At 35.9% G+C, this 121896-nt stretch overlaps 10 protein-coding genes and 5 non-coding genes across 19 annotated transcripts; 6 read left to right on the top strand and 9 right to left on the bottom strand.

The window, feature by feature from the left end:
* Positions 1 to 510: 510 nt before the first annotated feature.
* LOC124399132 lies at positions 511 to 7662 on the bottom strand. Its single transcript, XM_046869863.1, has 8 exons — positions 7509 to 7662; positions 6922 to 7030; positions 5791 to 6072; positions 5385 to 5669; positions 4117 to 4392; positions 3719 to 4003; positions 2445 to 2960; positions 511 to 1224 (listed from the first exon to the last, which is right to left on the bottom strand). Exons 2-8 carry the CDS (start codon positions 6998 to 7000, stop codon positions 1196 to 1198), a joined length of 1752 nt encoding a protein of 583 aa, XP_046725819.1. The 5' UTR covers positions 7001 to 7030; positions 7509 to 7662; the 3' UTR covers positions 511 to 1195.
* A 1951-nt stretch (positions 7663 to 9613) lies between these two features.
* tmem109 (transmembrane protein 109) lies at positions 9614 to 12969 on the bottom strand. The gene is made up of 3 exons (XM_046870109.1): positions 12442 to 12969; positions 10433 to 10535; positions 9614 to 10107 (listed from the first exon to the last, which is right to left on the bottom strand). Exons 1-3 carry the CDS (start codon positions 12628 to 12630, stop codon positions 9743 to 9745), a joined length of 657 nt encoding a protein of 218 aa, XP_046726065.1. The 5' UTR covers positions 12631 to 12969; the 3' UTR covers positions 9614 to 9742.
* An 11376-nt stretch (positions 12970 to 24345) lies between these two features.
* tmem176 (transmembrane protein 176) lies at positions 24346 to 29125 on the bottom strand. 2 transcript variants are annotated; one of them, XM_046870167.1, is made up of 8 exons: positions 28979 to 29084; positions 27583 to 27646; positions 27277 to 27415; positions 26986 to 27096; positions 26789 to 26845; positions 25925 to 26071; positions 25709 to 25825; positions 24346 to 25001 (listed from the first exon to the last, which is right to left on the bottom strand). In XM_046870167.1, exons 3-8 carry the CDS (start codon positions 27400 to 27402, stop codon positions 24990 to 24992), a joined length of 570 nt encoding a protein of 189 aa, XP_046726123.1. In that variant the 5' UTR covers positions 27403 to 27415; positions 27583 to 27646; positions 28979 to 29084; the 3' UTR covers positions 24346 to 24989. The 2 variants fall into 2 exon arrangements, with proteins under 2 accessions (XP_046726123.1, XP_046726115.1); XM_046870159.1 differs by lacking the exon at positions 27583 to 27646 and having other exon boundaries at positions 28979 to 29125.
* Positions 29126 to 29168: 43 nt separating this feature from the next.
* Positions 29169 to 36196, top strand: si:dkey-9i23.16 (uncharacterized protein LOC571915 homolog). Its single transcript, XM_046870178.1, has 6 exons — positions 29169 to 29317; positions 32350 to 32424; positions 34929 to 35039; positions 35247 to 35303; positions 35554 to 35706; positions 35834 to 36196. The coding sequence occupies exons 2-6, from the start codon at positions 32350 to 32352 to the stop codon at positions 35939 to 35941; spliced, it is 504 nt and encodes a 167-aa protein (XP_046726134.1). The 5' UTR covers positions 29169 to 29317; the 3' UTR covers positions 35942 to 36196.
* Positions 36197 to 38410: 2214 nt separating this feature from the next.
* On the top strand, positions 38411 to 46534 carry vps37c (VPS37C subunit of ESCRT-I). Its single transcript, XM_046869997.1, has 5 exons — positions 38411 to 39164; positions 39865 to 39973; positions 40829 to 41000; positions 43069 to 43151; positions 44100 to 46534. Exons 2-5 carry the CDS (start codon positions 39881 to 39883, stop codon positions 44736 to 44738), a joined length of 987 nt encoding a protein of 328 aa, XP_046725953.1. The 5' UTR covers positions 38411 to 39164; positions 39865 to 39880; the 3' UTR covers positions 44739 to 46534.
* Positions 46535 to 47468: 934 nt separating this feature from the next.
* LOC124399320 (T-cell surface glycoprotein CD5) lies at positions 47469 to 55726 on the top strand. Its single transcript, XM_046870190.1, has 7 exons — positions 47469 to 47696; positions 48344 to 48398; positions 52402 to 52781; positions 52879 to 52998; positions 53336 to 53386; positions 53587 to 53652; positions 54714 to 55726. The coding sequence occupies exons 3-7, from the start codon at positions 52715 to 52717 to the stop codon at positions 54791 to 54793; spliced, it is 384 nt and encodes a 127-aa protein (XP_046726146.1). The 5' UTR covers positions 47469 to 47696; positions 48344 to 48398; positions 52402 to 52714; the 3' UTR covers positions 54794 to 55726.
* A 7309-nt stretch (positions 55727 to 63035) lies between these two features.
* Positions 63036 to 69719, top strand: tmem132a (transmembrane protein 132A). Of its 3 annotated transcripts, none has more exons than XM_046869611.1 (12): positions 63036 to 63353; positions 63464 to 63555; positions 64144 to 64358; positions 64471 to 64600; positions 65341 to 65830; positions 65920 to 66072; positions 66283 to 66478; positions 66738 to 66881; positions 67026 to 67228; positions 67792 to 68008; positions 68139 to 68330; positions 68614 to 69719. In XM_046869611.1, the coding sequence occupies exons 1-12, from the start codon at positions 63349 to 63351 to the stop codon at positions 69376 to 69378; spliced, it is 2802 nt and encodes a 933-aa protein (XP_046725567.1). In that variant the 5' UTR covers positions 63036 to 63348; the 3' UTR covers positions 69379 to 69719. The 3 variants fall into 3 exon arrangements, with proteins under 3 accessions (XP_046725567.1, XP_046725559.1, XP_046725574.1); XM_046869603.1 differs by having other exon boundaries at positions 64471 to 64680; positions 65331 to 65830; XM_046869618.1 differs by lacking the exons at positions 63036 to 63353; positions 63464 to 63555; positions 64144 to 64358 and having other exon boundaries at positions 64480 to 64600; positions 65331 to 65830.
* Positions 69720 to 70054: 335 nt separating this feature from the next.
* On the top strand, positions 70055 to 70126 carry trnae-cuc. Its single transcript has one exon. It is a non-coding gene; the product is annotated as a tRNA-Glu (tRNA).
* Positions 70127 to 70307: 181 nt separating this feature from the next.
* Positions 70308 to 70379, top strand: trnam-cau. The gene has a single exon. It is a non-coding gene; the product is annotated as a tRNA-Met (tRNA).
* Positions 70380 to 70867: 488 nt separating this feature from the next.
* On the bottom strand, positions 70868 to 70940 carry trnak-cuu. The gene has a single exon. It is a non-coding gene; the product is annotated as a tRNA-Lys (tRNA).
* Positions 70941 to 72425: 1485 nt separating this feature from the next.
* Positions 72426 to 80564, bottom strand: si:ch211-89o9.6 (zinc finger protein 614). The gene is made up of 8 exons (XM_046869852.1): positions 79785 to 80564; positions 78866 to 78990; positions 78548 to 78647; positions 78229 to 78332; positions 75973 to 76081; positions 74532 to 74617; positions 74282 to 74378; positions 72426 to 74100 (listed from the first exon to the last, which is right to left on the bottom strand). Exons 1-8 carry the CDS (start codon positions 80074 to 80076, stop codon positions 73244 to 73246), a joined length of 1770 nt encoding a protein of 589 aa, XP_046725808.1. The 5' UTR covers positions 80077 to 80564; the 3' UTR covers positions 72426 to 73243.
* trnak-cuu lies at positions 75144 to 75216 on the bottom strand. The gene has a single exon. It is a non-coding gene; the product is annotated as a tRNA-Lys (tRNA).
* trnak-cuu lies at positions 75387 to 75459 on the bottom strand. The gene has a single exon. It is a non-coding gene; the product is annotated as a tRNA-Lys (tRNA).
* A 3785-nt stretch (positions 80565 to 84349) lies between the features above and the next one.
* dok1a (docking protein 1a) lies at positions 84350 to 87730 on the bottom strand. 2 transcript variants are annotated; one of them, XM_046863997.1, is made up of 5 exons: positions 87533 to 87730; positions 86249 to 86548; positions 86074 to 86149; positions 85610 to 85782; positions 84350 to 85344 (listed from the first exon to the last, which is right to left on the bottom strand). In XM_046863997.1, exons 1-5 carry the CDS (start codon positions 87587 to 87589, stop codon positions 84484 to 84486), a joined length of 1467 nt encoding a protein of 488 aa, XP_046719953.1. In that variant the 5' UTR covers positions 87590 to 87730; the 3' UTR covers positions 84350 to 84483. The 2 variants fall into 2 exon arrangements, with proteins under 2 accessions (XP_046719953.1, XP_046719964.1); XM_046864008.1 differs by lacking the exon at positions 87533 to 87730 and adding an exon at positions 87169 to 87510.
* A 1523-nt stretch (positions 87731 to 89253) lies between these two features.
* paip2b (poly(A) binding protein interacting protein 2B) lies at positions 89254 to 92874 on the bottom strand. The gene is made up of 4 exons (XM_046863735.1): positions 92717 to 92874; positions 90875 to 91032; positions 90491 to 90661; positions 89254 to 89941 (listed from the first exon to the last, which is right to left on the bottom strand). The coding sequence occupies exons 1-4, from the start codon at positions 92721 to 92723 to the stop codon at positions 89885 to 89887; spliced, it is 393 nt and encodes a 130-aa protein (XP_046719691.1). The 5' UTR covers positions 92724 to 92874; the 3' UTR covers positions 89254 to 89884.
* Positions 92875 to 121896: the final 29022 nt, after the last annotated feature.

The raw sequence follows: 121896 nt of genomic DNA, 5'->3' as shown, positions 1-121896 counted from the left end.
CAGTGCAATTTACCAAAGCAAAAAATGCATATACAGTACACTGTATGAAAAGGACAAAATAAATAACAACTGCCTCTCACTGAATGTAAGTTATGACTGTAAATGAATGTTTTAATAAATTATAATACAATACTAATTGAATTGTAGAATACAAATGTAATTAATTGCTTTGTAAAATGGCACAACAGATACAATAGCCTCCACAAATTCTGGGATCCCCAGCTTGATCTGAATTACTGGTTATTATATGTTTGAGTTTCCTGCATTACGCCCTGACCACGATAAAGCAGGTACTAACAAATGACTGTAAATGCTTTCATTGTGTAATACATTTTTTTGCATGGAATGATTTCAGAAATAGTTTGCCATATTGTTCTTAAAAATACGTTTGTGCTAAAATCAGAAACAGGTGTGTAGGTTTTTAGTCAACAAAAGGTAGTGTTTTATAGTGTATTTGACAGCAGTCTAGACATGCTAGTTAACAACTACAAATAGAATGACAAGGTAAGGCTCAGTGCACGAGTAGAGTTTATTAATCTTTAGTCTGCATTTAAAGACAGCAAGCATTCATTCCAACATCTTAATACAATTACAGATCAGAATCCTGTTGTTGCTTGTCTACTCTGTACCTTGCAAAACCTGACCTGTACTTGTTGCTCTAAAGGTGGCTGACCGTCTGGTTTATTTTTTGCTTTATAGGCAGACATCAGGATTTTGCAGGAAAAGGAAAGAAACTTCAGTTTTATTTGTGTTGTATTCTGCAGATCACAAATGAAAATGCTATTTATGAACTGTATCACACTAAAAATAAAGGTATAAATGGTATAGTTTATGGAAGTATATATACATTTCCCCTGAGGATCAGTAAAGTCACACATTCATACATCCATTACATTAATTGTTTATCTTAAGGTTAATTCTGTGCCCTTTGCCAATTTAAAAATATTAAAAGATGTAATTTATTTACACTGATAGAATGCAGCTTGTTGACTAAACACACACAAATTAAACTACCCTTTAGATCATCACTGCAGAGTGACTGTGTCAAACTATCCCTGTTCTTCACCTGAAGGTGAAGTAAAATAGAACTAATGGATGAAGACAGAAAAAAAAGCAAGCAAGAAAGAAGAGGTCAGCTCCTAACCAATGTTAATGCTGAACTGTTCAGCAAATTTCATAGAGTTAAGGACTTCGGTCAGCTTTTGGGGCTGGAGACTGCTCTACCTGTAAGACAGATGAATGATAGAAAGGTGTTTAGGGAAAGAGAATCCAAAAGATAGAGAAACATGATCAGAAAATCACAAAGCACAGGGTTATCAATTCATATTTGCAGTTTTCATGCTCTAAAGAAGGAACATTAAACAAATATCTCATCAAATACATTTCAGGGATACACGGTAGAGACCTACACTGGATGGATTTTTCGCTCCCGCCCATATAGCCAGCAGGTAAAATTAGTTTTATTTTCAATGCACTGACTGCTTCTTCTCACTACTCTGCTTTTTTTATTTATTATATTTTTTCCAATTGCTTCCCTTTTGAATATAAATAAAAAAGATATGGGAAAAAAAATGTTTTTTATTTGAGTTTGACTTTTTGTTTAAATGATGAACATGGACATGAACAAGGAACTTTTTAGAACATAGAACATCAACTGAAACGAAAATAAAACAGGCCAAGGTTTTGTTGTGTTGTATGTTCTTTTCTTTATATAAGTGATATCAGTGATATCTGTAGCACTCAGAGATTCTCCTCTGTCTCACACTTCAGACATTGTGCCTTGGTGTGCTCTAGTAGTTACCGCACATGATCCATGATTCATGCTTCCGACCTTGTGCTTGTAAATCGTTTTATTTGATTTTAGTTGCCATTGTTGCTTTTGTGCAGTAGACACATAACAGGATTATAAAAAAGAAAAACTATGACACATGCTGCTTATCATTCCAACACTATTTTAGTGTACCTGAAAATTATTGTTAACTTCTGCAAATATATCCTAAATCTAAAGTATAATTGAGATATTCATATGCTTTTAGTAAGATGTTCTTTAGAATTACAGACACTTTTTAGCTGTACAGTGGTAGATTACATTTACAAACACTTTTACAGAAATCTAAATGTTAACTTATTGCTTATAAGTTTATCCCTAAAGAGCAAGGCAGACAAGTGTTTCAAGGAAAAAATCCCTGAGATGATATTGGGAAGAAAACTTGAGTGGAACAGACATAAAAAAAAGAATCTATGTTCATCTTGTTGACACTACGTGTTATGCCAATGTACCCATTGTATAATGCTGTTAAAATGAAAAAGGCTTTACTTAAACATAACTACGAGAATTATTGTGTGAATGGGTTTTGGTAGCTAATTCATGTCAGTTACAGTTTACACATTTTATACAGGTATTATTACAATTCATCAAACAGTGCTGTGTGATAGAATGTTACCACTTTTGCTGCCTGCAGGAGTTGCAGGTTTCTTGTTGCCTGTTGGCGATGCAAGAAGTGGAATTTGATTTTCAGGCTTCACTGTTTTCCCAGTGGTTTTGGTGGCAGTGGTGGTTTTAGTGGTAGGGGTGGTTTTGGTAATGGTGGTGGTTTTAGGGGCAGTGGTGGTTTTGGAGGCAGTGGTGGTTTTGGGGGCAGTGTTGTTTTTGGAGGCAGTGGTGGTTTTGGAGGCAGTGGTGGTTTTGGGGGCAGTGGTGGTGGTTTTGGGGGCAGTGGTGGTGGTTTTGGGGGCAATGGTGGTGGTTTTGGGGGCAGTGTTGGTGGTTTTGGGGGCAGTGGTGGTAGTAGTGGTGACAATCAAGGTGGCAGTGCTGGTGGCTGTGCTGGTGGCTGTGCTGGTGGTAGTGGCGGTGGACTTTTGAATGCATTGTTTATAAATCCTATCCCCACAACAGCAGCAAACACAGGGTGGTATAAAAAGCAACAGCAGCAGAGCTAGTAGAGGGTTTGGTTGATCTAGAAAAAAAGAGAAAAAGAAGGGTAACAATTTTATCTAAAATGTGAAACAGCAGCAAATTGAAGGGATGAAAAGAAATAAAATATGAATAAGTATTCATTTAATAGGAAAGTAGTCAACAGTAGTGTGGTGTAAAATGGAGTTACTCTCAGCTCCCTGAAGTTGGTTATATAAAAATGGCAAAAGAAAAAATTTTTACAGCATTTGAACAGAACTATATTTACTCAAGTGCTTTGAAGTTTCTATCAATAAATACATCTGATTCTGGTTAACTAGATGAGAGACTAAGAAAACAGGTCTTTAAAAAAAACATCTATTTCATTATCTCTGTTTATAAATATATTAAGAAAGACACACAGACAACCTTTGCTACATGACTGGCTCAGATAGGGATTTTTTAAAGATATGATTCATGATATTTAATTTCCTTTCTCTGGTTGCATTAATAAATATATTAAATGTCTTATCTAAAAAAGAAAGAAAAGATAACAATAAAAATTTATTATTTAAATTTAAATGGACAGAAACACGTGCTTTTTAATTACAATTAACAATGTGACTGACTAATTGTGATTTTTTTCAAGATTCTAGCATGGCCAAATAATTATTGTTATTAAAAAATTATTCTTTAGGAACTCAAATAAGTTAAGTGCTGTTTCTACAGTCAAAACAACAAAACACTACTCCAATTAGTGCTGTCTATTACAACACTGCAATACCTACATTAGTGGAAAGATTTTCAGATGTGGGAACTCACAGACAAAGTTCGGCGTAATGACCTTGACCTTGCGATCTTCATGATCAGTGAGTGTGTAGGTGCCCATATCAGATCCATCAATCTTGAGCACCTGGATGTCGCTGTTGGTCACCTGAATCCGTTCTGAGAAGTGTTGATGTGAGTTGCCCACAGGAATACCGTGCTCCACTAGAGTGATGTTTAAATCTTGGTTGGTGAAACGTAGCGTGACATTGTCTTTTGCAAGGCCATCCAGTGAAATGCTGAGTGTCTTACCGACTACACACTTCTGAATATGGCTTGCATCTTTGAATGTAATTAAATTATAGGTTGGATTAGTTTATACAAAAAGAAATTGCACCAATAATGTAAAAAAAAAAAAAATTTCAAGCTCTAAGAGGGCATAGTAAGTCACTTACATTCAACCTCCAGTTTATAAACAGCGTAAACTTGGTTCCTGTAGTTCCACCGCATGTATGTTCCTTGATCGTTAAATGTGACAGGACTAATTATAAATTGCCTTTGATAACCTGATCCTTTAACATCTCTCCTTGTGTGCTGGGCACAACTTGGCCAGATAACAGAATGCACACCATTCACTGAACGAAACTCCAGCTTATTGAACCAAATTGGCATCTCGATGCTAAAAACCTCACCATGCATTAGTTTCACCTGAGTGGTCTTAGGTTCACAGCCTAAAAAGTAAAAAAATGCATTAATAAACGTTTTAAAGTGAAAGACATTTTAGAACATTTAGGTAGCTGATAGCTAAATTATTGGCTGTTTACTTTCAGAAATAAATATACAGAATGATGCCTGTGTTTGTGTTGGCAAGCATTTTGTTGACTAGTTTGACTAGTTTGTTAACTATCTCTTGTGTTTTTTAATCTATGTTTAGGAACAGCTTAGTGTCTATTATAGCCAGTCTATGAATCTCTGCATTGTAAGTTTGATCCTCTTCCCAATACCTGCCAATGCAAAAAAGGTTTTCTTATTTAAGGTCAGCAGACATTTTCCTGCTTTTCCTGCAATATTACTACAATCTGTAGCAAAATCACAGCATATATTTTTAACATTTTACCCTGTTAAATCAACCAATTATTTATATTTTTATTAATTCGTTCTTTTTAAACCCGAAAGCTCAATATCCCTCTCTGTGATTTTAGATGTGACTATTTACTGCAGATTCCACTGAGTAATTTAGGATTCTAGTGAGTTTTAACCTTGTTGTCACAACTAATGTAAATAAGCTAAATGCCACTTTTGAAGATCTTGTAATAAACTTGTATTTTTTATTCTTAAAGAATTTTATTCTCTTTAGTCCATTCAGGGGTTTTGTATTCCATCCTTACAAGTCAGCTAAGGATTTTTTCACATTATTATTCTCATCCTTATCTCATTCTTTTATTCCCATTTTCCACAATGTGATTGCTGGCCAACATATGCAAGATAAATTCCTAGTGGATCACTTTCTCTTTATTCTAATTTGATTATGTGTCTTCTGCTTGTCCTCAAACCAATGCTAAATATTTGGTACCTTAATAAAAAAAATGTAAACAGTTTACTGATGTTGAATAGTTTACATGTACTACAATTCTGCCACAGATTTTATGATAATTTTAAGAAGCCTAACAAATACTTAGCTGTTGTCATAACAGTTAATGCTGTAAGAACTTCAGTAGCTCACCAAGCATATTCAAAGTGATGACTGTCACTGTATTATTTTTGCGATCAATGAGTGTGTACTTTCCCACATCTGAACCGTCAATAATAAGAACTTGGATAGTTTTTGTAGTTACATGAATCCGTCCCCAATAACCAGGATGTTTGTTGCCCACAGGCAAGCCATGCTCCACAAGAGTGAGGGTAAAATTGTTGCTAGAGTATTGAAGTTTAGAGTCATTCTTTGAAAGGCCATCCAGGGAAATGCTGAGGTTTTTACCAGGCATACAACCCAGGACACGCCTTTTACCTTTGAAAGCAATAAACAGATTAACAGATGTATCATAAGAAATAAAAATCAAGTTGGAAAAATTAAAACAAAAAGCCTGAGACGGGCACCAAAAAATAAAGGAAAAAGAGGAAAAACTTACCGAGAACCTTCAGTGAATGGACTGAATGAACTTTCTCCCAGAAGTTCCACTCTGTGAAGTTTCCCTGATCTTCAAATGTGACAGAATTAATTATAAAGAATCTTTCTTCCCCTGATGGTATTACTTGTCCCTTTTTTGACTGGGTACCTCTGGACCAGATAACATATGGCTGCAGTTTATTCACAGGTGTAAATTCTAATTTGTCAGTCACAGTCATCAACTTGATACTTAGCTGCTGGCCAAATGTCAGCTCTAGATGATTGAAATTAAGGGTCCAGGACTCTGAGAGGACAGAAAATAATGAGTAATAGAACTTTTAAATGTATTAAGACATAATGACAATATCACACCTTCTGATGTGCATAGTACTTAATTCATTATGCAATTAATTTTCACTGCCATTATTGATTCATTGTAAAATATAATTTTATGTCTTTTAAATGCATTTCTTTAACATGTTGATCTATTTTGATTAACAGTTTTCTACATTACCCACAATGTCATTTCAACTTTAATTCTAATACTGCCATCAATCCAAACCTTGCTCTAATTCAGTGCAACTGTGCCATATAGATGCAGTGCATTCTGGTCTCCACTACTATTGCTTGCATTTCTTTAGTTTTTTCTAACAATGGGCTAAGCAGTAAATTTGATTAACCTTAGGTTTCAGATCTTGATATTTAATCTGATATTTAATATGAAATATTATTGATATTATATTTCAAATTAATTACAATTTGATTATAAAATGTCAACTGTGCTTACAATGTCAGAGACATTGTGTCATTGTTAACTACTAGTTAAGTCAAGTACTACTATGGCATCAATACAGTAAATACAGCACTAATTGACAAATTAGCACCACTATCATTAAACATGACAAATATTTACTTATAAACACTTATAAATCTATTATCTTAATATTCAATGTTTTCTGCTTTGCATTCATTCATTCATTCATTCATTCATTGTATTTAATTAGTCATGACAAAACCAAATAGTACATTTTAGTTGAAAACTCAAGTAAAATTGTATTATTGTTTACAAAACCTGTACTTCTACTACACTATTACTGATGCAATCTTTAAGTGGTATTTATGTGAATGTGTGGGGTTGACAAAAAGACCTTACCAGTTATGAAATTACCAGCCAAGAGCAGAAACCAAAACTCCCACATGTTCAAATAACGAGCCATGAGAAAGAATGCCATAATACAAAGTTTAGCTTTTCATGCCTGAACCTGAAACACCAAACAGAGCCAAAATAATTTTCCATCATTTGCTAGCTCGTATGGAATAATTATATTAACATATAATATGTCCTTATTGTGGTACAATTATTATTTTTTTTTTTTAACATTTTTTACATCAAAGTATTAAAACCAGCAAAATTAGTCAAACTGAATGAAGTAACTCTGTAAAAGGGAAAAAGATTTTCCATTTCTGGGACACCACATACAGACAAAGAAAACAATGACAAGATCTCGAGACTAGCAACAGTCTTAACCACATGCAATAAATTTATTAAAAGAATAATGAAATGTTTTGCGTGTGCATAAACCTTATAGCTGCTGCAGTCTGGAGTTTAGTGATTTTTAAAGCAGCTGAAAACTATCCACCCCCCCAGCAAAACCTACAAAATTGCAGCTTTTGCACTACCACCTTAACAAAACAAACATCATAATTTGTACATGAGTGCTGTTAAAAATCTATACTTACTTGGGATTTAGTTTTAGCAGTTGTAGAAGCAGGAAATATGTTACTGTACTCACTAAAAAGGACCAATTGCTAGCTCTCAACATACAACATTCCAAATATTGCAGGAACAGAAGGCACATTATCATGCACAGACCTGTCTACTTTTACAGGAAATCTCATCAAACCGGCTAATTACGTCAGTTCAGGAAGCAACATGGTACTTGCCAAGATATATGCAACCCTGCAAGGGATTTATCTTTATTAAATAGCATACACTTTGACATAGTGTGTGGTTAAATTATGTCAACAAAATGTGAAAGGGTGCATAAAAAAAAAGATTAAAGTCTTTTTAACCAAGGTGTTGCAAATAATATATTGATGTTCCCTTAATACACACTAGAGCTTTCAGCGTGTCAGCATTCACCACTTTTATAGTGCACATCTGGAAATGTCATCAATCCATCACAGGCACCACATAGATGAATGTATACTGGAGCCAACAGTGATGGCATTAATAATATGATCTTTCTAAAAGCAACAAGGTGCTCCTACTCACCTGCAGAACAATGTCGGAGCTCCCCCTTGTGCGCTGTATGAAGCCATCTAATAAACCCATGTGTGAAGATTCTTTGAAATAGGGCTTTCAAATTTGCCTTTTGTGCTAGCAAACATTTACAGATGTTGCAGTCTTCAGTGATGCTGAGGCTGCATGGACATGCCACAGGAACATTCCCATAATACACAATACCTGGCACTTTAAGTTTACCACTGCCCCCACCAAGAAATTATCTCCAATCCTTCCTATTATCCATGATGAATTCTCCTGAGATCAAATTGTGTCAAGATTACTTTATATAATGACACTTAGAACCTGTGCAGGGTCACATCGTTTTTCTGAACATCCCATTTCAAAGCTTTGATATGGAGCCTTCATTTTCACAAAATAATTCAATACGATTTGCAATGTGGTTGTAGGTATTTGTTCTCATTCATCCACAAATGCATTGGTGAGGTCTGGCACTAATATCTGGTGAGAAGGCCTGGCATTTGATTTGGATTACAATTAATTTCAAAAGTATTTAGTGGGTTTCAGGCATGGGCTATGTGCAGGCTTGAGTTCACTTGAGTTTTTCCACTCCAACATTGGCAAAACATGTCTTTTTGGACCTCGCTTTGTATACCAGGGCACTTTCATGTTGGAGCAGGACCCTCACATCTAATGAAGCAAAATACACTTTGCTTTGCATGTTGTATTTAGTTTCATGTCTCTAAAACTCCAAACTAGTTGTAATCACAACCTTCCAAGCAGAAAGTCCGCATCTTAAACATAGAGCTAACACTTAACAGTTCACCAGTTGTTGTATTATAGTGATGTTCAAAAGTACAAATGACTTAATAAGGTTCCCACAAAGGGCCAGCATAGTTGCAAATTTTCATTTTATACTCAATTCCTCTTGCTGAGCTTTGTCTTTAAATGACCATTAAGTGTCCTGCAGCAACACCAGCACTTTGAAAAAGTTTGAATTGAATGTAAGTTTAAAGAGGAATTTCTCTTCACTGCTTCCCTAACTTTAGTTGACAGATCTAATAATATTTCTAGATGCATATTCTTAATTCACTTTAGAAACGGATCTTTGTTTGTAATTGATGTTTAGCTTTTTTAAGTGTGCTTGAAGGTGAATCAGCATTTATGAGATTGCTTAAATTAAACCAATGCAACTCTAAAAAAAGTTATTGTTCTCATTTTTATTAGTAAACCAGATAATTATATTTATTACCAGAGAAATGACTTATAAAAGAAATATCATGAATTTTCACACACACACCAATCTGATTATTCATTGTTTTAAAAAAGCAACTCTCCATTTAAAAGAAAGAACATATAGACAATTTAAATAAATACGATATAAAAAGCTTTTTAAACCAAAACAAATTGTAGTTTTGCCATTTGTCTAAATGTAACAGGAAACAGGATATATATTTGTCCAATAATTAAAAAAAAAACGTTCCACACACGACCCCAAATCCATATTTTTTTCAATAAACATTCTTAGATTAACTCTACAAGATTTGTGTTTTCGCTGCTTCAGCATGTCAGTAACTTAAAATTTAAAGAAACACTTCACTCAAAGAAAAACACTTTACTAAGTCAATGAAATGTTCACATCCATTCAGCCCAAACAGAATCCCTGTATATTACAGCTAGCAGGTCCAGGTTTACTCTTGCCCCACTCTTTGCTGAATTTTAACAGTAATCACTCATCTTTTCTTTTCTTCTCCATCTCTTTCAGTCGTCTCTCCAGCACCTTGACTTTTTGCACCAGATGGGCATTGGGGTCTCCTCTGAAAGATGAAGGTCCGATGCCCAGCAGGACACATGCGAACACCAGACCAGCTAGTCTCATCGCTGTGGTTTCAGCACTGGCTCCACCATCACTCATGATCAGGCCGAATGTGGCAATGGCAAATGTCACTTTTAGCAGAAATAAAGTTCGTCTAACAAAACCAACAAGTAAACAAACTACCATGGACAGGAGCCAGTATCCAAGCACAGCCAGTAAGGCCCACTGAACCACGAACAGCACCCCTTCAGGAGTAAAGCGCTTTACAGGCAGTTTGGCTGTACAAAATAAACATACAATCAGTTAGTCCAAAGCATGCAATGTTTATCTCAAATAATCTTTTGGCAAAATGAGGTTGTGTCTGTAAAGACTATAAAGAAAATTGTGGCTTGTTTTTTTAAATATTCCTAACAGCAAATGCTCCTTCACATACACATTAATGTCATTAGTAATACACAATTTATATATACAATACATTTCATATTAATTGCTTCTTTACAATTTATCTGAAGACATACCATGATAGACGTTCCTATGCTAATAGCCACTTTAATTGTTTATTGATAAATAAGGTAATCCCAATAATTATAGAAAAAAACTCACCCTCAATTCCAGCAGCACTGAGAAAATCTGTGATGTAGGCAGCCACTACATTAAGAGCATGAGCAACAGCCTGTGATGCCACTTTAACAGCATCCCATATAGTCTGTTTAGAGCAATGAAAACAATTTCACTTACAGAGCAGTCTGGAACTCAATAACTCCATGATATTTATAGGCTTAACACTAGGTATAACAGGAAGCCAATTTTGACAACACCTTGCATGCATATCACGTGACCTGCAAATTGTTTTAGGAAAAGATGTTCTGAAAATTCAATTATTATTTAAAGAAACATAAAAACTACAGAGCCAAACTTTATCAATATCATGTCATACTAATATCATAGCAGCTGAAGATTGAAAAATGACGTGAGGTTCGTTCAGTCTTCAACTGTCCAGTTTCATAGAACCCATGCCCACTATTTTATAGCATATAATTAAACATATACAGTACAGACCAAATGTTTGGACACAAACCTTCTCATTCAAAGAGTTTTCTTTATTTTCATGACTATGAAAATTGTAGAGTCACTGAAGGCATCAAGGGCTATTTGACCAGGAAGGAGAGTGATGGGGTGCTGCGCCAGATGACCTGGCCTCCACAGTCACCGGACCTGAACCCAATCGAGATGGTTTAGGGGTGAGCTGGACCGCAGAGTGAAGGCAAAAGGGCCAACAAGTGCCAAGCATCTCTCGGGGAACTCCTTCAAGACTGTTGGAAGACCATTTCAGGTGACTACCTCTTGAAGCTCATCAAGAGAATGCCAAGAGTGTGCAAAGCAGTAATCAAAGCAAAAGGTGGCTACTTTGAAGAACCTAGAATATGACATTTTTCAGTTGTTTCACACTTTTTTGTTATGTATATAATTCCATATATAATTCCACGTGTTAATTCATAGTTTTGATGCCTTCAGTGTGAATCTACAATTTTCATAGTCATGAAAATAAAGAAAACTCTTTGAATGAGAAGGTGTGCCAAACTTTTGGTCTGTACTGTATCTATAGGTTTCTGTATAATTCTCGACATAGTCATGACATTGTAATGTCTAGTAAATGTATCAGTATTACTGGGATTTTTAAAACAACTTAATGAGTGATCCAAAATTGTGTTTTGGAAATAATGAACTGCATACTTATACTGTATAAGTAGACCAACAAGTTAGGCTTGTCTTATACATAAGAATTTATGAAAACAGTGTTGAAAATGGCAAATGAGCCTGTTGCACCAAACACTCACTACTACGTCAGTACTACTCCATCACAATGTGCTAACTGGGGCATTTTCAATCACACTAAAAATATCTGAATTTCTGAGAGCAGACGTGTCAATCTCAAAGGCCACTTCAGGCCCATGTATCTATTATATCTGCAAGGCCTGAGATCATATATCATATTTCTATTATAACTTGGAAATTTTGACTCTGTGGGTGCTGCAGTTTCTACGCCTCATCCCTGAAACGTTGCCACAGCTCAGCATGCTGCTTGAACGTTCTGCATGTTTGTGAGCAACTTATTTTAATTTCTGAAAATGAACAAAAGCACAATAAGGAGGTGTCTCACACCAGATACACACTACTCTATTCTGGGAGTTGCCACAGCACAGAACCTAAGCACAGACATGAATGAACTGACAGCCAAGAAACATGCAAAGCATCTCTCGCTCAGGCAAATGTGCATTAAAGCAGAATATACTGCTTTTACTGTGGCACTTTATTTCTGTATCCTGTCTGTGTTGTGGCACATTAAATGTTGATAGTGTTTGGCTCTCAATTTAGACCCAGTATTTGATTTTTCTCCCCTCTATGATAGAGTTTGAGACCACTGACTAAGAGCAAAAGGTGGCTTATATTATACTTTGTACCTGAAAACAGTACCTGCAAAGTGTCGTTCAGTCTATAATGAGTACACATAATAATTATTTTTATAAATATAACCTGGCCACTAGGGGGCGCTCAATTTTAGAAGCTCTTAGCCTAGGTTAATAAACGAATATTTAGAGTGATCTTCTTACCTTCTGCATTGTGTCGACTGTTTGTTTACCTAAAAGGGAAACCAGATAGGAATAAGCATCATCCCCCAGGCTCTTCACAGCCGAGTGCGCACTTTGCCACATGGTCGAGGCTGTTTCTGACACAGCACCCACACTATGGAGTGTCAGGGAGGACCAAATAAAGACCATCAAAATAAAAATCTTTGCCATTTTAAAACCTGGACTATTTGTACAAACGACAACGCAGACAGCGCGCTTTGTCTTCCGTGATTAGAAACCTCCGTTTATTCCCTACCACGTGTAACAACTTTCCAGGACATAGGCGGAAGTAATGCCGATGACACTCGAGGATTCCGGAACTTCTCAATACTGGGAAATGTACTAGTTTATGTGCTTACTGTGGAAATTAAGTCACACCTCCATTTCCTCTAATAACAACAAATAAATCATATGACTCAAAACAAATAAGTGCAAGTACAATAAGAACAAAAACACAACTTATATTAACGCCTTTGCTCCATATAAAGAAAGTAGTCCTGGGCTGAATTCCAAACTGCTCCTTAGTGCCCTAGATAAGAGCCCTACAATGGAACTAATGGCTTGTACATCGACTTGTCCACTTTATCTACAGTAAGTGGGGCAATTTGGGATCTAGCCCATAGTTTCAGGGATTCAAAAAACACGCAACAGCGCCTTCTACTGATTAAAACATGAAATAAATTTGAGTTAGGTATAAAGTCAACTCCAAATGGTTTGAACTTCAGCTCCAAGTAGACTGCACAAACCTCCTGGGGTTTTTAATTGATTTATTTAATGTCTTGTACATGATTCGGAGATAATTGTCAATTGAGTCTGCTATCAATTTAAGACCAGAAGTACTTCTCTTTAGAAATGTTACATGTTAAATTTTCACGAGTGTAAATGTTTTGCTATTTTTACTGGACATTAATTCAGGTACTCACCCTCAGATTTCCTAATTGTATTAAATTGTGTAACATATCACATTTCATTTTTTTTTACTTTAGAAAATGTGCAACTGGATGCTTCTGTCACCAAAACAAATTCCTTGTAAGTGCAAACATACTTGGCAATAAAGCTTTTTCTGATTCTGATATTAGGAAGAATGTCATTCTGTTACCATTTACTTTAATAAAATAAAAAAATACAGGAGAGAAAATATGCAATGAAGGTGTATGGGGACAAATATTTTTTATATTAAGCAATAAATTGACTGTTTAAAATAGCGTTTGACATACACAATGAAAAAGATGTAAGAAGTAATATGTAAAGGGAAAAAAAGAAAGAAAAAGAAACCATTTTGCAAGGTTATTTTGAAAAGATATATAATTATATATTAATAAAAATGGAAAATGGGATAGAAATATGTATATTTCATGTGCTGTTTTATACAGAACATGAAAACTTGAATTGTGAACAACAATATATTATACATCTGTTTGTTTTATTAGGAAAATTCCATGTTCATAAGAAAAATGTAGGCTAAACCTTTCCCATTTTATTAATGACTTTAAATTGTATGTAAATCTCTTGGAAGAAACAAAATTTAATTTAATTTTAAAATAAAATAATGAAAAATTTAATTTTTTTTGTTTGTTTATTATAATTTTTTCTCTGTAAGTTATTGTAAATTTGACATGAGTATGTAATATCTCTTGTTCTTTTGGCATTTACCGGTAATAAAAAAACAACAAAAAATCTTCCAAGTCCCTTCCAAGTCTCCCAACCTACATGCATAAGTATTGCATGTATATTGCAGCCCGGAGACATGCTTGGGCCATCTTTCAGCAGCCAATAATACTATTACAATTTACAAAAAAGGAAGGTTAGTGGGGGTTTTTTTTGTTGACATTTTCAACAATTTTTAAAAACATTGTGAACCACAAACTGTATAGGCAACTCACAAATGTATATTTAATGCTTAATTATAATAAATTGACATTCGGTGCCACCCAGATAAAGATGGATCCTGCTTAAGTCTGGTTCCTCTCAAGGTTTCTTCCTTATGCCATCTCAGGAAGTCTGTCCTTGCCACAGTCGCAACCGTCTTGCACTGATATAAATGTTATAAATGCACAATGTTATAATTTTTTTATTACCCCATTACCTGTGTAAAGCTGCCTTGAGACAATGCCCACTGTTAAAAGCGCTATACAAATTAAATTACATTGAAAATTAATATTTGTAATAAATTGTAACACTTTCTCCAGGCTATTCCCCCTAAATTTCTACAGTATTTAAATGTTTTTTTTGTTTAGGTTTAAATGTGTACTCCATTATACCTATTACTTTCTAAAATATTAGATGAATTGCCCTGCCTGATTACTGTTTTACGCAGGCACCACAAACATACAACAGGGCGCTTTATAGTTATTATGAAGAAATGTACATGGGCGCAACCTTTTAAAGTAGTGTTTTTTGGTTTATTTTGTAATAAAAAGGACAAATAATCAAAATAAGAATGGGTGTGTTGGGGTGGGAGTGCTGCTTACCTTTGTAAGGGGATGAGGAAAGTTGAAAAAAGAGGCAAACAGTGCCCCAGACCCTATTTATTGTAAACATTCCTCTTCATTTCTACTCCAGCCAAACAACAAACATGAAGCAACTGTTTTCTTTGTATTAGCACTATTAGCTAGTCAGGAAAGGCAGATGAGGCCAGTGCCTGTGACTGTTTGTGTAAATATCACCAACTTACCATTTGTAGACCTCTTGTATTCATGTTATTGCCTTTCATAGTTTAGGTAAATTATTTAATATATTTGTGTAAAAGATATTTAGGCTTGTTGCTACTGGTGAAGGAATAAAAAGTACCATGTAAGGCAACCAATACCCCTGCCACATTAATCCCAAATAACATTCTCTAATCAAATCAAGTTATTTAATAATTTAATATTTTTGGGGTTTGTATGTGTGTCTGTTCAGTACCTCACCTTCCATTGACCTTACTGCATGTCACTGTATTTTAGAGTTTAGTAGAAGAATAATGAGATTGCTGCATAATACTTGATGAAACACACATTTACAGTATACAGTATATATTTATATATAAGGACAGTAACAGAACAGAAAAGTGAGTAAAACAGCTGGATTATCTCCATGTCAACCCTCACAGTTGGTATTTTGAAAGTCAAGTTTATTTATATAGCACTTTTCACAACAGACATTGTCTAAAAGTGGCTTTACAGAATTTAAGAGTTAAGGTGAGCGATGTGTATTGATCCCTGATGAGCAAGATGGGACTGTGGCAAGGAAAAATTCCCCTTAAATGTTATGAGGAAGAAACCTTGAGAGGAACCAGACTCAAAAGGGAAACACATCCTCATTTGGGTGATATCAAGAGTGTGATTATAAATCTTTAAAACAATACAAAACACTGGAGAGTGAAAACTAACATGAGCACTGGTTATTAAGATTATGAGTTTTATTTTTTCAGTCTTATACAGTCATTTGAGGTTCTCATAAAGTAGTTCAACACTGGATAGATACATGGGAGCCATACCATTTAGGGTTTTGTAGGTAAGTAGCAATAGTTTGTAGTTGATTTGAAACTTAACTGGTAGCCAGTGTAGGGATGATAGAATTGGGTTATATGGTCATATTTTCTCGACCTTGTGAGAACTCTGCATTGAAAACCCTAATAAGGTCAATGAACTCAACCTATTGAGTAAACTCGTTTACTCAATTGAATTGAGTAATGGATTTTCCAAAACTTGTTTATTTAAGTTCACTTAACTTGGTGCTCATGTAGACTGTACTTAAATTGTTAAGTTCATCTAACTTGGTGTTTCATAATTTGCATTTGAACTATTAAGTTCACTTACTTACATATTTAAGTCAACTTAAAAATTAAACGGAAATTCCAAATGATTATAAATTGAATTGACTAATATCATTGTTCTTTTGACTGTTAAAGCTTTATTCAGTCCAAAAAACACATTAAACATCATACTGAATGTATTTATTGTGCAAAATTGTTTAAACATTAAAACATTTAAATTTCAATTAATGAAACAGACCTGCTCACATCCACACTGTACGAACATGTACAGATAAATGATATAAATTACATTTCAGTTTAAATTTTAAAAACATACTGTATCAGAAAACACCCAGGTCACAGCCACAGTCTACAACACTGTACAGGTGGTAACAATATCCCACATTAACTGCTGCACAACAACACTGCTAGAACTCTGTGCACTTAAACAACTAAACATTTTTTATTAACAAAAAAGCTGGTTTGCCAAAGACTGTACTTTGGGCTTGAGGGCATTCTGTCCCATTGACATCAGTACACGCTGTATGAAATCAAATGTGTTCACATGTGATTTGGGGTAATTCAGGTCCAATTTCCAAATGTTCTTGTTTCACCTGCAATATAAAAACAATTGAAAATATAAAAAAAAATTGACAGTCATTGACAAAACATAAAGAAAACTATATTTTATTATAATTAATAATATTCAAAATTAATGTTATTAATAAAACCAGCCTAAACCAGCAAATACGGATAGGTAAACAGCTAGACAATTAATTATTGATGATGAAGATGGACTGCTGAAGAACACTTTTTCTTCCTAAAACACACGATTAACTAATGTATAAAGAATTTACATCTTACAAGTCAAATTCAGTTTCTCAATATGATTTCTAAAATAATGTTCACAAAATTGATATCGATGTTAGCAAAGTCTGAACAGGAAACACAACGTGTCTGAAAGATTTGTAATGATGACTGGGCGGTTCTTTGTTATATAAATGTAAAATTAGGTTTTAAACAAACATATTTGACAAATAAAATAATATTTTCAAGTTCATTTCTGCATAAAAACTTTACTTACCGAGTTTAAAATGGCGATTCCAGAACTTTCCGGCATCAGCAACAGGCATTAAGGACCGCCTATAGGATTATTCTACCAATCACTGCATTAGTTCTCTTTTTGCCAGGCAGAACTCCTTAAATAACCAATCACCATCAAGGGAGACCAGAGTGACTATTTTTATAAATCAGAATTTTGAGTTTATAACAGTCACAATTTTAAGTTGAAGTATTTTGCGGCCAAGTAAGTTAATCTAAATTATATTTTTGAGTTATGGTTAGAAAATACAAAATTTCAAGTAGTGTTAACTCAAGATTACTTAATTATTTAAGTAATGACAGAATTAGGGTTTACAGTGTAGCTGCTGCATTCTGGACAAACTGTAGCTTGTTTATTAATGATGCAGGACATCCACCTAGTAATGCATTACAATAGTCTAGTCTGGAGGTCATGAATGCATGGACGAGCTTCTCTGCATCAGATATAGACAACATGTTTTTTAGCTTAGAAAAATTTCTAAGGTGGAAGAAGGCTGTCTTTTTTGTAATATAGTTGATATGATTTTCAAAAGACAAGATGCTGTCTAAAATAACTCCCAGGTCTTTAACTGTTGAACTAGTAGTTACAGTACATGTACATTCTAAATGCAGGTTAAAATGCTGGAGCTTCTGTCTACTGTTTTTTGGGCCGATGAGCAAAATCTCTGTCTTATGAGAATTTATTAATTAAAAGTTTTGCATCATACAATTTTTTCATTATCTAACACACTCAGTTAACAGAGCTAATTGAGCTGTACAGTCTAGTTTTGATGAGATATCTATAGCTGGGTATCATCAGCATAACAGTGGAAGCTAATTCCATGCCTTCTAATAATATTTCCCAAGGAAAGCATGTATATTGCGAAAAGCAGGGGTCCTAGAACTGAACCTTGTGGCACCCCATAATTTACTTAAATTAACCTGGTAGTTCCCCATTTTAATCTACAAAATGGTAATGGATAGGTGGGATATAAACCAGTTTAATGCCTGTTCCTGAATGCCGATGTAATTCTGTAAGCGATCCATGAGAAAGTCATGATCTATAGTGTCGAATGCAGCACTAAGATCTAGTAAAACTAACAGAGAGATATAGCTTTGGTCTGAAGCAAAAAAGTCATATGTGATTTTCAATGGGGCCTGAAACCTGACTGAAACTCTTCAAAGATATTGGTTTTCTTTTAAGAAGAAACATATCTGGGCAGACACAATCTTTTCTAAAATCTTTGACATAAGGTTTAAAATGGTCTGTAATTTGATAGTGTGTTTGGATCCAAATTAGGTTTTGTAATGAGGGGCTTAATAACTGCCAACCTGAGGGATTTAGGGACGTGACTTAACCCTCTGGAGTCTGAGGGTGTTTTTGACCCCTCGAGAGATTTTGACGTGCTCTTACATTTGGTTCTTTTTAGTTGCTTTTAAAATATATTATTGACAAAAGACTTATTACACTGTATTCAGCACAAACTGGGCTACCATAATATGTAAACAACTTATATGTGTTTGTTTGTATTTTTGACAAAATAAGGTTTATGCGTGGTTTTTGAAAAAGCAAAAAAAAAAAAAAAAAACTCACTGAAATAAGGCCACAAAACCGATAGTAAACATGTTTCCCCAAGACTTTTTGAGAACAGAGCTTCTAATGTAGGTTTTTTTATTTTTAATCATGTGAAAATCATCCTGCCTGCTCATTCACCTTAAACAATACTTTGATTTAAAATTTAAAAGACACTTTCTACTTTGAAAGGCCATATGCGAAGAGGCGTCGACATGCTGTGACTGACAGCTTCGTAGACAATGGGTCGCATAATGAGCTGTCGATTACATAATGAGCTGTGGATCACTGAGCCAGGATCACAGTGAGAAGTACAGTACTACAACAAGGAATGTGTTTCCTTTGTGTTTATTAAAAATACACATTAGCAAGGACAGCATTAAAAAGGGAATTGTGTAACAATAAAACAATACAGTACAGTATGTATAAAAAAATAAAGAGTGCAACAAAAACTAACACAATACACTACAGTAGGGTTCTGCAAATCCCAGCCTGTAGGGCTACAATACTATGCATTAAATAATAATAGTGTATCCATTTGAGGAATCGGCAAGAACAAACAACGAACACCCACTTAGTCGGCTTGGCTTTCATGTACTGTGTCCTCCAAGTGTTAGCTTTGCATGCTACCATCCTCTCACCCACGGCTAAATGTCTTCTAGGATGATAAATTGCTTTGCATGTCTTACGGATTGTGTCCATAATCAGTTTCACTCTGAACAAACGGTCATGTTCAGATGTGCCACTCTTTCTGTTGTTTTCTTTGTCTGCATCTGGGTGACTCATGTGTACATTCCACGAAATGTTCCTGTATCTGTCCCTTGACATAATTGTTGCTGGAAAGGGAACTGTGAAAATACTGCTCTGTCTCCAGTAGTCTATGATGGAGGGCAACTTTACCATTACCATGTAAAATAAGAGCCCAATGTAGCGATACATCTCACTCACGGTTACATCTCTCCATTTGTATTTGCGTCACTTGGCTATTGACTTGGCAGCTTGAGCATTTGGGTTGTGGCACAGAGTTGACACAACACTGTCAGGGGAAAAACATTTTAAATAGACTACATGGAGAATGAGAGTCAGAAGACCTCAGTTGAGGTTCAGGTTCACGTACAGGCAGGAATCGCAGAGTCTGTGGAACTGTGTCGTTATCTGTCTGATCCTTCCATGACATGGTGGACTGTCTGTTTGCTGCCTTTGCCCTTTTTGGAGCAGGTGCTTGATCACATCTGTTGTTTGCATATGTCATACAATGCAATAATGATTCAAACTAAATATAATTTAAGAAAATATAAAATATGTACTTACTCAGGATGATTCTCGGTCGAACTCAAAATGGAGCGACACCTGCGTGGCCTGGTGCGAGTTTCCAGTGAAGGCAAGAGTGATGCAGCCACACTCCTAAAAATAATCAAACAATATATTTTAGGATGATGAATAAACTTGAACAAAATATATTTGTTAGCATGCATTGTACAGCCTATAGGCCTATTTGTTGATGGGCAATAGGACAGATAAATGTTTGTTGATGGGCCATAGACCATAATGCATCTCAGACATTTACACCATCACCATTTACAGCTAAGCAAATAATATTGTCATTGATAAAGTTGTTTGCATATGTCATACAATGCAATAATGATTCAAACTAAATATATTTTAGGAAAATATAAAATATGTACTTTCTCGGTCGAACTCAAAATGGAGCGACACCTGCGTGGCCTGGTGTGAGTTTCCAGTGAAGGCAGGGGTGATGCAGCCACACTCCTAAAAATAATCAAACAATATATTTTTCAGTATTTTGATGAATATATATTTGATAAATATAGTATTCTTGAACAATATATATTTGTTAGCATGCATTGTACATATAGCATTTACACCTCAGCATTCTGGAACATCTCTGCTAGCTAACACTACATAACAGCCTTTCAGGATGATCAGTGACACTAACTAAAACTGAACTGAGGCTAAAATATAACTATATAACGTCAACAATATTTAGGGCATACAATCACAAACAGTTAATGTTACAAATGAGCAGATATTGGTGGATATTTGTTGTAACATTAAAAGGCAATGCTGACAAAAGCTAGGCAGAGATGTCTACAAACAATATGAGTTTATATGATCAGAATGTAAGACTAAATAACTTACTCATCATAGCAACTTGCTGGAAAGTCCTCGCTCTTCAAAATGCAAACGCTCCTCGTCGGAATCGCAATCTTCTTCAGATGAAAAGGTAAATTCTCTGGCATTGTTTTATGCCACTGTCCGGGGGGCATGTGTGTGCGTGCGTGCGTGCGTGTGTGTGTGTGTGACTCAACGTGTGAACTGTTTTACCTGTGAATAGCGGGGGGGCGTGTCCGCTCGCAGCTCATTATTCATTTAAAACATATGTTTTTTTATTTCACCGACTTATTCTAAAACTACACACTTTAAGCTGTCTAAAGATATATTTTTTATTTCCGTGTGTCGGCTATTGGCCGAGTTTCAGCGCTTTTTGATGACGCGTTTCTAAACAAAGTTTACGCAGACAAAGGCGACAGATGGCGCACCCTGACTATTTTATTCATTTAAAAAAAATACAACGTTTTGTTAATGTAGTGAGCATACACAAATGAAAGTAGACCCTTTACAGATTTAAATGATGTATTAATTTGACATTTCTGATCAAATATGACCGAGCAGTTTCAGCTCTTTTTGCTGGCATCTGAAAAAAAAAGCACGTTTGGGCGCCGGCGGCAATTCAGACTCCAGAGATAGTGAGGAGTTGATAATATTCAGAAGAGGCTAACCAGCTGTAGGTAACACTTCTTTCAGTAGTTTAGTTGCAATGGGATCTAACAGACATGTTGATTTGGCTTTGGTAATAACATTATATAACTCTTCCTGTATTACTGGAACGGAGTTATGCCCATCATGGAGATCTGGAATGGGGCGACGCCCTTTGCAGGGAACTGGAACTGATCGACGTCCTTGACTAAGACCGGAGGCTGGACGACCCCCTGGGCTGATATCAGAGGCGGAGAGATGCCCTCGGCTGAGATCAGGGGCTGAGCGACGTCCTCGGCGGAGCTTGCAGTAATCTCCAACACCAACAAGTAATCCTCGGCGAAAGAAGACAGGAGACAGGACCAGCTGGATGTCGTGGATCCACTGGATCACCAGCATGACATTCAAGAACCGACAGCCTGTGACTTGAGAACGTGAGTTTATATAGCTGTGTCCTTAAGGAGTCATAGCTGTCGGGAATCAAAGCCTTCAGCAGCAGAGCGAGGGCAGCATGACAGCTACCGAGGGAGGCGTGGCAGGTGGAGCCCTGAAAGCACCTCAGGTGGACACGAGCAAATTAGCAGACACATTAGCTGCATTATTGTCGCTATCCAGACATCTTATATCACTAGAGAGGTAATTTTGAACACACTTTTAAATAGTTGAAAAATAACTAAATATAAATTAATATTTTTTATAATACTGTGTGTGTGTGTGTGTGTGTGTATATATATATATATATATATATATATATATATATATATATATATATAAATAAAAAAGAGAAGAGAAGCTGTTCATTTGATTAATAAAGTGATTCATGTTTTGGACACCAGCTGTTGGAATGTTGGACTTGGAAGTTGAATCTCATTTTGAAAGAAAATAAAAAAATGTTTATCATAACAAATATACCTCTTGGTGCTTTTGATTAAATTTACTGTTTTTCTATATTAATAATTATTCAATATTATTAATCACAGACTGTGCATCCTTGAAAGAAAATCCAGTAAAATTTTCAAAATCTGAGTTTTTCCCAGAACATAATGTAGAGCCAGTTCTGGCAAAGATGTTTAATATGCTTTAGTGTTTGTTTGACTAATGTAGCAGATTGCTGCTGGATATTATGATGTATTTAGTGTAATGAACATTGCCATGACATCTCAGTAATTATTTTCACTCCAGCTTGAATAAAAGTTATATTATTATTAATATTAATATTATTATATTCGTTTTAATTTCAGTGTTGACAGCTGTGTAAATGTAACTCAAATGTGTATATAACAGTGCAAAAAAGAATGTTTTGGTAATTACAATATATGTAACAAATAAAAGTTACCTAAGAAATGTTTATATTTTTTCTGATGGCCCTTTTAAGCAAACCACCCCCAGGATTTGACATGGGATTAACTGTACATAGGTTCTATGCATGGTGAAAACAAGTCAGAGCTACTAGACAGATAGGAGATTTGGCTGTGTTTTGGTTAGACCTCTCATATAAGAATGAGTCAATACATTACAAGTCAGGATTCAGGTCATATCATGTTATGTTTTGGTCACTAGAGGCCCCACTTGTTCTCTGTTGACATCCTTGTGTATTATCTTCCCTATGTCTGTTAACTTTGTCATTACACCACCTCTGTCTCCTTTCCCCATGTGTATTTAAGTAGCCCTGTTCCTTTTTTTTATGATTTTTGCATTTCTGGATTTTTTGACTGAACTGAAACCTTTGTTTCTTGGTATTTTTTTCCCCCAATTCCATGTTTGCTCTTGCTTTGAAAATGCTGTTCAATTCAGCTAAGATTAAGTGTAGCAACCTTACAGTCTCATCATCAATCCAGAGCGGAAGATGAATCTTCCAGGGTTTCACAAGGCTCATCGCTTGGGTAAGCTGTAAGCAAACTTAATACACGTCAATGTGCTTATGAAGGGCAAAGTTCTGCTTTTTCTTTTTCCTTTTTTGGTTTGCATATAGACAGTATTCTTGCTAATTAAAATTTAATTTGTCATGTACATAACCATACATAGACATGCGGTGAAATGCTTATGATAAATGATCCATAACAATGGATCATTCTGTTTTGTTATGATACATAACAAAACAGAGGAATACAGTAATCCTCTGTTTATCGCAGTGGTTACGTTCCAAAACCGCCAGCGATTAATAAAAAACCGCGATAAACGGACACAACCCCCAAAACGCTATTTTACATATACAGTACTGTACTGTATTAACATTTTACTTCATTTTATAATTAATAATTATAATTATATAATAATAAAAATATATTATAATCTATGAGAGACCGGGAAAATCAGAGAAACAAATTATACAAATGCAATTCCACGCGAGATTTGAACCGCGATAAAGCGGGGGATTATCGTTTTTTTTTAAATAGAACATAATTGCAGTATAATTAAAAATAAAGTGCTGTTAATTATCATTATGTAACTAAAACAAAATTCACCAATTTTTACAGAACACAGTGTTGACAACCTGTTTTACTAAATGAACTAAAAACCAGGAAACCCACCCACTGCCCTGAATCTGATCAGATAAATTAATCAATTTCTATCATGTTTGACCACCAAATTACAAAATCCACATAATCTCAAACAAAAGTTTAATCAATCCCAAAACTACTGAATCTGATTAATAGAACTGATTTGCCCAGATTTTGTGGATGAACAGACAGGATGAATTATGAAAAACACATGCCTATATAATTATAGACTTTTTTATTTGTAATATATAGACAACATATTACATTGTAAATGCATTATATGAAACTCCCTATGACATTTTCCTTTCTGAAATTCCCATACAAAGACAAATCAATACATTTTAGGAAAGACAAACAACTCAAAACAGGTGTGCTAACAAGTGTTAGCCAATATCTGAATGTACGCATTTTTTTTTTCTTGATTTGGCGAACTGTACAGACATTGTGCTCGGTTTCCTGTTACAGTGAGTATTTCTGTTGCTATGAGAGAGAAATTCATCGGGGACTTAAAGAAGAATTTTGGAAGGTTAAAGGCCACCAGCTGCAAGAGTGGACACAACAAAGCTTGAACTGTACATTCAAGAAAAAAAGCTAAACAGACCAGAACTCTGCATGCAGCTGAAATGTACTCTTCTAGAACACAGTTTGAATGCAACTCTTAATACAAAATATTTACTGACTGTAGCTTACTGTATAAGATGTTACATTTCCAATGCATCAAAATAATACTGTCCATTATACAATACAATAGATCTAAAATAAATGAGCCTGTGTATTATAGGAATATGTAAAAAATAAAGGTGTGTGGTGACTGGTTGTTTGGAATCCAGAGCCATCTTTTTTTTTCGTTCACAGGACATCCTTATTTCATAAACTTGAGAAAAAAGGAGAAAGAAAGACAGCTTTAGACAGTGCATCAATAAAGGGCTATATATATCAGTTTGCACAAATCTGGTTTTATCTGGTTAAACCATGGGTGTGATAAATGAATTACACATGGAGCTGTAATAAACTTTCTAGTGACTGTAGTACTCTGCAGGGAACAGCTGGAAACCACTAAAACAGCCATGCAGTCAAATAACAATGCAATCAAAGGAAACTGATGATGAAGAAACCTTTGTTTATGCCTCAGATTTAGACCACATTTGCCAACGTGACTTTCATTTTTCCAGATGTTTGTTAAAGGTGGTTAAAGCAACTGTGATGTGAGCTAGAGTTGTAACCAGTGCATAATAGCTTCTTCTTAAAACTTGTTTAATGTGGTTACGAGGAATTTTTTTTTATATATAAAAATTGCCTAAAAGCAGCCAAATCTAGCAAAAAAAAATCACAAAGTTTGCACACTTTTTGCTTTGGTTCTGCTAAAGTTTTTAGTCTTATAACTCAAAAAGTGAATTATTTAGATGTTTTTGAGCAGAGGACATACTTTGGAACAATCAGTAGGTTGTAGGTTATAGATTGACCAGTGAATGCACCTTGGAACAACTTGTACCAACTGTGCAGCAATACTGGTTTAACCCTTTATGATGAAAATTAAACAGGGCAGGAGTTAAACTAAACATTTTCATGTATTTCTCTTACCAGGTAGTTGTAAGAACTGTTCTTTTCTTTGTACAGAATACATGCGAAAGCAGAGGAGATGACAGCCTGCACCATGCTGAGGAATAGGAGAATTGACTTCACTTCTAAGCTGACTCTCTAAGAAAAAAAAAAGGGGGAAAAGTCAGTTTAACATGCATTACGATATAGAAAACTGAGATGTATGGAATCAGAGTAGCACAAAAGTCTTTGTCATACCGTGGAGTAATATAAATCATCACAGGTAGTTGATGGGTTAAACTTGCAAGTACTTTGTGGGTTCCTTATTATATCAACACTGTAAAGAATTATGGCAATGACTGAGATGACTGCAGCCAACGCTGTGAATGCCATGCATGCAAAAACCTAGAGGTGGTAAACAAACAAATATCATAAGAAATTCAATGCAATAAAATTTCCTTCTTGAACATCACTATTTATTTTCTCCTTTTTAATGAAAAATTTATGAAGTCTCTTGCAACTTTCACTTTTTGTTTGTTGTTGGACATTTTACATTTAGCAGTCTTTGCTCCTTCAACAGCACACTGTTGCCTCGTTTTAACATTGCTTTGGATAAATAATTATAAAACACAATGGAGCATGGTATGTGAAAATTAACGAACAAATATTTGGTGTGATATGTTCCAATGCAAAGCATGTCCCAGTGTGATTTACACCTCTTATACCACAATTTCATACACCTTTATTTCTTTACAGTTAATCTTTTGGAACAGCCATGAAATGGGCAATTTCCTGTTATAACTTGCTCGAAACAGTTTTTCCCTCACCAATCTCATCCTGTTTTTTTCTCCTTTTTTAAACTTAAAACAGTGAAAATAGTTTCTTGCAAAAGCATGAAGGTCCCTATCCTTTCGTCTCTAATTAAACAAGATAAATGCAGATCATATGCCATACAAGCCCCTGCATAATAACTGTTACTATTAAAAACTAATTTTGTTTTTATAAAAGTAGAATGTCAAATTTATAAATATAATATATAATAAAATGTTATTAAATATATTTGTATTTATACAATTTACAATTATGAATAGCAAAATACATCTTACACCAACTGAAACTTACCGAATAAATGCTGTCATGTTTATCCATTACAAGAGCAATAGCACCAGCAATGAGAAACTGAAAAGAAACAATTAATGACATTGATTTTAATGTACACCAATCTTTACCTACTGACAACAAAACTTCTGTGATGCAGATCTGTTTCCATTCTGACAGCATGTGATAATGTTGAGGTAGGAATAAAAACAATATCTCACAGATATGCCGCTCCACCACGGCACGCCAAACGTAACAACCTCTGTTATTTTGGCAGAGAGCAGTGGCACTGAATAAGAGATGATCAGAAATCCAAGCATGACCTGGGAAATCTAGAAGTGGGGTTGTTTGATCAAGTAAAGTGGGATATTAAGTAGAACTTATAATGAGAACACTTAGAGAGATCATGAGTCATTTATATTTCTTTTCATGGACTGTATTTCATGAGTTAAACCTGTCAGCATCTTATGTATAACAGAAAAAAACTGAACATCATTGGACAGTAGTCTTACCCCTATTGATTTGAGGTCTCCTTTCTTTATGCTCTTCTTCAGTGCCTCCTGTTTGTCTGTTAATTTATTAACATTCTGATCTGAGGCTACACTGACAGTCAAGTCACTCGCCACTGTTAATGCCATTCTTGGTCAGTGCCTAGACAGTCAAGAAAAAGAGAAGTATTTAACTTAATAAACTATAATTTATTATAATTATTATTTCTAAAAGCTTTAATCATACAGATTAAAGATGCAATCAATTCCACTTTAGTTGAAACTACAGTATATTAAATGCTAGGAAATGGGGTAATGTCGCTGGCTTACATATTCTCCCTGTGTCTGTGTGTGTTTAAAAACAAAAGAGTCACAGGTCTCCTCTTTCCAGTGACTGCCAAAAAAAAAAAAAATGCCGGTAGGTGAATTGGTTTCTCTAAGTATAAAAGAGTGCCCTGTAATGGACTGGCAATTTATCCATGTTGATTCAGATCCTTAGTCCAATGTTTATTGAATGGTCTCCTTTGAGACCCTGACCAAGATAAAGCACACTACCTAAAGATGCATGCATGAATGGATGAATTGTTTTAAGTTTATTAACGCTTTATCGTCACACACATTACATCTGGATACTAAAGTGTAATTTCCTTGTAAAAGTATTCTTCATCTAAATAGCCTCAGGAATACATTTATAAACAATGTAGTTTTATAGATAATAATATATCCGCAACCTTACAGGGGCAGAAGCTTGGTTATCACAGAATTTATATCATGTTTAACGTGGGGTGATGGTAAAAAAATTATAATAACATGTTAAACTATCACAACAGTAAACATTTTGGCTACAAAAGATTTTAAATTTGGGTTGTTTTTTTTTAATAACTCAAACTAAAATGGAACCTACTCTAGACGTGAATGTCTACAGGGTGGCGGTCATGCATGCAACATTAAGCATTAAGCAACATTAAGCAACATTAACATTAACATTGGGGAAATTTTAAGAAATTTCCCCACTGGGGGACGAATAAAAGTAAATCTTATCTTAACATTGATTGCAGTTTTGATGAATGGAGAATTATTGGCATTTTTATGTGTTAAGCTGGTGTAAGGTATACAGTGAGGTGTGTCAACAAGCTACTAATTCATGGCTCTTGGCATTTTAAATAAATGTAAGAACAATAGCAATAATAATAATAATAATAATAATAATAATAATAATAATAATAATAATGATAATAATAATAATAATAAACAGATGATGAAGAAGAAGAAGATATACATCACAAAATATACATATCCCTATTTAGACTTTTTATGGTTTAAATGTTTTGATTTATCATTATTATTATTATTATTATTATTATTATTATTATTATTAATAATAATAATAATAATAATAATAATAATCATTGAGGCTTTTATAACAGAATTAGCAAACTCACTATTACTTATTTTAGATCACATCCAATTTTAGTTAAGAATCTGTTAGCCAACTTTCAAACGAAGACCATGTCCACACTAACCTTAGTGTACTACTGATACCTACAATGAGAGAGTTAGTATGTTGTTTGAAATGCAGCCAACTTAAACAATGTCAGTGCTCCAGCATCGCTCAGACACCGAAACGACACCACAAACTATCTGTTTCTAACAATGTAACAATTGTGAACTCAAAAACATTAGGAATTTATATTGTATTAATATCAATGCTCTATTAGTCACCTACCTAAAGGGTTGAGATCTTAAGACTTCTCCAAACTCTCACCAATACACTGTCGAGAGAGCAAAAAAATAAACCCGAGAGAAACTTGATGAAACACACACACAGTCACACACACACACACACACACACACACACACACACACTACGTCCCGCCCGTTTCTGCCTGTTTCTTAGAAAGAAATGTGGTCTCTCTCTCCAGAAGCCCCCTCCATCTCTCCCTCCCAAGTGGACTAATACTTGCGCACTTTATTTTCTGTGCTCCTCGAAATCACCACCACTCCAGCACTCCGTTTTCTCCTGCTGAATAAAGTGATTACTGAGTCACCAAATCCTGCTGTCAAAGTAAGTCCATGATTTTGAATAGACCTTATCAGACAATCTGATGTGCTTCTCATTTAAAGTCATTTGTTGTAAGTCTATAGTGTATATACTGAGTAGAAGAGCACTTTAAACATTCATAGCATTTTCAATCATTTCTTTGTAAAATACTAATGGATTGTTTTGGAGACATCGTTTTGTGTGTGTGTGTGTGTGTGTGTGTGTGTGTGTGCGTGTGTGTGTGTCTGGGGGGTGGGGATGGGGTGTTTAGGGGCTCAGGGGTGTTACTGGCCCTTGAACAGCTGGGGAGAGCGTTGCCAGATTGTTCAAAAAATATATCCAACTGCATGGGATGCAGTAATGTAGTGCTGTAGGGAGTTTAGCAAACAGCATCATTTAATAGTTATTATTCTATATTATTGCTTAATTATAAATGCCATTTACAAAAATATAAGTTAGTACTAGTTACTGATATTCAGTCAGGGGGTTTGGATCCAAAGTCCAAAAAATTGTGCCTGTAACAAATAAACCCTTTCATGTATAAATGACATTAAGGTATTGAAGGTATACAAATTAATAATATGGCAATTTTTAATTATAGCTGACACTTCAACTGTATTTAGAAGTTGTATTAGAGGTATGATGTTGCCAAACAAATCCCAATCAATGTTCAAGAAATGTGGTCCAAATAAAACAGCAAAGGGTCAGGGACATAGGCAAACAGCGATATCATAGCAAAATCCAAAATCACAAAAAAGAAGTAGAGCAAAGTCAAAACCAGAATAGTAAAACAAAAGAATCAGTTCTTGATGACATGTGTACAACATGGATTCCTTACTATAATTTGAGGTTTTGCTTGTATTCAGGTGTGTGATTAGAAATGTTTGTATGTTTGTATGGGAAGTATGGTCCATGGCAGCCATATTTGTATACTGGGGTGTGTAATGGAAAACAGAGCTTCTGTTTGATTCCAGCATTGACCTGAAAGACTTTGTATGATTCTTGCTGTACCCTGAAGAGGAGTGCTGGTGACAAGTTAAAAAGAGTGGAACAAATCATATACATCACTTTTTTTGATTAATCATTTGTAAAATGTCCACTTGTCAACTTTTCAATACCTATGAACAAAAGCATAAAAAAAAAGCTCTAAAAAAATCAACTGTAAACTGTGATGACATCCTGTCAAATAGTCAATATAATGTATATATGATTATACATGTAAGTTATATGGCACATGAGAGAAGCACTATTTACTTACAAAATGGCTGAAAGTGGTAAAAACAAAAAATTTCAACATTCTTAAAAATACTGGCAACACTAACTTGTGAGCCCACCCCATATTTTGGTGTTGTACTCGAGTTCATTGTACACCTTTTTTTTTTTTTTTTTTTTGCTGTTCATTTGTTGTGTTTGTTGTCCATGAGCCAAATACCCGACAATTCTTGTGAACATGATTATGCATTTTCTGAAAATGACAGTATGAAGCTATGTATTATGAAAAGTGTATTATAGAGTAATAATAGTGTAAATCCTACATCTCTCCAAACACACTTTTGGATTGCATTCCACAATGTTAAAACCTGAACATGTGGTTTTCATTAAAGCTCCCTGTCCTTCTTTCTCACAGTGTATCTTTTCTTCTTAGGATTGATTCCAGTATCCTTTCACTTCCTGTGCAGGAATCTCCAGTGAAAGAATAAATAGACTTCAGTTGCTTGATAAAACAGTAGTTAATATTCTTGCCATTCTTTCTGGAGTTCACTGCAGAATAGTACTTGTAGTCCAAAAGTTTGAAAGCTTAAGTTGTAGAATTTTTAAGACACTGCATCATTATAAATGTCAGATGTGGCCCCTGCAGTATTCATTTCCCCCTGTAAAAAGAATTTGTTCCAGTATTTTTTCCCTTTACAAACCACTCATGCACAAACCACTTTTAATACGTTCATTCTGGTCAACAAGGATGCCAATCTATTATGCAAGGACTAACACATGACAGACCACAATGCATTCCAACAATACAATAAAGCAGAGTGTGGTTATCACCCTGAAGTGCATTATTTCTTTATAGCTGCACAGTGTGATGTTCTGCTTATTATGCACTGGTTTGCCAATGATTTCAATGTTTAATTTGTTAATGAAGAACATTGCACACATTTTAATGTTTTATAGTTAGACGTAATGTTGTAGAACATTTGAGAGACAGTTTACTGTCATTACTTTTTTATAGCCATGATAAACAGTCAGTCGTTCTCCAGCCTAAAGAGTAGACCCTAAACTAACTTTATCTGGGTTACATGTACAAGTGTAAATGTTTTTGTCCTGAAGATTTTATCCTGTTTGGAATCTTTCCCAAAAAAAAAAGGCCACACACCAATGTGTGTAATGTGTGTATTTACTGAAAACCTTATGTATATAACTATAAAAAAATGTGAAATATTAGAAATGTCATGCCCTGGCCTACATTAATGTACACAAAAATAATTTCATAATGTTTTTAAATATACAGTCTGTGACAGTCTGTGAGTATATATATATATATATATATATATATATATATATATATATATATATATATATATACACACACATATAATTCAACCCTGCAGGCTCATTTTGTACTTGTACAGATGTTTGTTTTCATTATATCAGTCAGTTTCCTGCCTCCATTCTCCATTCTGATGTTTTCTTGTAAACATTTGCTTGAACTGTATCAGCATATTTTTATTTATTAGTTGCTAAATGTCTACCTGTACACTAATTTCCTCATTTTCTAAAAATGTTTTTCACTTTACAGCTTTTTGAATAAACATTTAAGCAGACCTTGGCCCCAATGTTGTTTGGCAACAGGAAAGGATCCAAGGTCTATTTGTTAATAACACTACAGAACTGACATTTTTACAAGCACGTAAAGCAGAATTTTCTAAATCACATCTGAGTACAGTCTGTATCATTTAGATGATCTGCCAATATTGTAATTATTTTAAGAATTGTATGTATTTTAGATATTGCTGTTTTGGTAAAATAATTATTGACATTTATATTTAATTTCTCTTAAGATGACAGAGACACAGATTGAACCCCCATGCAAACTGCATCGTCTGTTCAGGATCTATGATTCAGAGGTTGTAGCGGTGAGTGATTGAGTTAACCAACCAAAGAAACAAACAACCAACCAACCAAACAAACAATCAAACAAACAAACACTACTATGGGTGTAACGTTACACAAAATTCACGGTTCAGTATGTACCTCGGTTTTTAAGCCACAATTTGGTACAATTAGTGGGAAGAAATGCAAAACATAAAATTGCGTGTTGTCTTTTATTAACTAAGTTTATCATTAATAACATTTGTGAACATCAACAGTTTACATTTTCAAAACAATTTTAAATAAAAACTCTGCTTGGTTAAATAACATATGAAATCTGAAATAAATCGATTTAAATAAAATGTAATAAATGGAAAAATTTTATTAAATACTTTACATTTGTTAGACCCCATTTGGGTAAAACAGATGTGTATGTAAGTGTGTGTGTGTGTTTTACATTTAATATGATTAAGATATGATCTACTTAACTTCTTCTTTCGGCTGCTCCCGTTGGGGGTCACCACAGTGGATCATACGTCTCCATGATACTCTGTCCTCTTCTACCTGCATGTCTTCCCTCACCACATCTATAAACCTTCTTCTTGGTCTTCCTCTTTTCCTCATTCCTGGTGGCTCCATCCTCAGCATTTTCCTACTGATATACCCCATGTCCCTCCTCTGCACATGTCCAAACCTTCTCAGTCCGGGTCTCTCTCACTTTGTCTCCAAAACAACCTACATGCGCTGTCCCTCTAATAAACTCATTTCTAATTGTCTTCATCGTCGTCACTCCCAATAAAAAACCTCAACATCTTCGGCTCCACCTCCTGTCTTTTACTCCCTCCATCTCATCAACACACTCTCCTCACTAGTCAACACATTTCCATCTGCAGCCTTTATTGCTCTAACTTGCAGCACATAATTCCCAGCTCGGTCCCTCTGCCTGGCCAATCAGTACAAATCCTTTTCTTCTTACTTTGTGTCCAACTTCTCATACAGCTCCTCATATGCCTTTTCATTAGCTTTTGCCACATCCCTCTTCACCTGCTGCAGCATCTCCATGTACTCCTGCATACTTTTCTCATCACTCTGTCGATCCCAATTCTGTTTTGCCAACCTCTTTCTCCTTATGCTCTCCTGTGCTTCCTCATTCCTCATTCCTCTTTGTCTTCCTTTCTATTTCCAGATGTCACACCAAGTACCTTTCTACCTGTCTCCCTTATCACTTCTGCAGTAGTTGTCCAATCATCCACCGCAGTCTCCATCCTTCAGTTTCCACCATCTTATTCTTTTGTCAGTCTTTACTCTCCTCTTCTTCTTCACCTCTAAACCATCCTAAAGACCACCATCCGATGCTGTCTGGCTACACTCTCCCCAGCCAACTCCTTACAGTCTCCAATCTCCTTCAGGTTGCATCTCCTATATAAAACATAGTCCACCTGCGTGCACCTTCCTCCATTCTTATACGTCACCCTATAATCCTCCTTCTTCTTAAAATAAGTCTTCACCACTGCCATTTCCATCCTTTTAGCAAAATCACCCACCATTTGCCCTTACATTATCTCCTTAAAGCCATACCTTCCCATCACCTCCTCATAACCTCTGTTCCCTTCACCCACATGCCCATTAAAGTCTGCCCTAATCACCAATCGTTCATTCCTAGGTACACTCTCCACCAATGCATCTAACTCACTCCAATATTTTTCCTTCTCCTCATTTATGGAGCATAAGCACTGATGACATTTATCACCTGTTGGCTATTGATGCCTGTGGCGGTCGTTGGTAACCTGGGCCTCGACCGATCCGATATTAAATTTAGGTTTGTGATACGCATGTTTGATTTGGCACATATTTTTTAAGATGGATGCCCTTCCTACTGAGACCCTCCCAATTTATCCGAGATTGGGACCCGCACTAAGAGGTGCACTGGCTACTACTTTACTGTTCTACTTATTTCATCATACTAGAACAAATGTCTTTATTCCTTCCACCTTTTATTCATTCACTCCCTCGATGTGTGGAATTGTCAGGAATTTCTCCTTTTAAGAGAAATTCTTGAAGCTGGACATAAAAATGCTAAGTTCCTAGTTAGCGGCAAATGCTATACATTGTTGTGTATGGGTAAAAATTTTATAATGATATATTAATATATAATAATATATATAATAATAAAAATGCACTCTAAATGCTTAATACGCTCCTGAGGGAACTCAGATTTTATCTCAGATGATCCGCACGTAAAAATGATTGCATTCAGTAAAAAAAACGTGTACCGTTACACCCCTACTATCTACACAAACAAACAACCACTATATATCTATCTATCTATCTAAATGTATGTATATTAGGTACATATGTATTTTTACTTTGCCTTTGGTTGTATATACTAGTGAAGTTACATCCAGTCCAAACTAAAATCAACGTTCCATGGATGTTGCTCTTTCTTTCAAGAACATGTAAATTTGTTATTACTCGTGAATCAGTAGGTTAGTCTTAAATGGTCAATGTTCCATTTTTTCATTGACATATGGTACTTTGTCTCTTACAGGTAATGACAATATTACTTGGAGTGTTCCAAGCACTACTGGGACTTCCAACTTACTACTTGAGCATCAACATACATACATTATACATGTGTCCGGTTTTTGTCGGGGCAGTAGTAAGATTTTTTTTCTTTTAAGTCTCCTTTTTCACTATTTGTAAAATATTCATATTTATTGCCTGCATGTTAATCACTCAAAAGAATTCACCACTTGTTTGCGTACTATAAACTTCTATCAACCTTAAACATGAAACCAATCTAACAGGGCACAAGTGATTTAAATGTGCAAACTTTCTCTAATGATTCTATTATGTCTCTGTGCAGTATGTAGCTGGAGGATCTATGGCAATGGCATGTGAAAGAAATCCTAGCAGGAAGATGGCAAGTTTTTTTTGTTTGCTTGCTTGTTTGTTATTCATCTAAGGTTTAAAATCAGATATTGATGAAATATGTAGCTAGGGTAGAAATAGTACCTACTCTACTGTAGCTATTCTACTATACTCTAGGTGTAGCTAACTGCAAACTAAAAGGAGAAACTAATGAAAGAGTACAAGTGACAAAGGACACTTTTGTAGCATCTTTTTAAAGCTACAATCCTTGCAACTGTTTTTATTTTTCATTTTCTTGCTAGGTGAAGAACTGTTTGTATGCCAGTGCTTTTGGGCTGTTGATGGGGTTGTGTGCCATTGCTGTTTATGGCTATGCAGTCAATGACTTTAAGTCTATTGAAATCTGCGAAGTGAAAAGGTCTCTCTTTGATGATTGTCCACAACATGGAGTCGTTGTGAGTTTTTGTGAATTTTTGCCTCCAGTGACTGTTCTTATTTCAATTTGCCACTACATTACACAAAGCTTATAATGCCTGTATGTTTCTAAAATCTACAAATGCTTTAAAATTTCTTCCCCTACAGGAATATTTCAAATCAATCTCAGCACTGCTTTTGATCTATGATATGGGAGCGATTACTCTTCAAGGTCTGCTTTTATTTTCAGCAATGAAAGCTTTGAAAGCAAAATGAAAAGAAAAACATGGTTATAATGCACCACAATAATAACAGATATACTGGAATAACTGATAAATTCAAAAGAAATGTGATGTATAACTCACTGTTTGTTTATATACTCTTTTATGTTATACTTCTTTTGTAATGAAAAAATGGTGTGTGACGAAAAATGTTATGTGGAGACTGCACAAACTTTACACATAGGTTGCATTTGATTATATCAATTCTAATTATAGAAATTATATATATTAAAGTTTGTTTTTAAATCAAGTTTTTGCTTTTTAATACTAATGTTTCTAAGCTAGATAGTTAAGACATTTTGTATTGGCTTATCAATATTTACAGTATTGTACATTGTGTTCAGGTTTTATGAGTGATTGAAATGACAGATCCTGCTTTAGCCATTTGGAAGTCAAGTCAAATAAAATATTTATTATAAAACAAAATAATATAATACAATATAATATAATAACACAGAAGCTCTGCACAATATCTACATAAAGTGCATTGACTTTATCGCTGTGTCAGATAAGTGACAGTACAAGCAGAACAAAAAAAAGATAACATGAATAAGATACTAAATGCACATAGGATCTTGAATTAAGGATTAGTTGTAACAGAAAGTTGTGAAATGGTCAACATTGAATTAAAATTAAAATAATAAATACAGCATGCCTTCTTTAAGTCTGCAGTAGTAACATGGCAAAACTGAAAAGAAAAATTATTTGAATTATATATATATATATATATATATATATATATATATATATATATATATATATATATATATATATATATATATATATATATATATATAAAATTGTCCAGTCACGATCACTGCATTATCTGGTCACTTTAATGGGAACACCTATACTCCTGTATGCAATATATCCATCCAGACAATCATATGGCAACAGCACAATGCAATACATTTTACATGTACGGGTCAAAAGCTTCAGTTCACATCAAACACTGAAATGTAGAATAATGTAATTTTTTATGATTTTGTCTATTTCCAACATCATGGTGTGGAAACAAAAGAAATTCCATTGAACTGCAGTTTAGCAGGCAGAAAGGTCTCGCTAATTTTGAGTAAAATGTCTAGAATCTATTTCTTATTCAGCAACAAAACTTTTTGGCATTATTCAGCATGGTGCACATTCTGAGATACAAGTTACTAAGAGTAAACTCTAGAAACTGTTGTGTATAACAATAAAAAACATGAGCAGTATCTGAAACACCAGCTAATTTTCATTTTGGATGTAGACATTATCTGGAGCTCTTGACCTGTTTCTGCAGGATTTTATAGCATTGCACTGCAGTCACATGATTAGATGATTGGATAATTGCATACAGATTATATTATATTATATTATATTATATTATATTATATTATATTATATTATATTATAAGTGGCCTGTTGGTTTACATCACTTTATAAGGCAATATATGTCAATGTATTTTTATAAACCTTTTAAATCACATTTTTTAAGAACAATTTTTAAGAATTACTGTTTATTCTGTATTCAAAACCAAAAATTTATATTTTACATGTGCATTCAAATCTTGGTTTAGTAGGATGTTCTTGATAAGTGAAATTTTGTTTACATATTTACCAAGTTTTTAAAATATTCTAAATATATAATTTGTTGGGTTTTTTTTGTGTTTGTTTTTTTCACAAATAAACCATGCTCCATTTGTTGGTTTTGTTTCGTGCCTTACATCCATGAAATTTTACATGTAGATAATTTTGGTGTAGTAGGATATATTTTCGATAAGTATTGATTAGTGATCATTTTTACATATTTAACCAATTTATAAACATTTACCACACACACACACACACACAAACTTATATATATATATATGCCAAGCATCTCTCGGGGAACTCCTTTAAGACTGTTGGAAGACCATTTCAGGTGACTACCTCTTGAAGCTCATCAAGAGAATGCCAAGAGTGTGCAAAGCAGTAATCAAAGCAAAAGGTGGCTACTTTGAAGAACCTAGAATATGACATTTTTTAGTTGTTTCACACTTTTTTGTTATGTATATAATTCCATATATAATTCCACATGTGTTAATTCATAGTTTTGATGCCTTCAGTGTGAATCTACAATTTTCATAGTCATGAAAATAAAGAAAACTCTTTGAATGAGAAGGTGTGTCCAAACTTTTGGTCTGTACTGTATATATATATATATATATATATATATATATATATATATATATATATATATATATATATATATATATATAAATAAAACATGGTCTATCCTTTTTTTATGTAGTGTACAAAACTTTTTTTTTACCGGTTAGTTTTGCTGTGTTCTCACCGTAAACAACAGTATAAATGTTTTTGGTTTTTTTTTTTTTAAAGAGTTGAAAAAACAATAATGCAGAACGACATTTCCGAATGAAATAAGCCACTGTGTTGCGCCTCCCCGCTGCCACGAGGCGAATGGAACATTCCTGTCACTTTGGGGTTTCCCATGAGTCAGCTGAACAACAGACGATACCACTAGCGACCAATAGTTAGTTACAAATTTAATGTCAACATTAGCGTTTTGTGAAATGTACCATATTATATGCTTAACTAGTGAAAATTGCAACTAAAATACGACTTTTATTTAAATATATATATTTTTTCTTTAAATTAGTTATGAAATTCAACCCGTGTTGCGTACTATTTGCACCCCCTTTGACAGAATTGAGAGTGGATTAATCCAAAATATGGCGGCGGTATCTGTCAGCAAGAAGTGAAACTTTCGCTGAAGCGAGTGAATTATTTCCTATAAAATTCAGCGTTTCCTGGATGTTGTCGTCGATCCGACGTTTGTGTCGTTTTACTAGAAACGGGACTTTCGTGTACTTTTCGCGTGGTCGTCTTTCCTACGAGTTGATATCCTTCTACATTTGCTCCATTGGCTGCTAGCTGACTAGCTGACTGAAAGGCTCTGCTCGATACAAAAAAAACAAAAAAACAGGAAAGTGCCGTTCAGGCAGACATAAACATCAGGGGATAACAACCGGCTTTGGTACATATGGTACATATTCCTGCCTGATTTGATCCGACGGCCAAATGCGCCTGAAACATTTACACACAACGTATGTTTATTAGTTTTATTTACATCTCAAGGGCAGCGCTTCCGTTTTTATTTTACGTCACAAGATTCCGATTCAAGACGGATGTTTGTCGATGTGCTCACTAAACCAACGAATTTGATTTGCTAGCACCTTGTAAGTATTTGTCTCCTCCCCACATACACACAAACACATACACACACACAAACAAAATAATCTGTAACATTAACTCGGTCAACATTCGATACAGGTATTGTTGTCCTTATAGTTAATTCATCCATGTGCCTGATAGCCAGGGGGTAAAACAGGATTGAGGAGATTAATTAGACAACATTAACATAAAACAACATGATGCAGCTTCAACTTTATTAATCTCTTTTGGGGAACTGAAAGTGCTCCACCAATAGAATCATAATAAAAAGTGATAAACAAGACAAATAAATACAAATGTGGTTGTAGTTGTGTCATTATGGCAAGAATAGAGAAAGAATTGGAATAGGTAAAGTAAATAGACAGATCTTTACAATTAAACCAAAGATAAACTGTGCTAAATACTTTAATAGTAGTGCAGAAGATTATCCATGACATGTAGAAAGACAATCTGACAGCCACTATTATGTTTGAGTAACTATCCAAACAACCATGGCAATATATGGGGTTATTGTCCAAGTGTGTCTGATAATATATGATAATAATCAGTAATGTCTGAATGCAGGGGCCTGGTAAAAGATGGGAAAAATCTAGTACAGGACTATGTTTAGTCTGTTATTAAGAGTAGTAATTTCTGTGACTCTGATAACACGAAAATGTGAAATAATTATTAGAATCTCCTTTTTTCTGCAATTCTGATTTACAGCTGTACTGGCAAATCAATGGAGAAGCTTCAGGATCTCGGACAATCCGAGTTACAGGATCTGCTGGATAACTCGGAGCGGGTTGAGTCGATGGCACTGGAGTCTGATGAGGTGAGAGTCTATAGGTTTCAGGTTTCGTAATCTTCCCTGATGTGTACACAATTTGATTGCATTATAGTGGTATAGCTGCCTGTTTCAGCTTCTAGATTTTAAGCTTCTGGTTGTTGGTTCCAATACCAGTCGTGATAGAAATGTAGAAAAATGTTAATTGTAAAGACTGCTTTTAGTGTACATTTCCATCAAAAATCTTTTGACAATGCCAGTGAAGGTGATTACTCACGCATAACCATGGTTTCATTTTCTTTCATTTAATTCCCATAAATGTACAAAAATAGAATATTGTTTTGGTAAATCAAGTGGAAAAAGCAGATCAAAAGGAATTTGCTCATCCGTGTACATCCTACATTTGCATGCTGGGTATCAGTACAGTAACTAGTATTCATTAGTTTGACAGTGTGTGTGATTGCTTACTCTCCCACAGAATTTCAGATTTCTGTGGCTGAACAAATATGAAAAAACTAACCATGTTTTTTAAGGATTCATAATTGTGCAAATGTTCTCTTCACTAATTAACAATTACACTTTGCTTAGTTTTAAGCTCCACCATGTGATTGTAACTGCTGTCTCTCAGTTAGATCGATAACACTTTGCAGGTTTGGGCATATCCAGCTAATCCAGTATCTGCTATCATTTTCACAGAATGCACAAACTGTAACACAGTGATCACAAAACAAACATCGTATGCCACAACATATCGGTAGACTAAGGTGTCCTGAAATAATGCACTAAGATCAAGAATTTGTAATTGCTAAATTGACAGACTAGCTCAATTCTTTCTCTCAATTCTGAAATGTACAGTCTCTGCCCAAGAAAATGACCATTCACACTTTCTCTCTTTATACATAGATCCAGAACATTCAACTGGAAAGGGAAATGGCTCTGGCTTCCAACCGCAGCCTGGCTGAACAGAACCTTGACATGAAACCGCAACTGGACAGAGATAGAGAACGGCTGGTAGCAAAATATAATGCATTGGATGAAGTGAGAAAGAGATACAAACAGCACTGCGCACTCAGAGGTAAACACCAGACATGCTGGAAAATACTAAATGTAAAGTGTAAATAAGAGAATACATAAAGAGGTGTTGTAAAGTCTGGGCACATGTCAAAGAAATCGGTTAGTCGTTCATTTTTGACTGTTAGTCATGTTAGATTATGGGATGCAGTATCAGTGATAAAGCTTCCTATACGTAACAGATTGCCAGCAGTGTACAGACTGATTTATAAACATATTTCAGGATCTCCAGTTTAATCTTAAACTGAGGTTATTCTCATATTGTGTGGAGATTCACATGCTCTCTCTTTGCTCATGCTTTTTTCTCTCCAGAATCTGCTCACTTCCAAAAAAACAAAAAAAACCCATGAATTGACTTCTCTAAATTACCCCCAGTGGGTATATGGTGTGGGTGTATGCATCATTTGCATATGGACATGGTATAAACCAGAGAAGCTATAAACCAAAGAAAGTCTTAACTGATCTCCTTTTGATGTGCTGCTTATATATTTGATTGTCTGTGGCCCAAACCTCCAGTTTGTATACTTATTAAAATTGCTCATTCTTTTTGTGGACGTAAAATACAGAGTACTTGGTAGGAGTCAACGCTAAAGAAAGAATATCTTCTTTTGTTAAAGCTCTTGTCTATGTAGGAGGGTAAGAAATTACTGTGCCTCTCTAGAGCTAACACTTATACTAAAATTAGGTGGTGTTGGCTTGTGATTGTGTTATGAGGTTTCTCCTTATTGTGTTGTACTGTGAATGTAATTCAAGGGAATTCTATTTGAATACTAAAATTAACCACACAGTCATGATGATACAAAGATAACACGGTATCAGTTGTCTTGAGCAGTACATCGTTAGATTAAAAAAAGCAGATCAGATTATACTTATTGTATTATTTTTTTTTTTAAGTGGGCTAATTTGGCTTTGTGAAGTACAAAAACATCAGTTTGGTTAGTCAGAACCAATCATAGATGTTTTGCAGTGTGGGTGATTTTCTTATAGTGTCATCTGTTTGGTTTTCCACCAGTCCAGCATGTTGCTCAGCAAGACTGTCCTGTTTGTTCTCTTTAGTTACACAGACCTTATTTTTACCCCATTGTGTTCTTACTGATGTCATCTGCTTCTGTAAGTCATGTAGAATGCGACTTTTTTAGTGACCTCATTGAGAACACAAGCTCTTTGTGTGCTTATATGATTTTCCCCCTTTTTTGCTAAATCAGAGACAATTGTAAGTATTAAGCAGAAGTACTTATTCAGTACTCGGAAGCGCTGCGCAACCAAATTTATGGGCTTTATTCTCGTCAAATGTTTTCAGATGTATTAGTTCTGCATATGAAACTTATTTAATTGTGAATGGTATAAATGAACTATTATACCCACACCAACCACTTTATTCGAGATGCTGACATTTTGTATACAAAAACATTCATAATGCGAAGCTCCCATTTTACCCAAAACTGCTCTTTTACATCAGTAATTGCAGAGATTGTTAATGTGCTTTAAACTTATCGCAATGTTAAAGGAGCAAGTTTGAGAAAACTTGCCCTCTGGGACATTATTTTGCTGGAGTTAGCCATTAATAGATGGGTAAATAGTAGGCCGAAAGGGGTGCACATGGTTAGTGACACTCAAATAGACTCTGACATTGAAGTGGTATATTTTATTTATATTAAGGGGCTCAGGAAACAAGTACCCAAGACTCAGTTTTGGGGATTCTCAATCACAGTGTGTTTTTTGTGGGACTGTTAACAAATGGTTCAATTGTTATTTGCCTGGTTATTGTGATTGTGAAGGGGAATCTATAGGGTCTTTCGGACTAGGATTGAATGCTGCTGCTCTATTTACTGTATTGGTTTTGTGTCACTGTGGTTTATATGCTATACCACACACTGCCATGCCAAAGAAGTCCCTTTTGAGCAGACTTAAAGAAGCAGTTTGCTATTCGCAAAGTATTTCGCAACTGCAGTTAAGATGTTCTAAGTTATCTGTTATAGTAATCACTCTATTCCTGACCCTTCTTTCTCTCTTTTCATCGGACACCCATTTATTTATTTATTTATTTATATTTATTATATTTTTTTTTTCAGATGAGATTATGGGTCAGGTGTCCCCAGAGGGGTTGTTGTCTCGTCTACAGGTAGAGGGCGCCAACACAGAGGCAGAGTCAGAGGTGAGCGGTGATTTAAATATGTGTAACTTTTATAAAAAAAATATCTTTGCCTGTATATATAAACAGATCTGTTCCATGCGCCTTAGTTCCTTGCTTAGCTGCCGGAATAGACTCCATGCACAATTGCTTCCGTGTGTTGTCTCCGACACCTCAGTTACTGCAACACCGGAAACCATTTCCGCTATTGGCAATTACTATGTAAAATCAGAGCAGGAAGGAAGGGATGACATATTGCATTCACTGTTTACAGGAGCATTTCTGGATTAACGTGAATGACCTTAATCTTCTTGTAAACCAGTCAGCTGTCACACCCAACATTTAAGAAAGAAATGGTTTTAAATCAATATATATAAATATGTGCTAAGTTTGAATTAGTAGATTCCAGGTGTTCAATTGAATAATTGAATAATTGAATAATTTAATTTAATAGGTTTAATTGTGTAATTTGTGTAAATCTTTATAGTTATTTATGGCAGTGATTCTCCTATTCGATTTATCAATGGTTTAGAGCGCCATCTAGTGACAGGTTTGACGTTAATTCAAAACTGTCATTTATTTTCCTGTGTTCAGGGAAACCAAGAAATAGTGATTGCTCCATGCAAGCAGCAGCGGTAACAATGACTCTCTTTAATCGCCATGTATCTCTGTTATCTTTAACTTTAAAACAACATCGCTTTTTCACCCAAAACCATTCAACCTGCTGGCAAACTAACTTCTTGTCTTCAGAGTTGTGTAAGAGAAGAGAGTTTGTCTGACTGTTAAAACACCAAGGCTGTTTTGAGGACAGTATATTTTTTGTATATTTTGTATAAAATTACACACACAATCAACTTTATAAAACTTAATTCAAAGTTATGTAAAGTCGCTGGCTGACATTCTACTGGAAGTATATAAGCTCAGTTTGCTGCAAGCAAGTTTTGTCTCAATCTCACACTTGCTCTCTTGCAGGTTCTAGCTGATGAGTTTCTAGAGGGTTCCTTGTCACTAGACTCCTTCCTTGAGCGCTTCCACTCTCTCCGCTGCCTTGCTCACAGAAGACGTGTGTACGTTGAGAAGCTGCAAGAGATTCTGCGGCAGAAAAACCAAGTAGCCGGGGAGTCTGGTGTGACATCAGAGCCGTGCTCCAATCCGGAGGCCGGCTTGGTGGCACCGTGGCAACAGCAGCAACCCCAGCAACAGCCACAGCAGAAACCCAGTGTGAGCGCCAACCCGCCCAACTGTGCTCTGCCGTACGCTCCATATCCTGTTTCTTCTCCTAGCCAGCCCTGTTCGGCCCCTACGGCTGCCCCCTCCAACCCCTCTGGTGCTTTTCAGCCCTACTCAAACCAGGCCACAGCTTTTACTCCATCCTCAGGCTACCCCGCTGCCCGGCCTGTCTTTGCCCAATCTACATGCCCGTATCCCACCCAACCTGCATTTCCAGCTCCTCCTTTTGGGCAATTTGGCCCTAGTAATGCACCCTACCCCAGCCAATACCCTTATGGAGGTTATAGTTACCCCATGGGCTCCCATGTTCCTCCTACTCAGTCCCCTACAGCTAGGCCACTTTATAGGCCAGGGTTTGGTGTATCTCAGCCGTACTCCTGAACCACAGTGTGTCACCCCTCACCATTCCTCTTTCTCTTTTTCTTCTTCTCTCTGTGTCTCTTAATCCCCCCTCTCTGTTCTGTCTCTTTCCTTCCTTCTTACCGTACCTTTTGCCTCCAACTGACACTGAGATTTGTGGTTTGCATACCCCCCAAATGTTCTCTTCCTGTTTGAGGCTTGCACAAAATGTTTGACATTGGGTTACAATATGTTTTTGCCCCACTTGACGCCTCTGTGAAAAACTTGCTCCAAAAACCCGTCAGAGACAAAATGGACGTGAGTCAACTTTGGAATGGGTTCGATTTCTGGCTGTTCTAGCATGTTTCCGGATCTGAGATATCAAAATATTGAGTGTGTTGATTGAATTTGCCAATATGTTTTAATTTAATTCAATGGAATTGTGTTGCTGTTTGGCCACATATGGCTATGATTCATAATTCAAAAGCATATCTTTTTATTGAACTAGTAATGAGAAACATCAAACTACTCAACCATAAGAATAATTAATCACCTGGCTGATTTATGGTTTGTGTAGCCGCTTATTTTATTTTTTTTCCCAGAAAGTAACACCACTACCATTCACCGAAGACACAATCTACTTTACAAACTGTCTACATGTTTAACCCCACATTTTCAGGCACTTTTATTTGGGTGGATTGTTTCAATCCTGAATCATATTTTCTGCACCGTGTTACAAGGGTTCTGTGTTCAATGCAACAGTGCATCTGTTCTTTCACTCCCCTATATGTGTCTTACTTTTTTGGTCCCTCACTTTTCTTAACCCTTTCTTTTTTTTCTTTTTGTTCACACATCACTTTTATGTTTCATGTACAGCTTGTTGACAGAGAACACTGAGAATCACCTGATGGGACTGTTGAAATACTCTACTGAGGACTGTGTGCTTTGTATAAACGGATAATAATAATAATGGTAAATAAAGAAATAAAAAAACTAGGGGAATATAATATAAACATATCTTTATCGGCTATAGCTCAGTATATGGTGTGGCATTTAAGGCAGAGGGAACAATAACACAGTGAGCAATGAGAAGAAGTTTGGCTGCATAACATCCTTTGGAGTTTACATACAGCATTCGGGAACTAGTTTGACACTGTTTTAAAATGTGGATTTATGCCTTTTAAGCCCATATTTGTCAGTTAAAGTGGTTTCTAAGGGCTTAATAAATTCAGTCATAAATGTTAATTACTGGAAAAGGTCTGATTTATTTGATGTATGTAAATGAAGGCTGTATGTATTCATGAAGGTTTATGTAGTTCCCTACAGTAACCCCACCGTTCGGAGTGTGTATCTTCTATGTGTTGACTGGTAGAATGACCATTTTGAATCACATTTGCACTCCACAATAGCTTCTGTCCCTATAGTGAAAGGGCCTGAGGGTGAGCCTGCGAACCGTCAGCTTTGGAATAGATGCTCGGGGGTAAACTTTTGGGTTTTATTTTATTGATCATTATTTTTAACTTGTAAGCAATCAAAAAAACCTAGAGGCATCCCCAATCAAACCTCGGGAGGCTTTATTGAAATAATTAACTCAGTAATTAAGACTCAGGTTCGGAGCAAAACCCTGTCATCTATGGCCCGTCCTCAGGACCTGAAATGAGGGCGAAAGCTGGCATGAAGTAAAGGAAGGGAAATGGGGTGTTTATTTAGTCGCACACTGTGATGTGCAGCATTAGAGGAAAGGCATTATGTGGGATTGATGGTAATGACTGTAGCCTGTTAAGTGTATTTTTATTTCCTTTGGTGTGGATATTAAACACTGAAGTTGATCTATGAAATCTGCATGTCGTCTATGTTTTCTGCATTATCATCATGCCTGAACCTCTATTTCCTGGAAAGCGAGATAGATTAGAAACTTATTTATATATATATAATTTGTTTTTGTTTTTTTTCTTTTTTAAATAATTAGGCTGAGCAAAACAGGCAGTCTTGACTCACTTTCCAAATGCATTTAAATACAGTTAAAACTGAATCATAATCGAGCCTTGAGGAGGTGTTCTGGGGGATTTTTGTTTGGCAAACCAGAATTTACGGGCTTTTTAACACCGCTACGGCATGGTAAACCAACAGAGCGAAGCTTGACAAAGACTGAAAGAGTGAAGGAGGGGAAAGAGGCGATAATGAAAAAGTGTAAACGAAAAAAGAAGAAATGAGCAATAGTAGGATGAAAGAAAAAAATGAGCGACTGGGTATTAGGTTCTTGCATCATTTGCATTCTGAGTTTCACCTTAAATTGCGATCTGTTGTCAATACAATTAGGCCTTACTTGAGCTTGCTAATTAAACATTTCTAATATTTCTATGAATCATCTTCTTCTACTTCAAAAAAATTATACACTGGTCACAAAAATAATAATTAGAATACTGTTTTATTATCTTAATAAAATAATGTAAAAGATAAAATACATCTTTGTTGAATGTTTTTCAATTCAGTTTAGTCCTCAACATTAATACTCTGGCCTCATATTAAAAAACTTCCGTATTATCACTCATCTACAGGACATAAGGAAAATGTTTACGCTTGTCATCTTGTTTTTACGCTGTAGTGCTTTGTGCGTTGGCTTTCACGAAAAACAGTGTGTATAAAAATGAACACATAAAATTACTCATGACACTACATTGCTGTTTCTCATCCTCGTTTATTATACCACTCATCTGCCAACACCCACTTTTTACAGTCTGCATTCCGTTTTTTTTTTTTTTGCTCAAGTTTAAGATTTTTTTTTCTCGTAGTCTTCCTTTGATGTGAGGAAGCAGAGCAGCGTGCAGAGAGCAACATTCAAGATGTGGAGATGCACTGTATGGAGAGAGTGAGTTAGACAGAGATGATGGGGGAGGAGAAATGAAAAAAGGATAGTTTTAACACCTCTGCTTGTTTCCTTTCACTTCACTTGTATATGTTGCTTGCTCTATACATTGCTTCGTGTGTTTCTCAGCTAAGGTAAGAATTATATATATTTCAAAGATTTTTTGACATCTTACACACTTCAACCTGGTTTAGGATTGTGCTTCAACATGAAAAAGGCACTGTCGTTTTAGACTTTTCTTTTTTAATCTAGATTAAACTTTTAATGTTTATTCTTTGATCCCCAGTGATCAATTTACTGAAACCCTGAAATGTTTCCTTGACATGGTGCTGCTATTCTATTTAGTCAATGATTAGGCCTTAAACAAATCCGCAGCAGGCTCTTCGCTTTTAAAGATTTAATTCAGAACTTATTGCACCTACTAAGTTTACAAACTCAACACAAATATCTCACTGTTGATTTGCTGTGGTTCAGGAAGATTGTTATCTTTAGGTATAAAGAGCTCATTTGTTCTTCAAAGACCAAAGCTGATTGTAAGCACATAAGGCCTGAGGTTTTGTAAATTGAAATATGTCAGGATTATTCTAACTCTCGTGTTCATTTAACTCATTTTCTTCAGTTAAACATACTGTTCGTAACATCTCAGCATGCAGCTGTTATATGGGGAGACATATTAATAGATTCATCCTTTGGAATACAATTTAAAACATTTATTTTTGACTAACTGTGAGTGTAAAAGGAATGAATTCAGTTCAAACAGCATCTCGATATTTTCTGCCAGTTACTGATGGACTACGTTTTGCTGCTGGTGCTCATGCAGGCTGTCCTCACTGTCTGTGAGTACTTCTTTCATTTTTTCTATTTCTGAACCTTGAGCCATGTGCTAAATTTAAAAACAATGTCACCAGAACATTTTTTTTTAGAATAATCTGCCATATCAGAGATATTCCATGATGAAGTCTGCTAAATCAAATGTACCTCAGTGAACCCACAGGAGCATTTTGCTAAAAACAGATCTTCCTGCCTGACTATATATGTCAAGCTGAAGTTAGTTGGTGAAATGGGTGTTTGTTGAACAGAGCACACAGCACTATATATACAGGTACCTTTAGATCCTTTTGGCAAATTTGAGTGTTTCTCAAATAGACACTGGTGTAGCCATCTGTTTGATCTCTGTCTGAGTGTGTTACCCAATATTTTGGGGATAATATTAGCGATATAAATCTCTAACTTATTGAATTCTGATTCACACACCTTAATATGACTTTTTTGAATTCTGAAGAATATCTTATTATTGCGATTTAGACTTTGTCAATGTTTGCACCTATTATGTCTAAACTAGAAATGTTATTGATGTTGCATAAATTCAAAAGATATTAATCCTCTACACCACCGATTCAAGTCCCATTAAACAATAATGTTAGATATTTCATGCAAGAAATGAATTTAGTTTAGTGCTAATTCCTGTATCTGCTTAAAAACAGATTAGGAACTCGTCCTATCTAAATGTGGTTTTAGATTTTGTCATTTAATATGTTTCCATCATTGCCACTGACTTATCGTTATATTAACGCAGCTATATAGAATTCGAGCGCACCCTCAAAAATCCTGCAAAGCTGGAGCTTGCACAGTGCAACTATGTTCAAGCCATATTTTGAAAAGCAAGATGAACTATAAACTGAAACATTTTCAAAAGCAAGAGTACATGTCAACAAACCCGCAAATGCTGATTTTGCCATATGGCATGACCGAACACAAGTGTAGTGATTATTTTTCTTCGTCTGGTACACAGAAGAAAGAAATACTGCAATTATTAGGCCTGGAAGGATGAATAAATAAATCCATACTTTATAATAATCAGATAATAAATTTAAAGCCATATTTATGTTTAAAGCTGTGCAAATGTATAAAGTAATCATCAAGTAATGTGGAAATACTGCATAACTAGTGCCATTTGTAATTATGTCTTTGGCTGGTTTTTAATCACAATCACTTCTATGCTGTCTGCAGGTTTTATGTCTTACCTTGTCAGACATTACATTTGTTTAAATGTAGTGAAAACAGATGCAACTACAATAACGGTTATCTTTTCTGTTTTAATTCTTACTATTGACTGCACCGACATTTTGCAGTTGTGGTACTTTTACCCAAGACCCAAGGTCCACACTCAATATGCTAACTGTTCTAGTTATTCTGTTAGTGTACAAAGTAGTAGTTCTTAAAAGAGTTTACATGTAACATCTTACTGTACGGTGCTGAAAATACAACAACCCTTAATTGTCATCGTTGTTATATTTCTGAGATATATTCCTTCAGCATATCGCCAGAATATAATCATGCGTTTAATATATCATTAGATGCATATTTGTTCATAAAATAAATCTGAACAGAGGGGGTTCATGGAATTTATGTTATAAATAAAAGGGCAATGTGGCGGAATTACAAAGGTGATTGGTTTAACCCTGTGCCCTCAGATGGTCTGTAATTTTATAATATAATTCACAAGAACATTTTTCAAAAGATGATTCGCTCACACACGGGTTGTCTGCATAAACATTACTAGATCGGTTTCAGAATGTAAATAATCACATTTCAGAATTGTTTGTTTTGAATTTCGATATTTAATACAAAATGTTTTAATAGATTATTTATTTATTTATTTACTGGATTCTTTATCTTACCATTAACTAACCTATAGTTCTTTATTACAGAGTTTTAGACCAACTAAAATTGTCTGTGTTGTGTCTGAACTGTAAATGCATCAATATGCTACATAAACTAGAAAAAATAATGAAAATTTTATAATGCACTGTTAAAAGTTTCATAAAACAATATATATAATGCTCAAACTGATTCAGGTTAGTGTTATCATGACGAACGCTAAACCTGTTCAAAATACGTGTTCAATGCGTTTTTAATGTGCATGATATAAGTATTTAGTGTTTTTTTCTAATAACTTAATACATAAGCCATTTAATACAAATGTTGTTTTAGAGTTATTGTAGAGTTTGTCTTTTCAAATTGCCAATGCTAATCATTATACTAACACACCTCTAGTCTAGATATTAAGCACACCATCAAAAATCTTGCAAGACCTCAGTTTGCACAGCCAAAGGTGTTCAAGCCACACTTTAGAAACAAAAGAACAAAAAATGAAGCATGTCTTCAAATGCAATCTACAAAAACAGCAAATGCATGTGAGCAAAGCCGCAAATGTTGATTTTGTCATATGATCATGATCTAGCATTTTATAAGTGTGTCATGACAAGGCACCACCAGGCAATATTACAGTGTTGAGAGTATTGTGTTTTCATTATTATATTATATTATTACATTCGGCCAGTAGCATGGTGCTGAATGATTCATAAAAATGAATTGATAAATAATAAATATCACTTCAGTAGATTTACACATTTGACTAGTGATGTGCTGAGGGCGATCATACTTGAGTTTTAGTTGAGAAATAATTTTTTCAGTATCAAATTAAATTTCTAGAATTAATCCATCAAATACTTGAAAATACTTTTTATTTATTCAAGTCCACATAATCTATTGAGGAATACTTTATTAAAGTGCACTTGTTTAATGAAGCAGTTACAGTAATACTGTAAGTTACTATAAGGCACAAAAAAGTATTATAGTTAATATTAGAAACTGTTAGTGTCCACGATAAAAAAAAATATATAGGTGCTACAAGCACCTACCGTAATTAGCATGATCTGAATAGGGATTTTTCAAAACATTGTAATTTCTTACTCCCCATTAATATAAGATGTTGTAAACATTACTTAGTTCAGGTTGAACTATTTCATTTTTACAATTTAAATAATAAAAATTTTAGAGTTTACACAAAAAAATTGTTTTTGACACTGTGCATTGTAAAAGCAATCTTTTACAGACTTTACATTCACTCATTTTGCAAGTTTATGTTACATACAAATCTAATCAAATTGTTTTACTAAGTTAAGAATTAAACAGTTGGCGTTACTTTTTTGTTAGCTTTTTTGATACATTTAATCTAAGAAAACACGTATTTACTATTATGCATCACTGTACATTTTTGGTGGTTTCTTTACTGATATGACTGTATTTTGTTCTTGAATGTTTAACAGGATTGAATGTAAAATGGTTGAGCTTTTATTTTATTGAATTTTTTAAAATACATAACTTGCTTATGTGTATAATCAAAATCGGCATATATTGGCGTCGTACTTTCAAAGTGATCTTGTCACACCTGTGTCTCCCATGTCATAGCCTTTAAGGAAATTTTGATAATGAAACATCCAAATATGACTTATGAAATGTATGTTTTTAGTACAGTATGTGTGCAAGTAACACAGTTGAGTGAAACAGATGGCTTATGGAAAAGGATAATTCATGCAAATTTATTAACATTTTCATGCAAAAGTTAAACAGGTAATGGTTATGTTTAAGGGTAAAATAGACCAAACATGCAGGAGAGAAAATGCTTTAGATACGTTCTATAGATGTTTTAATAAATCTTTCTGAATGATAAATTATACACAGATTTTTGTACTGTACATCTTTTCCTTAACCTTTCATACCTATCGGTAAATGTAACAACAGCGAGATCCCCAACACCCAGTGGATCTGCGGCAGTGCTGTAATTTGAATTACATCCATTGAATCTTCTAATCAAGTGTCTTAGCATCGTTGATAACAAAGTTTTTTTTTGAAGAGCATTTTTTTTAAGAGCATTACTAAATACTATATATAACATGTTAAGCTTTTGTCGCATGATTTACCTAATAATATTTCATATTTCATTACTTAGTAATATTTCATTTTAACATCACATTCTCTTAATTTCTGTTACAGATGCACATGAAAATACAACTAGCAATGAAACATCTTTTACTGCTAGTCCTTCTATTTCTCCCACCATGTCTACAGTTAAAACCACCCCAACAATGTGAAGCTGCCACCAGCATTGGGCAGGATAAAGTTGGAATGGTTGAAAGAAAACCCGTGCCAGGGCACCATACATTTCTCCATAAATTTTACTAAAAGTGTAAAGCGTCTGTGTAGAAATGAAGACATTGTAAAGACAGAATTGGGCACTGAGTTATGTGAAGAGAGGAGATGTGGAGAGTTTATTGGCTTCAAGTACTCTGAGACTAAAAATGGCTATATGATCCATCAAAACTTAACTGTAACCACTGACACAGAGTGCTCGAAAGTGTTTATTACTTGCAAAGGTTTGTATGTGTGTGTATTGTGTGAAATGCTATAAAATACCCAAAAACATATATTGTACACTGTATTTAAAGTAACTACTCCATTTCTGTTTCTCAGATAAAGATCGCAAAGAACTGGTGACCTATAAAGTTATAACAGGCTTGTTACTGACACTGATCATTGGCGTCCTTCTTATTCGATTTGCACAGCCAACGTACACCGCTTTCCGCAAGAGATGTGAGTCACAGAAATGTTAATTCAAATTTTTAACCTGAGGTTATTGTTCATTTATTAAACCTGATACACATTATTTATGATCAACTTGGAAAAATTCTTTAGTTAATACACTTGAAACTTCTCATGTAACTGTCAATGTATCCTGGAGGTCTACAGGCAAAACAATTGTTCATTTTAATTGTTAGTGCTGACAATAATAGTGAAAATTGGTTTCTGTTAAAGCCTACATTGAATATTCAGTGAATATACTTTTTTACTACTTTATATGTTTTGACATAGCGGTGCAACATTAACATGCAACATGTGGTTTAACTTGGCTCTGTTTGGTTTACTGTAGTTTCACAAAAGCGACAGAATCGTTGGATTGGGCCGACCCAAAGTCAGAGTGGTGAGTCATTTCTCTTTCTCTCTCTCTCTCTCTCTCTCTCTCTCTCTCTCTCTCTCTCTCTCACACACACACACACACACACACACACACACACACACACACACACACACACACCACACCCCACACATGAAAATTCTTGCAGAGGTGATACCACTTAATATCTTTCACTCTTTGATTTTTATTCTTTGCTTTTTCCCAAGTGTCCTACCATAGAGGGCAGGCCAGCAATCCCAATAACAATACAATGAAGAGAACATCCTATCCTGGTAAGTGTGTACATATACACACACAAACATTTAAAATAATAATTATAATACTTTTTTAATACTCTTTTGAATTTTGTATAGTAGTTTATGTAATGATATGCAGCAGCTAGTGTGTAACAGTGTGTAAACAAAGTAAGAATTTTATTATGTAGGTCTACTGCACACATGACAATAAAATTCTGCATAACGAATAAAAACATGCAATATAGGCAGGATGTGTTAAATGTACAGTGCTTCAAAATTCTAAATCTTGCTGTTTCTGCTGAGTATCCGATAAAGCATTAGTATATCAGCAGAATATTTAGACATTTCCAGACATGCTGTTTTTAAAAAAGGGCTTATTGAGAAAGTTCGGACGAGTCATAAAGTTAAACTAGGCAGCATAAATTTGCAAACCTTTCGCAAACTGCATCCGGTACTCAATCAAACCACTCATCCTGGTTCTTTACTTGAATTTAAGTGGATTTTTAATTCAGATTTCTAAATAAAACCCCCGAATTTACCGCTGTATTTCTGACCAATGCAAACTTTAATGAAGCAAAGATAACAACAGCTACAGTCAAATTCCAAATGCACACAAATATTGGCTTTTATAGTCACACTGACAGTACAAATCAGACTGCATACTAATAATTTTTTTTATTAATTTTAATTTTATTATCCAAATTTATTGAACCACAGTTGTTTTCAATGTATTGATGCTTGTTTGTGTGTATACAGATAACCAGTCTCACATGAAATCAAACAATTTATGTGAAGGAATCATTTAACCCCTCATTTAACTGCTAAATGGTTTCCGTAAATATGTAGATTATAACATACTCAATTTATTTTTTCAGAAAATGTATCAAATTATTGTCAAATCTTACATGAAGAACAAATCATAAATGCAAGTATTCCATGTCAGAAAAATAAAATGAATAAAATAATTATAATTTTATATATATACAGTATCTCACACACTCACACACACACACACACACACACACACACACACACACACACACACACACACACACAAAACACAATAGGACTTCAAATAAACTTTTCTGTGTTTCCAGGTTTGGAAAGACTTACGGTAAATCCCAGCAGAGAGCCTTCGTCGAACAGGAACAGTGACTACGACTCATATGGCAATTAAGCTCCTTCCGTACAGTGTAGGAGTTTGTGAAAATACTTATTTTGAAGGCTCTGATGTTTCGATGATCAACATGCTACTTTTACTAGCCAGCCTGATATTACAACTTCTAAATTATGCAGAATTCTGACTTCTGATTGATGTGCACCAAATTGTTCTATCACTATTAAATTTAGCATTCAGAAATTTTCTACTCATTCATCTGTTTTCAAATATTTGGTTTTGGTATAATATTTATGCATATAAGTACATGTATACATTTTTGTGTATACATGTTTCTGATAAACCAGTCCCACATGGCATGCTAATGAGTATCGCTTATTTATTGGGTTTCCTTTTTTTGACCTGAGATTGATACATAAACCTAACATAATTGTTTTTTATATGCTTGTTTTTACTCTTAGTATTCATAGTGTAAATCATCTTTTGCTGTTATATTATTTAGATTGTATATATTTTGTTAATGCTTTACTTTCAGGTTCCTGTAACTAACATTTTGAATTTCTGTGAGTTATGTAAACAATCTTTCTTACTGCATGAACAAATTATGAATGCTAGCATTAATAACCCATAAGTACTGTGGACAATGTAATTTAATGTGTGTATTGATTCATTTTTGTTAAATTGGTAATGAATTACACCTGTATTGGTTGTTTTTTTTATGAGTACACATAAACTAGTATAAAAAATGGTGAGGCAATCTGTAGTTTCTGAATTGATTTCAGGACTAAATACTGTTTTTCAGCATTGTATTATCTCATTTATACCATTTTACATTGATTGAGGTGTTGGTTCATCTTGTTCACTGTGGGATTTATTTTACTCCCTGTTGGTATGAACATTGATTTGTTCCGGTTACAATGTCAGTTACATGAACCTTAACATGAAGTGTTTCCACTATTTTTTTATTTCATAAATAAAGAAAAAATGAATATCTCTTTCTCTCTGTAACTGAATGATTCCCATTGTGTGAATTAGAGTAGAGGTAGATTGAAAGAAAGAGAGAGGTGGAGTGTAAGAGCAGGTGATGATGGGAGACAGGCAGAGAAGTATATGAATGCACAGCTTTGCAGCACTGTGGTTTCCTGTCAAGTTTGGACTAACTTCCTGTTTGTGTTATTTCTGTCGTTCATTCTCTCTTGCTCTAAAAATATTGCCAGTTCACAACAGTTCCTTTGTATGCTTGTTACAGAGGGCAGAATTTCACTCACTCATTCATTTTCTCTCAGTCAATTCTTTCCTATTTTTTGCCCCCCTCCCTTTCATTCTAATAACGTTACCTTTTTTTTTTTGGGCACAATTTCCTTGATTTAATTTGGTCTTTTTCCATTCTTAGCTTAGATAAGTAAATTATTTTGAAAGATCTTTTCCATATACACTATATTGCCTTCACATGCAAATTAACTTGAGTAACATCTTATTCTTAATCCATAGGGTTTATTATGATGTTGGCCCACCCTTTGCAGCTATAACAGCTTCAACTCTTCTGGAAAAGGCTTTCCACAAGGTTTAGGAATGTGTTAATGGGAATTTTTTTACCATTCTTCCAAAAGCACATTTGTGAGGTCAGACGCTGATGTTGGACAAGAAGGCCTGGATCGCAGTCTCTGCTCTAATTCATCCCAAAGTTTTCTATTGGGCTGAGTTCTTCCACACCAAACTCATCCATATCTTTATGGACCTTGCTTTGTGCACTGGTGTGCAGTCATGTTGGAGCAGTGATGGGCCATCCCCAAACTGTTCCCATAAATTTTGGGAGCATGAAATTGTCCAAAAATAGGTTAGTATGCTGAAGCATTAAGAGTTTCTTTAACTGACACTAAGGGGCTGGACCCAACTCCTGAAAAACAACCCCACATCATAATCCCACCTCCACCAAACTTTACACTTGGCACAATGCAGTCAGACGAGTACGTTCTCCTGGCAACCACCAAACCCTGACTCATCTATCTGATTGCAAGACAGTGAAGTGTGATTAGTCACTCCAGAGAACACGCTTCCACTGCTCTAGAGTCCAGTGGCGGTGTGGTTTACCACTGCATCCAATGCTTTTAATAGCACTTGGTGATGTAAAGCTTGAAAGGAGCTGCTCGACCATGGAAACCCATTCCATGAAGCTCTCTAACCACTGTTCTTGAGCTAATCTGGCTCGTGGCTGAGTTGCTGTCGTTCCCAATCGTTTTCAGTTTGTTATAATGCCACTAACAGCTGACTGTGAAATATTTTGTAGCAAGGAAATTTCACGACTGAACTTATTGCGCAGGTGGCATCTTATCACGGTATCATGCTGGAATTCACTGAGCTCCTGAGAGCAGCCCATTTATTCACAAATGTTTGTAGAGGCAGTCTGCATGCTCAGGTGCCTGATTTTATACAGCTGTAACCATGGAAGTGATTGGAACACCTGAATTCAATGATTTAGATGTGTGAGTGAATACTTTTGGTAATATAGTGTATAGTGTATTACCTAGGGGTGTAATGTTTCTGTAAATGGCTTTTGGTTCAGTATGTATGTGTACCGAATGCAATACTTTTTACATATGGATCATAGTTCAAATCTTTAAGCACATGTTTCTATTATTGCTATTGAAGTTGAAAACATACACAACATTGCCAGGGGTATAAAAAAGAAACGAGAGCTAGCGCAGTGTCACTGTGGCTACACTCTTCTCGGAATTAAGATTTGTTTTGCGCATGCATGTTTTGCGCTAACCCGGAAGTAGCTAACGGCTAATGCTAGCGCAACGGATTCTTTAGTGTTTTATATCTAGTTTCAAGAATTTCTCTTAAAAGGTAAAAATCCTGACAATTCCACATATCGAGGGGGTAAATAAATGATGTATTAAGGGAATAAAGACATTTGTTAAAGTATCCTGAAATAAGTATAACAGTAGATCCTATCTTTAGAAAATTTAATATTAAATGTAAAACACACACACACACACACACACACACACACACACACACAATAATCATCTTTATTACTAACAAACTACTATTAATATATTAAACTAATAAATAAAATGTTTCCATTTATTTAATTTTATTTAATCAATATAATTAAATGTCTATTGCATTAATTTTATTTATTCTATTTTATTTTTATAAAATATTATAAAATATTATTTTGTATATATTATTTAACCAAGCAGGCATTTTATTAAAAATTGTTTTAAAAATGTTAACTTTTTAAAAGTTGATGTTCACAAATGTTAATAGACTGCGTTAATAAAAAATGTTAATGTTTTGCATTTCTTTCCCCTAACTGTACTGAAATTGTACCAAACTATGACTTAGAAACCGAAGTATGTACCGAACTGTGAATTTTGTGTACCGTCACACCTCTATTATTATCTTTTACATATATCTTATTCACACTTACAGGCAGTTTACACTGTTGGTGCTGGAATTTTGGGATGAATAAATGTGAAGTATTATAATTACTATTCAGGTCAAGTCATTTCAACCATATATGGCTGGTGTAGTACATATTTAAAAGAATCAACATTTCTCGAATACCAAGGTGCTACACAATACCGTAAATAAAAAAGAATTGAACAACGGAAGAATCAGACTGCATGGCACACATTAACTGCTGCACTACATCACTGCTCGAACTTTGGGCCCTTAATCAATTTAGCCAATCACACTTTCTATTATTCATTAATGGATAATGGAGTAAACAAAGGGAAAAATGGTTTCACAATTATGTTATTTATATATATATATATATATATATATATATATATATATATATATATATATATATATATATAAAACATAATTGTATTATATTATATTATTTTTTTATTTATTGAAACAAACATTTTTCTTATCCAAAAAGCTTTGCGATGATCAGACACCTAGTAAAGACACAAGAATAAATCTATTATTGTGATCCTGCATTAAAGGCTGAACATCAATGCATATTTTTCAGAACCCCAATAAATATATGCACATCACTACACACATCACTTTTATTGACCAATTTTTATTAGCCACATATTACACATTTTTTTATTTTACAACAAATATACATGTGTACTTACATAAACATACATGTCAGTTACATGATTTGAAGAAAGCAGACTCATCATCCCCGAGCAGGACAGGCACTTCTCACAGCACAAGGGTTCGGCCCACAGTTGGCTGGGCTGACTTTAGGAATAAACATGAAATATGCTACAACCACTCATAATTAATTAGAAATACATTCAATGTTTATATAACATGAAATGCTTTCAAGTTATCTAAAATCAGACTAATACCCCACTAACCTCAAGTTGCAAGTTGTGGTGTAGGCATGGAAAAAGTGCAGTTTTTTTTATGACCACTATGTTTGGATAATGTTTGAGTTTACTTACATTTCCACATGCTCTTCTCTCATATCCCATGCAATATAAAAACAACTGAAAATATAAAAAAAAGGTTAACAAAGTCATTAAGAAAATTATATTTTATAATGAATAATATAATATTAATGTTATGCAAAATATGCCTAAACCAGCAAATAAAGGAAGGTCAGCTAGATAGTGATATTAAATAATAAAAAGATGTTGATGATAAAGGTAAAGATGGACTGTTGATGGATTTCACTGAATAGGAAACATCACTTTGTTTTTCCTCGAAACACAGGATTAACCGACGTATAAAACGATGTATTTACATCTTGCAAGTCAAGTTAAGTTGATTTCTCAATCATACCTTGACAAAATTAATAGTGATGTTGGCAAGGTTTGAAAAACATCACTAATGTAACGCCTTTTTGGAAAATTTGTAATGATGGCTGGCTTGTCCTTTATTATAGAAATGTACCATTAGGATTTAAACAAACATATTTCACAGTTAAAAAACATATTTTTCAAGTTTACCTACTGACCTTAAAATGGCGAACGACGAAAAGCTTAAATGAACTTCGCAGTTTCAGCAACAATCATTAAGGACCGCCTTTTGTAATTATCTACCAATCAGTGCATTAGTAGATTTGTTGCCAGGCAGAACTCCTTACTTAGCCAATCACATTGAAGGGAGACCAGAGTGAGTTATTTTAATGAATCAGGATTTTGAGTTCATAACACTTTAAATCTTTAGTTCAAGTATTTTGCAGATAAGTAAGTTAAACTAACATATTTTTGAGTTATAAGTAGAAAATACAAAATTTCAAGTAGTGTTTACTGAAGACTACCTGATTGTTAAAGTAATAAGAGCATTATGGTTTACAGCAGGGGTCACCAACATGGTGCCCACGGGCACCAGGTCGCCCGCAAGGACCACATGAGTCGCCCTAGACTTTTCTAAAAATAGCTTACCATAGCGCCACTTACCAGTGAGCTGCAACAAATTTATTTTGTTGCTATTCTTTTTTAAATCTGTCACGGATAGACCAAGAGTCAGAAACCGAAGTATGGTTAAACACCTTGTCTTTATTTAGTCTGAAAATATACAAGTAATGCGCATAGTCCAGGGATGATCGCCAATGTGAACCATTAAAGGCAAACCTATCTTGAGCGCTTCCTCCAAAGCGGAGCCAGGAGCATGGAAGTACGGGGAATACTAGTGATAGGAAGTTCGGTACATCTCTCATGGCAAAGAGTAGATCTGACGTTGAGTGAAATGGAATCGGGACGTTATAAAGGGGAAAGGTAATGGGAAACAGGTGTAGGTGATTAGAGCAGGGAGAGGCTGAGTGAAAGAAAATGCCTTGGAGGGAGACGTGGCTGGTGGTTCCCTGACAAAATCACACTTGCATTGATGTGAATTTAAAAATAACTATTAAAATGTAGATGACTAGATATAGATGAATATCATTAATTATTAATAATAACATATAATTAAAGGTAAATTGGGCAAATTTGTTATTTCAGAAATGTGTATCAAAACTGGTAGCCCTTCACATTAATCGGTACCCAAGAAGTAGCTCTCAGTTTCAAAAAGGTTGGTGACCCCTGGTTTACAGTGTACATTATCTTGTTTTCCAGCTTTAAATTATTAATCTGAATTTACATATTGCAATTATAATAGTTTTTATATGTATCTATAAATGCAGTTATTTTATTCTGAAAAAAAAAAAAATCTTTAAAGGTATATATAAGAAATAATTTGTTTCAGTTAGTGTAAGAGAGGGCGAGTGGGTGGTTGAATAAGTGCCATCTCTCTTCATCATCCTCAGGTCAGAAAAGCAGATTATCTGTGTAGTTTGAATGAGGTTGCAGCAGAGAACAATGAAATCTGACAACAGATTACACAAGGAGATTAGAAGAGCAAATAAATTCCTCCACATCCATCCATCTATCATTCAAATATGAGTTATGTGCGTGAAATATTTGTATCTTCTTATGCTTTCATTGTTTAGTTTAAATTTGATTTATTTATTTGCACGACGGAAGGTGGCATATACATCAAAAAGCTTTGTTGTGTAGTGTGTATGAGCAGCAGACATCTGTGTTTTTCAGTGTGTTGGTGTGTGTGTGGGAGAATCGCTGCCATTATCTGGCATCCTGAGTGTGTGGATGCTTTTGTGGTTTAATGCTATAGGTTTATGCTAAGCTCTTTGTCTTTAATCTTTTTCTATTCTATCACTGAGCTGAAGTGAATAAGATAAAATAATATTCAAACCTCCTCTTCAGTCACCTAAGGCCATTGTTCTTAAAGCTACAGTATATGAAGTAAGATGAAACTGAATTAGCATTTATATAGGATTATTCTTACATACGTAAAACAAAACATCAATATTACTACAAGTGTCATTAAAAAAATCTACTTATTCCTAAAAAACCATCATAAGTTTATTTATGTTTATATAGGCAAAATTCTGATTCTGAAAATGAATGTGCTTGTGTGTATTGTAAGTACATTGTTCATGAGATTTGACATCCATTAGATGTAGATTCATGTCAGTTGTCATAAAAGCCAATGAACAATGCACGTAGGCCTATGAACAATGCTCTTAAGAACAGTGTTACTGATGTAGCCAAATACTTCTCTAATCTACCCAAACTTGTAATTATGAGCTTTTCTAGGGAAGATTGAGTAAAAGAGATTGAGAAGTGTAATTAAATTTAAATTGTCTATTTCTGTTCATTTATAGTGATGGAAAATTAGTGTGCAGACACATTTGTTGTTGTTATCTTTATTTAAAATTCAATATTTACAAACCAATGCCATAAATCTGTACTTGTAAATGTGAAAAAGACATAAGTAAGTAGTAATAAATAAGCATTTGTTTTAAATAAATAAATATTTAGACACCACAAATGAATAACTTTAGTACCTTGTTGCACAGACATCATTGGTAGTTCTGCTTCGATTTTTTTATTCACTTCTGGAAACATGGTTCAGTTCTGCTCCAATTCCATCTGGATTACATAGGTCCCTCTGATAGGTTTGCAGCTTCATCAGATGATTGCTAAAGTGTTGTTTTTGATTCATCTGACTAAAGTATATTTGCCAAAAGAGTCCTGAGTTGTCTAAATGCGTTTAGCCATGCATCGCTGTGCTTTTGTTTCAGCAGAGGAGTTTTGCGTGGGTTGTAGGTAAAGAGCTGATTAGCGTGCAGTTCAATGCGTATGGTGTTCAGTTTGTTCTGTTGTTTCTACTGTTTTCAGGTGGTCCTGCAACTCTTTTTAGATTACTGCTGGTTTTGTCATCATTAGTCAGCATTGTTTTCCATGAACTTTACACATGAATATGATTGCAGTTACAATGTAGTACAATTGCAACAGGAACATATAAAACCTTTGTTATGGCTCTGTAGCTTTTTCCATTTGGGTTTCTTAATAATATTGAACCTGAGAACTTCGGGAGGCTCCTTTTACCATGAATGCCGTTTTTTGCTTAAAATCTTCCCAACTAAAAGAAACAGCCTTATAGAAAGACATCAGATGCAATTTGCCCTAGAACTGTGCTTATATTTAGAAATACAAATTTATATTCAGATCAAATATATATCTCAAAACTAAATGTGCAATAAAAATTAAAGTAAATATGCAGTGTACACTGGGAAAAACTGAATAACAAAATTAAACATTAACATGATGACAATATGCTTTTTTGTTTTACTAAATGTGTCATCACTTTGGAGGAGCCACCATTTCAAACAGACAAGAAAAAGATGAAAAAAGGGAGGGATGATAGTGAACAGAGACAAAGAGAGAGGGGATTATTTATCATTTTAAATAAATAAATCTGTATTGTCCTGGTAAGAGAGGGATTGAAGGGAGAGAGAGAGAGAGAGAGAGAGAGAGAGAGAGAGAGAGAGAGAGAACAAGCAAAGGAGAGGGAGAGAGAGGAATAGAATCATTAGAAGACAACAATACAATGGCTGGAGATTATTGAAAATTATAAAGACAAAAGCTTAAACAAAACAAATGGAGAGAACTGATTTCAATATAATTTTCTACAAATGCGGACATTTTGGAAGTACTGGCAATAACAAGTAGTACAACAAGTAAGAAATACTGGTAATAACAAGTAGTTGTACAATTCAGTATTATAGTACAAGAATTCGTCAAGAGGCCAAAACTCCATAGTCTGTTTTACATCTGGGCAATACCAAACAAATGAGGTAAGAAAATAAATTCATTCTTAATTTCCAAAATTCACAATTATATGACAATAATTGGCCACATTTGGTTAGTTGGTTAGGATTAGGATGATTTTTTTGTGTTGTTTTAGGGATGAAGTGATTGTTGTTCTCAGAATTTTTGCAGCGCTATGTGAATCTTTGACGATGAAACTAATAATCCTCTCCTGCTTTGTGATGCTCTGTAAGTTGAAAACATTTTATTTGCAAAACAGCAACATTTTCTTCCACTAATATTGTGCTTGTTGGCTTCTGTCTATGTACCATGTTTTTCATTCACATAGGTTTTAGACATTGAATTTACTATACTGTGTTTGAGACCCTTCTGTTTTCCATAATATTCCTCAAGGCAATTGATATATTACATGCATATGTATTTATTAGTATCTATCCTCCCCTATATTCTCTCAAAGACTCCTGAGAGACTTCCTAGCATTTGGTTCTTTAAAGCCATAATTAAGATTAATCTGAAATTATTAATATAATTTATACCAGTGGATTCCACAATCCAGAAATTCAAAGACTATTAGTACTCTAAACAAAATGTATCTATAAAACCATAATAATGTGTTATATATTATAAATCCATGGTTATGTAGCATGCGTGAACAGCATTTAGAAGATAAATCTGGTGGTGTTAGTAGCAAGATTGGACATTTTGCAGTGGAATAGAATATTCACAGAATATGAGTTTAATAAACCAGTTTTTTTTTTTTTTTTATCACATCACACATGTAAACTTCAACTTTTCTGTTTTCTCCACCTCCTCAAGCACACACCCAGCCTCCACCCTCTCTCTCGCTCCCAGTCAAAATCTCTGTCCTTCCCCCATGGCACTCTCTCAATGTGTCTCAAGGTGATCTGAGCCTCATTTTTACCAACTCCAGCCCTTTCTCCTATACGCAGTCCATGTTACTCATACCTCCTGTAGGAACTGACTCTAAACCAGTCCTCCATGCTACATTTGGTCCTTATTCTGTGACTCAGGTACATTTCCAAAACTCAACTATAACTATAACTATAACGTTTTAATCATTACTGGGTTTTAAGGAAGAAATAGTCCAACACGCGTTTTCTCTTGTTTTACTTTTTTCTCCAGCTTGTTTCTGACCCGTTAGCTTCATTCTCTGTACCTCTAGTCGCATACCTTCTTTCCAAAGAAACTGAACAAACATGGGATTCTGAGCGAGGGGAAGATTTTACCATTAGAGTGTTGTTCCACATGAAAGGTAACTCAAGCAGAAGAACATGTGTGACTCTTCATGCTTTCAAACAGACAGAGGAGCAGAAAGCATCATGTATTACCCAGGTATTGCTAAAGAGCAGAAGTTTTATAATAATTTTGCATGCTTACATATTTCTGTATAAGCAAATCAGTTTTGATTTTGATGCAGATAATAAATATCAACTTCATGTTCTTCAATTTCTCTTTAAACAAGAGTGCTGGCAGTTTACTATTTATCCCATGGAGATAAAAAATCCAAGCATGTTAAAAGCTCTTCCCTATCTGAGATTATATCATTAACATTGTAGCCTGTCTTCGATTTCCACAGCTAAATAATTTCCTCAAATTCGTGATTTGATAAACCATAATAGAGGCTCTGCTACACAAGCCACAATGTCACAGAATCACTGAACTATTGACAGTTTTATTAAAAACATCACTAAAAATGTGTAAAGTTCTCTGGCTGATTTTGCTGAGTCTGCACCAGCTCTGTGCAATATGACTGTTAATGACACCTGCTTTAAAACATTGCAGGATTTTACTGTTATAGAGAGCATTTACAAACATTTTAATTTTGGTTATGCAACCAATAAACATGCTGTTTTACTGCAACCCATCATGTTGCAACATCAACATACTTTGTCGGTGTTGTATATGTTTTGTGTATTGCATTCTTTCATACTTGTGCTGTTTTTCTTTCCAATATCTGTCGCCCGCACCATGCTCATCGGAAGCCTCCTCTAGGATTGTGTGCAGTCACCATGACTTTACCCAAAGACTGGTTTAAGCCTGATCAGACTGTTCAACCACACCAGAGCCAAAATTTCAGACGCCATCAATACAGGCGCCGATCACGTAACCGCATCCCGTCGGAGCAAAACTTCCCAGCATCTCTCAGGGCCAAACATGGAATCTCCAGTGATATGATCCAGCTCTACTACTCTTCCATTGGCAGCATGACCAACCATAAAATATCACCTTCTAGATGTGTGGCAGACAAGCAGTCACAGAGAAATCTGTACTTCATTGGATCTGTGGCTCTCCCAGATAAAGAAAATAAAAATAACAAACCAATACAAGGTTTTTCCTGCTCCAGTGAAGTTGAACAGGAGGAACTATGGTTGAATTCAAATGTACTTATTTACTATAACAAGGGGCCTGTGCAAGCTGGACAACCAGTTGGAGTTTCATTGAATCTAAGAGCAAATTTTAGTGGAGATTTCCTTATTGTGAAGTATGATTGACTACCTTTAGAATCACACATTTTAGCTCAATCACTGAAAATTCACAGTCAATGTTGCAACGATTTTCTTTTTTGCTCAGGCTTAAACTAAAGAAAGGGTTACTGTCACTACGAGTCCACCCAAACAAAAACTCTCACATGTGGGCTGTTAAAGTGGAGAAAACATCAAGCTCCAAACATAACACAATCTCCATAATCTCTCACAGAACTGGTGCTGTTGTGGAGAGAAGTGGGTAAGGTTAAACGATTTTTATAACATAGATAGAATAGATGTTTAATGATTTATGCTTGATCTTTCACTCAGTTATTCTCAGTTAACTAAATTTACTTAGTAAAAAAGATAGAAACAATTGTTTAAACAACCCATACTTATAGTCAAACAATTTGTTAAATCTAAAATTATTACATTTATTTATTCATTTCTTTCTCATCATCTTGCTCAGCACCTTGGTTCTGCAACTGGTGGCCTGTCTCTCAGTTGAGGGCATACAGAGCAGCTTTAGAGTTGCAATGACAGTTCCAGTAAACTGGTGGGTGGTGGACACAATGCATGATAAGCTGATTTCACCATATGGGGCAGTAACAACCTTCTTCTCCTTTACGGACAGAGAGATAGTAGGCATTGCTCCCATCACAGAGGTAAGTCACTTATGTAGTATAGACTATAGTTAAACGCATCTAACATCCTCACTGTGGGGGCATTCTCTCCTTATTCCTTCTCTGCCTAATAATTTAGCATTTGTCTTATATAAAACTGGGAAGCCAGAGGTTGTCTTTATTTAAGGGTCTGTTCATTTTGACATACTTGTAATTTTGGGCATCATACTTAAATCTGAGTTGATTTTTGTTTTTGAAAGGCTTTAAACTTTTGTGCTGTTTATTCTCCATACAATAACAGAGAAACACAATAATGAACACAGCCATCTTGTCTAGCCAACCGGTTTCTCTCCCGGTTATAGTACTGGCTGTTGGGCAGGATGGCAAAGTATTAGATATTACAGCAGCTGTAAACTGTCAATCAACTAATGAAGACATTGTCAAGGTAAAGTGATATTTCTGAAGAGCACATTACATTATAGCATATAAAAATTATCATCTGTGATACTTCATTTGCTGTAATGTGTATACACTTATCTGCTGTATGTGAAATATTGCATTTGTTACAATGAAGATCTCATATTTGCAGGTATCAAGTGATTGCTCTGCTGTGTATGTTGATGGAAGTGAATCTGGTGTGGGCAGTACATGTGTAGAGGTGGAGTATTCATTGGGTATCTTCACTAGCTCATTATGCCTGGCTGTATGGGCTCCAGTAGTTCCTCTCCATATCTCTCTCTCAGATACAGTCCTAAGCCCCATTGAAGGCTGGAGCTACTACACAGACAGCAGGTATGCATCAATCCCTTAAGTAATTACAATTAATATCGAACATTAGGACTTATATATTTTATAGAAATTGAGTTTGTTGTTTTGACTTGGGTTCTCATATTAATGAGAAAATATTTATGGTTTAATTTTCAAATTTGCTCTGTTGACTTGCTAATTTGACATTATATACATGTTTGTAGTAGCATGGTGACACAGTTTCTGGTTCACATCTAATCCCTGTATAAATTTCCTCTGGGATCTTAGGTTCCCTCCCTCTTTCCAAAAACATGCCCATATCCAGATTGCTTTGCACCCATTGCTCTCCAGATCCACCTTGACCCTGATCAGGATAGAGAGTTACTTAAGATGAAGGAATGAATAAATGAAAAAATTAATGACCAATGAATCTACATAGACAGTACTCTGTGAGACACTCAGTTCCACAGGAAACCTCCACTGAATCCAGACAAAATTATATAAGAAAGAGGAAAGAATATATTTTGAAAATATAATAAGCATAACTAAGATTGTCTTCCTCTGTCTTATTCCTTCTCTTGGTGTCCACCCTCCACTTTCTTTTTCAGATGCACTCCAGTTTATCAAAGGGCTACCATACAGGTCTTTGCACAATTTAGGGCACATTCAGCCCAGGGACTTACCTACATGCTTGGATCACCCGATTGGTTTGTAGATGTAACAGACCTGGTTCGTGATTCCCTGAGGATAGAGAACTCTTGCGTCGCAGCCCTTCATGAACAAAATTATGTCATCGGTTTAGAGCCTGGAGTTACTTCACTAAATGTTGGTATCTAAAAGTACAGGTGCTATACAACATTCTAAATTCATTACACTAATGTACTTTTGAAACCTAAGGTGTCATACAAAATCCATTTTTTACATTATTGCGAAGAACTTTCTTATTTGTTCTCAGCTGATATCTAATCAGTGGGATGGAGTTCTTGGCACGGTTGATGTCACTGTAACCTCTGAGCCTGTGGCTCCGGGTGATCTTTCTGTACATTTAGTGGGTGGTCTTGGCCTCTTGGTCGCCTCAAGCTCTTCAAATCCTTCAGTCATCACAGCAACTGTGATGTCTCATAACACACTTTATAACTATGGACAAGTAAGTGCTCATAATCTCAGCTGTTAAACTTGCATTAGCAGTTACAGTCATTAGCAGAAGTTACAAATAATGTTTCAAATACTGTAATGTGTAAAGTTTACAAGTCTGAACTTTTAATGTAATTATTATTTTTAAAGTATTAAATGAGATAAAAAAAAAATTTAGAAGAGTATAGAGTAGAATCACCATGCACCACTACAACTACATTCTCAAAAAAATGATATATTTCTCTCTTTTCTCTCTACAACTGTAATTTTGCCCACTAATTTCCATTCTTTCTCAGGAAGCTTCATTCAGTGTTTGGCTACAGTTTGGCGATGACACTGCCATTCTGCTCACTGCTTTTAGTGAATTCCCATTCTCTCTACATTTATCCTCGTTGGCTGAGTCTGTGGTTGCTATAACACCTGCCCCATTGCAGCGTGTCCTTGCACAAGGAGATGGTGGAGGGCCACTTGTGAAAGCAGAGCTTCTGGTCTCCACTTGTGAGCTTGTGTCTACCCACATCAAGACGGATGAGATCAAAGAGAGAAGTGGAACTCGGAGACTGGCTAAAGGATCAGGTTGGATAAGGGTTAACCTAGATGCAGAACTCTGGCCTCTAGAAAGTGAAGATGTTAACTTTGAGATGACCAGTGCATTAGACACATTTGCAAAGTTAAACACAAATGTGTATCACAACTCCGACCAGAAACAAGCAACCTTGAAGTCCACAAACTACGCTGATAAAACAAGCAATGACATGAATGCATGGGATGACTTGGAAAATGCAGTACTGACACCCAACCACAAAGACGATGCAGTAAATATTTCACCTGACATAGAAAATCGAGGGAGAAATACAAATCGACATTTTGTACTCGGCGTTGGGGCTGTCTTCATTTTGCTTTGTCTCTCCTTTATTTTGTTCTTCGTCAAGTTTATGCCATGTGTGGTGAGAGAACCTGGGAAAAGACAAAGTAAAGAAATGAGGAAACACATGGACAGAGACAAATTCACCCAGGAAGAAGATAATGATAAGAAATCAGAATATTCTGGAACATGGTAGGGAAAGACATGACAGTGAAGCAGCAGTGATTTTGTAAATACCTTCTTTCTGCTCTGAGAAACTTTGTTTCAGATGAGAAAAAATTTCAGCTGTGAATTAAAATATTATATAGTAAAATAATCTCTTGTCAGCAGTTTAACATAAATACCAAACAATCTATTAACTTTTCACCATTTTATAAAAAACCAAAAGTATTTTATTGTTTTGTGGGCTAATTTCAATATATATTTGACATTTTCGTGTATAATAATTACAAAAGAAAATTAGTTGCTTAGTAAACATATTTCCCGGAACTAATTAAAAATGATTGTATTATCTTGCAGACATTAATAAATTGGCCGTTTGTCATTTTTAGCGCTTTAAAGCGTTATTTTTTGTCAGTTTGTTTACACTCTGTAGGACTAAATGTAGCACATTTGGCTAAACACAGACACATTTGACACCATATAAAATATATTCCGTGAAGTTTGGAGACAGCCTTCTTTCTCTGCATTCGATAATTCCTAGCTAGCTTGTATTTATTTTTTGTATTGTAAAAGGAGTATATAATATTTACATTTATATTTTTGCAAAAAGGCTTTCAGGTAAAACAGTGAATTGTTCTAATGTGTATTTAAATAACTTTTTACTACTTAGATTAGTTTTAAGATTAAAACTTCTGGCTTCGCTTTAAGTCTCCCTGGTGGTCTAGTGGTTAGGATTCGGCGCTCTCACCGCCGCGGCCCGGGTTCGATTCCCGGTCAGGGAACGAGTATTTTGATTTTTTTTTTTTATTTATTGCGTTAATCGACAAAAAAGAACACACACACTGTTACTGATGCTTGCGTTTCAATAAGAATTTATATAAACCAAACGTTTAACTTTAAATGTTACTTTCAGACCCGACATCGTAGAGACATAAGACATCTACATCAACCAAAGCTGCCGACAGCAGAGTGGCGCAGCGGAAGCGTGCTGGGCCCATAACCCAGAGGTCGATGGATCGAAACCATCCTCTGCTAAGACTTTTCATTTTTTAAAATTGAATGGAATTATTCTCTTTTCTCTTTCGGTGCAGTGTGTAGAACGTCATTATTAAACCTAGATAATGCAATTAAACAATATTTTTTATTGTGACACTCTAAATTGATGAAAGCGCATTGATATATATATATATATATATATATATATATATATATATATATAGTATATATTTATTTATATATACAGCACAGTCCCCAAATGAACGCATGAAATAGTTAATCCAACCAAATTCCTCATATCAATCTCCGGGGTTTCTGACCCTGGTTCTCCCGCAACCTCTAACATTTGTGCTTGTCCAGTTCTGCTAGACCCAACTACACTTGAACTCAGGAATGGCTGTTCCTTAGCTGGTTCGTTATTAAAAAGATATGAACGAACATTACTTTCAACGTGTTTAAAGCATTTGCATGAACTAGCTTTAGCTGGAGCGCCTACTTTAACATGTGAAGGTCTAAAAACATTACTGCGCCCAACGTGGGGCTCGAACCCACGACCCTGAGATTAAGAGTCTCATGCTCTACCGACTGAGCTAGCCGGGCTGTGAATCCTCGCGCTTGTCTCGAGGAATTTCACATTAACGTGAATTACTAAGTGACGTATAGAAAAAAGTGCAGGCAGGGTGGATGGGTGGAGAAGAGTGACAGGAGTGATTTGTGATAGAAGAGTATCTGCAAGAATGAAAAGAAAAGTTTATAGGACTGTGTTGAGACCTGCGATGTTGTATGGTTTAGAGACAGTGGCATTGAGTAAAAGACAGGAGGTGGCGCTGGAGGTAGCAGAGCTGAAGATGTTTAGGTTTTCGTTGGGAGTGACGACGATGTACAGGATTAGAAATGAGTTTATTAGAGGGACAGGACGTTTTGAAGACAAAATGAGAGACGCGCGATTGAGATGGTTTGGACATGTGCAGAGGAGGGACATGGAGTATATCGGTAGGAGAATGCTGAGGATAGAGCCACCAGGAAGGAGGAAAAGAGGAAGATCAAGAAGAAGGTTCATGGATTTGGTGAAGGAAGACATGCAGGTAGTTGGTTTGAAAGAGACAGATGTAGAGGACAGGGGGGTATGGAGACGGATGATCCGCTGTGGCGACCCCTAACGGGAGCAGCCGAAATAAGAAGTTACGAAGGGCTTACACACGAGACTCCTTCCAGAATACACTGTGACCAAAAGATTGTAAATATCTGAACATCACACCCCGATGTGGTTCTCCCAAACTGTTCCCAAAAACACACTGAAGTGAAGTTCATGCACCTCAACAGTATCAGCAAATTCATGTGACCAAGTTAATGAGAATATATTTGTGTAGAACTGAACCACAAACAGATTCTGACGTAAAAAAAAAGAATATAGATATATGAGAAAAATGATGATGTGGTAAAATACAGAGCACACACCCATACACACATTTTTTATGGTTTAAGGTTTTACCTCAATAATTTATTAGCGTATTTTATTTGAAGAATTATTTTGATTGTCACATACTCTGAAGCTTCACATCCTCAAGTTGTATTGTCACTGCCCAAACCTTGAGATCCAAATAATATCTATATATTAAATAAGATCCATATATTAAATAATAAATAAATAAATATATTATAATAAATAAATATTGTATATTCAATCGATTTTTAATGAAATTACATTTATTTTTCTTTCCTTGAAAATTCCAGTGCACCAGTGCAAAACTCAGTGCACCCTGTTATCATGTTTTATTTAAAACATTAACAGCGAAAAAATATATTATAATTTATTTATTTAAAATACCTTATAAATCAAGTCATATTATTGTATGCTTTTACTTTAATTTGACATGGCGAAGCCTGTCTGATTGATACTAATTCTACATAATTCGAAAATATTTTTATGGGCCATAATAAAGATTGATGAAAACTGATAAATCTTAAGACAATGTTCTTATAGTTGTGAGGTCCTAAGTGCACCGTACATCGATGAGAACTTCTCCAGCATGACAATCCTCCTGTGCAGAAAGCAAGCTTGATGAAGACATGGTTCGTGACGAATGGAGTAGAAGTTTAATTTATTTTTAAATTCAATTCTGTTTAACAAATGCCTCGAACATTTAATGTGATCTTATGCATTTCATTATTTTACAATGAGCCAGCATACACTGAAGTTCATGGTACATTGCTATCATTGTTTTCTCAATTCATCAGATGAACAAGTTCCTGTGTTGAATTAAAATTAAGCACTTTTCTTCCATTCCTGGTTCGAACATATTGCTTTGTTTTTGTCCGCAGAAACATTCACGAGGTAGAATGGCGTTTGCAAAAGTTTTGAAATCTTAAAACAAATCAAGTGTACAGTTAACGATTAAGGCACTAAACCAATATAAAGGAAAGCACCATGTGTCTCTTACAACTTTAAACTCTTTACACCCTCACTCATCCACACTAGAGGTAGGCAAAAGGGCAAAAATGTCACGATACCTGCATTACACACTATCATTTTGTCAAGGCTCTGCTAACAAATAAGGCCAACACAAAATACTATATTTTTACAGATTTTTCTCTGAAGCATTTTATGACAGAAAAAGATGTGGGATAATACAACTGTCAAGAGTAACACAGGATTATAAAAGCATTGACATAAGAATTAAAACAAAATGTGTCTCAAATGTTATTAAATCAGGTTATCAGTACAACTTTGCCATATTGCCCAGCCCTAATCCATTCTGCAGTTATAATCACCGTCCTTAAATACTTAGTCACTGTCTAATACTTGATCTATCTGATTCCACTATTCCAACAATTGTTTTTTTTTTTTACCAAGAGTGTGTGAATATCAGTTCGTACTCAGTGCGATTGATTGTATTGGATCCTTATACTGCCCCGCAGGAAGCTGACTGCTGATGTGTCCTGAGATTGCAGATCCAGGCAAAACGTTTCCCACAGCGATTACACACAAATGGTTTCTCTCCAGTATGAACTCTTTGATGCTTCTTCAGGTTTCCTGCTTCTGTAAAGAGCTTCCCACAGGTTTCACATTTGAAAGGCTTCTCTCCAGTGTGGATGCGTTGATGAGCCTCCAAGTTAGACTGCCCAGTAAAAGCCTTTCCACAGTACCTGCAGATATAACTTTTCCTCTTGCCTTTCTCCATGCGCCTCGAAAGCTGTAGCCCAGCGAGGGAAACCCCAGGATGTTGCAGGTTCGGAATAGCCTGAGAGAGATTTGCTTGGTTTGTTGCATCTAAACGAGTCCTGTTGAAGTGACTGAACTGCTGATTATGAGCTTGGCTTGAAGCAGTGACCGTGCTCCAATCTGCCTCAACATTATGAAGTCCTCTACCATCCTGAAGCCTGTTTGATGCAGCCCCTTTTTGTCTACCGCTAACAGACACGGGTCCTGGTTGCACCAGAACACAGTCCTGGTCTTGCTCTACTTCCACTATATAAGAACAAGATGGCTGAGTGTCAGAGGGGCTATTTGCAGCCCATCGTGGGAAAGAACTTTCCAGATCTTTTGTTCTCTCGTACAGTGTACTATTTGTCCCTAGCACATCGACAGACACTACTGTTTTTCTCTGAACATTCTGGTTTGAATGTGGGATATTGCTGCTGTCATCTGACCCTTGGAGAAGAGACTGGGAACTGGGAATATCCCACACTTTGACGTCTCTCTGAGGAAGAACTGGATCATGTGAACACAGAGTACCAACAGTCTGCGAGTCTACCGCATCTGGATTACAGGAGAAATACATCAGCAATATTGCTAATCTTAAACATTTTCTGTAAAACAATATGTCCTTTGTAGCCCCTTGAAACAAGAAATGAAGAAATAAGTACTAAAGGTTTTAATGTCAGTACAAAAATACTACATGAACATTTGTTTTCTATTATTATACAGATATCTTACTCACTTTGTACAGTCAGCTGCATGTCTGTTGACTGACTTGAAGTTCCCTGTTGTTCTTCTTGAAGTCTACTTTCACCCTTCACAATGGATGACTCGTGAGACTGAAAACAAAAAAATTATCTTTCTTTCTCTTAGCCAATAGCGCAATTAGCATTATGTCTCTTCTGTACGTGTGAAGAAGAGTACAGAACTCTGATACTAGAGCAAGACCGACAGCTATATTGTGATTTTATCACTGTATTATCCACACTGACCGCCTGTACATGGAGAGCTAATGTGATCTGCGCAGGTGAGGAAGAGGCTCCGTTTCCACATATGTCCGTGCTGGACTCCACAAATCCTGATCAGCAGACAAAACGTACATTATTTTACGTTACAACAGAGTAAAAAGGATTTATTTAATATTTAATTTATAGACATTGAGTGTAGATATAGACATTGGCAGTAAGTGTGCAAGGCCTACATTTATCATAACAAGTAACAAAATGAGTTAACAAAAATAATGGTGAAAACCCCAAAAATATATCAGGTGATTATATAATAATGATTCTATAATTTCCCCATTTTAGCATGTTCATACTAACAATTATATTAGGTAATAATATATTCTTAAAGAAGCAACACTAATAAAATTTATTTTTTGAGTGCTAGTTTGTAAATAAGAAGATAGCTTATAGCTTTAAATAACCGTTACATAAATATTTACCCAAAGATCAATAATCACTGGTAAATAGATGGCAAACATTGTAGTGTGTGCTTCTGACCCCTTAGATGGTCCATTGTTAAAAAATATGAATGAAAGTTACTTTCAACATGAAGCACTTTTAGCACCTACTTTGACATCTGAAGGTCTAAAAATATTACTGCGCCCAACGTGGGGCTCGAACCCACGACCCTGAGATTAAGAGTCTCATGCTCTACCGACTGAGCTAGCCGGGCTGTGAGTTGGTGTAGTGTGAAACATTGTAGTGTGTGCTTCTGACCCTTCAGCTGGTTCATTGTTTAAAAAATATGAACGAAAGTTACTTTCAACATGTTTGAAGCATTTGCCTAAACTAGCTTTAGCTGGAGCGCCTACTTTGACATCTGAAGGTCTAAAAATACTACTGCGCCCAACGTGGGGCTCGAACCCACGACCCTGAGATTAAGAGTCTCATGCTCTACCGACTGAGCTAGCCGGGCTGTGAGTTGGTGTAGTGTGAAACAGTGTGTGTGTGTGTGTGTGTGTGTGTGAAAAGTTTGTGTGTGTGTGTGTGTGTGTGTGTGTGTGTATGTGTTAGGTGGAGTGGGGTATTGTTTATAATTAGAACATGTTATCTAGAATCTGAAAGAGACTCATGCGAAACTTTGCCAAAGGATCTGACTCACTACTATCAGTCCAATGAGTATACGGGCTAGTAGTATTTATAAATACACTTCTAAAACCTTTAAACCACCCAAAAGCATTAGTAATACCCATGCTTTTTTTTTTTTTTTTTTTTTAACTTATGTACAGCTTCACCTAACAGCCCAAACAATCCTGTCTACCTTGATATCAGTACCTCACAGAAGGCCTTTGGGTCAAACTACACAATAGGTTTTCACTTTTATTCATTCCTGAACTAAATCACACACATGCCCAGGACTAATCCTTAAGTGATTGAGTCTGGCCCATTTACCATATTTCATCGTTTCTCCTCACTCGCCTTGACTCACCGTCTTGCAGGGTCATGCCCCCATGTGACTGGCTTTCTTGATCCTCCAGCTCTGAATGCTCTTCTTTGATGAACAGCACATCTGGCTCTTCATCATCTGTCTTTTGGCACTACAGTGCAGACATACACACAAACACACACACAAAGACTGAGCATTACCACAGAAGCCTGATGTTACATGCACAATCAATGCAACAGCCTATTAACTAGGTGTCTGTGTGTGTTAACATTTGCCTAGTGCCATGGTGTAATGCATTTGGAAAAATTTCGGCTTCCAGAGATACATTATAATAGAATTTTGTTGCATGTTCCAAATGTAATTACTGTGTAGGAAAAACCCTCGACATGCTAGTTAATATTAGGTTCATACATCAGATTAGTGTGCCAATTCACATTTTGGAAACAAGTGAAAAGAAACGCACACTACAATAACCACATGCATGTGTAATTCACCAGTATGTATTTTATAGCACACATCTAGTATTTACACCGAGTCAGGTTTAGACTAGCAGTCTACTGCGGGCTAATTAAGGGTTACAGAGTGGGAGGTTAATATTTTATGGCTTTGTTGTGTGGACAGGTATGCAGTTTAATGTGCAATCCACTTATTTTTGCTTAACACTCATCTTTCTATTCACACGTGCAGTTATTGTTTCTGTATAATGCATATGGCTGCAGAAGTGTACCTAAGAGATCCAGATTGAAACACACAATAATACCCATGCTCAGAAATTTCTACAAAGGGGCATTTTATTGAATAAAAGCCAGTGTTTACTGATCATTTTTTGCTAGTAACAAAATAGTTATAATTTAATGTTACAAATACTTTTTTCGGTAAAGTTTTTCTACAGATCAGATTTTCATAATTATATAAAGCACCACAAACGCCAGTGTAGATTCCTTCTTCCCGCTTCTCCTACTGGATAATCTTGAGTTTCTGCTGAATCTAATTGGGTAATATTTCTAATCTCATCATACAGGTAGCAATTTGGGGATAAAATATTTCTACAAAGTCAACTAAACTAAAAGTCTCCAAGGAGCAAACAAATGCATCAATTATTTTATCAGATTTATTTTTACGTTGATTTTGGAGTCACACAATTGCATAAAGCTGCCATTAAACCCACATCCTTCTGGGTATGACAGTTACTATAAATCCACATTCTGGTTACTTAGTTGAACTAAATAAATTCTTTTAAATTCTAAAAACAAAACAAAAGGAACAAAAAAAAAAATAAACAAAACAATTAAAAATAAACTATGAATACCACTAAATCAAGCAGTACAGACTGTAAAATAGTTGGTGGACCAAATTCAGAGCTGAAGATTCCCATTAGTATTCCAGATGTCTGTGAAAATATTTTATGAAAAACCCACAGTTGCATGCAGCGTGATCCATCTACATGTCCATAAGTCATTTTGGTCAGTTGTTCATTGGCCCAAGGGAGAGTAGTTCCTCTGCTGTGAGCATATCAGGGTGGTATTTTTGCTGATGGGTTTTAAGGTTTCGTATCCAGGCGAATGCCTTCCCGCACTGGGTGCAGCTGTAGGGCCGTTCCCCTGTATGGACTTTCTGGTGCTTTTTCAGGTTTCCGGCTTCAGCAAAAAGCTTCCCACAGGTATTACAGCGGAATGGCTTCTCACCTGTGTGGATTCTTTGATGGATTTCCACTTTCTTGGGCCGGTTGAAAGCTTTTCCACAATATTTACAAGTAAAAAGTTTCTCATTGTGAGCTCGCTCTTGTCTTGCCTGTACAATTCTTGGCTGGTATAGACTAATGCCTTTTGCATGCTGCCAACTGTTCATTTCTGGTATAACTGAAGATGAAGTTGAAGCCATCACTGGAAAGTCACTGGTCAACCGTGATAGGCTGGATGAGGGCATGCTAAAATTATTAAGGTGCGCCATTCTTGCAGTGGGGTACTTTTGCAAAGTCTGGTGTATTGTCGATTTCTTATTGCTGTCCCAAACCGTGACATCATCCCCTTCCTCTGCAGACTCAACTTCTATGATCTCTGGTTTCTGCTGGAGATGCTCAGGTTGGCTCTCAGTTTTACTGTCACTCATCATGTAAGAACAAGATGGCTGATGTGGGTCCGCATCGTCACACCCTTGCATAAATAGCTCCCCCAAAGGAGCGCAATCCCCACTTACACCAAACTCTGCCTGCCCCTTTCCTCCCAAGGGCTCCTGGGATAACCCCTCAGCGTTCTCAAACTGTGGCTCAGATTTAAGCACTTTGTCAGATCCACTGACCTCCAAAGCCTCGTGTCGTGTCCTGGAGTTCTGACCATCCACTTTATCCACTTGAGCACCACCATAATCTGCATCCACACCCTCACACACAGGTTCTGCCACTCCTACAAAAAATGAAAGGACAAAATTGATTATGCATGTTTCTGTGCAATGGATTTTAATATTATGCAATGTTTTTTTACACGTTCTTTATGGCTTTTATTGGCTTTGTTCCTTCTGCAACACTGCACCTTTTTTTGACAGAATACTCGGACTTTAAATTGTAAATACATATTATTTATATTTATTAATAAAATAACATTTTAATGTATATACTCACCATCTTCTCTAATAAATAGTTGCTGCTGTGTGTGGCCATCATCAGATGTTTCAGCCTTTACAAGTAGAGCATTTGATCTGGTCTGGCTGGAGTCTTCATGCTTTTGAGAGAAAGCACACCAGAAGATGTATCATAACAAAGTATCATAAAGAGATACGTTTTATGTATGTAATCTGTTATCATCATCCGCTGATGATGAATTAAATCATATGAAGGTGTATGTTAATAATCCTAATTTTTTTTTGCTGTAGCAACTCGGTTCACGACTAAGTAATCAGTTTGTCAGCTCGTTATGTAGGTCACAATACTCTCGCTTACCCCATTCTCATCATGTTTGATGACTGGATGCCCAATCGACACATCTGCATTAGAAGATTCCCCATCTCTCCAAACATCTTCATTTAACTGCCTCCCATAGAGTTCATCTTGATTTGGAAAAATGTCTTGGAACAAAAAAAGCAAAACGCAACAGGATGTAATGAACAGTCAAATCTAATGTGCGATTACATGGAAGAACACACATGCAAATCGTTTTTACAGATTTGCAAATTCGTATAGCATAGCGCTGCTGAATTCTCAAATCTGATTCACTAGAAAGTGTTGAGGACTTTTTTTATTAATATTAATAACGGGTCCACTTTATCAAATCACAGGTTTATATGAATGTATTACAGTTTCTGTAGCAACGACGTGAATGGCAAACGATATACGTAAAACAAGGCAAATACAAACAAATCCTTATAAACATGACTAAAGTGAAGCTGGTAATGAAACGTTTATTTAACATTTACAAAACACGTTTCAGGAGGAAGCATTTGGTGTCCAAGTATTTAAAGTTTTAAGGACAGGGGACATTTGATGAGCTGTGTTTTTAAGACATACAGAGAATATAATGATACTATTAATAATAATAATAATAATAATAATAATAATAAAAAAAAGGGATTGAAAGAGAATATAATCTCAAAAAAACATTAGATCGGTGAGAGATTTACTGTTTATTGCAATTATAAAGATAGAAAACATTTACGTTCGACAGCTTTAAGAACAACTATAAACAAACAAAAACAAATCACTCAAATCTAATAATAAAAAATAAAAACAGAATCACGGTAAAGAATTGTGGTGGCAGAAGAGGAATAAAACACATTATTTTCCTATAACAGGACTCCCCGACTTGTGTTATATTTTAGGAGGAGATATCGGTAAGAAACCGTGGAAATATCGCGGTACGTACCAGCGACAGGAGCTCGGTATTTGTCGGAGAGATTTGCGCTCACTTGGACTCGACTGGAGCGATTTCCCGAGCTTTCGCGGATTCTCCTTTCGGCGTAACCGCGGGCCATCCGCAGCTCCATCAGATGAAGTTTCCTCTTCAACGCCTTGTTTTCACGCTGGCACTGAGACATCTGCAGATTGATCACCGCGTAATCATCGTCCACCAGTTTACAGATTTCTGCCACGGCTGCGTTTGCCAGAACCTCCATGATGGAGGCTAGCTGAGTCTGAAAGGCCAGGCGATTCGACATAATGAAAGACACCGGAAACGACACACAGCCGCCGTTTCTTTCACCTACGCTAGAAATCTAACCCGTGTCGCTTTAATACTCCGTTTTCCGGTATAGAAAATCGCACAGGGGATTTGGTGGTCAAACAATGTAACCGTATTGTTGCAACACCGTCGTCTTGTTGCCGTTCCGTGGTGACGTCACGACTCCTTTCCGGTTGCCCTGTAGTAGTGACGTCGAGGTCCCTCGTGATGTCTGTCACACTACAGGAAAAGATCTCACCAAAAAGCGGATATGAACTCCATGGTAGTTGATCATACACCTTATGAATCATTATATGAACTCATTCATGTTTAGTACGCGCTTACTCCTGGTTAAGGGAGATCCAAAGTCTAATCCAGGAGCACTTGGTGCTCAGAGTTCCTCAGAGTTTCTGGAAAGTTACAGTGATGTCCATCATGGGCAATAAAACCATGTGTGTGGCAGACAATAAAATAATGATTTACCCCTGAATTTAAATCCCAGACGTTATTTTTGGAACATTTGGAACACCCAGACATGTGTCTGGACCAAAAATTTTAATTATTATCATGGATTTATCTTTGCATTCACAAAAACACCGACTTTACTTTGTCTAGTTTTCCCCCCCAAACTGTTCACTGTCGCACGAGGTTTCAGGAGTTAATGTAAATAATTCCTGCTATTTTTTCATTGACCAGAGATTTGTTGCTAAGACCATTAAACATGTCATATTTGCATTTTTTCTTATCACTTGGCTATCAAGAACTCTCAAGAGCAATATTTTAGACATTGATACGGATAACAAGACCAGTATTTCTAAAAGCAATCATTATTAATATTAAACTGATTATAATAGACTAGACTTACCTTTTCTTATATTTATTTAATATATATGAATTAAACAAACATTGAACACAATATTATCTATCACACAAAACATATGTAAAATGTATGTACATTATGTTTCTACATTGCATTGGTTTTGCAGAATCTTGACACTTATCACCTATGATCCCGGTCCTTCCTGACTGATCAGCCTACCAGCTTTTGAAAAACATTCTCTCAGATGTTATAGGTGATGTAGTGATCCCAAGATATAAGACTGAGTGACAGAATGCTGACTTGTTATTCAGGTTAATCAAAAATGAGAAGAAAAAAAATCCTAGGTAGGGTCAATAATTTTAAGACTTTTATTTGTCACATTGAACTTCTTTCTCTCCTTGCATATTTCAGGGATGTTAGGAAGCTTGTTTCAGTCACAATCTAGCATATAGAGAGTTAAGGACCTTGTTTAAGGGCCCAAGAGTGGCAGCTTGGTGATACCAGGGTTAAAACCCTAACTTTCCAACCAGTGACCCTGAGCCTTAAACACTGGGATACCACCTCCCTTTATCTGTGAATCAATTCTCTTGATTTATCAGCACTATCAAAATTATCACTATTTACTCATCTGTCTATCCATATTGTTTTTTTGGCCTAGGATTAAACATTTTTTTTGCAAGAGGAGGAGATGTGACAAAGTGTGCCTGAAAAAAATTATGTAATTACAATGTAATACAAAGTTTCCAATAAAAAGACCTGAATACCTTTAAAAGATAGAATATATCACTGATATGCTGCTTTCTGGGCTGGTGTCCATTTACCTACAATTAATCAAGAAATTTTAATATGACATGTTCAATGCTTTATAGCACAATGTTTTTTAACCACACTAATGTTTATATTTTATAAGCATAATAAAATGCTCAGTTATATAAGATATAGTAAATATGAGATAAGGTGTGTCCATGTATTTAATATTCAACATTTAACCTATTCATAACATTAATTCATCTGCTTTAGAAATGCACCTGATTTGAGAAAAAAGAACATACAAATTTAAATGTTCTAGGTTTTCATATTGATGTTCAGGGCATAGAAACTAATACTGGTTGTCTCTCCTCTTACAGAAAAGCCACATGAACTTTACTTGTGAGTTATCTCATGCATTAATTTATTTTTAGATATTATTTTTCACATGTGGTTTCCTTGAATTTCACATGATTTATACAGTATATAACCACATGTGATCCCATTGCTTTCTTGGTTAAAACATAACACTAGAGTGAGAAGGAAGTGATTCATTCGTTCTTAGTTCTAATGCACCCATAATGTAGCTATAATACTTGATATCAATGTTTGTAAAGTCCAAATAAAGAAATTGCAAGATAATTTATAAGATCTTTAATTAATCCCCCCCCCTTTTTTTTTTCCAGGCAGTTGAAAACAAAGATATCACCATCTGTCAATCAATTATACTAAACAACAATTCTCTGGTTATTGCTTTAGACTGACAGAAAGTACACTTATATTTACAGTATATACTTTCACAAACTAGAAAGGACATGTTTAAGATGCTTGACATGTTTCTTAAAAATGAAACAGTAACATGAAATGTGAGCCTGTGGAGAAGCCAGGCTAAAGAACAAAACAACATTATAGTGCAATTAATTTGGTGTCCAGTCATAGCACATTGCAGGAACAAAGAACAATATACACAGTAATATCATACAACAATTCATCATGAGAAGTACCTCTAGTACCGCTTTTGAAAACATGTGGAAGTAGAGATTGTACACGGCTTATCTATGTCATCAACTCATGTCAGATCAAGCAGAACTAAATTGTCTTTACATCCAAGAGTTTACAGTACATTGTGACAAAATTTGTTTAATCTAATAAAAAACTGACAGTTAGAAAAGTGGCAAATTATAGTATAAATTATAATATTATTCATAAAAAAACTCTATGTGTAGCGAATACATTTATTAAAAAAAAAGAACTGTATAAACTGCATATAAATCATACCTAGAAGATTTGTCTCTCTGGGGGAACCCATAAAGTTTCCTTGAATCCTTATACTATTAAATAAACATCATATTCTCAAATGTGACTGTGTGGGATTGTCTACAGGAGCAGCTCTGATAGTAGTTAAAGCTGCAAGGCAAGATACTTGTACCCACTCTAATACTGTAATTTTAATACACTCTACTCTGCATCACTATTGGAACTTTAGAAAAGAAGTGTTAATCCACTACAATGCAAAGCTCCTATTAAAAAGCCTAAATATACCGATTTAATCAAAACTAATTAATCTCTGATATGCTACATACCAGGCTGGTGTCCATTTTCTCTGATTTTCTGCATTTTTGAGACCCCCGTGTATGTATCTTTAGACCAGAGGTGTGAAACTCTAATAATGTACCAGTCCGTTGTGAGCCAAGACATCGAGATAAACATCAAGATATGAATAAAAGGAACAATGTCCATTATAATAACCATTAATGAGCAATAAACAACATATATATATATGTATATATATATATATATATATATATATATATATATATATATATATATATATATATATATATATATATATATATATATATATATATATATATATATATATATATATATATATATATATATATATATATATATATACACATATATATATATATATGTATATATATATATATATATATATATATATATATATATATATATATATATATATATATATATATATATATATATATACACACAGCACGGACCAAAAGTTTGGACACACCTTCTCATTCAAAGAGTTTTCTTTATTTTCATGACTATGAAAATTGTAGAGTCACACTGAAGGCATCAAGGGCTATTTGACCAAGAAGGAGAGTGATGGGGTGCTGCGCCAGATGACCTGGCCTCCACAGTCACCGGACCTGAACGCAATCGAGATGGTTTAGGGTGAGCTGGACCGCAGAGTGAAGGCAAAGGGCCAACAAGTGCCAAGCATCTCTCGGGAACTCCTTCAAGACTGTTGGAAGACCATTTCAGGTGACTACCTCTTGAAGCTCATCAAGAGAATGCCAAGAGTGTGCAAAGCAGTAATCAAAGCAAAAGGTGGCCTCTTTGAAGAACCTAGAATATGACATTTTTCAGTTGTTTCACACTTTTTTGTTATGTATATAATTCCACATGTGTGAATCTACAATTTTCATAGTCATGAAAATAAAGAAAACTCTTTGAATGAGAAGGTGTGTCCAAACTTCTGGTCTGTACTGTATATATATATATATATATATATATATATATATATATATATATATATATATATATATATATATATGGTCTTTCTGTGCAGAAACAATAAATGATTCAAGTCATCAATGTTATCAAATACAAGCATTTTATGAAGTGAAGAATCCTTATACCATGGCAACAATGAATTCTTAAATCTGACTGACCAGATTTTGCTGATTTATTGTCTATAATACCAGTTATAGTAGTTTCAGCTGCAATACAAACACCTTTTCCTATATGATTATGGCCTAGTCTTTATAAATGGTTATTACATTTAGAGCTGCCATTGCTCCTTTAAATTAGTCCAAGATCCTCAGTCATAATCTCTTGTGTTTTGCACTTGTCTTGAGACTTTGCTGATTTCTTTGGTTTAATGACTTGACTGTAGATGACTTCCTCTGGCACGTTGCTTTTTGCACTCAGCTTACTGTCTTTTTCAGCACTGGTTTGAACATCCTCATTTGTTTTGTGAACTGCACAAACCTGAGGTAAACTGTAGATAGGTTCTTCCTTATTCTGAACCTTGCTTCCCCGTTTTTGTGCTGGGTATGGTATGAAATTTACCTCAGCATACACTGGTTCTAACTGACTTACAGTATTAAATGTTTCTGTTGATTTAGCAGGATTAGCAGATTCATATTTTGGGGGATTAAATGAAGGTTGAATAGCATCAACAGGATCAGAATACACAGGTTCTTTGTCTGCATTATAGCCATGACCCGGACTTGTGCTTCTCTTGGGTACTTGTGGTCTGACTGACTGTATGGATGTACACTCATCTAACCCAACAGCAACAACAGGATTTGAGTACACAATTTCAGGCAAGGGAATGGATTCAGCAGGTTGCCTCAGTGTTTTTTGGGAAGAATCAGTAACAAGTGTGATGCCTTCTAATTTAACTGAACCTGGAAACACAGGACTTGAGTAGCTAGAGTCAGAATAGTTGTTGCTCTGAATGTCTAGCAAGTTGCCACTGATTGGTCGTTTGGAAAATGGGGAGCTAGGTGTGAGGACAGTTCCAGTGACAGATAGACTCTTCTGTTGCTGAATGGCCAGTTCCATGTGTCGGAGAATCTCATCACCTTGCTTTGTCTCAAATATAAAGGAGCCAGGACCAGAATCACAGCGTCTGCCTGCCTCGAATGAGAAGGTTATCTAGAAAGGAGAAAATAACTAAATCAGTGCATAGGCCTATAACTTTTACTGTAATACAAAATAAACACAATAACCTAATGTCTGATTCCAAAGGCTTATTCACTTTTGATATTTTCTATAGTCCCTAAAACATAAACACAAATTAGTATTTAAGATAGCATTAGTAAAGAACATTATGTCTATACTGTCAATGTGAATATACTGAGTCACTGAAATTAAGTTGGGGGTTAATTTTTCACAATTTCAAGAAAAAATATCTACTGACATTGTCTCTTCCATAACGGCGCAGTAGCTTATAGGGCCATTCCATCACTTTCTTCTTGCTGTCAGTATCCTTGAGCATAAGCATTTCTTCCCCAACCTGCAAGCAATACACTCCCTGCAAACTGCAGCGCACTGATGCCTCGGACTGCTCTACAGTCACCAGAAACTCAAACACTGAAGGTAGAAGCAGATAGACATTGAGCAATTAAGTGAAACAAATCATTTCCGATAGTGTTCTTAAAGAAACAAGTAAATAAATGCTGATAGTTTGGTTTGATTTTTAAAGCAAAACTATATTTACATGCAACAATTTCACTAAGCTGTTTAACCGAACTGACTAATCATTAAATAAGTTAAAGTTAGACTGTACAATGATTAATCATTCAGTGTTATTCAGTTAATTATTTAATCCCTTCTGGCTTTACTAAATATCAAGTTAAGAACAAACTAAAACTTGAGACCAACCTTCCTCTCTGGAAGCATAGATGAGATTCTCTTCCATCTGTGGTACTGGACGTGGAACATTATTACTTACTTTTTTCTGTTGAATGTAGAAACCAGAATGGCAAAGACAAAATATAATTCAAATTAAAACAGTTTCAACTTCCTGTATGTTTAGTTAGTATTTTTGAGCAATTACCTGAAAGGCAATTTCACATATTTTATCCACCCACTCTCCACAGCCCTCTTTCTCTACAGCAAACACCAGTCTCCTTTCATCTGTGGCTACACAAAGAGCAGCCATGTTGTCCCCAGGCAGGGCCTCTGCATGTGGAGGGAGTCGAACAACGCTGATACAGTCAGCTAATCTTATAATCTTGCGATCGGGTTGCTTCCGGACAATAACTGGCGACCGTTCTGGACCTGTTTCTGTTAGCTCCAATCGAGCCACACCATTCCGGCTGTTTGGGTAAAGGTTTAGCCAGTACTTCTTCCATTTCTGATGAAGGAAATCGGGAGTCAGGAATACAAATAGAAACACACACAGGAACATGCTTTAGAAAAAAAAAGAGAAGAACTCATAGTTTTGGCAACACGATAGATGCAATATGCTTGTTAATCAGAGTTCATGTTGGCACTCTGGCAGCAAAATTATGCCCGTCACAACTTCTCTTTTTAGGAAGTCAGATAAAAGATAACACTTTATTCTCCCCATAATAGAAATGTAGTGTGACAAACATATGAGCATAAAACAAATAATTGAAGACATAATTATACAAATAAAGACTTAATATATACTTAAATGTGATTATATTCCTGCTTAGCTCAGTTTCCTTTTGCCCTATAGAGTGCCATCTGTCCTACACAGTTTAGTGTTATGTTTTCAGACACTCAGATTTAAAGGTAAAACTAAAATATTGAATATTTCTACAATGCTGTAGTCTCTGTTTTCATATGTGTCTGTTTGGGGTTGGGTTCTTGGAACATCACATCATAAAAGTGCGTGAAACTGCATCACCCAAAAATGCCTTACATTGCGAAACACCCGAGATGCTCGCTCTGTCTTGACATGTAGAAACCCAGCCCACTACACCTTTTTCATACCAGCATATAACTTACCATTCCTTCACAGCCTTTAAGCCTTTTGCCACAGCAAAGACTTGCCCAGACATATGTGAAAAATGAAACTCAAATCAGTTTATAAACAGCAGCACAGATTTATTCATTCTTGGGTGGGTAACTGATTGGAGTAATAATGATACGATAATGAGAGAAAGAATCTGAGTAGTTTTTTTTTCTTGTTACAAATAGATAGCTTATGTATAGTTATTCTGTACAATTATAGAACATTAGTAATAATTCACGACAGGCCTCTAGATCTAGATCTAGGTACTATATATAATTTGGTACTCAGACCTACTTTGAAAAGTTATTAAAGTGCTTAAACAAAACAAAAACCCATACAAGTGTTTCAAAGACTTACCTCTGAATTTTTTTGGTGTTGTAAATAAACCTCCCCTCTTTTTACATGGGTGTCCATGTTCTGTTCAAGTCAGGGTGATTTAAGTCCAGGGGATCCGAGTTGGTCTAGCATGAAGATGAAACCCTTCTTTCTGTTCTCTAAATAGAAAAATTTGCTCCGCCTTTACAAGAAACTTTTATTTCGCCCAACCCTTCACCTAACGACAATACCCAAACACAATACACATTCGACTCAACCGATTATCGAAATGACGTCACTGCACATCATCACGTAACAATTTTCCTGTCGGATTGCATAAACCACATGCTGCAATTCAAGTACATATTTGGAGTTACATATTCGGAGAATATATTAAAGCCAATCCTTTTGAAAATATACTGCTAATAGAGAAAGCAGGTTTAGGGGAGACAAAGGTATGAAAACCACACACACACACACACACACACTTCTTGGGGAGGGAGGCATGGCCCAATACAATAGAACAAATGTCATACCAAATAAAACATTATTTTAGCCTGGCTGAATTGTGAGCTTTATTAACACAGCTTTAGCTTATACCTTTAATATTAGCCTGATAAAGAAGACGTTTGTCCAAACCCACTTGTTGCTTTAGCAAGTGAACAGGGTTTAAGATTAGTTTCAGTTGTGATATCCGACAAAAATTGACAATTATCTGGACTTGTATAACAAGTCTCAAAGTCTCGTTTTCCTAAATGAAATGTCAGTATGAATATTGGTATAAGGAAAGCTAAAAGGCAACAGGCATCATATTGAAATACTGTAAATGGAAATGTCAGTATGAATGTTGGTATAAGGAAAGCTAAAATGTAACTTTCAGTGCCTTGTAAACTTTCTCAATCTTACCAGGTTATTATAAAACATAATACATTTAAGACAGTAATGAATGAGCGTGAGGAATGAGACGGCATCAGCACACTTCAGCATGAACAGAAGATTTGAGTTGTGCATTATCACCATGAGAGTTTTAGCAAGTTCTTCTATATAATTGTTTTCTCTTATGTGATAATTTAAACAATGACACTTTAAAGGGTGCCTCAATACAGGGTCTGTAACAAGGAAAGCCCAGCAGCATCTCTACTTCATGAGAAAGCTGTGGAAGGCACTGCTTCCACCTCACATCCTCAAAACCTTCTACAGAGGAACTATAGAAAGCATCCTGAGCAAATGCATCATTGCCTGGTTTGAGAATTGCACCGTCTTGAATCACAAACCCTACAGTGGATAGTGAGGACGTCTGAGATGATCATAAGGGTCTCTCTTCCTTCCGTCATGGAGGTTTACAAAACATGATGCAGCCGTAAAGCAGAATTGTGGCTGACACACACTTTATTCTTATGTTCTCTGGAAGGAGGTACAGAAGCATTCATGCCCTCACATCCAGACTGTATAAGTTTTTCCTTAAGACCATTAGACTCCTCCACATGAAAAAACTGGACTGAGACACACACAATCAATCAAGCTTCTTGTCTTTTTTTTGCACTGAATGTTGCACGTGCACTGTGTTGTTGAGTTCTGTGTATTTGTATGTTACTTTTGTTAATTGATGTAGCACCTTGATCAAATGAAATGTTGCCTCGTGTCACAGTGTAATGCACTGTATATGTTTGAAATGACAATAAAGCCTACTTGATTTGAAATACCCAGTATACTTAATCATTACAAAGCAGTATGTATTGAAACCTCGGGCAAAACACATCAAAAAGAGGAAAGCCACTCTTTATTTCATTATACTTTTTTTTTTTCTTCATTTTTGTAAATGCAATTCGCACAGTGAAAGGACTTCAATTAAGGAAGAAAAATAAACACATTAGAAATCCTTTACAGGAAGTCAGCTGCCATCAGCTCCAAACACTTTTAACTGGTCCACCCGGAAATGATCCATTTTGCTGTGTCAATCCTTCACCCCAGCCCATTCCCCTCCCACTCTAATGACACATTTCCTCCCTTTTTAAAAAAAAAAAAAAAAAAAAAAAAAAAAAAGGCAGGAACTAAATGAGGAAGAAAAAAGAAAAAAGGGAATTTGAAGAATTTTAAACAGTGTCCAGGGACAAACTGGTAGTCACTATCACAATAGTGGAAATAACATAGTTGCCTCTCAGAAAAGCTAGTCACAAACTGAAGCGGCCCACTAGGAGCATTACTTGGATTTCCCAGCCCACCCCAATCTCCCACCCAGGGTACACATGAAGACAAATAAAAATAAAAAGCTTATAGAAGAGCAACCAACCCCCCACACACACACACCAAATTTAATTGAGGCATGAGGTGGGTGTGACTGCTGACCATCAGCAGTCACATAAGAGTCTATATATGAGGGAGCGCAGTTGATCCCTAGTATTTCACTCCTGGCACAAACTCCTTCGCCTCGGGGTTCAAACTGCTTTTGCGCTGGAAAACAAAAACAAAACAGAAATGTGAGATGTTTGAACACAATATGAAATGTTTGTTAAACAATACATTTTATTATTTTGAATCAAGAATTTTCTTGTAGTCTTCTATTGTTCAATGAATATGTAGCAACCACACTATTTTTAAAGAGAAATTAACAGTGTTATTATTATTATTATATATATAAAAAAAATAATCAAAAATACCAAGCACTGGTGCATAGTGATTAAAACTATGAATCCAACTTAATCATCAACGTAGTTTCATGGTAGAGTTGTAGGAAAAAGCATAAGGAGATGTGGGATGACATGATGCTCCACAATTTAGACATTTCAATGTAAAACAACCCACATTTCATGATTATGTCATGTCAATATGTCTGCACTTAATTTGTGGGAAAACATTTATCTTTAAGTTATAGTAAACCTGCAGTACACCTTGTTTACAAAATTAAACCTTCTTAGGAGCAACTTCTAATTTTGTTATAAATATTTATTCCTTCAATCTTGTATCAAAATTGTGACCAGAGAGTATTGTCAAGAAACTTACTGCAATGTCTTCCGCATTCGAGTCATTGACTGACAGCCCACTGAACTGCTGCTGAATGTGTCCAACTCCAGGAAGGTCTCGTGAAGGTATGAACCAATCTTGATCTTCCTCTTCTAGCATTTCTTGGAAACAGCGCTCCAAAAACTCCTGCTCCAAAAGCTCTTCCTCCACCTGTGTGAATTTAAGATGAACTACGATTTTTTTCTTATATTGTGATTAGGTTTTTACTTCATGCCTTCAGTTTTAAATGCATAATGTACTGTAATTAATGCAGAAAACAGCTAGTTTTCAAGTTAACATCATTATTTTCAGAACTTTCTGTAAATGTTTTTAATCCATCCATACCTATAAACGTCAGAGCACTTTCAGACAAATTACACTAACCTGCCTGTTGTACTCCTCCTCATTCTCCATCCACATGTACTCCGCAAAGGGGTTGGCTTCTACTTCCTTGTGTCCATTTAACATGCTGTCTTCTTTCCCAGGGCCACTGCTGCCCCCTGGTGTCTTTGCTACCTCAGGACTGTTTATATCTGCAGGTTCTGTAACAAATAAAGAAATATAACAAATGAATATATACATTTGAGTTTATCCTTTAAACACCCAAGGACAATATATGTTTAAAAGCTGTTGGCAAATATCTAACAGTCATTAAAGGAGATTAGATTAAGCAGTATTGTTTACAAGTATAGAGCCAACGAAATGCACTTATTCTAGACACACTGCTGTATAAAAATGTGACGTCTTAAAAATTCCACTAACAGCTTACTGAATGACCAAAGACTACAGGCAGTGGGGCGATTTTGACATTTTCTAAACACACTGAGGGAGCTTGTGCGATGACATTTTTCTAAAGCCTCCAGCAGTCATGTCTCTGATATTTTGCATAACTTTTACAAAAATGCAGTGAATGGTTCAGTCACCGAGAGGACGTCTGGAGGAGACAGTATCATATTCAGTTCAATATCATACCGAAAATGAACTGTTTTGTTGGAGCGGTGATAAATCTTCTGAACTTTTTAGGAAGGTTTATTTTGTAATCTGAAAAGAACATTCAGTATTGTCACTAAATCCCGCAAACCAATGCGTAATCAGTGTCTGTAAAACATAATGACCAAAACAACTATGCATATTTAATCCCGGGTGACAGGGAGGGCCAGCAAGTAATGTTTTAAACTCCACAATCTGTGGTTCAATCATGATCTTAAGTGCCTGTATAAACTAATAGTCAAAATCACAAAGATAAGGACTGGTTCCTTTTGAGTCTTTGAAAGTCCTTTGAAAGTTTCTGCCTCATAGTTTACTATAAATAATGGCTTGATCATTAAGGATAACCGTATATGCTGAACTAAGCTATATTTCTCCTAGGACTCCAAAGTGTGAGAATGTGAATGCAATGTGATAAGGGAAAAACATAATAATGAACATGAATATAAAAGTGTGTGTGTGTGTGTGTGTGTGTTGGGGTGGGGGTTTATACATAGTTTAGTTTCCTTTTTTCAGGCCATTTTAAAAAGTTTCCATAAACCTGGTGGCTCTGGTCAGTCTCAGATCAGTTGATCCACTCACTTGGCTTACCATCTATTATCTCATGTTAAAGCACAGGTCAATGAGACTTTATATGACGATCACGATAGACTACAATGAACAAACAGACCAGACACAACACGTTGTTAACACGTTCACGTTCCCCATGAGTTTACTATTAACTCTGTGGAATGCATTTGCTTTTAATAACAACTTGCCTATTAGTGATCACGTCCGAGTTGTACACGTGAAGAAACACTTGAGTTTTGTACATTTGGGGCGAAATTGGTTAACAAACAAACGATAAACAAAGAGAAGAAAACCTATGGGTTGTGTGGTGTTCACCCAAATCTCGCGAGATCACAGAGAAGGCCCGAGGTCGAAGCTAGCTAGAGGAAACAAGGCCTTCTCGACGCCGTCGCGTTTCCACACGTTAAAAGCAGTACTCTCCAAATATTTTATTTATTATATTTTTTTCAGTTTACACACATAACCCGGGTGTAAAAACCTAATCTACAACGACACTGGGCTATACTGTAAACACACACTGCAAACCGAGCGAGCTAATGAACACTGGCTAATGTTTAGCTAACAGCTACATCCATCGTGTTTTTCAGTGACTGGAAAAAAACTCCACAGCGAGATGTCACCTGATAGTCAAAATAGAATGGCGGATTTGTTTTATGTACTATAACTTACCAGGCATTGTTTCGACGCTTTTCTCCCAGATAATTGCAACAAAAAAAAATAACTCCTGTGCTAGACTAAAATGTGCCTGTTTTCAGTAACACCGTTACCTGGCCAGCCTTCAATGCTACGTCAGGATCCTTCATGTGGAGCTGCATTTGAAACGTTAGTGTATGCGCCCCCTGGTGCCTGCCTTGCGCCAACGCACATGCGTATGCGCGCAGCCACCAGGAGAGGGCGTGTGATGAGTGTGGCCATGTAGGAAAACCCTCACATGCTTGGTGGTGGAAGTTGTAGGTGTTCAAGCCCCAGCAGAGTACAGGAACACAAGCTGCCATTGTTGGGCCCTTGATCAAAGCTCTCAACTCTCGCTGCTCTAGTAGTGCTGTATTATGGCTGACCCTGTGCTCTAAACAGTGAGGTGTACAGTGGGCGAGGCACTGGACAGCCTAAGTCAGATTTACAGTTACTGTTTTCGGATGGTTTTGGGGTTCAAGCCGCAGCAGAGATCACAAGCTGCCACTGTTGGGCCCTCAATTACGGCTTATAAACCTCTCTGTTCCAGGGGTGCTGCTGTATTGTGGATGTCCTGACCCTCTGCTCTGACCAGTGAGATCTAGAGCAGGTGAGTCACTGGACAGACAAAGCCAGATTTACATTTATATGAACCACAATAGGATTAAACAATTAAATACCAAATAGCTTTGTCTGATAAGGCGACTTTATACGGGTTGCATTCAAGCAGTACTTGGGCTCTCGCAGGCCAACATCATCGCGGAAGGGATTAACGACAGTGGTGAACAGTAACAAAGTAAATGTAACTTGTTACTGTACTTAAGAAGCTTCTTCACATTTTTGCACTGAAGTATTTCTATTTGATGAGATTTTACTTTAACTTCACTACATTTCACAGTCAAAAACTTACTTTTTACTCAACTACATTTAGCAAAAATCAGTCACTCCTTTTTATTTATGAGTGGATAAAAACTCAACTGGTCAATTACTCTGTAAGCCACCAATCAGGATAGAGTGAGCTCTTTTTTGAACTTGTGATTGCTGCTTGGTGGTATCTACTTTGCACGAACATACAGTTCAACATCAAGCAGAACATTTTGAGAGAAATAAATAATGGAAGAAACTCCTGATTTCAACTTGCCACAGCACCCTTGACCTTATTTGCACGATTTTTTTAAGTAGTTGAAAAGAAGGTTTTGGGCTCATGATAATTTGAATAGATATCAATCAATGTTTGACTCATTAATATTATTCTATTAATAGATTGTTGTGCTAAGAGTAACATTAGAGTCTTTTCACATAGACTGCGTTGATTAGTAAGAGTCTTGTGTAAAAAAGGATAAAAGGAACATTATAGTTAATAATAATAATAATAATAATAATAATAATAATAATAAAAATCATAGTGCTTTGGATTCTTAAGTACATTTGAAGGCAAATACTTTTGTACTTTTACTCAAATGAAAGTTTAAAGGGAGCACTTTTACTGGAGTCATATTTTACCCACTGTATCTTTACTTTAACTCAAGTACATGCTTTGTGTATTTTGTCCACTAGTACTTCGTCTCTTATACTACTTTTATAGTGCATTTTTTTCTTTGATAGTTAGAAGCCTAACTATCTATTATACAGATCTGTGAAATAAGTTATTCTACACTATGGAAGTTGATGACATGCAGGGAAAATGTCTACAAACAGGATAATGGTGATATTCACGCAAATATTCACAGACACCCGCTTATTCCCCACATTTAGGTCAGTGTGTATAGGATTGTGCAGTCGAAGGCGAGGTACAGTAGAGTCTGGCTTCTGTACTTCATTGTGAGGATTTAAACAGTAAAAAAGATCCGAATCCTAGAAGAACGTCATTTATAACACAGATCAGAGAGAAAAGCTTTGTTTAAAAAGATGAATTTTACATTTCATTACATTTACATTTGTATTGAAATATAATAGTGTGTGCTGTGCTGTAATGTATATGTAACACATAAAAACATTTCTTTAAAATCAATCTTCTATATGGCCAAATATCTGTGGACACCTGATCATTACAATAATATTTTGAACATCTAATTTCAGGTGTATTTCCCCTTTGCTGTTTCGCCTCCATTCTTCTTGAAAGGCTATACACAAGATTGATGCATTTATGTGGGGATTTGCCTATAATCTAAAACACTGTTAGTGAGGTTAGGCACTGGTGTCAGGTCAGAAGGCCTGGTGAACAGTCAGCATTCCAGTTTATCTCAAAGTTTCTCTACTTTAGGACCACATTATGCTTTTTTTCTACTCTTTAATCAGTATTCATTAATACTTATCACTCATATACCCATTAATAAAGTTTATTTTCAAAGTTGTTTACATTTTTCATTAATTTAAGAGGTTGGGCCATGCATGCCAGGAGCTGCTTATAGGGCCAACACTGGCTACTGGTATATTTTTTACAAATTAACCACCAGAATTAATTATTTATAGTTGTAAAGTAATACTGTTAAAATGAATCATACAAAAGACAACCTGTGGAAGAAAGAAGCTATTTTCCTTGGCTGAAGTCTTAAAAGCCTATGTTACATTATACAGTATATTGTTTGTTTTTGCAGTTTGCATTTAGTCCCTTATTGCACCTAGGTTGACCCTGGAAGCGTGCTCATAGAGTCGAAGATTTTTGGATGCATTGTTCAGATCACTTGTGAGTATGTAGCAGGTTTTCCAGGCAAATACAAATACACATTTGGCATATTGGACCTGGGTGTAATTTGTGCCTTGCACAAACATTTACAGTAAAATATATAATGCACTATGCATGCAAACTACAAGAATTGGTACGTTGTGACTATAACATACTTACAATCAAGCCCACAAAAGTCAAGTCAAGTCAAGTCAAGTTTATTTGTATAGCGCTTTTCACAACAGACATTGTCTCAAAGCAGCTTTACAGAAATCAACAGTCAAGGTGAATGGTGTGCATTTATCCCTGATGAGCAGCCATGGCGACTGTGGCAAGGAAAAACTCCCTTAGATGTAATGAGAAAGAAACCTTGAGAGGAACCAGACTCAAAAGGGGAACCAATCCTCATTTGGGTGACATCAAGAGTTTGATCATAAATCTTTAAACAATACAGAACACTGGAGAGTGAGAACTAACATGAGTACTGGAGTATAAGATTATAAGTAAATGTTCTTTCAACAGTCTTTGGTATAAAAGTAGGAGCTACTGAGCTCAACATTTGTGATCAAAAGAACAAACAAAAGAACAAAAGAAGAGCTGTACACAAAGAGTCTGCCTCCATTCTTTACCCCCATAATTAGCAGTTTGCATGTGTGACCTTTCAACTGTATTAGGCCTTTTTATTAGATTTTGATTCAGTCAACCATTATCAGTAACTTTATCTGGTCATACTCAAGGATGGACCCCATCCTGGGAATGCATGGAGACCAGCCATGACCACACACTGGATGGGATGCAAATCCAGCATGGGACATCATGAACTTGATTCATCATATTTATTTACACATAGGGCCAATTATAGTAGCCACCCTACCTACTGGCATGTTTCAGATGTAGGAGTAAACCAGAAAACTATGAGGAAACCTCATAACATAGAGTGAATACATAAACAGAAATTCTACAGAACCCTGCAGACCACTTTTCCATCATGACACTCTTCATTTCTTCATATAAAATATAAACCAAGAAATATAAGGCGTCATGTGTAATAATTTTACATAAAAGGAAGTATACGTATATGAACTATGAAGAATAGTAAGTGGTCATTTATACTGTGAGTTGTCTGGACCTCCAGTGGTCCTTGCATCCTTGTGAATATCACTGGAATTAGGTTTTCTCTAATATACCCTTAACGTCAACATCTTACACAGAAGACCTTAAAATGAGAAAAGAATTGACTAAAGCCAGATATTTTTAAGAAAACAGATGAAAACAGCTAAATAAGTGCAATTAAAAAAACAGTCCAAATAAAATATTGAATTCCTCAATCAATATTTATTAGTACAAAAACACACTGATTGAGACGATCGACTATTTTCTGCTCTTGATGAATAAAGCATTAACAACCAGGTGCATGAACCTAAATCACAAGTAAACATAACTAACATGCATAAATCAAAGTACAGACCTCCAATTTGCACATTCATGGGTAAAATAAAGTACAAAGCATTGTTTATAAAAAACAAATATGGAGGAATATGAATCGAGCCATCATCTTATATCAAACCAATATTCAAATAATTATACTAATAACAACAACAAGAATAACAATAAAAATAAACAAACCAATCTAACAAACTGTTTATTTGAATATTATAAACATTACATAAGAATTAAATATTTAATAAAATGTACTTTTCAATTTTAAAATCATTAGAACAAAAAAGGGAAATAATGAAAAGAACAGAGTTTATTTCTGGTCTTATTCACTGTCATTTAAACAGAATTTTAAGACTGAGATGAAGGGAAGCTTCCCAACCCTTTGCAGATACAGAAATGGTTGCACAGTCCCAGAAAATATCACAAAGTAGGAGATCACAATTATACATTCTTCTGCCTGTGCTTTTGTTAGAGAATCATACACAAAAATTAAGATCATGATTGGACAATAAGTGATAAACATGAAAGCCAGAATAATCACAATCACCAAAAAAGCTTTCTTTTTCATGCGGTTAGACTCTGCATCTTTTGCACTTAATTTTTCACCAGGTCCAGGTTTCCTCAAAGCTTTAAGCACTGCTATAGAGCAGATAATCTTAATAGAAAACACAAGTAAGTACTCTGGTAGTAGAATGCAATACAAGACATTTCTTAATTGTAAATTTGGACCTAATGCACCCAATGCTAAAACTATTATCCAGGCAACAACTGAAAGTGCAGTGCGATATCTTAGTGGTTTGTATTTTAAGAAGATAATGGGATGGATTACTGCCACATATCGCTCCACACAGACACAGCACTGGAAAAAGTTTCGGCTGATACAATGTGTGTAAAAACAAAATGTCATAACAGAGTGTAAAGGGTTACTTCTATTATTTTCATATACTATTATATTACATATACAAAGCACCATATTGACAAAAATGATGATCTCACACACACAGAGGTTAATTGGAAAAAATTCTGATGCTGCTCCCCTTTTTACACTTTTTACAATCAGCTGCAGAACATATACGTTGAGTGGTAGAGACACAACCTGCATCATTATGCTGATAACTATATATATATATAATTCATAGAGATCTATCTTATCGCCAAAAGGATGTGAAGATGAAGAGTTCATAATGGTCAAAAAAAAGCTAGAAGAATAAAATGACATATAAAGGACACATACAAAGGCCAGATAAAAAAAAACAACAACACTGTTGTTAAAGTTAACTAATGTTATTTAATGAATACATTTGTGAAAAGTGTTTATATAAATCCTTTTTCTATTCAGAAGTTCGTGTAGAAATTTAAATGTCAAAACGATGAATGAGAACAAATGTTAATTGTGACAAATAATAGTAGTTACAATTTGATTAAAGAAAAGATTTAATGCATTTAAGTCTTCCTTTTAACCATATCATTCACGGTTCTCTTCAATCAAAACTGTTATGCTGTTTAATGCTAATTCAAGAAACCAGTATTCAAAAACATTTACCTTTTCTGAAGTGTTAAACTGTCCATCATAAACTCAGTAATGCTTAATTTCTTAATATACAATAAATGGCAGCGATTTCTGGAAGAGAAGAATGAAGATAAAAGTAATAGACACATGATATATCTCAGTAGCAATAATTTCATGATCTTTGTTTTTTCCAAATTGAGGTATAAATATATTTATCTATATTACCTGTATATTTCTAAAGTATGGAGAAGTTACTAAAAGTGCAAATTTCTACTTGATTAAATAATTTATAGCCTTTGATATTCTGATGAGGGAGGGCATGAGGTTAGTTAAACAAAGCAAAAATATTTATTATCATTAGGAGGGTCAAATGGTTAACATCAAAAATAAGACAAACCGAAAAAGCATAATAAATCAATTTAACAATACAAAAAAGCATATTCTTTTTGTGGCCACTTAGAAGACTGAAAAATCTTAAAACAATGGCAAAAACAAATTAAATCAAATTGTTGAAGACAGTGCTAATGAAGCACCATTTCCCACGCAAGTTCCCATAAGACAGTGTTTAAGTATCATTGTTTTTATCAGTGTTTTTTTCATTATAACTTTTGTCTAAGAGTGATTCTGGGGACATAATGTTAAAGCCCATTAACATAAAGTAAAATGCAGAAGCCTTTATGACACATGGTGTTATAGCTTAATGCATGGCCAGTTCTGGTTACATACAGTAAAGACATATCTGGAAAACAAAATCCATCCAGTAATGCTGCGCATGCATTAATGTTTCCAGTGGTGCTTGTGACCACTGAAATGAGATAAAATGTACAAATACCCTGAGAGTACTAAATTGTGTTCTATGATTAATTATCTTTCCAAAATCTGTGAAAATTTGTGATCTTGTTGTACAAACAATGACATTATCTCTTTATATACAAAGCAGAATCATGGAAATTAATAACCAACCACAAAAATAAACCCACAAAAAAAAAATGACTGGATTGTCAAACACTGTAATATCTATTTATCTAAGGAGATGAATGTTATAGACTGGAACAGCAAAAAAAATTGTAATGCAAAACAAAACTAATGGCAAGAGAAAGAAGTGATTCTATTTTAATATAGTAAATCCTTTAAATAAGCAAAATAAAGCGACTGAATTAATAACTGATTGTTTATTAACCAATCACAAACACTTGCTGTTGCCAACTGGTGTCAATGAATCTAAGACGAATGTTTGTGGACACCAGCCATCACACCCATATGTGCTTGTTGAACATAAAATTCCAAATTCACTCTGCTCTTTGCTGTTGTAATAATATCCACTGTTTTTAAAATGCTTTAAATTTACATTGACATAGACACTGACGTGTGGCTGTGGGGATTTGCACCCATAAAAGAATTATTGAGATTAGGCTGTAAACTGGGTGACAAGACCTTAGGCACACTTAAGGTTCCAGTATATCCAAAAGGTGTTAATTGGAGGTGAGGTCAGTGTTTTGTGTAGAACAGCTGAGTTCTTCCACTCCAACTTTGGCAGACCATGTCTTTATAGATCTTGATTTGTGCATAAGGCATTGTCATATGGGAACATGTTTGTTATCATTAACATGTTAATGCTACAACATCCAGAGACACGATATATAATTTTTATTTAGATATAGAAACCATATATGCGTGCAAAGGTCAGGTGACCACATTCACTTGCCATATAGTGTACATTTAAAGCAGTTATTTTTATTATTATTATTATTATTATTATTATTATTATTAACAACAACAATAATAATAATAATAATAATAATATTATTATTATTATTATTATTATTATTATTATTATTATTATTATTACTATAATTATTAGCTACTCATGATTTACTTTATTTTAACTAAAAGTTCTAGACCTCATCTCAGCACATAAATAAGGAACTCTCTATCACTACTTCCCAATTTAAACATGACACATAAACAGAACTTACAGACAATACTTTCCAAGTGTGAAAGATGATGGTAACATTTTATATACATACAGGAATTTCAGTAACATATTCTAAAATAACTTGCTTTGTAGGCTATTTTTATATTATTATACTGTGATAAAAGTAAATTTTTATATCATATAAGGAAATGACTTATCTCACACAATCTCACATAACACTCACATATTTCCCCTTTATGACCCACCTTTATGGCTTTCTCCATTTGTTTACACATCTTGCTTCTTAATTTGTACATATAACTTATAAATATATACAATCATATTTTCAGACTTTATTTTTTTCATTAAAGTTTAAGCTCCATGTCCTTCTGTGTCTGAGCACTGAATTGACCTGTCACAATAAAAAGCAGGCATTGTTTAAAGATTTTTATTACTGTAGATTAGGGTTGATGTAACAAACAACTCAATATTCGACAGCTAAACCACTAAGCTAACACACGTTCAATTAATTTCACCCCCACAGTCCCCAGTACCGCCTTAGTCACATAAAAAACATTTCAAGGTTTCAAAGAACTTTACAAGATTAGGAAATGTTTTTAGTACAACAGCCAAGCAACATTACATCAGATAGTTTTCAAATGCAAAACAACAACAACAATAACAACAACAACAACAACAATAATAATAATAATAATAATAATAATAATAATAATAATAATAATAAAATTAAACAAACCAATCAAACAAACAGCTGTTTATTTAAATATTATAAATATTACATAAGCATAACATTTTTAATAAAGTTCACTTTTAAATTCAAAATTTATTAGGACAAAAAAGGGAAATAATGAAAAGAACAGAGTTTATTGCTGGTCTTATTCACTGTCATTTTAATGGAATTTTAAGACTGAGATGAAGGGAAGCTTCCCAACCCTTTGCAGATACAGAAATGGTTGCACAGTCCCAGAAAATATCACAAAGTAGGAGAGCACTAATATACATGTTTCTGCCTGTGCTATTGTTAGAGAATCATACACAAAAATTAAGATCATGATTGGACAATAAGTGATAAACATGAAAGCCAGAATAATCACAATCACCAAAAAAGCTTTCTTTTTCATGCGGTTAGACTCTGCATCTTTTGCACTTAATTTTTCACCAGGTCCAGGTTTCCTCAAAGCTTTAAGCACTGCTATAGAGCAGATAATCTTAATAGAAAACACAAGTAAGTACTCTGGTAGTAGAATATAATACAATGCATTTCTTAATTCTAATCCTGAACCTAATGCACCCAATGCTAAAACTATTATCCAGGCAACAACTGAAAGCGCAGTGCGATATCTTAGTGGTTTGTATTTTAAGAAGATAATGGGATGGATTACTGCCACATATCGCTCCACACAGACACAGCACTGGAAAAAGTTTCGGCTGATACAATGCGTGAAAAATAAAAATGTCATAACAGAGTGTAAAGGGTTGCCTCTACCATTTTCATATAATATAATATTAAATAAAGAAAGTACCATATTGACAAAAATGATGATCTCACACACACAGAGGTTAATTGGAAAAAATTCTGATGCTACTCCATTTTTTACACTTTTTACAATCAGCTGCAGAACATATATGTTGAGTGGTAGAGACACAACCTGCATCATTATGCTTATACCTATATATGTATATGCTTCATAGAGATCTCTCTTATTGTCAATAAAATGTGAAGATGAAGAGTTGAAGATGAACAGCATAAATCTAAAAAGATATTTAAAAGCATCTTAAACTCTAAAGAGGTTTGCAATGACACAAAAGGTTCCAAATAAAGCAACTTTTAAAGAACCAAATCTTTCATCCATTAAAAACCCTGAGAAATCTTTGTAATGTACAGTATATATCATATTTAATACATTGTTTGATGTAACCTTAGAGAATTCCACCATGGACAGCATATTTAATGGTTATTTGATCACTTAGTTTGTTAAAAGTGTTTATATTAGCTTTTATTTTATTTTTATATTAGCTCCTTTTTCTGTTCATTTAATTTATAAAATGGTGATTTAATTCTATGAATTTATACTTGTGAAAAATAATAGTAATAAAGTTTCAATTTGATTAAAGAAAATATTTAATTTATATAAGTCTTCTTTTTAACCATATCATTCATAGTTCTCTTCAATCAAAACTTTTATGCTGGATAATGCTAATTCAAGAATCCAGTATACAAAAACATTTACCTTTTCTGAAGTGTTAAACTGTCCATCATAAACTCAGTAATGCATATTGTCTTAATGTACAATAAATGACAGAGATTTCTGGAAGACAAGAATAGAGATAAAAGCAGTAGACACATGATATATCTCAGTAGCAAAATCTTCTTTGTTTTTTTTTCAAAATTAAGGCATTTATCTATATTACCTGTATATTTCTAGATTATGCAGAAATTATTAAAAGTGCACAGTTCTACTCGATTAAATAATTTATAGCCTGTGATATTCTGATGAGGGAGGGCATGAGGTTAGTTAAACAAATTCAAATAAAAAAGTTATTGGATTGTCAAACACTGTATTTATCTAAGGAGATGAATGTTATAGACTGGAACAGCAAAACAAATGTAATGCAAAACAAAACTAATGGCAGGAGAAAGCAGTGACTCCTATTTAGAATAAAGGAGATCCTTTAAACAAGCAAAATAAACCCACTGAATTAATAAGTGATTGTCTTTTAACCAATCACAAGCGCTTGCTGTTGCCAGCTGGTGACTAATGTTTGTGGACACCTAGCTATTACACCGATATGTGCTTGTTGAACATAAAATTCCAAATTCACTCTGTTCTTTGCTGTTGTAATGATCTCTACTCTTCTAAAAAAGATTAAAATTTACATTGACATAGACACTAACGTGTGGCTGTGGGATTTGCATTAACAAACACATTATTGAGATCAGGCCATAAATTGGATGATAAGGCCTTAGGCGCAGTTAAGTTTCCAGTTTATCCCAAAGGTGTTAATTGGAGATGAGGTCAGGGTTTGAGGGAGATGAGGTCAGAAGCTAGCTGACGCTAGCTTCTGTTTGTTCGGGCCTTGGCTTTGTCAAGTCAAGAGTCAAGAAGTCAAGAAGCTTTTATTGTCATTTCAACCATATATAGCTGATGCAGTATACAGTGAAATGAGACAACGTTTCTCATGAACCCAGGTGCTACATAAAACAACATAAAACAACAGTCACAGTACAGAAGAACAAAGGGCCAGGAACTAAGATCCTCACCACATAAAGTGCATGTGTGCAACTGGTGCAAACAGTGCAAGAGACAACACAAGACAGTGCAAGACAACACAGGACAGTGCAGAACAATACAAAATACACAAAATATAAAAATAAAAGCAGCAGTAGCTCCGCCGGTAAAACTTGTCGTGACAGGATAAGGTGCACAGTAGCAGAAATGTAAACAAATATAAACAGAATTTTGCAATCCTATAATAGTGTAAAAACATATGGTAGCAGCAATCAAGATAAAGTGAACAGTGACCAATGGATTCACAGAATAATGTGCAAATAGAGCAAGTCCCGGAGATCAGCAACAAACGGCATGTAAACATTATGCTATAATGAGAGGTGTGAATGGTGCTGAGACCTGGGTGTGTGAAGTGTATGTGTGTTGATGTCGGTTGTGCAGATCAGTCACTCAGTTGTGTGTAAGTGTGTGTGTGTGTGTGTGTGTGAGAGAGAGTTCAGTCCAGATGTTTGTTCAGGAGCCTGACGGCTTGCGGAAAAACTGTTACACAGTCTTGTTGTGGCGGCCCGAATGCTTCGGAACCGTTTTCCTGATGGTAGGAGGGTGAAGTATGTGTGTGACGGTGTGTGTGGTCGTCCACAATGCTGTGTGCTTTGCGGATGCAGTGTGTGGTGTAAATGTCCATGATAGAGGGGAGAGAGACTCCGATGATCTTCTCAGCTGTCCTCACTATCCTCTGTAGGGTCTTGCGATCCGAGACGGTGCAATTCCCAAACCAGGCAGTGATGCAGCTGCTCACGATGCTCTCGATGGTCCCTCTATAGAACATGGTCAGGATGGGGGGAGGGAGATGGGCTTTCCTCAGCCTTCTCAGGAAGTAGAGACGCTGCTGGGCTTTCTTGGTGATGGAGCTGGTGTTAAGTGACCATACTATTGTATTTGCAGAGGCAATACAATAGTAAGGAGTTACGCAGTGCTGCCGAGCTAAACCTTAGGGCCACCAAGAATACAGCACGGACTGTAGGTCGGTCCATGTTAGCCCTAGTAGCCTAGTAGGGCACAGCCACCTCCATCGAGTGTCTCACTCCTTCTCTGCCCAGCCGTGTAGGTGAAGTAGGTGCGCACAATAGAGAAGGGCTACTTGATTCAATTTAGGTCCTCTTCTCCCCACTTCAACGGGGTGTGTCCCACCCTGGTGGGACCAGAGCAGGCTCTGGTCCTGGAACAGGAAGTGTGCACTCTCCTGAAGGAAATAGACTTTTACAGCCAGTACTTTGTTGTTCCGAAGATGGATGGGGGTTGCCTCCATTTCAAGATCTGTGCTCCTTTAAGCGATCTCTTGTGAGGCTCATGTTCAGGATGCTTACTCTCAGGCAGGTTGTTTCTCAGATTAAGTCAGGATAGACCTAAAGGAGGCATACTTTCACGTAGCCTCCTTCCCACTTACAGAAGGTTCCTGAGGTTTAAGGTTGAGTTTACCAATATCAGGTCCTCACATTTAGCCTGGCGCTCTCCCCCAGCACCTGAACAAAGTGCATGAATGCGGCCATGGCCCCGCTAAGGCTTCAGAGCATCTGCATTCTAAACTATATAGATGACTGGTTGATATTAGCGCGATCAGAGCTTCGGGCAGTCCGGCATTAAGATGTGGTTATCGCCTACATTAGGGAGCTGGGGTTAAGACTAAACACCAGGAAGAGTGTGTTTTCTCCCTTAAAGAGAACCACCTTCTTGGGCGTGCTGTGGGATTAGACCGTTATGCGGGCACAATTGGATCGCAGCTATCCTCATAATAGTCAGGAGAGTAAGACAAGGCCTGCACTCACTGTGAAGCAGTTCCAGAGGCTGCTGGGTCTCAAGGTGGAGCGTCCAATGTGATTCCACTTGGCCTCCTCCGCATAAGACCCCTTCAATGGTGGCTCAGAGACAGAGGGTTCTCCCAAAAGAGCAATCCACTTCAAACTATCAAGGTCTCGTGGTGAGCCCTTTGAGACATAGATATGTGGAAGAAACCTGTGTTCCCGTCTCAGGGCCCCGTCCGTTGCATGGCACAGGTACAGACGTGGCTGAGGCTACGCCTGTACGCCTTTCCCCCTATCGCGCTGCTTGCGCGAGTTCTGGAGAGAGTTTGCCGGGAAGGAGCCTGTCTTCTCCTGGTGACATAAGGAAGAAACCATGAGAGGAACCAGACTCAAGAGGGAACCCATCCTCATCGGGGTTGCACCGAATGTCCATTTATTGCAGATATACGATGTGGCGGGATACAGTGATGGTGATCCGAAGCACACTGTAGTCCTGAGTCAATGTAGCAGACTGTTGACATTAACTACAGTCCAAATCCATCCTCAAAGCTCCCATTCTTACTCCGAAATTAAATGAACCACTCAAGGTGTTGATGAGAAACTGTCCCCAGCTGCACAGAGTGGCTTCCAAATGAAAAGATCACTATCCAGTGGCAGGCCTAGACAAAGTGTGAAGATCCACGGAGGGAAAAGGGCAGGAACAATGGTCACTGGAACCTCAGGGGCATGTTTAACTCAACAGAGAGAGAGAGAGAGAGAGAGAGAGAGAGAGGAGAGGGAGAGAGAGAGAGAAGAGGTGTGACAGGGAAAGAAGAATATGGATTATATGGAGGTGTTCCTTAGGTACCTGTCTATTAAGATTACTTTCCTTCTGGCTTTATCCTCCCTGAAGATGGTCTGGGACCTACAGGCTCTCTGCGTAACCCCGTCTCTACTGGAGTTTACCCCTGGCATGGCCAGTGTCTTGCTTTACCCTAAACCTACACCTGTTGTGCTGCAGTCATTCTACCATCCTCCCTTCCAAGCCCCTGACCAGGATTAGCAAAACCAACTTCGTCCATCCATGTACGTCCACAGCACTAGTTTGAGCAGCTGTTTGTCTGCTATGGCCTCTATAGGAAAGGTTTTCCTGCCAAAAAGCCAACTCTCAGTATGTGGATTGTAAAGTTAAGTCAAGTCAAGTCAAGTCAAGTCAAATAACACAAGTTGATTTTTATAGCTCTTTTCACAACAGACATTGCCTCAAAGCAGCTTTACAGAATTTTAAGAGTTAAGGTGAATGGTATGCATTTATTCCTGATGAGCAAACCATGGTGACTGTGGCAAGTAAAAACTTCCTTAGATGTTATGAGCAAGAAATCTTGAGAGGAACCAGACTCAAAAGGGGAACCGATCCTCATTTGGGTGACATCAAGGGTGTGATTATAATCTTTAAACAATACAGAACACTGGAGAGTGAGAACTAACATTAGCACTGGAATGTAAGCTTATGAGTAATGTTCTTTCTACAGTCTTTTACACTCATTTGTAAATATAAAACTAAGAGCTACTGAGCAACTCATAAAATAGTGCAATGTTTGCGATCATCATAGATCCAACACCAGCTTCTCCATGCCAGAGCTTTCAAACACTCAAGGAGGTCCAGTGTCCAAACTTCACATGAAGAGGGATCCAATTGGCACTGGCACGTCTCTAGATGGTTTGGGATGTTTGCGGGATCGGCATCTACTTCTTTAAAGGTCCACAATCTTAATGAGGTGGGAGGTGACTGGGGTTGGGGCATGATTTTTTTTTTTAAGTAAAAGTTCTAGACCTCATCTCAGCACATAAATAAGGAACTCTCTTTCACTACTTCCCAATTCAAACATGGCACATAAACGGAAATGACAGACACTAGTTTCCAAGTGAGAAGGATGATGGTAACAATTATATATACATACAGGAATTTCAGTAACATAATCTAAAATAACTGGGTTTAAAGTAATATCATAATATAATTTTAATATCATATAAGGAAATTACATTCATAAAATCTCACACAACACTCTATATTTCCCCTTTATGACCCACCTTTATGGTTTTCTCCATTTTCTTACACATCCTGCTTCTTAACTTGTACATATAACTTATAAATATATACAATCATATTTTTTAGACTTTATTGTTTCAATAGAAGTTTAAGCTCCATGTCCTTCTGTGTCTGAGCACTGCAGTTGTCCTGTCACAATAAAAACAGGCATTGTTTATTACTGTAGATTAGGGTTGCTGTAACAAACAATTAAATGTTCAATGTTGGACAGTTTAACCACTAAGCCTTACACGTTCAATTATTTTACCCCCCTAGTCACATAAAAAACATTTCAAGGTAATATGTAAAATAACAAGATTAGGAAATGTATTTAGTACAACAGCCAAGCAACATTACATTAGACAAAAAACAGCTAGTAAATCACACTTTGAAAAATGTTATGTGATAAAATAAAATGGGAATAAAGGATAAAACATTAATTTGTTTAACAAAATGTAAATGCATTTTAAAGGCAGATTTTTTTAAGTGTAGAGACATCACAGTGTTTCTATAAAAAAAAAGTACACTCTTTCACAAAATCTTTCACATTATAATTCTATTAGGATATGCATTGACTTCCTAACATTGTCCAAACCACCCATCTGTCCTGTTCTGTTCTGTTCTGTTCTGTTCTGTTCTGTTCTGTTCTGTTCTGTTCTGTTCTGTTCTGTTCTCTTCTCACTTCACTTCACTTCACTTCACTTCACTTCACTTCACTTCACTTCACTACACCTTACATGACAGGCACATTTTCTAAATACAATTATTATCATGAATGCAGATTGTCTATGCCTGGACACTGTATTTAATTGCAGTACAAATACAATGCACAGGTAAAATAGAGATACAACAATTAACTACATTAAATTCTTACAAGTCAGCAAGTTGCATATTCTGTATTCATTCATTTAGAATATAGCACATGCATTTAATTCAAATCTTTTAAATTAAATGCATATTTAATTCTTAAGAAATGCAATCACCTGCTTATGTTTTTATTAAAAATCAAGCTCAGCAAAAGAACAGCACTCATAATTTTGTTGTTGTTTTTAAATTACAGTATAAAACTGAAGAATCCTTACATTACTGAAGATGCAAGGTTTTACTGCTTTAGTGAGAAATTTAAATATGCAGTATGTATGTATAATGTATAAAAATGTAAAAAAAATGTAAAAAAAAAATGTAAAAAATACTATATGAATAAAGGAGCCTACTGTTTATTTACATATCCTAGTCACTTACCTGCATACATATTATGATTCATATATATATATATATATATATATATATATATATATATATATATATATATATATATCTTGAGGAATCTAAAATAATAAAAATTAAAAGAGCAGATCTTAGTTAGAACCCTAACTTTGAACCTTAAGCCTGAAAAAAAAGAATGTTTCCCAGCCCTGTGTAAATACACAAATTAATGCACAAATCCAGCAAATATCACAAAGTAGAAGACCACTGCTATACATGTCACAGTCTGTGTAACTGTTAGAGAATCGTACACCAAAATTAATAATAATATTGGACAGTATGTTATAAATACAAAATCCAGAATAATCACAATCACCCAAAAAGCTTTCTTTTTCATGCGGTTACACTCTGTATTTTTTGCACTTAATTTCTCACCAGGTCCAGGTTTCCGCAAAGCTTTAAGCACTGCTATAGAGCAGAAAATTGTAATAGAATACACAAGTAAAATAAAGTGCAATAATAAACAGTCCAAACAAAATATTGAATTTCTCAGTCAATATTTATTAATACAAAAACAAACTGATAGAGAAGATCGAATATTTTCTGCTCTTTATGGATAAAGCATTAACAATCAGGTCTATAAAACTAAATCACAAGTAAACATCACTTAACATGCAGTAATCAAAGTACAGACCTCCAGTTTGCACATTCATGGTTAAGGATTAGGTTAAAATAAACTACAAAGCAATGTGGAGGAAAATGAAGCAAGCCATCATCATATATCAAAACAATATTCAAAAATTATACTAATAACAACAACAACAACAACAACAATAATAATAATAATAATGATAATTATAATAATAATAAACTAAAACACACTAATCAAACAAACAACTGTTCATTTAAATATTATAAACATTACATAAGCATTTTATTTTTCAAGTTAACTTTTAAATTCTAAATTCATTAGAACAAAAAAAGGGAAATAATGAAAAGAACAGAGTTTATTGCTGGTCTTATTCACTGTCATTTTAACAGAATTTTAAGACTGAGATGAAGGGAAGCTTCCCAACCCTTTGCAGATACAGAAATGGTTGCACAGTCCCAGAAAATATCACAAAGTAGGAGATCACAATTATACATTCTTCTGCCTGTGCTATTGTTAGAGAATCATACACAAAAATTAAGATCATGATTGGACAATAAGTGATAAACATGAAAGCCAGAATAATCACAATCACCAAAAAAGCTTTCTTTTTCATGCGGTTAGACTCTGCATCTTTTGCACTTAATTTTTCACCAGGTCTAGGTTTCCTCAAAGCTTTAAGCACTGCTATAGAGCAGATAATCTTAATAGAAAACACAAGTAAGTACTCTGGTAGTAGAATATAATACAATGCATTTCTCAATTCTAATCCTGAACCTAATGCACCCAAAGCTAAAACTATTATCCAGGCAACAACTGAAAGTGCAGTGCGATATCTTAGTGGTTTGTATTTTAAGAAGATAATGGGATGAATCACTGCCACATATCGCTCCACACAGACACAGCACTGGAAAAAGTTTCGGCTGATACAATGTGTATAAAATAAAGATTTGATAATATATTTTAACAGTTTATTTTTATAATTGTCATATAATGATATATTAACGAAAGAAAGTGCCAAATTGACAAAAAGGATGATCTCACACACACAGAGGTTAATTGGAAAGAATTCTGATGCTGCTCCCCTTTTTACACTTTTACAATCATCTGCAGAACATATATGTTGAGTGGTAGAGATACAACCTGCATCATTAAGCTGATAACTAGATATATAAATACTTCATAGAGATGGCTCTTATTGTCAATAGGATGTGAAGTTGAAGAGTTCATAATGGTCAAAAAAAAGCTAGAAGAATAAAATAACATATAAAGGACACATACAAAGACACAGTTGTTAAAGTTAACTAATGTTTTCATCATCAACACTCTAATTTCTCCTTGTCCACTTCATTAATTCATTTTCAGTTTGTCCTACATTTAACAATGAATAAATATGCAAATAAGCCATCAAACTACAGAAACAGCATAAATCTAAAAAGATATTTCAAATCTATTTAAACTATAAAGAGGTCTGCAATGTCACAAAAGGTTTAAAATAAAGCCACTTTTAAAAAGCCAAAACTCTGATATCTTTTAAAAAGCCCTGAGAAATCTTTTCAATGTACAGTATATTAATACATTTAATACATTGTTTGAAGTAACCTTAGATAATTCCACCATGGACAGCATATGTAATGGTTATTTAATGAATTCATTTATTAAAAAATTGTATATGAAGCTTTGTCCTGTTTCTATTCAGGAGTTTATGTGTAGAAATTAAAATTAAAAATAGATGAATGAGAACCCATGTTACTTGTAAAAAATAAAAGTAAAGTTTCAATTTGATTAAAGATTTAATGCATGTAAGTCTTTTTTCTAACCATATCATCTTTTCAATCAAAACTGTTATGCTGTTTAATGCTAATTCAAGAAACCAGTATACAAAACATTTACCTTTTCTGAAGTGTTGAACTGTCCATCATAAAACTCAGTAATGCTTAATTTCTTAATGTACACTAAATAGCAGCGATTTCTGGAAGAGAAGAATGGAAATAAAAGCAATAGACACATGATATATCTCAGTAGCAATAATTTCATGTTCTTTGTTTTTTCCAAACTGAGTTATAAATATATTTATCTATATTACCTGTATATTTCTAGAGTATGCAGAAATTACTAAAAGTGCAAATTTCTACTCGATTAAATAATTTATAGCCTGTGATATACTGATGAGGGAGGGCATGAGGTTAGTTAAACAAAGCAAAAAATATTTATCATCATTAGGGGGGGCAAATGGGGAACAACAGAAATAAGACAAACCCAAAAAGCATATTTAACAATACAAAAAAGCATATTCTCTTTGTGGCCACTTAGAAGACTGAAACATTTTAAAACAATGGTCAAAACAAATTAAATCAAATGATTGTTGGAGTAGTAAAAATCTAGTAACAACAGAAAGCAGGTGCCTTAACTACCACAGAAATTTTTGAAGACAGCGCTGATGAAACACCATTTCCAACGCAAGGTCTCCTGAGACAGTGTTTAAGACTTATTATAACTTCAGTCTAAGAGTGATTATGGGGACATAATGTTAAAGCCCATTAACATAAAGTGAAATGCAGAAACTTTTATGACACATGATGTTATATCAATGCATGGCCAATTCTGGTCACATATAGTATAGACATATCTGGAAAACAAAATCACCAGTACCAGTAACACTGAGCATGCATTAATGGTTCCAGTGGTGCTTTTGACCACTGAACTTAAATGCAATTTACAAATACCATTAGATTACTAAATTGTGTTTTATGATCAATTATCTTTCCAAAATCTGTAAAAATTTGAAAGCGTGTTGTACAACCAATGACATTATCTCTTTATATACAAAGCAGAATCATGAAAATTAATAACCAACCACAAATTCAAATAACATAGTGACTGGATTGTCAAACACTGTAATATCTATTTATCTACGGAGATGAATGTTATAGACTGGAACAGCAAAAAAAATTGTATTGCAAAACATAACTAATGGCAGGAGTAAGAAGTGACTCCTATTTAAAATAAACTAAATCCTTTAAATAAGCAAAATAAACCCACTGAATTAATAAGTGATTATTTATTACCCAATCACAAGCACTTGCTGTTGCCAGCTGGTGACTAATGTTTGTGGACACCTAGCCATCACACTGATATGTCCTTGTTGAAAATCAAATTCCAAATTAATTCTGTTCTTTGCTGTTGTAATAATCTCCACTCTTCTAAAAAAGCTTAAAATTTACATTAACATAGACACTAACGTGTGGCTGTGGGGATTTGCACTCACAAACGCATTATTGAGATCAGACCGTTAATTGGATGATAAGGCCCTAGGCACAGTTAAGGTACCAGTTTATCCCAAAGGTGTTAATTGGAGATGAGGTCAGGGTTTTGCGGCGAACAGCTGAGTTCTCTTTTGGGAGCTCGAGCAGTGGCACAACGCTTTGGGAATGCCTCCGCATTGCTCCCGCTCTGAATCACTTGTGAAATCTGGCCAACGGCAAGGTGCAGCCCCACCGGTGGGGTGACATCACGACCAGGAAGCTACAAAATGCACATGCATTGGAGCCGATGCTAGCTTCTGTTTGTTCAGGTAAGTGCTTGGTGTGTGAATCTGTGCAAGCATGAGCGTTAGAAGCAAGCAAAATTTTTATGGAGGCTATGGCTGTGGCCCCCTAAGGGGGCACAGTTTCTAGCAGCTGGTCTCTCTACTGAGGTAGTGGAGACCATCCTCCAATCCAGAGTTTGCTCTAGGAGGAGGTCATATGCCACTAAATGGCACCTGTTCACTGCGTGGTGCGAGCACCACCAATTAGACCAAGTTAACCACCCGGTTGGTTCAGGGCTGGAGTTCCTGCAGAAACAGTTGGCTTCTTCAACCATGCATGGCACCCGAAAACTGAGGCCCGGGACGCGATCCAGAGCGCATGTGTGGGACTTGGCCATTGTGCTGGGGTTTACCCCTGTCATGGCCAGTGCTTTTACCCTAAACCAGGTCCTAAACCTAAACCTGTCATGCTGCAGGCATTCTAACATACTTCCTTCCAATCCCCTTACCTGGAGAAGCAAAACCGACTGCATCCATCCATGTATGTCCACAGGACAAGTCCGTGGAAGAAGTCGAAGCAGCTGTTTGTCTGCTATGACCTCTATAGGAAAGGTTTTCCTGCCAACAAGCAGACTCTCAGTAGGTGGATTGTCAAGTCAAGTCAAATCAAGTCAAGTAAAGTTGATTTCTATAGTGCTTTTTACAACAGACATTGTCTCAAAGCAGCTTTATAGAATTTTTTCAGAGTTAAGGTGAATGGTGTGCACTTATCCCTGATGCACAAGCCATGGGGACTGTGGCAAGTAAAAACTTCCTTAGATGTTATGAGCAAGAAATCTTGAAAGGAACCAGACTCAAAAGGGGAACCAATCCTCATTTGGGTGACATCAAATGTGTGTGATTATAGTCTTTAAACAATACAGAACACTGGAGAGTGAGAACTAACATTACCATTGGAATGTAAGATTATGAGTAATGGTTTTTCTAGAATCTTTTACAGTCATTTGTGGTTATAAAACTAGGAGCTATTGAGCAACTCATAAAACAGCTCAAAATTTGCGATCTCCATGCCAGAGCCTTTATACAAAAATCCAAAGATCCAAGATGGCGGCGAAGCAGTAGCTCGCAGCGGCCGCTCCGGACCCAAAATGGTGCTACTTTTACTTTGTAGCCCGCTTTACGCAACATATGGACATCGGAGCAACCGGTGTCCCTGTGTACCATCGCCAAACACTCAAAGAAATCAAAAACAACCCTAACAACAAAATAAATGATGATCTGCGGCAGAAGCTACGCAACCTCTGTGCGCTTTGAGAACCAGGCCTCCAGACCTCGGCATTGACTGTGGCGGATTGACGGAGGAGGGGGAATTGAAAGCGCTGTGCGAGGAAGCGGAAGCGCGGAAAGCGAGCAGGGTCTAGTGCTAGGCAAAAAGCTAACCCTAGCCGGCCTGCTCTGCCATTTGCACATGCACTTTATGTGGTGAGGACACTTACTAGACCTTAGCCCTGTGTTTTTTGTTTCTGGAGTCTGGAGGAACTGCTATACATGTCTGTATAAGTGTTCGAGAATTGTACACCAAAATTAATATAATCATTGGATAGTATGTAGTAAATACGAACGCCAGAATAATCCCAAATCACCCAAAAAGCTTTCTTTTTCATGCAGTACTGCAGACTGTACCTTTTGCACTTGATTTCTCAACAGGTCCAGGTTTCCTTAAAGCTTTAAGCACTGCTATAGAGCAGATAATTTTAATAGAAAACACAAGTATGTTGGTAGTAGAATATAATACAATGCAGTTCTTAATTTTATTAAAGTACAATACACACTGAATCTTTAAACTATTATCCAGGCAAGAACTGATCATGCAATGCAATATCTCAGTGGTTTGTATTTTAAAAAAAAAGATAACAGGGTGGATCACTGCCACATATTGCTCCACACAGACACAGCACTGAAACAAGGGACGGCTGATTCTATGATGCAAAGATTAAATTGGCATAAAAATATATAAAGGGCTGTTAGGATCACTTCCAAAGATTGCAACAGTGAAAAATCAAAACACCACATTGACAAACAGGATGATCTCACACACAAAGATTGATCAAAAAGAATTCTGATGTCATTCCATTTCTTGCATTTTTACTTTTAGCCACAAAATGAGTGGTAGAGCCCCAACCTGCACAGTTATGCTGAGAGCATAGAGTGCATTCTTGTGAAAATCACTGGAATTAGGTTTTCTCTAAAATACTCTTAAATTCATCATCTTACACAGAAGACCTTAAAATGAGAAAATAGTTGACTAAAGAAAACATTCCTGGCTCTGAACAGAGAAGGGTTGAATCCTTAACCTCCTCAACCCCTCCCCATTTATTTTTCAGAAAACAGATGAAGCAATAAATAAGCAATAAATAAATTTAATTGTTACGACTTCTTTTTAAATGTCTAGGGTTGAAGCTGTAACATTCATACTGTGATCCATTCTGTGAATGGCCAGGGAAAGGGACACGTAAACCAAGTATAATATAAAAGGATTTATTCACACAAGGAGGAACAGGAGATAATGGCAAAGTATAGCAAAACTTATTAATTAATCCCACAGGAGAGAGAGACGGAGAGTGGCGCTAAAGAAAAGAACACAACAAAACCAACCCAACTACCTCAGTTATAAACCACTAACCTAACACTAAACAAAATTCTTCCGCGCCTACACGCCCTAGCTTACCTACTCTAAACTAACAAAAATACAGAAGTAGCACACACTCCTAGCTAGTGTCTCTATACATAGTATCACCTACGTGTTGCAAGATGTAAGTCACGTGACATACTACCTGCCCAACACTCCTGGGGAAAACACAAGGGTTGTTAGAATATAACCACTCAAAAACAAACAAGATAACAGTCAACGAATCAACAATTGTAGTACAAACAATAAACAAGCAATGCTTCAAACACAACAACGCAAAACAAATGGTGCTCATGGTGCTCTCTCCAACGTTCCTGCAGTCCTCTTTTTAAACCCCAACAGTTGACTGGATTGGCCACAGGTGCAGTCAGGTCACACACGTTGATTATCTCCCTAGCCAATAGCAGTCCAAAGAGGGCTGAACCTTGAGAAATTGACAGGAAGGTAAACCAATAGAGAGAGACAAACACCCACACACACACAACATCCAATGGGACGTAACACTCCCACCCTTTAAGAACCAACCAGCTTGGTGACATCTCTAAACTCTCGAAAGAGCATCCGCAAAAACGTTCTCAGATCCCTTTTTATGTCTAATTTCCAGATTATAATTCTGGACTATTAGAGACCACCGCATTAAACGCTGATTCTGATTGTACATACGGACAGAAAAACAAGTGGGTTATGGTCAGTAAATATGATGATTGGTAAACTACTGGATCCGATATACACCTCGAAATGTTGTATAGCAAGCAACAATGCAAGAGTTTCCTTTTCAATTGTGGAATAATTTAACTGGTGTTTATTAAACTTTCGTGAAAAGTAGCTAACAGGGTGATCTATACCATGTACATCCTCTTGCAGTAGAACAGCGCCAGCTCCAGCAGCCCTTGCATCAATTTCTAGTTTAAAACTTTGAGAGAAATCCGAGCCAGAAGAACAGGGTATTACATAAAAGAGTCTTTACAAATCCATCGCATACTGACACTTAACGGACCAATCAAAAGATTTAGATGGGCTAAGCAACGCAGTGAGAGGGCTGACAATAACCGAGAATTTTTACAGAAATTTCTATAATAGCCAGCCATCCCCAAAATCGTCTCAACTCCCTACGAGTCGTAGGCACAGGAATTCAAATAGCCGTGACCTTGGCTTCTACAGGTCGCACCTGTCCCTGACCCACCTCTTTTCCAAGATAAGTAACCGTAGCTTGGCCGAATTCACACTTAGCCAAGTTAAGCGTTAAATTAGTGTTTGCAAGATGCTCGAACACTGTTCTCAATGAACTCATGTGTGATGTCCAATCTGCAGAGTAAATAAGATCATCCAGGTATGCATTACAATTTGGTACACCTGCCAATACTATGTTCACGAGACGTTGAAAAGTCGCGGGCGCATTTCGGAGACCGAAAGCCATGGCAGTATACTGAAGAAAACTATCAGGGTTACAAATGCAGAAACTTCCGATGCTCGGGAGTCAAAGGAACTTGCCAGTAGCCCTTTAACATATCAAGCTTACTCACAAAACAGGCAGATCCTATATTATCGACACAGTCCTCCATATGGGGTAATGGATAACTGTGGCACCGTTACTGCATTTACTTTACGGAAATCCGTACAAAACCTAAAATGTACCATCTGGCTTAGGAACGAGTAAACAAGGCGAACTCCATGGACTATACCTGTGCTTGGCTAGACCAGTCTCTAGTAAATAATTCACCTCCTGACGCATTATGGATCTCTTTACTGAATTAACGCGGTACGCGTGCTGTTTAATCGGGCGAGCATCGTTTACCTTAATGTCATGCTGCAAAACATTCGTAAGTTTAGGAACATCACTAAACAGACAGTTAAAGTCAGAAATTAATTTAACAATGTCCGCTGTCTGGTCAATAGACATATGCTGAAGAAAAGAATCTAAATTCCTTAACATCTCAGAATTTGTCAACCTTGCACATTGCTGAGCAGCATTACGCAGTCCTACGGCATCCTCGTTAGCACCGGACACATCGGGGAATGAAATCTGCTCCACCGTTACCGCAGCAGAAGAGACGGGTGGTCCTTTAGTCTGTTCCGAAGCTCTGTCTCCTACATTCTCTCTAGTATAGTAAGCTTTTAACATGTTGATGTGGCAAACACGAGTTTGGCGTTTTCTATCAGGTGTATTGATCATGTAGTCGGTTTCGCTTATTTTCTTTTTCACTACGTAAGGACCATAAAAACGAGCAGACAAGGAAGATCCAGGAACTGGTAAAAATACTAGTACCTGATCCCCAGGCGTAAAAGAACGCGCAACTGCTTTACGGTCATACCTGAGCTTCATGCCCTTCTGCGCAATGAGTAGAGACTCCTTAGCAAGTGAGCAAGCGGCATGCAAACGATCACGAAAATTACTCACATAATCCAGAACCTTTGATTTCGGACTTGCGTCAACTGACATTTGTTCTTTAAGAACTTTGAGGGGCCCTCTTACCTGGTGACCAAAAACTAGCTCGGCTGGGCTAAACCCAAGAGATTCTTTTACAGTTTCTCTTACAGCAAACAAAACCAGAGGAACTCCCTCATCCCAGTCTCTAGCTGTCTGAAAACAATATTTTCGAAGCATTGATTTTAGTGTCTGATGAAAACGTTCTAAACAACCTTGGGATTCGGGATGGTACGAACTTGAAACACGATGAGTAATCCCCAAAGATTGCAATACTTGTCTAAAGAGCTTAGATAGAAAATTGCACCTTGATCACTCTGTACAATTTTTGGTAGGCGAACGTAGTAAAGAACTTCACTAAGGCCTTAATAATAACAGGAGCGGTGATTTTTCTTAATGGTATCGCCTCAGCGAATCTAGTAGCTATACACATGATACTCAAATACTGGTTACCCGATTTGGTTTTTGGCAACGGCCCAACACAGTCTACCACCACATGTTCGAACGGCTCACCGATGACCGGTATGGGGACCAGTGGAGCAGCTGGAATGACTTGATTCGGCTTTCTGGCCAATTGACAATCATGACAAGCACGGCAATAACTTACCACCTCCTTTTTTAAACCTCGCCAAAAGAAGTGTTTTAGAACACGATTGTACGTCTTTGTGACTCCAAGATGTCCCGCAAGTGGATGATCATGCGCTAGAAATAAAACATGCTGGCGATATGGAGAAGGAACAAAAATTTGATACACTGTATTCCAATCTGAACCCGTATCCATTTTGGAGGACCATTTTCTCATCAACATGCCATTGTCAATAAAATAGGCAACTTTCTGGTCTTTAATCACATCAGAAGAAACAGAATTAAAACTAAGAACAAGAGATTTGTCCTCTTTCTGCGCAGCAATAATTTCCTCTCGAGATAAAGACAGCTTTGACAATCCTACATCAGTCACAGCTACTTTAGAACTCTTCAAATTATGTTTGTGTTCTTCAGATACATCGGAATTCCCAGGTTTCCCGTCAGAAAATAAGTGGAAGAATAAACGAATCAGACAAATCAACTACATCACCCATCTTTCGAGACTGAGCGCGAGTAACTGCACATGCAGGAAAAACATCAGAGTTAGTCACATCCTCTGACTGACAGAAAATATCAGGTTTATCAACAACCTCTAAAACAGGCATTACTTTACCACCCGCCAAATCATTCCCAAGGATAAAGTCAACACCGGTTACTGGAAGAGAAGGACGAACAGCAACCCGTACAAACCCGGTACATAATTCGCACTGCAGATGTACTGTGCAACGGCACTTTACGCAACCCATCTCAATACCCTTTACGATGACACTCGAACCACAGGAGGTATCCTCAGAAAAATCTAATTTCTCTGCCACAATAAATGACTGCATCGCACCCGTGTCTCTAAGCATTTTTATTTCTTTCTGATCCTCACTATTACCCGTCAAAGAAATTAGCCCTTTAAAAATAAAAGGAGTGTAACTGTCATCGATCCTTTCTTCACAAGGCACCGCAACGGCTGAGTTAAGAGTCTTTACAAATCCAACACTTTTTGGTTGGGATTGCGTTTTACGTTTTAACGCCAAACAATCAGCTATTACGTGACCAGATTTATGGCAATAGAAACACTCACGATTTTCCCGAGATCGCGGTGGACTGGATCTAGAATGAAAACTTTGTGATTGGAGAGAAACAGACTAAGTTTTCTCAGCGCGCACAGAAGTGAACAGTTTTATGCGTTAAAACGAACTCATCCGCTAACACAGCTGCATGTGACAAAGAAGTTACTTTCTGTTCGTTCAGGTAAACTACAACACGTTCCGGCAGACAACTTTTAAACTCTTCTAATAAGACAAGTTCTCGCATCGAATCAAAATCTTTCACTTTGCTAGCAGTGCACCACTTATCGAACAGTATTCCTTTTTCTCGAGCAAACTCTACAAAGGTTTGTGTAGAATTCTTCTTATGGCCCCTAAATTTCTGCCTATATGCTTCTGGAACTAGCTCATATGCACGAAGGATAGCAGATTTTACGGTCTCATAGTTTAAACTCTCCTCTAGCGATAAGCTAGAGCAAACTTCCAGAGCTTTACCAAACAATTTACATTGTAACAGAAGCGACCAAACATCTTTAGGCCAGCGAAGGGAAGTAGCAATTCGCTCAAAAGCATTGAAATAAGAATCTACTTCAGATTCTCTGAATTGGGGTACTAATGCAATATGCTTACTTACGTCAAACGCAGGCGAGGATGAATCAACCGGAGGAGAAGCATTAGACTCGGGCGGGGTCGGCTGCGCAGCGGACCCAGCAGCAGCCACTTTCATCGACTCCAGATCCAGCTGTCGCAGCCTTACCTGCGTGTCAGCCTCTATTTCAAGCCTGCGCACCTCCAGACGCATGGCTATCTCAGCCTGACGTGTTTGGGCTCTCTCTTGGGCATCGGATTGTAACCGAGCCAGGCGGACTTTCAGTCGTGCATCCCCTCTAGAGTCAACAGAGCTGGGAGAGAATGGATCAAAGGGCGGCAAGCCGGCCTTAGCTTCGGGCTGCCCCTCCACAGCAGCATCAGCTATGCCACTCTGTGGATCCTGATCTCCAACCGTGAGAGGCCCAACAACAACGTCACTACGGCCTTCAACCTGGCCGGTATCCTCACCTCCAGCCGTGTCTGACATGGGGAGAATTTTTAACTCCATCAAATGCTTTAGTATTTTACTCTTTACGTCTCTTTTAAGACCTTGTCTATTTACAACGATCTGATAGTGGTCAGCTATCAGGAATAAATCTGGCTTCCGACAGAGATCAATCTGCTCTAACGAAGGAGTAACAATGAAATTAGACAAACTAAACATGGTCACAACGCACAGCCAGCAAACAGACCCTACTCCATAATTCCACGCAAGCACACACGAGTCCGCGCAAATCACCTCGTTATACCAACTCAAACACGGTCAAATTCCACAAAATGGCCACAGTATTTTGAACCATTTGGGAAGATACTCCCGGACAAGCCCCCATTAAATGTTACGACTTCTTTTTAAATGTCTAGGGTTGAAGCTGTAACATTCATACTGTGATCCATTCTGTGAATGGCCAGGGAAAGGGACACGTAAACCAAGTATAATATAAAAGGATTTATTCACACAAGGAGGAACAGGAGATAATGGCAAAGTATAGCAAAACTTATTGATTAATCCCACAGGAGAGAGAGACGGAGAGTGGCGCTAAAGAAAAGAACACAACAAAACCAACCCAACTACCTCAGTTATAAACCACTAACCTAACACTAAACAAAATTCTTCCGGCGCCTCTACACGCCCTAGCTTACCTACTCTAAACTAACAAAAATACAGAAGTAGCGCACACTCCTAGCTAGTGTCTCTATACATAGTATCACCTACGTGTTGCAAGATGTAAGTCACGTGACATACTACCTGCCCAACACTCCTGGGGAAAACACAAGGGTTGTTGTCAGAATATAACCACTCAAAAACAAACAAGATAACAGTCAACGAATCAACAATTGTAGTACAAACAATAAACAAGCAATGCTTCAAACACAACAATGCAAAACAAATGGTGCTCATGGTGCTCTCTCCAACGTTCCTGCAGTCCTCTTTTTAAACCCCAACAGTTGACTGGATTGGCCACAGGTGCAGTCAGGTCACACACGTTGATTATCTCCCTAGCCAATAGCAGTCCAAAGAGGGCGGAACCTTCACAGGAAGGTGAACCAATAGAGAGAGACAAACACCCACATACACACACACACACACACACACACACACACACACGGACATCCAATGGGACGTAACAGTAATAAAACAGTCCAAATAAAATGTTTCATTCCCCAGTCAATATTTATTAATTCAAAAACAAACTGATAGAGAAGATCGAATATTTTCTGCTCTTTATGGATAAAGTTTTAACAACCAGGTCTATAAAACTAAATCACAAGGAAACATCAGTAAACATGCATAAATCAAAGTACAGACCTCCAGTT

The sequence above is a fragment of the Silurus meridionalis genome, chromosome 2 (assembly GCF_014805685.1).
Source record: "Silurus meridionalis isolate SWU-2019-XX chromosome 2, ASM1480568v1, whole genome shotgun sequence".
Taxonomy (NCBI): Eukaryota; Metazoa; Chordata; class Actinopteri; order Siluriformes; family Siluridae; genus Silurus; species Silurus meridionalis.
Note: the sequence above shows the minus strand (reverse complement) of the source record. Positions and strands in the feature narration are given on the sequence as shown.

Coding starts and splice junctions, on each gene's coding strand:
- LOC124399132 (XM_046869863.1), bottom strand. CDS start 7,000: ATGGCATTCTTTCTCATGGCTCGTTATTTGAACATGTGGGAGTTTTGG. Junction 5,670..5,790: donor CCATTCACTGAAGGTTCTCG/GTAAGTTTTTCC, acceptor TTGCTTTCAAAG/GTAAAAGGCGTGTCCTGGGT. Junction 4,004..4,116: donor TTATAAACTGGAGGTTGAAT/GTAAGTGACTTA, acceptor TTACATTCAAAG/ATGCAAGCCATATTCAGAAG.
- vps37c (XM_046869997.1), top strand. CDS start 39,881: ATGGAGAAGCTTCAGGATCTCGGACAATCCGAGTTACAGGATCTGCTG. Junction 39,974..40,828: donor TGGCACTGGAGTCTGATGAG/GTGAGAGTCTAT, acceptor CTTTATACATAG/ATCCAGAACATTCAACTGGA. Junction 43,152..44,099: donor ACACAGAGGCAGAGTCAGAG/GTGAGCGGTGAT, acceptor GCTCTCTTGCAG/GTTCTAGCTGATGAGTTTCT.
- tmem109 (XM_046870109.1), bottom strand. CDS start 12,630: ATGGCAAAGATTTTTATTTTGATGGTCTTTATTTGGTCCTCCCTGACA. Junction 10,536..12,441: donor CAGTCGACACAATGCAGAAG/GTAAGAAGATCA, acceptor TGCTCTAAACAG/ACTATATGGGATGCTGTTAA. Junction 10,108..10,432: donor CAGTGCTGCTGGAATTGAGG/GTGAGTTTTTTT, acceptor TATTTTGTACAG/CCAAACTGCCTGTAAAGCGC.
- tmem176 (XM_046870159.1), bottom strand. CDS start 27,402: ATGGCATTAACAGTGGCGAGTGACTTGACTGTCAGTGTAGCCTCAGAT. Junction 27,097..27,276: donor GAGACCTCAAATCAATAGGG/GTAAGACTACTG, acceptor CCCCACTTCTAG/ATTTCCCAGGTCATGCTTGG. Junction 26,846..26,985: donor CGTGGTGGAGCGGCATATCT/GTGAGATATTGT, acceptor GTTTCTTTTCAG/TTTCTCATTGCTGGTGCTAT.
- tmem132a (XM_046869603.1), top strand. Junction 63,556..64,143: donor CTCCTGCTTTGTGATGCTCT/GTAAGTTGAAAA, acceptor CACCTCCTCAAG/CACACACCCAGCCTCCACCC. Junction 65,831..65,919: donor GGAGATTTCCTTATTGTGAA/GTATGATTGACT, acceptor TTTTTTGCTCAG/GCTTAAACTAAAGAAAGGGT.
- si:ch211-89o9.6 (XM_046869852.1), bottom strand. CDS start 80,076: ATGTCGAATCGCCTGGCCTTTCAGACTCAGCTAGCCTCCATCATGGAG. Junction 76,082..78,228: donor CACGACACGAGGCTTTGGAG/GTCAGTGGATCT, acceptor TCTGCACTGTAG/TGCCAAAAGACAGATGATGA. Junction 74,618..75,972: donor GGGCATGACCCTGCAAGACG/GTGAGTCAAGGC, acceptor TCTGCTGATCAG/GATTTGTGGAGTCCAGCACG.
- paip2b (XM_046863735.1), bottom strand. Junction 90,662..90,874: donor AGGAGGAGTACAACAGGCAG/GTTAGTGTAATT, acceptor AAATTCACACAG/GTGGAGGAAGAGCTTTTGGA. Junction 89,942..90,490: donor CGAATGCGGAAGACATTGCA/GTAAGTTTCTTG, acceptor TTTGTTTTCCAG/CGCAAAAGCAGTTTGAACCC.
- dok1a (XM_046863997.1), bottom strand. CDS start 87,589: ATGGACACCCATGTAAAAAGAGGGGAGGTTTATTTACAACACCAAAAA. Junction 85,783..86,073: donor CTATGCTTCCAGAGAGGAAG/GTTGGTCTCAAG, acceptor TTCTACCTTCAG/TGTTTGAGTTTCTGGTGACT. Junction 85,345..85,609: donor GCCGTTATGGAAGAGACAAT/GTCAGTAGATAT, acceptor TCTCCTTTCTAG/ATAACCTTCTCATTCGAGGC.
- LOC124399320 (XM_046870190.1), top strand. CDS start 52,715: ATGATCCATCAAAACTTAACTGTAACCACTGACACAGAGTGCTCGAAA. Junction 52,999..53,335: donor CACCGCTTTCCGCAAGAGAT/GTGAGTCACAGA, acceptor GGTTTACTGTAG/TTTCACAAAAGCGACAGAAT. Junction 53,387..53,586: donor GCCGACCCAAAGTCAGAGTG/GTGAGTCATTTC, acceptor CTTTTTCCCAAG/TGTCCTACCATAGAGGGCAG.
- si:dkey-9i23.16 (XM_046870178.1), top strand. CDS start 32,350: ATGACAGAGACACAGATTGAACCCCCATGCAAACTGCATCGTCTGTTC. Junction 35,304..35,553: donor GAAATCCTAGCAGGAAGATG/GCAAGTTTTTTT, acceptor TTTTCTTGCTAG/GTGAAGAACTGTTTGTATGC. Junction 35,707..35,833: donor GTCCACAACATGGAGTCGTT/GTGAGTTTTTGT, acceptor CTTCCCCTACAG/GAATATTTCAAATCAATCTC.